Genomic DNA, 144,179 nt, shown 5'->3' with positions numbered 1-144,179 from the left:
AAATGTTAAAAATGACTAGCACTAGCTTGTGTTAGCTGCTTAGGTAAGAAGCTAATGCTAGCTTGAGCTTGAGTGACCACACTTGTTCTCTGGTGCAAACTAAACCTAACCCACTGATATTAACATTATTATACAAAACAATTTTACCATCCGTTTCTTATTTCCTCCTGTGGAAGAGGTTCAGCACAGTCTGGGTTTCTATGCAAAGCCCCTTCTAGCCTCTTTCACATTTTGTGATCTACTGTTTTATTAAAACACTCCCTATTGGGGATCAAGAAATAACTCAGCAGTTTTTACTGAGTAGGCGACTTCAACCCTCACAGAATCATGCAGCCTTCGTTTAGGAAGAGGACAGCCTGAAATAAAACAGAAGCTCTGGTTATCACAAGAAATTGCTGAGCACACAGTCATCTGTGGAGAAGTGCTTTGCACATCCTCAGATGAAGACATTTACGTCACATGTTTGCAACTGTTTCCGTAGCAGGCAAAACTTTTGGTTTCTCGTAGATATATGCAACCCTGTCAAACTCTGACCAGTAAGAAGACCAGTGACTATAGAGCTTTGGTTTAAGGAAGAAGATGGATATCATCTCTCAGATGCATGGCCTGCTGATACAGGCTGAAAAAGAAACAATCTTAGCAGATTAAGCAAAGTTGTTTAGAACACAGGGGATACCCTTAATATCCATCATATGCTGTATATAAGCACTGATGTTATCAACCGGTAATTCCTAATTGAATCTTAATATTTAATTCTCATTTTGCTGCTTTGTTAGCATTTATTACTGGAAACACAAAATAAAAAATAAAAAAAACTGGTTATATTCATGTTGCTGTTGGATTAGTTTGTCACAGCCATGTCTGCTCTCGTCTAAAAACATCGGAGATGAAAATGTGAGACCTTCATTATTCAAATGGTACGACATTCAGAGACACAGCATTAATGAGTTTATAAAAGCTTCACAGCCACTTTCATTTAAATTTTAATGCATCATATTATTAGTAAATGCTAATAGCATTAGTGAGATTTAAAGTTCAATTTGCTCCCATTTTTTTTGTCCAGACTAAATTTCTGTTTACATGGAGCTTGAATAGAGTGAAGTTTTTATGAATCACTCTGTTGAAGCAACTTGTAGCCTGCCTCTTAACAGGGCTGAATTTATTACAACACATTAAAAAACAAGATTTTTGATTAACTGAACAAATTGGCAACAAGTCTTTAATGAGTCTTTCTTTTCCTTAGCAAATCCAACTGGCTAAAAGTGACGTTTACCTAATATATTCTTCTTTTCACAGTGCTTGTGTGTAAACACCCACAAGGCTACCAGCACCCAGACAAGTCCTTGTTCCTTTGCTGATGTGCGAAAACTCGAAGCATTTCTTCTTCTTGTGTTTGTTGTATCACGCTTCTCATCGATCAGGACACAAGCTTATATTCCAACCTTCTCTTAACACGTTTTTCTTGATAGATCATCTTGTTCCAGACAGAAAAACATGCAAAAAAATCTGCAAAAAGCCTTCTCTGATCATAAAACAAACAAACAAGAAAAAAGTGGTTATGGTTTGCAGAAATTAATTTTTGCCACTGACTTACACTATGGCTTATTTTCCCACACACGCACACACACACACACACACACGCACACACACACACACACACACACACACACACATGCACACAGTCTCTTAGATGCACACAGGAAACACCTGTCCTGCGTGAGCTCAGTACCACAGAAACTGAGTGACACAGTAACATCACAGTTTCTCTGCGGAATCGGAGCACAATGTCAGTAACATTTGCCAGTATTTTGTAATGTTGCAGATTTTTCTGCTTTTATTCTTAGAAATAAACTGATTTCAGGTTAAAAAAGTGCTAAGGCTACAGTGGTAACATATTAATTATAGAGGACATGTAAAGTCAGCTCTGGGACAGTTGTGTCCTGGAGCTGGTAGAAAATGTACATATTTTCTACCACTTGTACATCAAATTGGAGAAAAACAAAACTAGAACAAATATGTTTTTAACTTTAAAATTTGAAAGAAAAAGCAACAAAAAAAAAGCAAAAAAAAAAAAAAATGACAGACTTCATATAGAAAATGTTCTTTTTACTTTAGTTTCTGAAATTTCAAACAAAAGCTTCAAGTCAACAGAATTTCATTCAGTTAAAGAAACAGTGAAACACATTAGAAGCTCAAAGTCTCCCTCAAACCACCCTCATTTTACTGTGTATTGTCTGAAAATAACATTTTAAGTTATCTAAATGTAACTTAAAACAGCAGCAGCGCATACATGTAAAATTAGCTTAAAACTAAGCTGGCAGAGCGGATTGTAGGAGGACCACTAGTTGGCCCTCCGATGTACAAAGCCTCATCCGTTTCCTCTCTTGGTTTTTATTCTTTGTTCAGTTTACATGTTTTTCTTGCTGCTCAAATTTGGTTAAATTCTAAAAGGCCACATTTAGAAATTGTAGATAATTTATACTTGAAATGAATAAAAAAAATTATCACATAGTAAAATTAATCCAGCAAATATTACTTAAACCTTTTTTATTTTATCAAAAACAAACGAATGAATAAAATCTTAATCTGAACACAAAGAATATAAACAAAAGTATTATTTTGAATGACTCTTAGATATTCTGTTTTTGCAAGATGTCTAATAGGATCAGTGAGCTTTTCCTTTTTATATAATCTACTGACAGAAGGAAATTAAAAATCTTGTAATTGCTCAACAAATTGCAAACAGTCTTATTACACTGGAACAACTGATCATCAATTGAGAAAATATCCTCAGAGACATCTGTGTGAATGCGTGTGTGCGTGTGTGTGTGTGTGTGTGTTCGTTTTGAATGACAGGACATAATGTCGCTGTGTAACGCAGTCCGGCTCTGTGTGTGTGTGTGTGTGTGTGTGTGTGTGTGTGTGTCGTACAGCTTGTGGTCATGTACACAAGTGGAAGAAGACGTCGGGCATCACATTTCACCTGGAGACATTGTGCAATGTGATATCAAAGTATGTGTGTGTGAGTGTGTGTGATGTCCCAGGTCCTGTTCCGCAGCAGCAATTACACATAGAGAGAGACAGATGCGATCTGCGACTAACAGCCAGCCAAGCATTCAGAGCCTCTGACAGGATGTCAGACTTCAGGAACGTTCTGTGGTCTCGTAGGGTTCTGTCTCACCGGTGCAGAACCGAGATCCAAACTGAGTGACGCTCTGGGTCTGGACCCGGCAGGTCTTGGTGACCGCTGTACTAAATAATTGATCACGTTGCGAGAGAGGAGCAAAAAAAAAAAAAAAAAAAAATGAGGAGGACAGCAGTGATGGTTTGGATAAGTCTTTTGGTGCAAGGTTAGTTTTGCAGAAAGGTTTGTCTTATTAACAATTGCCTTGCTTTTCCTCCTTTGTTGTTGTTCTAGATTCAGAAATGAAAAGGCCTCTCTAACATATTTTTTTCTATGTTTTACCTCTTTGTGTGTGCTCAGTGTCCCACGGTGCTCAGGGTCATTATGCCCGCAAGCTTCTGAATGACCTGATGGAGGACTATTCCAATGCTCTGAGACCTGTGGAGGACACAGACAAGGCCCTCAATGTCTCCCTTCAGATCACGCTGTCACAGATCAAAGACATGGTGAGTACAGAGAACACTCCAAAAGACGTCATCCACAAACAGAAAACCACAGCTGTGAGCCTAAAAATGTAAGAATTTGCGCTGGATTATACAGCATTTCAGGATTTTCTCCATTTTTTGAGGGAAAAGTGGCATTGCCCTGTGATATGCAATTTTCACTTTACATTATCAGAAATAGCTACATCTAATGATACAAATAATTAACCTGGGTATCATGGATCAATTCTTCCTGTAGGTTATTGTTTCAGCTGGGCAAAACATTTCATTTCTTGTGCAAGTAAACTCTGTTGATAATGTTTCACATCTGTCTTTTGTTTTACTGAGAAACATAAGAGTGTGTTTAGAAGAAAGATTTCTTTATTTTTTGTTTTTAATTTTTATTTTGGAAGATACAAGATGTACTGCTGCGAGGCACCATCGACCTTACAGGGATAAACTGGGATGGATGGATGGGTGGATGGATGGAGTCATTAAGAGTTGTCAAAATCTAATTAAATTTTTTAAATATGAAATAATAATAAAAAATACTGAACATAATGAATAAATATTAAACATTAAAGTGGCTGCTATAAAATAGCAATTAAAAATCAGACAAAATCAAAAAGGATAAAAGGTTTATGTTCTCTTCAGCACATAATTCAAACCCCCTCAAAACTTGAAAGTTGGTAACATCTCTCAAAGGAAAAGGAAATATGTTTCTTTGAAGATGTGGGTGCATCAGAAGTTTCTTCGAACATTTACTTTTTTGAATAATGCAGAGACTGGAATGTACTAAATATAAAACTCGTTGCGTCTGCAGAATAGATTATAGTAATAGATTGTCTGAGTTGCGTTGACTTTCTAGACTGAGATGTCTTAAATTGTCTGATTTTAATGAAATTGCATGTATTATAGGACGAAAGGAACCAGGTGCTCACCACCTACCTGTGGATAAGGCAGGTTTGGCACGATGCCTACCTGAAATGGGACAAAGAGGACTACGACGACTTAGAGATGATTAACATCCCCAGTGATCTGGTTTGGAAACCTGACATCGTTCTCTACAACAAGTCTGTAATCTGAAGCAAAAAAGATGAAACAGACGTTAAATAAGAAAACGTCCATAAATGTGTCTTTTATCTTCGTTCTATTACTGTAGAGCAGACGAGGAGTCCTCAGAGTCGCCCAGCACTAATGTGAAGCTTCGTTATAACGGAGAGATCGTGTGGGACTCCCCGGCCATCACGAAGAGCACATGCGTGGTGGACGTCTCCTACTTCCCCTTTGACTGGCAGTCGTGCAATCTCACCTTTGGCTCCTGGACCTACAATGGCAACCAGGTGTGTGGAAGCAGGACACTCAAAAAGGGGAGGACATTAAAACAAATAGTTCTTGTGGATCAGGCAATAGAAACATATTAAAAGGATCCCTTGTCCATTCCGGGAGCACACACTAAGAAATGAAATAATTTTCCACGCAGGTGGACATCAGTTTGGGCATGGACAGCGGCGACCTGTCCGACTTTGTGGAGAACGTGGAGTGGGAGTGTCACGGCATGCCTGCGGTCAGGAATGTCATGATGTATGGCTGCTGCTCGGACCCGTACACAGAAATCACCTACACTTTGCTCCTTAAGCGCCGCTCCTCCTTCTACATCTTCAACCTGCTCCTGCCCTGCTTCCTCATCTCGTTCCTGGCTCCGCTGGGGTTCTACTTGCCGGCCGACTCGGGAGAGAAGGTGTCCCTGGGGGTCACGGTGCTGCTGGCGCTCACCGTGTTTCAGCTGCTGGTGGCTGAGAGCATGCCTCCTGCTGAAAGCATGCCCTACATAGGTCTGAACCAGTTCTTATCCAACTTTAGGTCAACGTGCATTCATTTGGGAGTTAGCTACAAATGTAGAGCTGCCATGTGTAGTTAAATGAAAAATTTAAATTAAGTGAAAAGGTAATTAGGTGAAAAGCAAAGAAAAAAGTTTCCTAAGACTTTTTCAGTTCTTTGTGATTCATTTTTGTTGAGTGCTTCTCTTTAAAGATTCTGTGTTTTTTTCACAGGGCATTAGATTTCACGCCAGTGAAACCCAATGGTGTTGGGTTTTAGATATGGGTTATTAAATTATTTTAGCACTGCTCAAACTAAGGAAATATTTGAAAAAAGACAAATCTGACACACATGTGTTTATACATATTGTGTGAAACTTATCACAAAATGAAACGCATTAGTTACACACAAATATTTGAAAGCCTCTATTTATGTTGATTTTGATGATTTTCCACTTGCAGTTAAAGAAAACATGACATTTAAAATTAGAATATCACTTTACATCAATAAAAGCACTATATTTAAAAACACAAATGTGTTTATTATCTGCTTAAAGGTTGATATTTTCAAAGGGCAATTTCAATCTGACTAACAAGACTCAACACCGCTAATTTTTAAATATTCAAATTCTTTGAGTATGACTGTAGATATGTATATGTAAATGCTTGCACTCTGATGAGATTCCCAAGGCTTTTTAAGGAGGAACAGGAGGACAAATCCTTCGCTGTACTTAATGAACTGTTGCCAAAACCTTTTCATCATCTCACACAGTCCCAGCTGAAGTTTTTTTTTTTTTTTTTTTTACCAAACTCCACAGTGTTATGGCAGGAAATAGTTTTTCCCAGCAGGCCTCACATGCGTGGTGGACGTCTCACATAACAGAATCTATATGTTATGCAACGCATAACATATAGATTCTGTTGATTGTTATAGAGACTTTTGACCTATTTGCTGAAGTTCTCTAATGTGTACTTTGGAGCTTTCTGTTTTGTTATTCTCTCTAGTATCGACAGTAATGCCAAAATTTTGTTGAAACTGTTGAAACTAATTGTAAAATTTTTATACTAGATGGCTTAGAGAGTTTTTTTTTAATCCTCTGTTTGACAGAAATATTGATATAAATGAGATTTACAGCTTTAACTTCTGGATATGGTGGAGTATTACGCTCCCTAAATGTGTCGTTTTCTCCGTCCTGTCCTGAAGGGAAGTATTACATTGCCACCATGACTATGATCACAGCTTCCACGTCCCTCACCATCTTCATCATGAACATCCATTTCTGTGGCGCAGAAGCCAAACCGGTTCCTCAGTGGGCGAAAGTGCTAATCATCGACTACATGTCGAAAATCTTTTTCGTCTACGAAGTGGGGGAGAACTGCACGACACCGGAGAGCGAGAGGACCCCGCTGTACCCGGAGGAGCCCATGGGCGATAAGGGCTGTTACTATGACGACAGCTGCCACAACGGCCTCTACCATCACGACGGCGAGCCGTACAAGTACAGCAATGGCCATCATCACAACAAGCATTACAAAAGCCACGCGAACGGCAACGCCGACGGTAGATATCACTATTACAACAACCACAACAACCGTGCTTCCACGTTGGAGCGAGGCGAACTGAAACGAGAGCCCTCTCAACACTTCCACCACATCAGACGGGACCAACTGGACTTCCAGGCTCCTCCGCACCTGCGAAACCTTCAGCACCTGAACGGGGGGGCTAAGGAGCAAAATCTCTACTCTTCAGAGAAAATTCAGCTCCCATCCTGCCCCTGCTGCTGTCCCTGCCTCCAACATAAACAGGTGAAGATTTCTTTTTAAAGGATATCAACACTTTATTTTTTTTTTTTATTGAGGGTTTGTTTTAACTCCTCTGTGTTTTTCTTCAAGGTGGTAAAAAACATCCAGTACATTGCCAACTGCTTCCGAGAGCAGAGAGCCACCTGTGCAAAGGTAGCAGAGTGGAAGAAAGTTGCCAAGGTGATGGATAGATTTTTTATGTGGATCTTCTTCGTCATGGTGTTTCTCATGAGCATCCTCATCATTGCCAAGGCGTCCTGACAAAGTCCTCCGGCGTTACTGGGTCCTCAGTGTTACTACTTTCAGCGACATCTGCATCTTATAAAACCGTATTGTTCTCAAGAAGACAATGAGTGTGGTTGTAAAGATGAATTTTCCCCTCTCGTCACATTGCTGCACACAGATCTAACAGCTTTCTTCACCTAAAGCCTCCTCCAGCCCTCTTGGGTAGTTAAAGTCAGGTGTGCTCGCGTGTGTCCCGACGCACTGGAGCGGTAAGACAATCCAGGCTCTTCCCTCGAACATGCATGGACTCTGCATTATTGACGAGGTAACAGTCAGACATCCAGCTGTAGGCATTGTGTTTCTGACGTTAAGCAGACAGACGCTGTTTCCAACTTTGATCTGTGTGCAGTCATATCCAATAAATTAGAAGATTACTGAAAGCATTTATTTCAGTTAATTATGTTCACTTATATTGGCTAAATAAAAGATTGATATTTTTCAAGCCTTTATTTTCTGCTTACATCTAATGACAACACAACATTTAAGATTGAAATATTACATCAGACCAATAAAAACATTTTTAAAACAGAAATGTGGGCTTAATGGAAAGTATGTTTAAGGTGGATTTTTTTCAAGAGGTAAAACAAGCCCCTTCTAAATGCGTTCTAATATTTATCTTATTGAATATGACTGCACTGTCAACTCAACAAACACTGGATTAGCTGTGTGCGTGATCAATAATGGTGGTAAGGTCACTGAGGCAATTTTTTTTTGTGAATCACCGAACAAAGCAGAAGCATAGTTATTGTTTATTAATTTTAAAATTCTGTTTAGCTTTTGATATTTAAATGTGACACTCAGAAAGAAATAATAGATTTTCACTATGTTCTATCTGAGTTATTACTTTAAATTCAAATCTACCTCCCAGTGCACACACTTGTTATGTTTGGATAAACTCTTTTAAAGGGTTCAATCAAAAATAAAAGTCTGATATTGTTCCATAAAATGCTGCTTTACTGGTTGTCTTGGGATTCAAGCGCATGCACACAGGATACAAAACCACTGGTGACATTCAAACAATCCCCTCTGTCGTCATTTCCTTAAAATGTAACAACTTCCAAAACTGAGACATTCATCTGTCAAGTTTAGGGGTACGTGTAGCTGAGTACCACCTGCACAGAGATGCATGGCAATCTTGCTTTTTTCTTCTTCTTGGAAATCAAGCAGCAGATGCAAAGGTAATATCTGAGGACCAACTGCAGTGGTTTTCAAAGGTAGACATGCAATGTCCACTGCAGGGACACTGCATGACCTACAAATACAAAAGAGCTCTCACTCCAGTGTAATGCCCAAACCACCACAAGGATAAACAGGAGATCAGGGTATTATAATCCAGTTCTGGATGCAGCTGCTGAATCTAGAAGAAGTAGAATGAAATAGACTGAATCCATAGCCAGGATGTCGTCACTATGAAGAACCTAAAAACTAGGCTGAAAACCTCAAGGGCATAATTTCCATCCAAAAAGGATTTTAGCAGCGTGTAAGGAGTATTCTCTCGGAAGCCTATAAAGAGGCCTAAAATTGGGAGACAATAAAACTTTACAAACTCAATGAAATAAAAAAAAGAAGCCTGTTTGCTGTATTTTATGGAGTTGGCTTGTCTAATTCCCTCGAGAGCTTGTAAAGGGCAGGCATGCTGCAATTATAATAAAGGATTCAGTTACATTTTTACAGAATATACATGGAGGCACATTTATTTAAACATATTTATGTGAACCAAACTATATCAAAGGTCAAACAAGAATTTACCGGTCTGTTGAGGAAGGGAGACTTCTTGGACAGAAAAAAAAAATCCTGAAATGCCATCAGAATTAAAATAGTTGAATGTATATTTCATTGTCAAATAAAGGAATTAATACATTTGCAAACACTTGTTGGACTCTCCACATCCCCAGAGCCTTTAGTGGCTCTTTACCTAATTGTTTAAATTTCTGCTACAAAAATAATTATGGTTATGCCTCACAAGAAACTTGTCTGTTTTAAAATGAACTCCAACAATAAATGAGAGGAACAAAATCAGAACATAAAAACGGAGAATAATAATCCAACATCAGACAGACTCATCTTACGTAATGAAAAGCAAATTGCAGCCAGAAAGCGCAATCATCTCTAATGTCGGAGGAATACAAACTTAATATTTTAGGTCCAAGCTGGAGCTCATTATTAGGCCTATAAATAGGCGTCCTCGTTTCAGACTGAATGAACATGCATCTTCTTGCAATCTCTATTTATGTCATGTTTTAAAATATAAATTTCTCTCCTATAAGTCTGCGAATGTCTGAGAATATGAATTATTAAAAATGAAAACCACAAAATTCTCTTATCTGGTTAATAAATGAATGACTTCTTTAACAACCGCCTGTCTAACCGCCAAGCATCATAACAAAAAGCGTCAGTAATCACCATCTTAGAAACTTTGTCTCCATCTAGTGGAGACAAGTCTGACTTTGGTAGCCATGCTTTTTAAAGGTCTTATTGTCACAATGCATCTACAGACGTTAGTGAATCTTATTAACAAAGTAGCACAAAATAGTGCAGGGGAAAGAAAATTATAAACAGTATTCATTGTTACTTTACAAGTTCAAAAAGATTTAAAAATGAAGCGTTTGAGGGTATTCAGACCACTTTTACTTTGAATTGGCCAAAAATTTACTCCTGAAGTCATCTAATTGATAAGTAACACCACCTGGTTTCACTGCTTTCTTCTCTTTTACAAAACTCTCATTATGAAAACCATCTTCTTGTCATCAGTCACTACCTAATACCATGAGTTGAAAGTTATGATCCAGGACTTTAATTGCTTGAACCCCAAACCTGCACTTCCTGTTGCTGCTTTATTTCTTGTTTTTCTGCTTTCAGCCATTTTAGTAATTTCTTTTAGTCCTTTAAAACATTTTATGATTAAAAATGGCTTGTTCTTTCTTTTGTTATTACTATTTTGTGTTATAAAGTTGCATTAACATTGTTCATCTTTCTAATATATACAACAACCAGTTTAATGTATGTTCAGTCATTGCACAACAGTGGTATGTGTGCTGATTCTGGGCATCTGGTCCTCCTGTGCATTGATTTCAGTGTTTCCTTCTCAGACGACCAATCACCTTGCGTTTTTGATAAAGCAATCTATTGATCCCACCTGCTAGAATCAATAGGACTTTGTTCACACTCAGCCCAACATACAGAAAAAACAAAGCATAACCAATCCAAACCCTGTCTGTATCAACCAGACGTTTGCTGGACTGTGACCTCTTGCTGTTTTGGGAGTTCTCAGAAAGTTGCTGCGTTGGGCGTTTTGGAGACAGACTATTGAGCCACGTGTTCTCCAGATTGATTCCAAAAAACGCTGATGATGAAGACGGGCATAGTTCATACTGACTTTCACATGACATAAGGTTAAGACACACCCACAGTGCCGGGACCTAAATGGCTGCGGAGAATTTTTCTGTCCTCAGTTTGAGGATGGAAACCATCAGGAACAACATGACGTCTCTCACTAAGCAGTTTTCCATCAGCGTTCCTGGTAAGATATATTTTTATTTCTCTTTTTCTTAATGTGTTGACTCTGTTGAACTCTGTTCTGTTTGTCTCACAAGGCAAGAAGTCAACTCCTTCCTCCACAACCATCAGAATGGTTTTACTGGGGAGGACAGGAAGTGGCAAAAGCTCCACCGCTAACTCCATCGTTGGTCGGAAGGTCTTGGATTTAAAGCTCAGCAGTCCCTTGATCGGCCAGCGCTGCCACAGGGCCAATGGAGAGTTTCGCGGGCGACAGCTGCTGATTCTAGACACTCCTGGTGTGCTGGACACTCATCAGACTCAGCAGGAAGTCCAACGGGAGCTGAGGAGGAGCGTTAGCCTCCTCTTCCCCGGACCTCATGCTTTCCTGATTGTTATTCAGATCGGAAGATTCACTCAGGAGGAGAAAGAGGCAGTGCGACACATCAAGGAGGCAATGGGCTCCCACGCTTTGAGCTTCTCTGTCGTGGTTTTCACCCACGGAGACCGTCTGGAGGAGGGCATGTCGGTGAAGCATTACCTGATAGACCAGTCTAGGGACCTGGCTGAGCTGGTGGCTGCATGTGGGGGCAGGTACTGTGTCTTCAATAACCAGAACCTTAACAACAAAGAACAGGTCAGCGAGCTGATGATGTTGGTGGACAACATGATGCTGAATAACGGAGAGAGTTCCTACAACAGCAGAATGCTTCAGAAAACAGAAGAAGATCTGGCTTATCAGCTGGAAGAGGAGAGGAAGCTGCTCACTGAAAATAATGAGCTGCCAAATCAGAAGCAGGAGAACACCCTGAAGAAGTGGTACGAGAAAGAGCTGGAGATGGTTCAACAGAAAACCAAGAAGGAGCTGGAAGAGCTGAGGACAAAACTAGAGCTGGAGAAAGAGAGGGAGGAGAAGCAGGCGAAAGAACGGGAGAAGGCCCTCCGGGAGGAGATTGAGAAGAAGAAGCTGCAAGAGGTCGTAAGACTGACAGACCTGGAGAAGAAGAGGAGGGAAGATATTCAGGAGAGGCTCGATCAAGTAACCAAAATGTTGGAGGAGCAAGTTGAGAGGGAGAGGAAGATGAGACGATCCATGGAGGAGAAGATCCAGAAGGACAGAGCAGAACATGAAAGGAAAGAGAGGGAGAGAGAGCTTCAGTACATCCAGATGGAGCAGGCGCTCAGACAGCGAGAGGAGATCACGAGAGACGCCCTGGAGGGAGAGCTGGACAACCTCTGCCAGAGGCTGGAGGAGCTGACCAGGAAGGAGGAGGAGAGGAAGAGGCAGATGCAGGATCTGCTCAGACAGGAGCGGCAGGAGAGTCAGAGGGAACTGGACCTGCAGATGGAGCAGCTGAGGGTGGAGAAGCGGCGAACCGAGGCCTTCAAACGGGAGCTGAAGTTCCTGAAGATCAAGATCGAGCAGCAGAAAGAGTGCGAAGAACGCTTGAAGAAACTCCTGGATGAGAACCTGCTGAAGGAGAGGGAAAAATGCGACAAGGAAATCTCCTCGCTGAAGAGGCTGTGTGGTCAAAAGTGCAGCGAGATGCTGGAGAAGATTTCTGCAGAGAGCCCTCGCAGAGCGTCCGGTGTGGTCGGATACGTGCAGGAGATGGGACTGCTGGGTCTGAACGCAGCTCTGGAGAAGGTCGGAACTCCGTGCTGCATTCAATAACAGCTTACAAATATGTTAATGTAGCTGTTTGCTGTGATGGTAAGATGTACGGCCTGTGAAAAATCAGCTGCCAGATTTTTTGCAGATCAAGATACTAATTAAAGACAATGGCTCAAACTCAGTCAGATTGGATGGGAGGTGTCTGTGATCATCAGTCTTTGTTGCTAAATATTCTCAGATTTGGTTCTTGACTTTGACTAGGCTCTTCTAACATGCTTAGACTGTGATCTAAACCAAGCCACTGTTAACACTTAAACATGTTAAGGTTGTCCCATATTTTTCTTCGTATACACTCTGACCGGCTTCCTTGTCTCTAAAAGAGAAAAGAGTCCCCTCAGCATTATGGTTCCATCACCATGCTTCACCATAGGGACAGTGAGGCGAGTGTGATCTGCACTGTTCCGCCACTTGTAGTGAGTTTTGTTTAAGTTTAATTTTATTTTATTTTGAGGTATCAGAATAAAGGGGGAACAGTACAAATGCAGGCCCAACTTTTCTTGGTCTCCCACAAACATTTAAAGTGTAAACGAGAAAAAAGATGAAGCACAGAAAGCTTAATGAATACTTTTCAAGACTCAGCTAACTTCCTGTATTTGACAGAACCATTTCCCCCAGAGTCAGGAAGATGACTACCCACGTGAGAGTAATTTCATTCCAACAAATGGATGTGATTCCTGTGTGCGTCCTAAATCAGCAAATGCACAAACTCTCAGAAATGATGGAGATAATCTGATTATGAACTCCCCACCCTCGGCTGTGTGCTGTACTCCCTGTGTCCATCATTTAAATCTGTACTCAAACCAAACCCTGTTGCTGTTATTTAAAAAACACACATCTCTCCTGGGCTGATACTGCTTTCTTTTTCTTTTTTTTTTTTTTTTTTACACAAACTGTGTGCATTTATGCCTGTTTATTCTAGGAACAATAAAGTCAGCTTTAATCTGCACTGCATCCCCAGATATATTTTAATGTTTGAAAATGTGTTTAAGTACACTTGATTTGCTGATCCTGTGGGTACAGACTGGAAGTGTGTTACTCAGACAGTGTGTCATATTCAATAAAGTAATAAAATACGTAGAGTGTGTTTGGGTTTTTGTCTGTGCAGTGCGTCAGACAAACAAGAAAACAAAGAAAATGTGACACATTTTGATGGTTTTCCTTGCAGCAGTTGTTCCTCAAAACCTCAAATTTGAATTCTTACCTCATTTTTTAAACAATATTTTTTTCCAATTTTGTAATTTACTCCATCATTGTTTTTTTGGAGAAAAGATGAACGCACTGTCAACTCTGCCAAATTATTTATTATTTAGATTTTGTCATCTTCAATGTTTATCGCTAAAATGAACTGTTTATCAATAATTTGACATTACAACCAGATCAGGTTGTAGATATCATATTCTACAACCTGAAGCTTTTTACATGCATGATTACAGACGAATAAAACAGCAACTTTATAGAAAACATGCAGTCTTTTTCAGTAAATTAGAATATTATTGAAAAGTTCATTTATTTCAAAATCTCAGTGAAACACAGTATATAGATTAATTCACACTTAATGATGTTTTTAATAATGATGAATTTCCCTCATAGCTAATGAAAATACAACATATTAGAATATTTCATCAGACCAATAACATATTGTCTTTCATACAGGAATGTGTGCCTAAAGATGACCTGCTTAAAGATTGTTATTTATAAATAACAGTCTGTATTGCCATTTACAAACAATATCGTTTTAAGATGACACTAAATTGCTCAAACAAATGAGTTTGTCACTAATTGTTTTGTCTTGAACAATCCACTTCAGGTAAATAGCCAAATAATCCAAAACAAATGGTTGAAATCTCTAATATTTAGTTTCCTCCAAAATTCTGATTTGCAGTGTATGACAGCCTGAACTATCCGAGGAGTAAGAGTTGTGAAGTGTTTTCTATTCTTTGCCATCTTTTTTTCACAAATCAGCAGCAAAGGGAGAAGTTCTGATTTGAAAATGAGTGGGAAAATAGACACAGCAGTTTTTTTTCATTGCTAAAATAGCTCACTGACTTCCTGTCTCATGTGACCACCTTCTCAGAGCTGTTTGGGCGGTCAGCTGGTTGTGTCTGGCTGCCCCCCTGTCGATCTGCCGTGCGCTCACAGCAGCAGCAGCAGCAGCAGCAGCACAGATTAGTCTGGTCTCAGCATGCGGCGCCATTCCCACTGTAACTGCGTGCGGCTTTTAACCTATTAATAGGTCTTGCAATTTGCCATGCGGTCTTGGTTGGATCTGGACAATGAATAACACCACCGGCTTGGCGCTGGTTGGAGCGGGCAGCCGGGAAGACCCTCCGGCGCACAGAGCGCTCACTGGATGCGTCCTGGTGCTGCTCATCATTTGGACGCTTGTGGGCAACATGACCGTGTGCGCGGCCGTGTATCGCTACCGTCACCTGCGCGCCAAGGTGACCAACATCTTCATCGTGTCCCTGGCTCTGTCGGATCTCCTGGTCGCGGTGCTGGTGATGCCGTGGAAAGCCGCGGCTGAAGTGGCCGGCTTCTGGCCGTTCGGCGGCTTCTGTAAGACATGGCTGGCCTGCGACATCATGTGCTCCACCGCCTCCATCCTCAACCTGTGCGTGATCAGCGTGGACCGATACTGGGCAATCTCCAGCCCGTTTTGCTACGAGCGGAGCATGAACAAGAGGGTGGCCTTCGTGATGATCGGGGTGACGTGGACAGTGTCCGTTGTGATCTCCTTTGTTCCCGTGCAGCTGGACTGGCACCGGGCGGAAATCAGTGACCCCGGCGGGCGCGTGATCCCGCGCCTGGAGAGCACCGAGGGGAGCTGCGACTCGAGTCTGAGTCGCACTTACGCAATCTCTTCCTCCCTTATCAGCTTCTACATCCCCGTCGTGATCATGATCGTCACCTACACCCGGATCTACCGGATTGCCCAGACGCAGATCCGGGTGATATCTTCCCTGGAGCGCGCGGCGGAGCACGCCCAGAGCTGCCGGTCGCACGTGCCCGAGCTGTTCCCGCACATGTGCACAGACATCGGTGCCAGCTCCTACCAGTCCCGCATCAGCATCCACCCTGATTCCCAGTGTCCCAATCAGTCACACCGGGAGCTCAGAGTCTCCATCAGGAAAGAGACCAAAGTGCTGAAGACTCTCAGCATCATAATGGGAGTTTTCGTTTGCTGCTGGCTGCCCTTCTTCATCCTGAACTGCGCTCTGCCCTTCTGTCCCGGACCAGGGGCCCCTGGAGCCCACCGCGGCCCCTGCTGTGTCAGCGAGAAAACCTTCGATGTGTTCGTGTGGATCGGGTGGAGTAACTCCTCCCTAAACCCGGTTATTTATGCGTTCAACGCGGACTTCAGAGACGCCTTCCTTCGCCTGTTGCGCTGCCGCGGAGGAGGCTTTCTGTCGGCGGTGAGTACAGCGGTGGAGACCATGCTGGCGAACAACGAGGCCGGGCAGCAGAGGCGGGACAGCACCCTGAAGGCGAAGCTGAGTGTGTCCACGAACACGCGGGGGAGTCAGGACAGCGGAAACACCACGGTGGCCGTGTTTTATCACGGAGGGGCCACGATGGAGCAAGGGACGGACACTGAGGAAAGATATGACAAAGACCGACTGACACAGATACCCAGATAATTTTAAAATCTCCAGCCACGCTGATCTTCTTTTAGTTTGTTTTTAGTCGAAGTCATTTTGACCAAGTTCTTTAAGGAAAGGAAAATCACTTATTTTCACTTGATAGCCTAGAAGTATGGGGGACTAAAAGTGTTACAATTCCAATAGCCAAAAATAAGTAGTTGTAATTTAATGTTGTTTTTTTTAATGTTTCCCTAACTAATTAAAACGGGAAACAAACACGTGAATAACTATCCTAACACTTTTAAGCACGAGTTGTGATAGTCATGCAGAAAAAAAGATTTCAAAAAACCTTGTTTTCAATCAATTTTTGACGCTTTTAGTTTAAGAAATATGGCGGCTAAACCAGTGTGGCAACACACTTTTACATTTTCTAACATTGTTCACTTTTATGAAAAAAGAAACTAACCTTAGCCTACATGTTTCCCGTCTATCCCTCATTCAGCTCTTTGCTGATGACTCCTTCAGAAAAAAACTCTTGTGAAAATACACAGTGAAACTAAACATGGAGCAAATGAGAGCCATCTATTTATTTATTTTAGTGAAATGCAAACCCAAGCAAAAATATGTGAATGTAAAAAAGGAATACTAAAACAAAGCCCCTACATTGGTACAACTTATTTTTGAACTTTCAAGATGAAAATCATCAGCATCAGAAAATGCGTTTTTGTTTTAAAATATTATTTTTTATGATTGCTGAATTCGTTACTGGTTTGACTTTTTCCAAATAACAAAATAGCCATAGTAATTGTCAAACCTCATCTCATGCAGCTAACAGGCTGAGGATGGTACGCAACAAATTTGGTTTTATGCAAAGCAGTAAACACATTTTGACAGCATGCGTCACATTGGTAAAAACCCCGTAAAAGAAAACCTTTGCTGATTAAGACTGTTCGTCATAAGCCACCGCCTCTTGATTCCACAGTCCCAGCTGCATGACCTGAAAGCTCACATGGCCTGTGATCTGAGCGTTGTGATGTGAAAGGACGAAGTGACCTGTAGGGTGTTTGTGGCTTGTCGTTTATAATGAAACAACAATGTAAGAAGGGGCTAACATTATTTATTTTAGATTGGCTTGCTGTGCAGATTAAACCAATCAGATAGTTGGGCCGCTATGGATATTCTAATGGTTTTTCCTGAGCATTCAGACACAGTAACCATGAAGCAATTAAAGGAATAACAAATAATTGTTATTTTAATAGATAATTACTTCAGATTATGAATAATGGATTTCATATTATTTTATTAGCCATTCAATACATAATTCATTGAAGTAACTGCAAATTATTTTTTTCCCCAAATTGCATTAATTTTCATTTTTATTTACCGTATAACATAAATATTCACCTAATCAGCTAATCGTTTATTACATCGCCACACTTTTGACCATAAGTAGGCCGAGGTATTTCTGTTCTGTGATTTTCATATTTGGACTGGAGTTTTCAAAAGCATTTATTTAAGTGACATTTGGTGACCAAGCAGGACCAGATGCTCATACTGGATCATTGTCCTAAAGTTTATGTCCTTCTTGTCCCTGACTTTTTCCAGTACCACTGCTCAGAAACTGGAAATACTGGCCATTTAAATCTTTTCTTCAGCCGAGAAGCGTAATGGCATGGAAAGACAGAGATAATAAGCTTAACTCACATATAGACAGCAATTAATGACTTGTTATATTTCCACCAGTTTAATCCATCGGGTGTCACATTTATTTGATTAAATCTAAGAATAAAACCTCGAAAAAGAAAAAAACTTTAAGCTGTATATGGAGTCTTGACATTTCATATAATTTGGACTTTCATTTGTAGGTAATGTGTGTATTTTTTTTCTCCAGACATTTTATGGATGAACAGTACAATGTATGAATTAGCAGTTTTCTAAGCTACTTTAATATTTAAGTTCTTTCCCTTTAAGATGGGGGTTGGTAATTCTGGTCCTTTTGGGTCAATATCATTCATGTCTTAAGGTATTTGATTGCTCGAACACACAAATGAAAAGAGCTTTTGTCAGTTCCTGCTGTAATGCCATAGAAATACTTGAGGTGTTTGATTCAGGTGGAGCAGGGGACACGTCTAAAACACAACGAGAACTGAAATCCCCCCAGTTCTTCCAGCAGGTCCTAAAACAATCTGATAGTAGTTTGAATACTAACTTAAGGTTCCAGTTGATTTTGCCTACATCCTCTCTCATCACATTGGTGTAGGTGGATTAGTGAGTGAAGTGATTATCTGGCTGTTTGTTCCCCGTCTCTTAAAACCCCACACTGTCCCTGACACTGTTCTGTGAAAATCTATTGATGTATCTTGAACATCAAATTTGGGAGGTTAAATGTATTTTGTTGTGACTTTATGTGAACAAGACGTAGTGCTGTGTGCCAGTCTCAAGTCTTTTGCAGCCTTTAGCAGGTTTTCCTCCAGGATTGCACCAATCAGCTCTGACCACCTCCCCTGTCTCTGCTCAGAGGAATCTATTTCAATATTTGTCTGATTTGTCAAGGTCCTGTATTTTGTTTAGGCCTAGCACAGTGCACGCCACAGTGCTCAGACAGGTATTAAGATAAATATTTGAAATCTGTGTAAATATTATGGCTGCAATTAACAATTAATTAGTAATCAATAATTCTATTGATTATTCTGATTGTCAATTGATTAGTCTGATAAAAAATTATCCATTCTGCAGATTTTTCATTTAACCACTTAAGCCTTTTTATGCAATTTTAGAAATACATCAAAATGCAAATAAAAAAAACCCCCAACATAAAACAATAGTTTTTAAAAAAAACATTTCTTTAGTAAATCTGAACTGGGTGAAGCTAAAACACTTGAGGAGTTTTAGCTAAAACATATTTACAGACAAAGGTGATTTTGACTTAAATGCAAATTTATATATATATATATATATACTGTATATATATAGTACAGTTTGGCCTAATTACTGCTACAAATATCTAGTTTTATTAAAGTAAATGGTCTCTTTTGAATCTGAATACTCCACTTAACAATTACTTGATCACTAAATTAGTTAAAAATCTTTTCTGTAATCAGTTAAACAAGAATAATTGTTGAATTAATTGTTTCAGCCCTAGTAGATTTCTGTCCACTTTATGGTCCTGCATTGCTTTTTGTTGCTCTGTTGTGTAGCATTTCAATAAACTACAAATATGTTTGTTCACAAAATGCAAAAATTCTCAAGTTGTATGAACATTTTTGAATTTGCAAGGCACAATATCCAGAGAAGAATAAGTAAATTCCTGTGGAGTGTGACGTGTGTTGTAAAAGTTGCTGAATATATGATTAAATAAGTAAGAAAACATTGTAAAGTGCTTTCAAAATAAAATAAGGTTGAAAGAGAAGCGCAGACCACTCACTATTTAAACATCAAAGTGTGCAAGAATTCGGAAAGATATTGATTTAAAAATGAGTTATGTATTGCTGTTCCGAGCAAGTTCAGTTATTTGGATGTACTTGAATGTTATTGTTAATTTAAGTTTTTAACTATTTAACACGTTTATGCTCAGACCTCAGAGATGACTGTGGCTCAGTGGGTGGAATAGTTATTTTGAAATTGGACAAATGTGGGTTTGAGTCCATGCTGTTACCTGGTACCAGGGTAACTCAACCTCTACTGATCTGCATATTGGTGCATGAATGTTTGTGAGTGGGAATGACTGAATGGAGTGTCATTATAAACAGTTTTGAGTGGTCAGTGTGACCAGAAAAGCGCTAAAAAAATTCAGTCCATTTAGCTTTCCCAGCAGAAAACTGAAACCTTTTGATGCCATCTACTCACGAGCTTTTTAGTAGCTTGTGTTCACCGGTGAATTAAAGCTTACCTTTGCATTGCCGTCCCACTCCTGCAGCAGGACGCATAACAGGTCATTTCTTTTTTCTGAATCTGTAGAAATGGGATTATATAAGTGACTCACATGGGCACCCATCTGTTGAGCTGTTTTATGGTCCTGCACTGTGCACTCTGTTTACCCTCCTCCTATACCCTGAAAGAAACCGGCATGAATAATTTGTACCTTAAGGTTGTTCCTGTGGAAGCTGTCCTGACCAGCGAGAACATAGAAGCTTTTACGCTGACAACACTCAAGAACACAAGCAGTGACGCCACTGAGAGGCTTCTGCTAGAAAGTGGAGCGAAGGAGCGCAGCTCTCTCAGGCTGCACACAGATCAGCTCTCTACTAATTAGCAGAGGTTCATTTTTCCTTGTTAGACCTCTTTGTTCTGGTTAAATATGAAAGATGGTGCTATAGTTGAAATGGGACAGAAATATTAACAAAGACTTTAAAAATGAATGTTTCTTGATTTCCTGGTATTTCTTCTTATTCATTATGTTACTATGAGGACAGACAAAAAAAATCACTTTACCTTTCACTAACGCTTTTGTTTCAACTCAAAATAGACAAAAAAAATCTATTAAACTCATAAATCCACCACACAAGCTAAATAATAAAAGTTATTTTTACATAAAAACAAAATCTACTTTATCGTAGGGGGATGTTACCCAAACGAGACAAGATTTTATCTGCAAATGCAGTCAAAAAAGTGAATTTCCTGACCAAGCAAAAAGATTTGCGTCTGCTTACGCATTGAGAAAAATCAATTCCTCGGATTTTTCAGAACAAAGTTCACAGAGATTGATTTTTACAGGTTTTATTGTTAAGAGAATAGATTCTAAATTTCTCATGGACACAAATCAATGCTATGATCCTTCAAAATAAAATTTAACTATTTCATGATTGAAATCATAAAAGTTGGTTTAAAATTGCCTTTGTTGATGTATTTTGGGTCACGGTTGGGCAGGTTTTATTTTTCTGAAATGTGTTCAAGGTTTCCCCCAGAAAACTTGATAAGCTCAGTTCTCAGGTCACTAGGGCCGTCACCCATCTGCCTGCCATGTTTTTGAGGTAAAACATGTTCACAGTAGACGGAAAATTTGAAAACATCTCTTGATAGTTATGTGTTATTGGAAGACTGAAAGATTAATGCCTACACACCAACTATAAAGTCTTTAAAAAAGGCACTCATTAAAAATAAAATAAATTAACAATGCTAAGCCTGGTGGGGACACAGGTAAAGCCTGGTGGCCCGCCAGGCTTATAATACACTGAGGGAAACCCTGGTGTTAGTATTGAGAAGACAATGACTAAACAGAGCAATGGAAATGATTGTTGGCACCATGTGACAACCACCATCGCAATTTCATTAGGATTTCAGTTTAACTTTCTTCCTATTTCAACTGTTGCAGCAACAATTAGTTGGGAGATCTGAAGTCCATTTTTTTTATAAAGAGAGTTATTTCTGCCAGGCACTGGGGATTATGATTTTTTTGTTCTTTGTAATAGAGAAGTGAGAAAAAACTGTGCGCTAATGTTGAGCACATCTATTCACGTGGCTTTCACAGGGTAATGGGCCTGTAACCTACATCCTTCAGCTGCAGGCAGGCATGCATTGTGTGTAAGAATGGTCACCATACCAAAGAGGATTAGTTTTTTTTTAAAAAAGGGGTCAAATGCAATTTAAAAGTGTGCAGATGTTGCATGTAGGTTACCTAGAGGCAACATCCTTACAAAAAGGAAGCAACTACTCTCAAAATAGTAATGTGCAAATGAAAATGGAAATAATGAAGAGAAATGGCTCAAAACAAAAATATATTTTGATTGTTACAACCTAGTTAAATACAACACTTATGTCAATTCATTTCTTCATAAAGAAATCTGACTAAGACTGACTTAAGGTCTTAAAGCTCTCATGTGCACAGAGATAGGAAACGGTCAACTTATTTGTGTATTTAAGTTAATAAATATTTAGTCCATTCATTCCAACCATACAAACAAATTCAAATTGCATTACAATTTCTATTGATTGTATGACGTTGACTTTGCACCAGTCCCTCATTCTGTACATGATACAAGTAACATCATTGTGGGAGAAAACCTCTGTTAAGTTTTGTGATTCTCTAAATAAAGGATATAGTCAAAAATACTTTCATAGGATGTTTTATTCTATCTACAGAGACCTGAAAAAAATATAAAAGGATCAGGAGGAGCTTACAACACTTTATTGGTTTTAAGATTAGGGTTTGTACGTGGTTCAGCTGGGTGCCGCTGGCTGTCGGCTCTCATTTCTACTACTGCCTGAGGAAGCTGAATTATTAGTGCGAGGCATCAGAAAGCCTGCCATCCCACTCTAACAGTGTCCTTCTACCTTACTAAAAATAGCCGACACAGGAACACACTCGGAGGGAAAGAGCAGAGTTTGTGAACCATGGATAGTACATTCAAGTGGGAAGTGGCAGCGGTTGTCAGACTTTCATTCACTCAAGTTGAACAAAACAGTTCTGGCTGATAAAGAAGTACCAGAATTATGAGCAGAAACACTTCAGAAAAAGTACATGGCATAAGATTGATGAAACAATGCAGAACACACAACATGAATAAATGTGTAAACCCAAAATTTACCATCACAGTCACTGATGCTGGTGTTTAGACAATGATATTTTCTCAGTTATAGAAAACTGATTCCTGCTTCTTGATTAATGACCAATGGCAGGTCTGTCATCTGAACAGGTGGCCTAATGATTTCTACTTTTTCCACTGAGACATGTCACACCAAATATTTTGGTTCAGACTGTTTTTGATGTCAAATCAACTTGACATGGTCATAAAAGTCATTATTATTGAGCTTTTAATTAACTATTTAAAACATTTACAATTATTTATTGGTGGAATCATCATATATAACAAACTAAAACTTAATGCTAGAAGGCTTGTATGACGTATCTGAAATCACCCTGAGCTCAAACCTACCAGTAGAATAAGTGGACCGTTCCTAAAAGACAGTTTGGTACCAGAAAACCAACTAATTTAAGTGAACTCTGTAATTTCTGCTGAGTAGACTTTAGAAATATTCAGCCAGAATTACGCTGAATAAAATGATCAAGCTTTTAAGGGTCATTTAACCACATATTGTAAAGGTTGTATCTGTATGATTTTAAAAATTGGTTGCAGCTGTTATATAATCCTTCATATATAGAGGAAGGCATTATGAAAAGCTCCAAACTATTATGGCTTTCTTACAGTTTGATCATAAGAATATAATTATATTGGGTTTACATTCACTGAACAGTAAAAAACCCACAATGGACAGTGACACTGCAGGGGAAATGAATACTGATATTATTTTACTCATCACTTGAGTCAACCTGTGTATTCTCTCATCAGTAAGCTTTACTAACAGACCACAACACTTTATCTAAGATGATCAGCGATGAAGGCGCTTGGGTTCAGGTCAGCAGGGTGCCAGTACTGCTGTGCAGATGCAGTATGCATATGGCCGTCGGTCCCACAGAAACCCCTCTGGAGCAGCAGGGTGTCCTACTTCTGCTTACTTCAAAGACAAGTCACAAGAAGGCCTGGGTGGTGAGTTCCCAACTTGTACTTATTGGGGGATTATACAGAAAACTTGCAGGCAAGTGAGGACCACACCACACGTTGTAACGAGGGATTAGGGGAGCAATGCCACTGTTAGCCATTTGGATGCAAGAAACACAAGCTTATGATTATTTCATCTGACTTGAGGACAAACTGGCTTTTTCTGTTGTTTTCTTTTCTTTTTTATATTTTCTGATTTAGCAGCTGGTTTTAGTTATTTTTCATCCTTTTCCTTCTTCTTCTTTTTTTATTTTATTTTATTTTTTTTACCATGACTAAATGTTAATTTAGTCAACATTTTGATAATTCTGCATCTTTTTATAACTGTTCTGAGTGTATGTTTATGTTATGTTTGTCTTTGTCTGCCATATATTAGTTATTTATATTAAATATCCCCATATCTTCAGTGAATTCTTTTAAACTAATGACATTCTTTTGAGGCTGTTTCTGTCTCATTTTTGTCTGTTTTGTTATTTATTTAACAGCATTATTTGTCTAACTCTGATGATGTGAATTCTTGGTAATAGCTCCACTAATTAAAATAATTATCTTATGCAATACTCAGAAAGGTTTTCAAAAGATAAATACACAAAGAAAAACTTGTTTCAAATACATTTTTATAGCATTTGGGAGTTTAGTTTCTAAAATACCTTCATACAAATTTAATTTGTCTGTCTTTAGTTAAACCTCGTGGTGTTTGTTGACCTCTGCTGGTGGCTCAAAACTTCGTCTGCTCTGATGAACATTAACACAGCTTGAAAGACTTAACATTTTTAAATGCGTTGTGTTGAATTAAAACCAGGAATGGATGCCTTTGCAAAACCATCTCTGCATCCAGAACACAAGTTTATAAATGACAATTCTTGGAAAGGTGAATGTTCTAGAAACAAGGTATGATTTCGATTTTCTGGGTTTTTTTTATTGTTTCCTAAAACAATAACATTGTTATGAACACTAGAAAATTGACATGTCAGGTTTTATGAAGTGTTAAGAAAAATGCATACTTCTATTTTATAAATAAGTTTATATTCCTCCTCCCCAGGACTGTATGTTTTCAGAGTGGATATTTTGTTAAACCAACTTTTACTGAGATTACATCTGCAAGTCTTCTTTGGATTTGGCTCTACTAGTTAAGAAGCACAATTGATGCATTTTCTCCATACCTCCCCAGCTATGGAAACTTTTGATTGCTGCTCTAAGAAATGCTCTTCTTGTCCAGCCTGTGAGAAAAGCCATGTCTTGGAGTTCTTGCAGCTCTGCCATGGATTTTACTTTTATTGCATAATGGATTGAACAGCGTTTTGAGATTAGCAAAGCTTGTCATTGTCATGTTTGGGGTCAGTTTTGGACCCATTTTAAGAAACCTCTCAGAGACCAAATTAGGGTTTTGACATTTATTAAGTAAATAATGGAGGTGCAACTTGGGCAAGGTGAGTTCAACTGAGGGAAAATGGAGCTGATGTTCTGAGAATGAGTGGAGCTGGTTTACCAATTTGAGGAGAGGGGTTGGCACAGAAAGGGGGAATCCCATTGGATTGGTATTAGGTGTAATTTATGGTACCATCAAGGATCAGCACTCAGGTTTTTATGACATTGCATTGCAGATTGCTCTTGGGCGTTAGAGCAAACAGCTGCCTCAGGCACTCCCACTCACTGGAAGCAGAGGTAAGCAACGTCACACCCAGCACACAAACTTCAAACCATGAAACTAAGATTGCTTTATATGGTGAGATTATAAATTATAATTTATAATCTAATAAACTTCTCCACAACTTTATCAGTGACATATTTTTTTGTTGCTTGACCTTAATGATGGTGTTTATTAACTTGTGTTGTCTAACAGACCTCAGACGTTCATAGGACAGCTATGTCGTATTGCTTTTAAAAAGTGGGGCACTTTAAGTAGGTGAATTCTAAAGGAAGTTGGTGGCATTCAGTTTGTTTCAGGAATATCAGAGAAAAGGGGGCTAAAGATCATATTTTGATGTATTTGTTCAATTAAAATCCAATGATCATTTTCTTTCCCATTCACCTTTAGGTGCAACTTATGGTCACACTGTTGCAGCATAGCAAAAAGCTCCATTCAACCTAAATACGTATTAACATACCATACATATCACATTCTGCAGACATTATGCATGCATGAACTGGTTAACTGTAATATCGGCCATGTCCCAGAGACAATAGGGTGATGGCTTTATGTATATCTACGCATGCAACACAAGTATTGTATATGCAGCCACCACTACACAACCACGGTCCCCTGACACATGACCAATTTACACACAGAACATTTGTAATACATCCATAATCTGATAATTCTGGATTAGAAGTGCTCAGTGTCAATCTCCTGCCACAATACTTTTTAATATTTTGATATAAGCAGAGCTCCAAATTTGTTCATGTATACCAGTTGGGCCATGTATAGCTTCTTCCATACACAAGATGTCATACAATTCATATACGAATTTTTCAATTAGAAAACAATTTACAATTTTTTTTTGCAATTTAACCTTTTTAGTCCTTTTTGGTCCAATTTAGTCCATTTTGCTGCAAGAAATACAAGATTGGCTAATTTATAATCATTTTAGGTATGAAAGTCAGCAGCTCTATTGCTTAACAAACATATGGCTGGACAAACAATAAGATTTATACTAAGCATTATTGAAGCAGCTTTAACAATTTGATTCCAGAAAAGTTTCACATCTGGACAATACCACCACATATGGAGTAATGACTCCTTTTCCCCACATCCATTCCAGCAAAGCTCTGAAGACCAATTTATTTGAGTTTGGGTGGAGTTATATATGCATGGAGGATAATGTAACAGATTCAGGTATTTTTGTTATGTTTCCCCATGTTTGTTTCCAGTCTATGGGATTTTAATATACTAGGTCATGTTTCCAGTGGGATTGACGTTTACTGTTTGGGTTTTTTCCCCCTGAATTTTACGTATATTGACCTCTAACAGATCACATTTCAAGGTGGGGATACAGTTTAGCATGTTCCAACATGATAAGCCACTGGTAACACGATCATTCAGTAGTAGACAGTGATATTAATGTATGATAAGCTGTAGAAACACTGTATCTTGAAACTAGTTAGACACTGGGTCAAAGCAAGATAAGACCTCTGACAGAATTAGGACACTGTTGTCTCCAGGAAGTCAGAGGAATTAATAAGGTGACTGCCAAAAGCTCATTACTCAAAGTACAAAGATTAGCTTGCACACACACACATATATAGTCATATATGTGTGACCATTAACCAGCTATATATGGTTACCAGTATACATCTGAGAGGAATGACTGACAACAATCTGAGGAATACGTTTCAGTTGTTTTCCAGCTAAAGTGCATAAGGAAACAGGTATGACTCTTTACATTTTTTTACTCTATGTAAGCCTTGTTGTCCTCTTGGAGAAAAAGTTTTGCATTGTTTTCATTTTAATGGTTAAAATTAAATGGTGGTTGTTTCACAAACTTTAAATCATTCTATTCTGCAGACATGCTTAGCCGCGCACTCTTATTGTTGGGGATTTTTCTGATCTTGGAGCATGGATCGCCTATACATGTCTTTACACAAGAAGGTACAGTGTGCCTCATGAGAATAAACATTTGCTCAAACATTCATTTCCTTTACATCTTTTAAAATATGACTTTATTTTCAGCAACTGACCTCCCTGGAGGTATTGTGGAAGACACAGAGAACCTCACCAGGACAAACTTTGAACGGTTGAGGACATTGAGCGACAGATTCAAATACATTGCATGGAGCTGTAAAGAAATCCTGGATAATCATGGTGAACGAGAAGGTAGGAATGCTTGACCTGTTGAGGTATTTTGCCGCTCAAGCCTAAACATTTTTATTTTTACTTTATTTAAAATGTAATAACTTCCAGAGCATGTTTACAATAAACAGCCAGCAATAAGAAAATCACATTATGAGTCACTTGGTGTCATGTCTCCAGATGGGATATACTACCTGACCACAGCTAATGGGATGAAGTATCAGACTTTCTGCGACATGAACACTGCTGGAGGCGGCTGGACTCTGGTGGCCAGTGTCCATGAAAACAGCATTTATGGAAGATGCACTGTGGGGGACCGCTGGTCCAGTCAGCAGGGTAACAATCCAAATCTGCCGGATGGAGATGGAAACTGGTCCAACAGAAACACCTTCGGTTTAGTAGAGAGTGCCACATCTGATGATTACAAGGTGCGCAGGACATTCTTGAGGAAGAACAGTACTTCAGAAAGCAGACTGAATATTCTCAACATTATATTTCCCTACAGCCCTGTTGCTTGTGTAAGAATGTAGCAAAAAGTAGGACTTTTTTCCCTGCTGATATGCGACTTGGACTCCTCTGCACTGACTGGAAACTTTTAACCATTAACACTATCCAACTGGCTTTGAAAGCACTGAATGGGGTTGATTTAGTCAGAATTTATAGTGCTATGCTCTATAGTCATATTTAAATTATGGAGTTATATGTATTTTATTGGTATTTTATATGATATATAAACACAAAGCAGTTTTTATTAGTTATTAGAGTAAAGTAGGATCAACACGTCACACTTTTTAGTCTTAATTGATAAAACATAAAGTCCTTAATTGTTGCTTGACAATTATGCAGTATTTTGTGTTTGTATATCCCATAAACTCCTCCCATGCCATAATGACAGACGCAGCTTGTGTTTCCAGAATCCAGGTTACTACGACATTGCTGCTAAAGACGTGTCTGTGTGGCACGTTCCCAACAACTTCCCGATGGAGCACTGGAACCTGGCAGCTATTCTCCGCTACCACACTGAAAACAACTTCCTCCGTCTTTATGGGGGAAATCTCTTCAATCTGTTTAAGGTAAGGCACAACAGCCAAAACTGAAATTGTTTCTGATGTTCCTACTAGTCTATGTGCATTAATGACAAATTTGTTACATTTTTGCAGCAATTTCCAGTAAGGTACAACATTGGCTCGTGCTCCAACAGAGGACCAGCGATTCCCATTGTGTATGACCACGGAAACAGGGAGTCCACCAGAAATTTATATGGACCAAAGTCAAGAAGTAAATGGAATAAAAAAAAACCTTTTTGATTCCATGTAACTGAACACTTAAGCTTTACATTGTGTTATTTCTGTTCCACAAAAAAGACGAGTTTGATCCAGGCTTCATCACATTCAGAGCTATAAACAATGAGCGAGGAGCCATGGCTATCTGCTCTGGGGTCAAACCCAGAGGGTGCAACTCTGAACATGTGAGTCTCAACAGCTTTCTGTCTGAGTCTGCTGCTATTCAGATGATGCACGATGTAACAATCCTGTGTTTTTGTACGTCCAGTACTGCATAGGAGGAGGAGGATATTTCCACCCGGACCAGTGTGGAGATTTTCCATCTTTTGACTGGGACAGGCTGGGAAGAGATCAAGGCTGGAGTGCCTCCAAGGAGATGACTGAGTCTGCTGTCCTTCTGTTTTACCGCTGAGGTAAAACAGAAGATTGATTGGTGAGCTGGATTTAAACTAGATTTAAACAGCTCACCAGTAGATGGCACTACAGTACAGCGCATTTAAAAATATATAGATGAAGGTTTGGGCCGATTTAAACAGGTAGCAGTGAGAAAATTAAAGAGAAAACAACATATTGGATACCTATAGATGAAAATAAATATATAAATAAATATATAATGCTCCAAGTAAAGACTGACCCCTGAGAACTTAAATAAAGTCATAATTAAGCATATGCATAAAGCTTGTGCTGATAAGAATTAAACAGATTCATTGGAAGAGATGTAAAGTACCTTCAAACTATGTATTGTAGAAAAACTTGCTGTATTTTCAATAGAAAATGTTACTTTATGTTTTTTCAGATGTCTGAGTGTATTTAAAGAGATTTTTGATGAGCCTTGAGCAGCAAAACAAGTTCATCAGAAGTTGTTCAATTTTGTGCTACAACAAAAACAGAAACCTTTTTGGGAATAAACATGCAAATGTAAAGAAAGTCAAACAGGATTTAAAAAAACAATGGCTAGATGTTTTTTTTTTTTTTTTACAAAGCTTCTGTGCCAGATTATGCTACTGCAACAAATTTTTTTTCTTTACACATCTTTACTAGTGATGTTCTGGGTGATTGCTGCCAAGTATCTAATGATACATTACAAATAACATAACTCAAAAACTCTACCTGTGGTGAAAAACTTACTCCCCATCATCCTGAACATGCAAACTCTTGTACAAATCTTAGTGGCATTATTACGATGTGAGAGTCAAAGCATATTCAAGTAAAATGTCAAATATCTAAATTCAACTGAGGAACTTCAACAAATCCAGAAAATTGCTTTTCAGAAATACTGTGCTTCCAGTACACTGAGCTAATTTGCACAGAATAACGGACACAACTTGACAGACAAAACCAAAAAGACTTTCCAAATGATTTCCCAGCTATGCACTACTTGTGTTTATCCATCACATATAATAAAATATATTAAACGCAGTTTAATATGGTTGTGGTTGTAATTTTATAAAATGTAGAGTCAGAGGTTTTTCAATACACTTGTAAGGGATTAAGAACAGAGAAACAGGGTAAAATGTTTTAATGTTACAAAATATTTAACAGGTGATGAAAAAGAAGTACAGTGAGAATAAAACCAAACATAACAAATCCTACCATGGGTTCCAATTTGCAATAATTGTCTTCGATGAGTTGCGGGGATGATCTCTCACGCAGAGCTTGGCAACAAGAAGGGAAAAGATGAGAAGTGTGAGGTAAATATTGTGTTTAATAAACAAACATCAGTCAGGAAACTGACATTAGTCTAGGGATGAAGAGAGAGGGAGAATATAAAGCACAATGTACATGTGGAGAGGAGTTGATGGAGGAGTGAGGGGGTCATATTCATCTGTTACACAAGGCAGCCCCAAACAGGAAGGAGCAGGAAGCTCTATATAACATACAGATCAGGATCCAAGTCTACGGTACAAAAAACTTAGCAGCAACATGTTAACATCTGAGACCAAAGGGGCTAACAAAGTAGTTTCATTTAGAAAAAAGTCACAGTATGTTTTAAATTTGTTAAAAAGGTAAAAAGAGTTCTCTATGCATCCGCTAGGGTCAATGCTACTCACAAAGTCTGTGTGGAGTACATAGGTGGGGAAATCTATACATTTATACTCTAATATAAAGAACCTTCTGGTAATGGCACAGTACAAACTCTCAGGAAACGCGACAAAAATATACAATGTCTTCACGTCACATTTGCAGATTAAAATGTAACTAAGGTCTCTGGCAAGCACAAAATGTTTCAGTGATCAAAAACAAAACAAAACTTTTCTTACACCAAAAATAAAGGACACCATTTTTGTTAGTCAGCTATCTTGACAGAGTATGTCTTTTTAATACAAAAATAAGGACAAATATAAATTAATATATATTAAAAGACTCAGGCTGATACATGGGGAATCTAGTGAATAAGTACATGTATTTATGATACAATAAATACTTGTCATTCATGACTCGGGGGTGGGGGTACACAAACAGAGAGCTGTGTGGTTGACCAGTTTTTTTTTCTGCAGGTGCATGTGTGTGTCTCTGTGTGTGTGTGTGTTGTTGTTGTCGTCGTTCAGTAGCCGCAAAAAGAGCCAGGAGATTGGACGCAGCTGTGTGTACGATCATGCACACAGTCACAGAGGATTCAGCAGGTCTGCTGATGGAGCCTGTGGTGGTTTCTGAGTTGCGTTTGTGTGTATGTGGGGGGTAACCGCTGCCCACACCGTGCCATGCTTTAAGGCAGCTCCTCCTAGTGGTGAGTCTGTAGTACTACCATTTACAGTTACTCCAAAAGATGCACAACTCAGAGACGGGACGCAGGACGTCTACTGTAAAGTGATGAGCCGCCGCTTCTCCAGGGAATAAAAACATTGTGGCACCACTGGAGCTATCACGACCAACAAAAAGAAGTAGATGAAGAACAATGTTTTTCTTTTTTTGTCTTTTTCCCCACTTCATAATAAAAATAAGTCTGCTTTTGTACTTTACAATACAATTCAAAATCCCCCCAGAGGAAGCATCGGTCATCAGTCCAGCACTGACAGGAAAGGTAGCTATTTTTTTTTTATTTGTTTCTCTTGTGTTTTTCTTTTGCTTTTTTTTTTCTTTTACTTTTTTGGGGGGCTTTTAAAAAACAAAAAATCAGGGTGCTGGGGAATAATACTCCTGGGGTGTGGAGAATTTCCTCACAGGGAACACGAACAGATGAGCAATCAGGTAAGGATGGCAGGAGCTCTGTCAACAACAAAAAAAAAAGAACTTCTCTTTTGTTTTACGAAGAACACTTTGTACAGCCGCACTTGACAACCTTTTCCACTTCCTGGACAAAAGAAGACCCATCAGTGCACTGGAAGGTGTATTTCCTGCGTTTGCTACGGAGGGGGGTGCAGCAGGTGCCCTGTCCGTCTGCTCCCCCCGGGCAGCTGCCTCGACACTCTAGACGGGAGACCTTCTCCTGGGTTTGGCACGCCGCGTAGCCCTGCTGTCTCTGGTAGACATCTCTGACCCGTTCCCCTCGGCAGGCCACCTCTGCAACAAAATACGGCATTAAGTCACCCAGAGTTTTCTAAGGAAGCACACCTATCTACTGTACGCCTGCAGGAGCAGAGTTAAACCAACGCTATTCTGTATGCGACACAAAAGAAAGCTGTGAGAATTTTATATTCAGTGAATTCTAGAGAACATAGTGATAAATTGTCTATTAAATCAAATATCTTGAAACTAAGGGACTTGGCTAATTTTAAAATGCCATTAGTTATGTTTAAAGCTAGAAAGGTACTGTTGCCAATAAATTTCCAAAAGTTCTTTGTCTTAAGATGAAGTGGTACAAGTAACAAAAAGGAAGAACAATTTCAATTTCAAAAGTAAAACAGTGTGTACTACTTTAAAACAAATGTGTGTTTCAGTGCACGGAGTAAAACTAAAGAACAGTTTGGATGGGGAATTGAGAAAACGCTCTACTGTAAATAAGTTCAAAACACATTACAAGAAAACAAATCATTAAGTCTTAAAAAAACGTAAAAGACGACCATAAAGAAATGATTCCGCAACGACTGAGAAAAGGGCAGGTTGATACAAGATTTTTTCCTTCTTCCTGCTCCATTTTCACCTGTCTAGTAAGTGTAGTAAAAAACAGAATGTGTTTGTGAATTAACAATGACATTTGTTAAATGGAGTGAATGATGCAAACACTGAATGTTTGGCAGCAAGAAAATTATGCGATTTGCACGGGTGCCATCCATTCATTATGATCCTGAAATTTACAGAGCTCCATAAAGCTACCCATTCTTTCACAAATGTCATCGCAGATACTGGATTTACACAACGAGGACACTAGAACTCAAGGATTTGAAGGAGTAAGTAAATGTTTTTGGCAATATTGTGTTTGCTGTGAAAAAGGTTTGATACAAAGAACTGAAAAACTGTAACAAAAAGAAAAGAAAATTAACCCTTACGTCTGCAAAGTTTCGGGTTTATAAGCAATGCTCTGGAATCTTTATACACTATTTATAACACTGGTGAATTAAACATTTTGTATCAAGAATGTTCTTTAAACATCACATTTAATCTTTAGTTTTAGATTAAATGTCCTACTGGAACTAAATATTATATTTTATATGCTCGGCGAATCGAGAACAAACTAGTTCAAGATGACAATATGGTTACACGTCATCTCACCTGAGTAGCCCCCCGCGTGGGATTAAGAGGAAGCTCTGAAGATGCTAAGTTTAAAAAGTGGAAATGTTAGCAGAGTTAGTACAGAAGCAAGAAACAACGTTAGACACAATTTAAGACATTTGAGTAAGATTGGATTAGAAGAAGTTTAGTTAAAAGAAATGCCTTCAATAAAAAGGGGTCATTAGGGTGTTATTGGACAAACAATCTCTGGTTAGCAATCGCATGCATACTTATATGTTTTGTAATGATTATTATTACAATTTTACTGACCTCTGTCGCATGCCTCCCCTGTGTATCCGCTGTTACACTCGCAGTATGCTTTACCCAGGCCTGACACTCGACATTTGCCGTGTTTGCAGCGAGACAGGCTGCAGGGGTTAGCTGTATCCAGGTCCTGCGCATCACAGAGAACACCAGCAAAACCAGGCTGGCAGACGCAGGAGTAGGAGTAGGAGTTGATTGGAAGGCAGGTACCATGAATACACCTGTAATGATGGGAATAACATTGAGTATTAATAAGACTTTGCTAGTTTATTTTCAATATGCTGCAGAACCTTGAATCGCACTCACTTGTTTCCATCGCAGGGATTGCTAACTTGCTGGTCACACAGAGCCCCTGTCCACCCGGGATGGCAGGTACAGGTGAAACCTTGGTGACCCGTTGGGTGGCAGTCGCCTTGGACGCAGGCACCCCTCTGGCACGGCTGGCAGCCTGGTTCCACCCCGTTTCCCAGCCACTGTCTGTAGCTCCGCAAAGTCTCTGGACCTGGAGAGCTTTGGTCATGCCCGGCTCCCAAGTTCTGGAGCTTTCCGTTGATGTAGAGGTTACGGAGGCATCCGTGGAAGCTGGTGCCGTTACGGCCTCCGGAGCTGAGCTGCAGTGCAGAAAGGCCGCCAGAAGCCGATGCCTGCTCTGGCATTCCTGTACAGAGAATCGCCACAGGTGGATCTAAAATCTGACTACAATCTGCATTAAATGGAAAGCAATTTTTGCTAAATAAGAGTTAAATTAAGGGGCACTAGATACAAAAGCAATATCACACATCCAAGTATCGAGCCATGTGTGACACAATGTTATAAATATGGGACAATCCAGACCACAGAGCTGGGGATAATCTAAACATCTCCAGTGCGCCTGTAAAATAAGCAGAATACCAAAACAGTGGATGTAAATAAAATGATATGAAGTTCTTTGTTTGGGGGTTAGTCCTCTGTTTAGGAGAGCGAAGCCTCTCAGCGGCCCATTGGTAATTCAACCAAACTTTTAGTTTAGAGACATCGTTTGTTGGTTTTAATTCTAAAATCAACTGTACCTTGGTTTTGATAAACTGTCTTGTTATTACCAGCAGTTATTGTTATTTATCTTGTGATGTTATTCATGCAGTAAGTTGTTAGATCAGTGACTCTTCCTGACATTCACAGACAGACGGTGTGAGTTCCTACCTCCCAGGTAAAGTGGGGAATCTAGGTTGAGCGTGGACTGTTTGCTGATGGAGCCGATGGATTTGGGGGGTCCGCCATCAATGGACAGCGACAACGTCTGGTCAGCTGCTACTAACTCCACAGAATGGAAACTACCATCATTCACCGTCTCCACACTGAGAAGGAGAGAGAGAGAAACTGAGGCAACATCTCTCATATTACAGTCTCTGGATGTCAGACATGTTTTTGAGCAAAAACCTGTATATCGCAGAAGGCGGGTAGGACCCAGTGTCGTAGCTGACCCTGAGACGTCCCCTGTACAGCTCCATTGCGATGTGGTCATTGTCACCCTTGTACAACAAGACGCCGCTGTCCTCATCAGTAGCAATCTGTAAGCACAGGTGGACGTAGCTGTCAATGACATTTCTTGCAGCAGTAAAACATAAAGCCTGCGTTTATATTACTTTGGAAATTTCACAGTCATTATTAATTACAGCACATTGCAAAGATATTCACACTTGTTGAAGTTTTCCATTTTAAGTCATGTCACAACTACAAATTGGGTTTATTTTAATGATCGTTTCTGTGGGTCATCTTTGACCAAATTCCCAGCTGCTGCTGAAGAAAACAATCCACCTAGCATGATGCTAACACCGCCATTTCTCATTGTGTGGACTGTTTGTTCAGACTGATGTTCAATGTTAGTTTAGCATAAAGACCAAAGTGACTTGGATCTCTGCAGTTAGTATGTAATTGAAGTAAGAGGCTTGCTGGCTTTTTTTTTTACCACTCAAAAGTATTTTTTCCCAATTAAGGCTCTTGTCACCCAGTTTGCTAACCACTTTTTGGAAGGTTTGCAGCTGCGCCAAACCCTCTCCACGGGTTAAACTGTGTTCTGCTAAATGTTCAAAGCTTGGGATACTGACTCATAACATCACCCTGGTTAAAACGTGTCTATAATTTTGTCCCTACAGTAAAGACATTAGCTGCATTTCATTTATTTTTTTGTAAAATAGTAATGCTCACCACACTTTTTGCTGTCAGAAACTTAAAATCTACGTAATCTTTTTAAACTTAAAAAACACAAACTACTTTGCTTTATGAAATATTTGAAAGTTTGCAGTTGTAATGTGACAAAATCTAAACATGCTAAGGAGTATTAAGGCTGTTTAAACACAGGCAATGCTAAGAAATAGTTTTTAGGTTAAACTAATAATTTGGTTCATTTACCATTCAGTATCTTTTAATACATTTTAGATGCATCTTTCTCCCTAAGACAAAATGCCCATGGATATTTGGAGCAACAGTAAAGATATGTAAATGGAACATAAAATAGTAATAAAATGAAAAGAGCGGCGTCTACCTGTAAGCTGATGTTGGTCTGTGGTGAGAGGAGGTTGGAGGGAAGCTGCAGGTAGGACTCCCGGTTGACAAAGTTCACGCTCACGAGCGTTTCACAACGCTCGCCCTCGTATCCATGGAGACACTGGCAGCGTGGGTCCATTCCCACAACAACGCACTGAGCTCCATTTAGGCAGTCGTGGTTGTCACAGGGACTGGTTCGAGGGAGGACCATTGGGGGAGTGAACTCGCAGAACAGCCCACTGCAACATGCATGTTGACAAGTACATTACACGTAGGACCACGGCTTGAAAATGCTCTCAGTTTTTGTGTAAAAAGTAGCTTCTCTTCACAAAACACAAAAAAATGAACTTATTCTGCCTCTGTTACACTCCTGACTCACCAAGCAAGGTGATCATAGGCCTGTATCGACTCACAAGGCTAGTTAATATCGGATCCTTTATTGTTCTTATTAATTTTTAAAAAGTCTAAAAAGGGAATTGAGTGTAGGTGGGAGCAAAAGAAAGAACATGCTCAGGGTACCAATAATGCAAGAGATTTAGATTTAGCAGGTAAAAAAACAGCAAAAACAGAATCGGTAACACTGTTGGGAAAAACTTTAGAAACATCCCAGTACAGAGTTGACAAAAATTGATATGCATCATAAGCTACGTTCACACTGCAGCCTGAAGTCACCCAAACCAGATGTATCTGATCTTTTCATGACAGTCTAAACACAGATCAGATTTTTACAAATGCAACCCAGGAGACTTTGATATGCGGCTATAAATCAGAAATGCATCTGGTCTGTTCAAATGCGACCACAGAAATGTGAACAACCATGAAAAAAAAAAAAAAAAAAAATCAGATTTCACAAAAACTCAGATTTGAGCATGAAGGCTTGCAGTGTGAACTTAGCCACAGAGTATAACACGGTTAATGGCAGTGAAGATAATTTGCATTGTGGAGACGTTTTCTTTACCTGTATCCCTCTGGACAGATGCAGGTGTATCCGTTCACGGCATCAATGCAATGACCTCCATTCTGACACTTGTTCTCTTCACAGTCGTCATAGTCCAGCTCACACTGCTCACCTACATACCCGGGAGTGCACTCGCACCTAAAACGAGTGGAAAGATTTCTGTTAAACTATTTCACGGCCTATACCACAAACAATGTTCAAGCTACTTTTTAGCTTCCTGCATGAAAGCATCATTCAGTCCCTTTATGTCTGTGCATTTCCAAAGCTGCAGAACAAAACAGCAACTCTGCGCATGTGCATGAACAGCTGCACGATCCACTCACTTGTATCCCCGAGGGGTCAAAATGCACTTTGAGTCGTGCTGACACGGGTTAAGCTCTGGGGTGCAGAAGTTCAGTTTCTCCTCACACAACTCCCCTAGAAACACACACATACACAAATGACATCAACAAGCTTCATTTTCCAGGGTAAAATCAAACTATAATATGATGGACATTTTTATTCTACAAGTTGATCTACGGTGTTTATTACATTCTTTGCATCAGAATTACATACAGCAAAGCATGTCTTGTGTGTGTGTGTGTGTGTGAGTGTGTTTGTGTGTCGTATGGGTGTTCGCTTTAATAATGGATGGCTCTCTTGTGGCCAGGACCAACACAGTGGTCTGATAAATGATCTCATTGTGTAAAATGTCATATTACAGATGATATTCCAGAGTGTGTCCTGATCATTAGAAGTCAAGTGAATCCCTGATGAGGCACCGGGGAATAATCCAATACTCCTGGCAGCAGAGGGTCCAGTGAGGGAATAATTACCCAGCTCTGTGGGGAACTGTGAGAGCCTATGCATGTGTATGTGTATTTATGCTTCTCAAGTGTTCAGAAAATACTGTAGATTATTTAGAAAAAGCAATATTTGGAAAGTTAACATTATTTCTAAGTAAAAATGACCACATAACTGTGAGGTAAATACTAGGTACACTGCATGAACGCCGACTGCGTTTTTTTTTCCGTTCGAATATGCACGGCTCTTCCAGAACATGCTTTAATTTGGGAGAGGCATTGACAAGATCCCCTCGGGTCCGCTGAGACAGTACGGAAATGCGAAACGGGTCTTTTCTGAAGATGCTTGATCAGACTTTGATCTGAATGTCAGGATGTTACATCAACAACTTGGATATTTTCCTACACATCTCCGTCAGAGTAGCAGCCACTCAAGTCCCAGGACTCAATACGTGCACGGTAATAATCAGAGCTCTTCGGTTCAGTTGTCATCAGTTTGATTTGTTGTAGAAGACAATCAGAGTACAGCGTCTCCCAAAAATACCCCCAGAAGTTTTTCCACATTTTGTCATGTTACAACCACAAACTTTAATGTGTTTTATTAAGACTTTATGTGAAAGACAAACACAACTAGGCTGATAATTGCAAAGCAGAAAGAATGTCAGGACTAAAGTTTTGGAGAAGTTGTAGGGTTATAAAAACAACAGCCTAGAGTTTAATATCACTTGAGATATAATTAGTATTGTGGACCCTCGAAGAAATGTTTGTCAATCTAAGCTGACTGGTGGGTCAAGAAAAGCATTACTCTTCACATATTAACTTCGTGGGAGATGCAGAAATTAAAACTTCAGGTGGGGCATTTATTGACGGAACAAATGTTAACTGTGCACTTCACATATCTGCTGTTGATAAACTAAAAAATAGAAAAGCCGTTGCTACAAAAGGTCATGAAAAATCCAGAAAAAGCCAAGAAGGCAAGTAGGAGCCAAAGTAGACATGGGGAACAAAATTTATTTAAAGTACAAATAACACAATTTCTAGTAGAAAAGTAATACTGCAAATCACCACAAACACACATAAAATGTGGTGGCAGCATCTTACCGTAGGGATGATTTCCTACAGGTTGCAGAATCTGGAGACCGGGGTGGTCCCCACTTTTCAGATTTTTATTTAAAAATAATTGGAAAACAATGAAAATAATTCATTGTTCTCCTAATTCACAATTATGCCCTGTGGCTGTAACAGGGCAAAGTGAGGAAATAAATTTAGAAATCATTTCAGGTTTATTTCTCTTATGCATGTAAGTCTGAATAGAAAACAGAAAATTCGGAGCTTTTATGGAACTTGTCTTTCTTTCACTGCTAGATACCAAATACTTAAATAAAAAAAAAGATAAAACAAACCAAAACTAGCAACCAACCAATTGTGACACACTTCTCTACTGTTCCACCCTAAAAAAAAAAAAGATCTCAAAAGCACACAAATGCACTGCTTTACTGCTGCCAACAGGCAGCTTTGCACACATTGAGCAATCTGTTCTGCTGTGGGTGACATTTCTGTGGGTTGTGGACATAAAGCACAGGGGACGGTTGAAGTTAGGGATGGTGTCGGAGGAAGTAAAGAAGAAGAGAGGGACAAGAAGGACACAGAGAAGAACAGACTAACCTCTCTCCACCTCATTGGTAGCAGCTGCAACCACAAAGAAAGATGACAGATGAAAAAAAAAGAAAAGCAAGACAGGAGAGAGAAGACAGCAAACAAACATCCAAAGACAGAGAGAGAACAGCGCCACAAAGGTTAGCAGTCAGAGATGATCAGCACATTGCAAAAGCAGACGAACGTGTTGCGACAGACCAGAAATAAAATAAAGACAGTTACATAAGCTCTCACCAGAGGTTTTTATTGCCTCGTCATTTGTACAGGTTTCAGAATATTTGGGGACTTTTATTGATCTTTTAAAAATGTTCTTTATTGAGGTGTGGGCAGAAAATACAATTTCACAGATTTAAAAAAAAAAAAAGCAATAACTGGGCAAAGAAGTTTGGATTGTTGTAAACTTTGTCTAATGTCTTTAGATAAAACATGTAGGATAAAACCTGCACAGATTTCCTCACAGATATTTGTCTGAATGCTCCTGTGCAAAAAGCACGACCTGACCCGTCTAAAAGGATAATATGAGCTTTTCCACAAGTTTCAATCAACTAGCTGCTGTTTGGAGGTGAACATGAAGAAAGTCAGTCTAGTTCTCCCTCTTAATGATCCCATCCACTTAGTCACGCACTGGCAAAACAATACCTCAGCATAATACTACCACCACCATGCAGTGATTTTAGATGATGTTTTCACCTTGAAACAGTTTTCTTGTAGTTCAGTACATATTTTGAGTCAAAAACTATATTTTGATTCAAAACTGTACGTTTTAAAATCATTTCACTTCTGAAAATGCATCATTAAAAGCTCAGAATTATAAGATATTGATGGCTTTGTAGGAACTTCTAAATAGAAGTGTATGAATAAGGTTTGTTGGTTTTAATATTTAACTTCTATGGGTGATTTACATAAGAGGCACGTGAAATATATAATATTACCTTGAAGCAGATAATCTATTAAAAAAAACAACTAAATCTTTTATAATTTAGAAAGTAGAATCTATCAGTTTTGTGAGACTGTTGCACAGTCTGAAAATATCTCCAGTGTTTTTGTGTTTGAGATCATTTAACTAATTAAATGCAGCTAAATAAATAAATAAATAAATGGAGATCCATTAAGGGAGGAAGGTCTTTGAAAGCGACGTGTTACCTGTGTATTCTGGTGAGCACATGCAGGTGTAGTTGTTGATTCCGTCCACGCAGGTGGAGTTGTTCTCACAGTCGTTGTCCTCACAGTCGTCAATGTTGATCTCACACGTGTCGCCTTCGAAGCCCTCCGGACACACACACCTGAAGTTACACATCAAGTCGTACAATCAATCAATCATGAGTAAAAAAAAAAGGAAATTACACACACAACAACATACAGATGATAATACATTTGTGATTCATAACAGTTGAGTTATTTTCTATGAATGCCCAAAGTGACTAATGGCTGCGTACCTGTAATTTATTCATACAACTCATTTTGTCACATTATTACCATAAGACACAAAGTAGAACTTAACTATGAAATGGAAGGAAAACTTTTTCCACAAAATGAAAATGTGGCATGCATCTGTTTTCAGTCCCATCAACTCCGACCAGATTCCCTGTCAAAACTGAGGCAACACGTCCCTACAGCATGACACCACCACTACCATGTTTCTCCATTGAGATGTGTCCAACTATACAACAGGATATGTGGCCATGTCAGAGAGTTTCATTTTGGTTTCATGTGACAAGAGCACCTAGCTTACTTATATTAAAGTAAGACAGCCACCTTTACTCCAGAGATCTGTGTCACAAATGGTAATGTCTCTCCGCTAAGTAACTACGTCTCAGTTTAGGCACACACACGCACACACACGCACGCACGCACGCACGCACGCACGCACACACACACACACACACACACACACACACACACACGCAGATTGCTATATTATAGGCTTAATCAAGAGCTCTTTATGCATTACACGCTCTGCTGGATGATATCTCATTACAGCCAGCAATAGCACTTCAGAACGAATATATTCAAATTACTATTTTTAAAAAAAATCAAACAAAGACAGAAATGTTTAAGAGGAAGAGACAAAGAGGAGACAAAGAGGAGACAAGAAGAGAAGCGATTTTAAGGTTTGTCTAATTATCTAGCTTGCCTCCTGATGGCACTTTATCACTTGATAATCAGATTTCTTCATTGGGCCTTAGTGAGCTTGAATTTTAAAGGTACTAAGAAATAACAGAATGAGTTAGTAGCTCCTGTTACTAGTGGAGAGACAATGACTGAGGATTTCATTGTGTTTTATATCCAATGAATATCCACATTTGTGTTCAGACACAAAACTATTATAGCAGCTTTTGTCTGTCTGTGTTAATGTACATGCTTTGAATTGCTTGCCAGTTCTGCTGGTACACCTGGATGTCCCCACTAAGGAACAGTACAGTCTATTTCTATTTCTATTCTATTCTATTAGAAAGCATTCAAGTTTTCTTCCTATCATGGCTGAAATACTCTCCTAGACAATCCTAGACAAAAATTTGTGCTTTTAGGATTCACCTGATAAAAAAAGGGTGTCAGATTTTGATTTCCAATATTTCTACAGAGGTTTATCTCCAAGACTTATTACAGGAAAGCAATCATATGTAGCCTTTGCATTAATTTGGTGAAGGATTTACATTTTTCTTTCATTAAAAATCCATCTTGCAGTTAATATTCATATAAAGCCACCTAATGCTCTACTGCTGCAAGCACTGAATTAATGGTCTTTGGAAAATGGTGATTTCATGTTTGTTACATGAGCAGTTCCTCTGTAATCCTCCATGTTATGTCCCATCTTAATCCTTACAGGTCACTTTATGCCTGTTTCCGGCACTCGGTGGGTGAGAGACAGGTACACCTGGATCGGTCACCAGGCAATCACAGGGACGCACAACCATGCACACACACAGTCAGACCTAAGGCCAATTTAGAGAGAACAATTAAACTAACATAAATGTCTTTGGGCGGTTGGAGGGAAGAAACTGGAAGACCCATGTTAGCATGGAGAGAACATGCCAGCTATGCAGATAGGCTCCTGTCGGGATTAAAGTCCAGGGTCTTCTTGCCTCAAGGCAGCAGTGCTACCAACTCAGCTCAACTTTAAAATTAAGTAGCTCCAGCAAAAACATACTAAATGTGGAAGAAAAAAAAAAGAATTTTGAAAGTATCTCACCAAAAGTGGCTTCCATCTCCTTCCTTCAGATGGCAGGTCCCACTGTTCTGGCAGGGATTACTGATGCAGGCATGAATAGGCTCCTCACAGTTTTGTCCCTACAGACATGCACAGTGATTAAATCTGTGGCTCCAATGAACATCAGACTTTCAAGTAAACAAGTTTTGACTGCAAAGTGTTAAGAATACAATTTTGTTATCTTCTCTCTTCCAAAAACTATTTGTGCATGCATTGTTTACTTAATTAAAGACAAATGGTTCTGCTTCTGTGTAACATACATCATAACTAACAAAATGTGAGTACCTTAAATCCATAGGGGCAAGTGCAGCGGTAGTAGTGCACAGGGTCACCGGAGCAGGTGCCGTCATTTTTACAGGGGCTGGACAGACAGGGGTCGCACTTGGCCTGGATACTCAAATCCACCGGGCCTGCATGAGGCACCAACCCACAAACACAACACACACACAACAAACATTATTAACAAAAACATTTCAGTCTTAGGCATGTGGAGTAGGTGGGAATACAGAGATTTACACACACTTTCGTCGCTGGACATTTTTATGGCCTTGCACAGACAAAATGAAGGTTTGTCATTCTTCCTTCAAATTATTTTTAATGCCATTATGATTTCAGTAATAAACTTGGTGCAACAGTTGCTGCTTAAAGAATAGTTTTGCAAATAAAGCATACATTAATCAATTAAAGTGAAATGAAAAATGCCTTTAAACCCAACATTGTAAAAGAAAAAAAAAAGATTTAGCTGCTAGAAGCAGATTTCTTGATAAGATGTCAAGCTGAACTCCTACGAGCGAACCGTTCCTTCCTGGATGCTTGCTACAGCAGTCTGCATGTCTGCTTGTTGGGTTTAATGCACTTCTGAATTCAATGATTTGAAGAGGCGAGCGAATCCTTTTCGCAATGAAGAGAAAAACAAAAAAAGCTGGTATTTTCTGTGCAGGACCATTTTTGAAACAGGTGACAAGTATATCCCTAACTCTAATGACAGAATATCAACATTTAACAGCTAGAGGTCACAGTGATCGGAACAACATCAGGGGTAAGGGGGAAACAAAGTGGTTCAGTTTGGGTCGGGTAGTAAGATTGAGGAAAACGGGGCTTGGACAATCTCAAACTCAGGAACCAAGGTTTGGAGGGAAAATACTGGGGATTGGCTACTTTACCTGGCACTAGAAAACCACAAGGCCCAGGGACTTCTACAGTGCGTCAGTCAGATTAGGTCAAAAATAGGTTTCAGTTATGTGTTCAAGGTTAATGTGAAATCTTTAGGTTGAAAGGTTAAGATCAACACTCAGTAGTATCACTTTTGAGTAAAAAATAAATAAACTTAGCCAACAATCAAGCATAAACCTTATAAGCTATTTTAAGCATTCAAACTTCACACAAATGTTCTAGGACTAAAATATTTGTTAATGCAAACCTATGTGAAAAAAATAAAAATCACCTCCCAAACCTAAAAACTAATTTTTACCACTGGTGGCAGCAAATGCCAGCATTTTGTTTTTTTTTTCACCTAAACAATGATATCATCAATTAATAATTGCTCTTGGTAGTTACAGTTTTTGTTAATTTTCGGTTTCTAAAATGTGGATACTTCAGTGATTAATGCTAAATGAAACCAGAATCAAAAACAGTCTAGATATTGATTAATATTGATTGATCTGATGATAATTTGAACATAGCACATGCATAGCTTCAGTTATTTTCAGCAAATCTATGTCTCATGGAAAAACAAACATTTATTTGACTTAAATCTATACCATTAAATTGAACAAAACCTTTTATCCAGAGATACAATCAACTTCTTGCTTCTCAAATACATATATCTTGATAAGCTGTGCAAAACAAATATTAACACAGACATTTTTATGTTGTTCTCTAACGTGTTCAGTTTCAGATCTACACAGTTTTTTTTTTTTTGTTATTGAGCTTCAGCTTTTATTTGGCAGCTTGTAATTTCACAAAGCGGCTGTTTCAAGGTTAATCATGTGTTCCTGTTTGTTATTTGTTTTCTACAAGGAAAACGACAGCATGTGAAACGTGTTTCGCGGTAGGTCTGAGTTTATTCCTGCGTCATGGTGGTGAGAGGATGAGCATTTACCTGTGCAGGTGAACTTCTTAGAAGGTGTGGTGAGGAGCAGTTTGTCTGTCATGTCACCGGGCCCAGCACAGCGGGCGATGCCGGGCTCCTTGTAGCCGCTCTTGACCCAGTCGGACAGCCACTGCAAGTGGCAGTCACAGTACAAAGGGTTGGCACCCAGAGCCCTGCGGCATGAGTGCAAGCAAGATTGAGAGCAATATTCATCACATTTGATGTGTAATTAGTCAGATGGTGCACAAGAGCTGCACGCAGATCATCTCTAAAATTGTAATTTGTTTCCTTAAACAAAACTGAAAACACTACTTATTCAAGATTATTGTAATTTTGTAAACCACTATTGTAATCCTCAAAAAGAAGCCATGAAAATGGGCTGGCAGAACTGGAAAGTATTTGATGGTAATTTATCTTAGATCTAAAACTGTTAAAAAATAATAATAATAAGGGTTTGTATAACTTTACTTGAACTTTAATTTTTAATCTTCAGCAATCGAGAGCAAAATGTCAGCATCAGTTTTTTTTTCTCCCAGTCATAGAATACTGAATAAGTAATATTAATTAAATTATTGATTGGGTTTTAAAGGGTGATGTGCTGATTTGTTATTACTGGAATCAGACTTTTCTAGATTAACAAAACAGGGATAAATTAATTTGTTGCTCAGCTACTTTACATCTAAACTTGACCTCTAGGAACAGGTTGTGCATGTATGATGTGTGTGTGTGTGTGTGTGTGTGTGTGTGTGTGTGTGTGTGTGTGCGTGTGTGTGTGTGTGTGCGTGTGTGTGAGCGTGTGAGTGTGTCTATGAAACTCACAGATGAGAAAGCGAAGACAGGTCTTTAAAGGCTCCTTCCGGAATCAGCGATATGTCGTTACCATGAAGAGATCTAAGACAGCGAGTGATTTAAGTTCAGAGAGGAAAAACGTCACAAAAATGTAGACACCCAGATGCTGAAAGCCTTTAATAAATATTTACCACTCGGCTGGTTCAACAGCATGTTGCATGCGGATACTCACAGCAAACGCAGAGACTTGAGCCCATCGAACGCCCTCACTGGTATGCACCGCAGGCGGTTGTAGCTCAGGATTCTTTACACAAAAAAGTAAACAAAGAAGCTGTTCAGGATATGCTAAATTGCAGCAAGACTTGCAGTGTTTGTGCAGAAAGAGCTTGTTGGTTTCCTTTTTGGTTCTGATCCATCAACAAATTGACTCCACTAGACCACTGAAGATGTTCTGTGCTATCTGAGACCAACAACATTAACCCATTGGAACCCAGTCCAACTTTCAACTTTCTAATTGCAAAAGCAACCTAAAGAAAGAGAAAACAACTTTTACAATAAATCTTATTTTGTTGTAAATGCATTTTCAACTTCTTCAGGCAGATGTTTAATAAATAGACTTGTGTCAGTTTTATGTGAGGCTCTGATACGTAGCATCCAAGCAAAGGTTAAGAAAAAGTGCATTTTACTGCATTTCTGCTCAAAATTTCCTAAGCATTTAAGAACAACAAATACGCAACACACACACGCACGCACACGCACACACACACACACACACACACACACACACACACACACACACACACACACACACACACACACTTTCATGCTGAATCCGCACACACTTGCACTCATATCGCAAAGGGACAGATGTGAAGCCAGACTCACAGTGTAAGCAGTTCGGACATGTTACTGAGGCTGTGGTTGGACAACGTGCTGATCTGGTTGTTACTCAAATCGCTGAAAAGGAAACAACAGATGCATAAAACACACACACACACACACACACACACACACGGAGGCACGCGTGCGAAAACGAATCCACACAGCGCACAGATCGTAAACAGCAGATAATCGCTGTTTGTTTTCATTTGTTCTGACAGCTACACCCTCGTTGGGGCCAAACCCAATGAGATTCAACGCAGAAATCTCACACAGCATCAGTCTGTTAGTGTTGGTCTTTAAAAGTGCAGGAAATATCAGCCCAATCACGGCCCCCCATCTATGTTTGCGATAGATTGCTTTGTGGATTAATGACTTTCTGTTTGCCGAGTTAATGTTAGTCAAACTTACATGAGCGTTAAGTGTTTGTAATTGGAGAGCTCCACTGGAACCTGAGTGAAGTGGTTTCCGTCCAAATATCTGCGCACACAAAGAAAGGAAGAAGAAGAAGAAGAAAAAAAACACATTGAGGGGATTCCGACACGAAATTAGAGTAGATAAAGATAAATATGGAAAATTAAAAAGGAAGGTTGAAAGTGAAAAACTAAATGAGGATAAAAATACATGACAGCCACAAGGGAAATTCCTTATTTCCAACAGTGTGAACAGTCATTACAGTTACAGCCATAATAAACACCGAAATGTAATATTCCCACTGCAGCCTCACACCTTTTTTTCTATTGCAGACACATAATGAAACATAAGTGAGGTTCTATATCTGTCACTGTATGGCTACAGATCCAGCCGTAATATTAAAATATTGGTCAATATTTGGAGAGCAATGTTTCCCACAAAGGAATGTGTTAAATATTAAAAAATACCACTAACTCTTGTTCCTATTTTTTTTTCTTTTGAGCTACTACAGTCATTTCTTCTGGAGTAAAGGAGGTGGATTTACTTGAGATTCACAAATAAACTCCTCTTAAAGTCAAGGGAAGAGAGGTTTCATGGCTGTCTCCTGTATATTCCTATGCAACTTGAACAGGTTTTAAAACTCAAGTCGAGTTTATTTGTTTCAGCAACAAGGCAGTTACCATGTTGGGTCATACCATCACCAATTATGAAACAATCAATAAACATTATATTTGGTCAAATGTCGTCCTCAAAAACCTCAAGCAATGCACATCAAATATGTTGATCAATGTTCCAGCTACTGCTAGGTAAAGGAAAATGTCTTTTAAGCCTTGATTTAAAGGAACTCAGTGTTTCGGCTGTTTTGCAGTTTTCTGGAAGTTTGTTCCAGATTTGTGGTGCTTAGAAGCTGAATGCTGCTTCTCCATGTTTGGTCCTGAGAGGTGTGGAAGGTCGACACAACAACATCAACTATAGCAGCAGATCTTTATTGTATTTTGGTGGTAAGCCGTTCAGAGATTTATAAACAAGCAAAATAATTTTAGAGTCATTTTTCTGAAAGTTTCAGTCTGGTTTGTACAAATCAAGTACTTTTGATTAACTGACCATTATTAGAGTGTCCTCCTCTATTAAAGGAGGAGCTCTTGTAGTTTATTAGCATGGCACATGGAAAAGTGTATTATGTCAATAATTACTTAAAGAAATAATTGATGGTAACTATAAAGGTCATAAGTTCAATTCCAAACAATTTGACATCCATCAGTCTTCAGTGACAAATATTATTCCCAAGTGAAAAACATTTAAGGTTCATCTTCCAGTGTTTCCAAAAGCAAAAGTTCAAAGGTTGAATCGTGCATTGCTCAGAAACTTGCAAAGCGATGCCCTTCCTATAACTGAGTAAAGTAGAGACGTTTGGCGATAATGTATTACATAACAGTCCAAACACCTGGCACTACCTGTGCATGGTGGAGGAAGTGTAATGGTATGGGCCTGCTGTGCTGCTGCAGTCTCTGAGCACCTTTTAGTCGACCATGAACTTTATAAATTAAATTTCTCCGCAGTCAGAGGAGCGGGCGTCTCTCCAACAGAAAAATCTCATCCAAAACCGAGTCGTCAACATGACGATGACCTCAAACTCAGGAGCCACAGCTTTGAAACAGGGGGTAGGAAAGAATCAGGGTGATGCAATGGTTCAGTCAAAGTCTGGTTTCACTCAGGTTTCAGTCAACCTGATCAAACTGATATGAAGCAGTGATCTAAAGGAGGGAGGGCCAAATGTTCGTCACAACGAGAGACTGATATGCAGAAAACAAAAACTTCCACACAGTATTAAGTCATGATTTCCCCACGGCTACACTGGCAATCATGACTGCATGTTTGGTTGCTCCTCTACAATCCTGTGTGTTTTTGCTGTTTATTGTTTCATGTGGAGCTTCAATCAGTTGCTCCCTTGGAAGAAAACTGTGAAAACATTACTATAGGATTCAGTAAGGATCACAAAAAATTGAAAATGGGAAAAAAAAAACAACAACTAATCTTTTATCTAATATTATCAAATGAATAATGTTTGTTCGATGAATGGGTAATGCTCATTAAAATATAAAATTGGATAGGAATCAATTTATATTTTTTTCTTTTTCACTGCATTCACTTTCAGATTGACTGAATCTATTGTTATGTATTTTCTTGCACCTTGTTTTCTCTGTCTTTTCGTCTCAGTCCAAACTTTTTGGATTAATTTTAGATAAAAGTGGAAATGAGGATAGATTTTTACTAAAGGTTTCAACATTCAACATTCTCATATTTCCAGACACTTAGAGATTGACAACAGCCCTCCTGTGACCCCATGAGCGAGTTCAGACAGTCGATGGACGGACATTTTCAAACGGTTGTGCTAGTATTACTATTTTCATTGTGCAACTTTTTGTAACTCACAGTTCAGTGGTCTCTTTCGGGAGGCCTTTGGGCAGCGTGGTGAGACCTTTGTTGCTGCAGCGCACCACGGTGTCCAGACAGGAACACTCAGCCGGACACCTCAGAACGGGAGAGCAGCTGTTCTCGTTGTTTCCTGTCGTATTCAGTGAGGAACGTTACAAAAGAGATGGCAGAAAAACAGCGATGATGAAGAACAAGTCGCTCCACCTCACCATCTTCACAGGCAAAGTCCTGAACAGCCACATCCTGGATGGGAATCTCCTTCAGGAAATAAGGGTTTTGGCAGCGAGGATTCCCAGTCACGATGCGTTTCCTTCTCAGCCAATCGCCGAGCCAGGCCAGGTGGCAATTACAGTTGAAGGGATTAGCCAGAAGGTTCCTGGAAAAAAAAAAAAAAAAAGTTAGTACCGTATGAACAGATGCCACCGAGCAGAAGGCCGAGAGAGTCACGCTGCCATGTGTACCCACAGCGTGGAGAGAGAGTGCAGCGTGTCGAAGGCGCCGGGGTTCATGGAGGTGATCTGGTTGTCGTAGAGAGAAAGGAGTCTGACAGAACTCAACCCCACGAAGCTGCTGTTACTCACACAGCTGATCCTGTTGCTCCTCAGCATACTGCTCACACAAATACATTCATATCAATACATTTAGAGCAATAATAATAATAATAATAATAATAAAAACAAAAACAGACTGCACATTTGGGCAGAGAATATCAGTGTGTGGAAGCTTAGGAATATTAGTTGGACTCGACTGTGAAGGTACAAACAACCCATGAATGTTCTGATATGTTTTCTATACTGAAACAACAACAAACTTCAATGTATTTTATTTACATTTTATGTGACACATCAAGGATCTGCAGCAACAAACTCAGGTTTTCAGTTCATTATTCTTACAATATTTATGTTGAATTTTCACAAATGACACTAAAAGTGACAGTAATATGCTCAATGATAGGTATTTAATGTTAATGTTAAAAGTGACAACAAATTTCCTATCAGAAGATATTTATCTACAATTATAAGTTTTCTTTTTTTTTTTTTTTTTTTTTCAAAAAACTGTGTAACATTTGAGGCCTTATATGAGTTTTATGTGGCTGGCCTGAGAGTAAAAATGGCTCTTTAGGCTGTAAATGTTGCAGATGCTTATGATAGGCCAACACAACTTCCCCACACCATGATGCTGCCTCTGCCATGTTTTACTAAAGGGATGACTTGCTTAGGGTGGTGTGCATTACACAATTTCGTATATATATAATGTTTCACTGGTACACAAGAAAGTTTAACTTAATTAGTTGACCAGCACACTTTTTGTTTTACATTTCTGCTATGTTTTTGCTTGTTACAAACAGCAAACAATGCTTGTTATGGTCTTCTTTAAAAGTGGGTTACTTCCTGCCACTCATCCATTATGTCCAGATTGCTAAACTCTACAAGTAATAGTCCTGTTCGTCTGCTGCCTTCGCTGCAGCTACTCCAAGAGTCACAGTGGGTCTCTTGGCTGCTTCTCTGATTAATGGTCGTTTTTTGGTAGGTTTGCAGCTGTGCCATACTTTTTCCATTTCTGGATGAATGATTGCAAAGGGCTCAGTGATATAGTTTTACAAGCTAACCCTGCTTTGAGCTTCTCCCGTTCTGTCTGCTGCATCCCTTGGTTTTCATCATCACTATTGTTCACCAATAAACCATCGCAGAACAATTAGACTAATGCTGAGGTTGCATCACGCACAGCAGGATGCTATTTAATAATTAGGGAACTTTGAAATGCAATTAAAAGGGACTGGATTTTATTTTTGGGTATTTGAGTTAAGGAGGATGAATTTAAGAGCAAACCATGTATGATTTTTCTTCCACTTCAGAACTGAGCAGTATTTTGTGTTGGCCTATCACAAGAAAAATCCAATAAAACACCACATAGTTGGTTGTCGTCCTCTTAGACAATATATTTATATGTGTGTGTTTGCTCACAGTGTGCGGAGGCCACCGAGTCCCTTCAGCATGCGGTGGTGTATGTTCTCCAGTCTGTTGGAGGTCAGGATCAGCTCGTTGACCCCTACAGCTCCTTCAAAAGTCCCCTCCTCGATGTCGCTGATACGGTTATTACTCAGGTTACTGCAGGGGGCAGTAGAAATCAGAGATAAAGGCGAAGCAGCATGAACGTAGAGGGAAGAAAATACAATGTTTTTATAGTTATAGGTTTTTTTTTTCTCCCTGACTGGAACATGACTTTATGACATCAATTTCTGACTCACATCTTCCTTAGCTGAGGCAACTTCTTGAAGATCCCCGTTGCCTCGAGCACCGTGAACTCATTGTTGTTCAGACGCCTGGAAACACATGAGGTGAAAGGAGAATCCAAAATAATGAGTAAAAGGCAAGAAAGAGGGGATGGAGGCCGACATGAGGTTTCTTTTTATTAATCACACTGAAGTCGAGAAACAAAGGGTGACTCACAGCTCGGTGGTGTACTGAGGAATGTGATCGGGGACTTTGGTCAGTTTCTGGTTGGAGCAGTCGACCGTCGTGCCCTCACAGCGGCACTTCTCGGGGCAGGCCAGGTCGGCGAAGCAGTCACCTCCAAGCTTGCTGCGGTAATCCTCATTACCTGATCACAATCACAGCCAAGATGTTAAAGAACACCATTACTGTGTGGGAAAGCAAACCCTGACGTGGTTCCCCGTCAAAGAACTCTCTGCATATCCAGGGTTCAGGGTGTGGCTCGAAAGGAAGACTTTTGAACCGTTACAGAAAGAGCTGTTTTTGTTATAAACTAAATATGTCAAAAAAAAAAAGAGAGAGAAAATGTGATCACATGCAACATCTTGTATCTGTAGATGCTGAAAGTGCATGTATATCATCTAGAAGAATGGAGCCATGTTGCACAAATAAGGATACTCAGTCTATGAAAATAACCACAGAGACACACATGCACCCACAACAGAACAAAGAGTTTGGAGCTTTTCTGTTCTGTCAGGCCAAAATCCGACTATTAGGGTAAGAAACCACAGTCCAGACCAAACATCATCAAAAATGAGATCACAGAGGAAGGATGTTCATACAGAATCCAGAACGTATTTCCCCCTCTTCTCCCCAAAAAAACACCACATGCATAAACACACAGGCGGGCAGAGACAGGAGTTTGGTTTCTCTTGAGTCTCGGCCATGCTGCAGGGATTTGCAGCGCCGTTCCATGGTGCTTGACAGAACCATGTTCCCCTTTAGGAACCTGGCAGCCACATGGTTAGATCAAGCACAAAGGAACAACCTGCCGACTGACTGCTCCTCCACTGGAACACAGGGGTCAGAGGGACAGAGGCGGAGGAAGGAGCAGATTAGCGGGAAAGAGGGTCAGACGGGAAAGAAAAGGGGATTTTCTAAACAGATTCCCAAAACTTTCAAATACAGGGAGGAGGAACGGAGAAGGATGAGCCAGGATTTGAAAAAGTGGACAGTGCCTTGCAAAAGTACTAATACCTGCTGTTACACATTGTTGTGATTTTACAATAAGAAATCTAAAAAAGAATGTAACTTATATTTGCATTCACCCCCTTTTAATCTGAAATGAAATCCAATCCAACCAACAGAGGGGAAATCTGGTCTGCACTGTGTGACTTAACATTAGTTAGTGAAGCTGTTTGTTGAAGTTCTCCAAAGTTTGTTAGAGAGCAAACAGCATCATCAGCACCAAGAAACAAAGAAGACAGGTCAGGGAGAAAGCTATGAAGCTTTACATAGAATAAGGTAATAAAGAAATTTTCCAAGATTAGAGCATATCACAGAGCACTGCTGAGTCCATCACCTGAGATAGGAAAGACCGCAAATCTACCAAGACATCAACTGACAGGGCAGGAGAGAAGAGCCAAGATGGGCACACAAACTCTGGAGCAGCGCTGCAGAAATCTGGACTTTAGAGTGGCAACGAGAAAAGACTTTGTCCAAAGAATGCCACTGGAAGTCCTGCTAGCGGTTTGCATCATGTGCAAGGCAACACAAACATTGAATTGATGCAAACACATTTTTACTGTTTGGCCTGTGTGCAAAATCCAATGAGTTGGAGATGAACTGGCTTTATCGTGAGCGCTATGGTGACACATTGTGACGTCGTTATGCTCTGGGAATAGTTTTCTCAGCAAGAACAGGGACATTTTTTAGAGTTAGTAAAAATACGGATGGGGCTAAATACACAGCAATGCTGGATAAAAACACAATTGTAGGCTGCAAAAGTTTTGTGACTAGGTCAAATGTTCGCCTTATAGAAGTACTGAGGACCAGGACACTGACCCTTGAGAGTTGGAGCTTAAGTCCCTAGATTTAGTTTAATGAACAACCATGTATTAAAAAGGCTCAGTCAAAGTCCAGACCTAAATTAAAAAAAAAAAAAAAAAAAACTATCAGCAGCAAAACCTAAAAAATAATGTTTGCAGATGCTTTTCTTCTGTTTTTACTGAACTTAATCTATTTTGATGGAAAAACATGAATGAAGTTTCTTGGAGCTGTGATTGTGCAAAGTGGCTCTACAAAGTCTTGACCCCGGGGTCTGGATTCATATGCATGCTCCACTTTTCAAAGTTTCTTCTGTAAAAATAAAGCCAACAACTGCGAGCCATTGCTCTTTTTTTCTTTTACAACTTCACACTTACGGCCTTTCTCTCTCTTGGACTGTTAAATGGATTCCAATAAAGTTCATAAAAGTTTGTTTGCACAACAAACATTCATGTATTTTATTTTATAAACTACACAATGTGAGGACATTCGCTGATTATTCATGCTTTTGCAAGGCACTGTACTTGGGAGAGAAACCAGAGTAAAGGGCAGCAGAATGAGGGATAAAGTAAAGAAAATGGAAAAGGGTAAAATAAGGACAGCTACACGGGATGATAGCACAAAGGGAGGAAATAAGAAAAAACGGAAAAGGAAGCAAAGAAAGACAGAACAGTAGAAGTCTTAATAATGAAATACACTAGAAAGGGAAAAAAATAACGGGAGAAAAATTAAGTTAATGTATTATTGTTTTGTAGCAGAAAATTTCAAATGAAAAATTAAAACAGAGGAAGAGAGATTATTAAAAACACAGGAAAGTGATCTCAAAAGAAAAGCAGAGAGGGTGTTAGAATAAAACATCTACAGGCGTCTACATTTCAAGAATAATAGGACAAGGAACAAAGCAGCTATTGAAGAGTGGGAGGAGAGTTACAGCAGCAGTACAAGAGAACCCTGACTTCTGGGTACAACACACACTCACCGACACCGTCTCACAAAAACAGACACAAGAAAAATACATGAATGTGTCAACATGTAGACATGGGAATATAATCTCATTTTATTATCCCTGGTAATCAGACAGGAGGAGTCACAGAAAGGTCAAAGGTTGCAGGTTAGCTCTGGGAGAAGAGGTGAGGGATTTGGAGAGCCGTGTGTAATTTTTGTGTGTGTTTCTTACTTACAGCTGACATGGTGTACTCCTGAGTGTGTTAGAAAGGCAGTAGGAAAAAGAAGAAGGGATTTGACTCATTTTTTTATATCGGAGGAGTAAGAGAAGTGATGGAAAACGGTGTAGAGGAAGAAGAAGAAAAAAAAACATCTGGGTTTTGTGCTGGTTCTGTCTCTCAGGCAGAGTAACTCATTCAAAGCAATGAGTTGTGAGTGGTGACAGTCATGCAGGCTGCACACATCTCTCCTGATTTTCTCGAAGCCAAACAGGTTTAAGCCCCTTCCTGTGAGAAAGTGACATTGAAAGTGCACATAACCTCAAGAAGGAGCCAACTGTGCGAACATTAAACTTCCACCACTCTGAGTGCAGAGCACCTGTAAGTCGTGAACATATTGCAAATTAAACTCGGCGATATTAGATGCATTGATCTGAGCTGCGATATCAAGGTTACGCCAGAGAACAGAGCATGTTTATGCAACTTTACACTCTCACATGTTGTTAAATTATTCAGTGTTGCCCCCTATGTGGTATCTGGGCTTTGAAACTTCTGTCCTCCTGGTGAGCTTTGGCGTTAATGACTGCAGTAAAAACATGCACGCGCACACACACACATACACACAGACACACACACAAACACACACGCAGGCTGTCTTACGCCACACACACCCCTGATGCTTTAGTGTGCGGCTGTGGTAATGACCGCCTTTAGCCCTGCTACTGATCTCATATGCAAGTCAAATTTGCATATTTCCCAACACCCCTCTGAGCATGGTGACTGCGTGACCTTTTGATGTTCTGCAGTGAGAGAAACATGTACACATGCTCACAGACACACTCAAACACATCGGCTGTCGTTAGACTGGCAAAAACCAAAAACAGAAGAGAGAAAGTTTACAGCGCTTTTTAAAAGCATTGATCACTCCGTTAGCTTTATTTAAAAAAAAAACAAAAAAAACGTTTTGTCATGTTACAAACACAACCCTCAAAGTATTTTATCAGGACTTTCTACGACAGAGAAACATAAAATAACATGTAACTGAAAAGCGGAAAGAAAATATAATCTTTCACACATGAGACCCTGAAAAGTGTGGTGTGTTTTTGTCTTCAGATAAAAACACACATGCATGCAGTTAAAGTCCTTTGGTGTAAATCTCTACCAGTTTTGCACATCTAGAGATCTTTATTATTATTGTTTTTCTTTGTTTTGTTTTTTTTGCAAGACACTTCAAGTTCAGTTAGACTGGATGAAGAGAATCTGTGAGCAGCAGTTTTTATACTGAGCCAGGAATTCCTTGGAATGAGTTTTGTACTTTGACTAGGTCATTACTTTGACTATATCCAGCATTGCCCATCTTGTGTTTTGTTTCGCCAAACATTTAATTTTGGGCTCTAGGGACCAGAGTAGCTTCTTCCACATGTTTGCTGTTCCCCTAAATGGTTCATGACAAACTGTAAACAGGACTTCTGATGCTCTCCAGAACAAAGCACAGTTGTTTTAATTGCTGTGCACACAGGGACTAACTGTACTTACTAATTAGAGGGGGGTCTGAAGGTAGTTGGATGGACTGGACTTTATTTAGGGGTGTCGTATTACAAAATGACTGAAAACGCATGCCGCCCTTTTCATGCACTTTACATTTCACAAGATTGTGTTTGTAATATGACAAGAAATGAAAAAGTTTAGGGGTGAAAATATGTTTGCCAAGAACTGTATATGCTCAGAGTACAAAGAAACCTCAGAATGTAAACTTTAACAGGCCATCAGACAGTTAAATAATCGCCCCTTTGTCAAGGTTATGGTGACAAACATAAAGCCGGTGCAAGTATCAGAGTGCGACTATCCTGTGTGTGGTTAGACACGGTGCTTTATAGGTAAACCTCATAACGAAAAGTCGAAAAGAGGATCTGGCTTCTAACGGTGTCAGCCAAGGCAAACTGCACTGGGTGAGCGTGTCACGAAAAAAGTGCAACCCCCCCCACGCACACATGCTCGACGTACAATACCTGGGATGAAATACTGCTCTCTGGCTAATGGAGAGACAGAGAGCGGGGAGATGAAAATCAGCAAGAGTGAAAAGTCAGAGTAGAATAGAAAGCTCATGGTGTACAGTCGTCTCTTTGTGAATGTAGAAGTACTGAGAAGAGCCCAGAAAATGCTCAGGTCAGGGAATTTCTGGTTAGTAGAGAGAGGCTGAGGGAAAAACCCAGCAGGAATACACAGAATGAAAACTGAGGGGAGGACTGCTGGTTTTTTTTCCTTTTTTTTATGTGTGGATGTCTTGGCGCCCATCTCTGGTTTGTCAGAAAGAAATAGCCTCAGGGCACACGTCAGTGTGCACATTGCTTTTTATGAGCATTAGCCTTGTGCTGTGCCAGTGATTTGTACCTGAGCAGCGGAACTTCTTGCTCTTGATTTGGCCGATCCGCTTGTTGGCGAGCCGCCGAGGGCTGGTGCAGCGGGCGCCGCTCGTCTCAATGGGATTGTCCTGCAGGTAGTCAGCCAGCCACTTCAGATGGCAGTCACAGATAAATGGGTTTTGAGCTAAATGACTGATTCGCCACACGGACAGACATGGAAACACAAAACATACAGAAATAAGATGTTGAAGCAATGCACAAACATATATATGCATGCAGTCCACATTTTTCTTTAATGATTCACTGAGCGAAGAGCAACAAGCACAAAAGGAAGTTAAAGTAAGGCTTCTGGTGCTTTCAGGTGGGGGTGGCGTGAAGTGGCTACAACTAATTATTGTACAACTAACTGCAAAAGACAGGAGCGAGTGTTACTGAGAGGACGAGACATTCAGAAATAACATGAATCTTAAGCTTTTGACGTATCCAGACTCAACCTTTGAGTCTTTCACAGCCTTTTAAAGCATAAAATACAAACAGTCACTATGAATTCATTGCAGATATGTGAACAGTGGGCTGGAAGGTAGGACATGAAGAGGGAATGCAAGTAGAAAACAACAAAAAGAAGGAGGGAAGCAAGAGAAAAATGGACACAATGAAGGAATTGAATCAGGATACAAAGAAGGAAGAAGGGACTGGTTGAAAAATGGCAGAACAGAAGGAATGAAAGAAGGAAGAATGCAAGATCTAAAGAGTGACAAGTGATGTGAGCGCCATATGACCCCAACTCAGTCAAAATATATTCTCATCTTTCATTTTGATTTTGTAATACAAAATGGTAAAATCAGCTTAAACTTTATTTTTTTTAATGTAAATTTCTGTTTAGTGTTATCCTAGAAAAGGGATTTAAAAGTTTTTATCCCAACAACATGCAGTTTGCGGTTATATTTCAAACTTTTACAATAAAACTGAGCATGTGTAGCTTACATAGATACGTAAAGGACACGGGGCAAAGTGATAGATACAAGAGAGTGACAAAAACTACAACCATAAACCGTCTGCTACTTCAGCACCATGGACAGTGAATCTGTCAAAGATGAGTTTGGATAGCTTTGTTTACCGTTCCTCATTTAGGAAACTACACAATAAATTAACTCAGGTTTTTCTTCTTTGACATAAAAGAAAATATGATCTGGAGCCTTTATGCGTCACAAAATTAGCAACAAAGGAATCTTTATGGGGACAAATATGCTTCCATAACACAGGAGCATGTGCTTTGGATACATACAGTGTTTGTATTGCTCTTAGTGAGGAGAACGTCCCCTTTGCAATGGTCTGCAGCTTGTTGTCATACAGAGAGAGCAGATTGAGGTTGTGAAGGTCCTGAAATGCGTCAACCCGCAGACATGCTATCTTGTTAGCATTTAGCAACCTGAAACAAAGAAGGGACAAAATGATGGAGAAAAAAAAAGGAAAGTAGAAAAGAATCTCGTTATCGTTACAGCACAAATCTTTCAGATCCTGCGGGTCACTAATGATGGCTTTTAGTCAAGATGTCTCCTCTCAGGTGGCAATGCTTGAGGTAAGCACTTTTTAGCTGAATATCAATGAGATGCAGATGTGACCATAAAGATCAACCAAACAGTGCGTGGGTGTGTGTGCGCGTTTGTGGCGAGTACTCACAATAGCTGCAGCGAGAACAGTCCTTCGAAGAGTCCCTTGGAAATCTCAGTGATTTTGTTCCCATAGAGGACCCTGCAGAAAACAAACACACCGTTTACATTAGATTATAAAATCCTTCACGTCAATACTTATGAGCAAATGCTAGAGAAATCTATCTATCTATATATCTATCTTGAATTAATACTTTTTACATAAAGATTTCAATCTATAAAAAACCCGCAAACAGTTTTGCAGTTTAAACAAAACCCTGAAGTTTTAACAGCAACAAATTAGTAAAATAAATAAAGCAGTGTGAGAAAACACTGAACCTCTGCCTGGTTTTGACCCAACACTTTCGACTCAAGTGAATCACATGTTGTCGTGTTGTCATCTCGCTTCCTGTGTATGACTGTGTGAATAATCATAACTTCCAGTTTGGCTTCAGGTGCAGTGAAAGGTATTAAACCAGAACAGCTTAAAACCACGACAGTGGAAACTGCAACAGGTCAGGGCTGCAGCCGCCACAGCTTCCCCCCACCCCCAACTACAACCCATAAGCTACCAGTCATCTGTAGGTAGGCGGTGTTTGTTGGCGGTCTGAACACACGTGCTACAGGTGAGCCATGTTTCACTGAGCTAAGTGGATTTTCCTGAGAGGCCTGATACATTAGTGTGTACTTTCTGTTCACACACACACACACACACACACACACACACACACACACAATTTATGAATCACTCGCATCCTCTCCACCCTCCTACTAATACACAACAAATGTTCAGAGCTTTAATACGTATTATGTCAGTATTAATAGGTGTGTCCCAGTCTGTCTCTGGTGAATGTGTGATGAGTCGGTAGGAGCTTTAATTCAGGTGTTAAGCACTTATAAATTATTGACTTTGGCCAGTTTTCACTTTAATGTGACTCTATAGTGAAATATAACTCAACAACTCTCATAAGACCGTCTTTAGCTCCTTTTAAAACATCTTGGAAAAGGCAGTGAGTGCAATTAGAGACTCACATCACAGAAAGATTAAACAACAATATAACAGCGATTATCAAAGAATGTGCAACACATATGCATATTGAAGCTCGGATTCTTCCTTACACCAACAATATAATACTGAAAAACAAAACAAAACTGAAAAACTAGAACAACCATTAAAGGTAATTTATGTAACCGAGACTCTTTAAACACCCTGATTTTATCTATTTTATGAAAATAACTCAGAAATAAGAGAATATATTCTTTTGGATTTCATATATTTGTTATCTTTTTTGTTCAAATGCAATTTTTCTTCCTTATTTTATGGTGACCAATGTCATGCCAACATGTCTGTGAGACTTATTTATACAGTTATTTACTCGTAGTTTTGGAGTACTTACAAAGAGTTCAGGGATCGCAGACCCTGGAAGGCGTCTGAAGCTAATTCTGAGATCTGGTTGTTGCTTAAATCTCTGCAAAAAAAAATAAAAAATAAAGACGAATAAATAAAAACATGAACAAGAAAATTAAAATCATAATCAGTAGAATGAGAAAAGATCAAAGATGTGGCAGCGACATAAAGTTTTTTTGGTTTGTGCTGGACGGGCTGCAGCATAAGCGGCTCTTTTGATCTACTCACATTCTGCGTAGCTTCTTATAAGGAGAAAAGGCCCCAGCTGGGATCACCTTGATGGCGTTCTGCTCCAGTCGTCTGGAACCAAACACACACAGACCATTGAGAGGAGACTTTAACATTCCCCCTATCACGCACTTATCTATGCCGTACTGCAGGCCGCCGCTCACTCCCGGGGGCTCTGCTTGAGGGGGAACTTTTCCAGATAAGGCGCTTTGATGACTGCAGAGTCGCGGTCTGTCACATGCCTCTGATCTTTTGCCCTCTTCAACGCGTTCGCAGAGAGACGGGCATCCAAGCACACAAGCGGACGCACACGTTCGACTATCTGGTTTGTGTTTTATCAAGTGCCAGTCGGACTGTCCATCAGTCGGCTCTAAACGAGCCAAAGTGTGAACGAAACAGAATGAAACTAAAAAATGAAAAAACAAAAACAGAGGGCATTTGACTGTGACTCTCTCCTCTGAACATAGGTTTCTGTGGAGGATAATTACTTAATATCAGTTAAACTTTCTTTCTCTGCATTTGCTGATCTTAATGATTTTGTCCACAACTACAGCTTTAAAAGTCTGATTTCACTCTGTGACAGATCACATCACTTTTAGAACTACTTTAATTACTTCCGCCTACCCAGACAATTACAAGAGTGAACTTTAAAACAAAACTTCTTTTTCCTACTTAGTTAAGATGGTCACCCTCTCTTATTCTAAGACAAGGTAGTAATATAGCTCGTCCTGGAGCTCAGATTAATCTTTTTCCTGCTTCTTTCTTCCCTCTTGCTGTTTCCTTAAGCAGGAATGCGCTGCATGACCAGGCTTTCTCATTTCACAGATGTGTGCTTTTATTCCCCCCACAAAGACAAACAGCGGCAGTGAAACAAAAAGGTGGTGGAACACAAAGAAGGGATATTGAGGGATGCACAATGAAAGAGCAGGAGAAACATCACTGCACCTAGTGTGTCTGAATGAGCACAGTGTGTGTGTGTGTGTGTGTGTGTGTGTGTGTGTGTGTGTGTGTGTGTGTGTGTGTGTGTGTGTGTGTGTGTGTGTGGAGTGCAGCAGATGTGTGTGCACTTTTATCTGCATGTCTTACATCTCAGTAATGGTTTCAGGCAGGTTGGTGGGTATTTCTGTCAGACCCTTTCCTCTGCAGTCCACAATGTTGTTACTGCAGGTGCAGGACTCTGGGCACTGTAACACACTGCAGGAGGAAGATGATGACGACTGATGACCTACACAGAGACAAGGAGGCACCATTATCCGTGGATAGAAGGTTATTATGTTTCATGCAAGTCCCAAAAGGGGAAAAAGATGCAGACGAATAAGGAGTACAGGGAGGAAAAACTGCCGCAAGTCCCAAAAAGTAAACGAAACGAAATATGACCTTGTCTTTCTGTGGTGTCACTTTTAATCACAGCGTTTAAGCAAAGCCATGCAAAGCAGGAGGAAGACTTACCTTCTTCTGCATCTTGACAAGCATGAGCAAAAAAAAAAAAGAAAAAAAAAAGAGAAAAACGAAGCAAACAAGAAGAGGCAAAAGGTTTTCCGGTGTAAAAGAGGAAGAAGTCAAAGAGGCGGTAAAACGGTAAGGTCAACCTACCTGTGCACACAAACTCCTTCTTCTGCACCTCAGCCACGTTGTGCCCCCGCAAGTGAGGAGGGGCCATGCACTGTGTGTACAAGCCCAGGCGGGGGCGCTGTCGTAGCCACTCCGACAACCAGGCCACATGACAGTCGCAGTGCAAGTTGTTGGAGTGAAGGCGGCTGGGAAGAGGCGAGGAAGAGAGGAGAGCAGCGAAGAGACGGGGAGGGGAAAGGTGATCACAGGATGGAGAGAGGAGAAATAAAAGGTGTGACGGGGTACAAAAAAATATATAAATGTGCGCAGATGAGAGGAATCTCTCCCTTCAAATCGCAAGCTGGGTACTTACAAAGTCCTGAGCTTCGGCATGTGGTTGAAACTGGCCACAGACAGCCGGCTGATGTTGTTGTTGTTCAGCGTGCTAAAGAGACAAGAGGAGAAAACACAACATTACTCATGGACAATCTAGAACGCAGTGACATGGCAAAATCCTCACAGCAAAACAAATGTTCATGCCCGTTGTTTAGGAGGCAGTTCAGGAACTCTCCAGACCCTATATCACCATCACCTCTGCAAAACAATAACTTTATAGACTTAATTAACAAAAATTTAGTAATAAGGTCAAGCATAGGTAAGTGGACACTATGTATTAACTCAGGTCTTATTTCTTCATGTACTGCTTTCAAACAACTGGAATTTAATGCAGTCATTCAAAATGGTCCTGACCCCACAGGCTTTCTGCATGTCTGCCAAAGTTTAAACGACGACTGCTTTTTCACTCCGTTTCACCCTCTGCGTCACAGATAATAAGACTCCAGAAGTGGACAATTAAGAGTTAGAGGGAAAAATAGCAGACAGTCGTTATCTTGTAATTATTATGACAGAAGAAATGGAAAATATTTGACAAACCAAATCTGGTTCTTCTAAATATTGCAATCTTTGCCTTGACATTCACAAGAAAAGGCTAACTTCTTTAAATGTGGCGGCGCATTAATGCCACAGCTGAAACAATAGGACATTGTTTCTGTCTAGGGGCTGCAGAGGCTCTGCAGTGTTCAAAAGGTCAACGAGACCATTAGTTGCTCCGTATCTCTGTGTCTTTGCTGCTTATTCATCAAAAAACCTCTGCTGTTTTCTACAAGGAATAAATAGAAATTGAAACAAATAGTAAAAAAAAAAAAGTAAGCTGACTCAACAAGCAGGTACTCACAGCACTTCCAGGTCACGTAACGCTCTGAAAGCTCCATCTTCAATGCAGCTAATGTGGTTGTAGTCCAACTGTCTGCAAATACACAGAGAGAGAGATAAGACAAAAAGTCCAGAAAAGAGCTGAACAGGTAGAGACGTCTTAGCAACTGTGATGTCTACAAGTATAAACAAAAACAGACTTTTTCTCTCGTCTTCTTCTTTCTGAGCTCTCGCTGGTTCTAGTGTCACTGTCTTTGCCCCCATTCATGTTTCCTGCTCTTTTTAATATGACATTTAGTTTGTAGGCAGCCGACTTTCTGCCTCTCTCTCTCTCTGCTCACAAAAGCTTTGCTGAAACAATTTAATTAAGACACAGGGACTGTAAATCATGTGCTGTCACCGGTATTCTGACGCACATACATAATTCCCTGTCCTTTTACAATAATTGCACGGCATTTAAAAAAAAAAAATCTGATCGGGTGATTAAAAAAACCAAGGAAGTAGTGAATTGGTGGATGAATCAATATTTATAGAAGTACCGCTGTGCAATGAGTGAAAAAAAAAATTATGACTATGAATGAATGCAAAACAAAGACGGAAAACAGCAAAATGCCAGCGAGGCAACACACACGCACACACACGCACACGCACGCACACACACACACACACACACACACACACCCAGACTCAGCTGCTGACACGCAGCAGGTGCCAGTCAATACGGCAAGCAGGAGGCACATGACATTTAACACAATGAAATATTGATGCACGGCCGAGCGAGCGCTGTGCACATTAGCAGACGTGGTGAGGAGGAAGGTGCAGATGTGCACAGATGCATATACAGGGAGCATGATGTTGGTGGAGTCACACTTACAGGTTCTTGATCTCCACGGCTCCTCTGAATGCTTTTCTTGGAATTCCCTGGATCTGGTTTTCACTCAGGTCACTGGACAAAGACAAAGAGAGGAGAGGAAAAGGGTTAGTGGGGGGGGGGAGGGTTTCGGTGAAATGATTTGGCAGGGAGCTAAGTCAAGCTGTCACAGAGCCACTTGCTTTGAAGCACAAGCACTTGATGTAATCACCAAAATGCAGCAGGGGAACTTCAGAGCCAGACAGATCATTGGCAAAATTGAGGTCGTTCCGCAGAGACCCCTCACTCCACAAACTACAGTCATCTGTCTCTGTTTATCTCACAGTGTCCATGTCTCTACAGCCAGCTGCTACTCAACTGTGCACTTTTAGCAATGAGAGGCAGGTAGAGGAGGCTTTAAATCCAGCCTGTAGGGGGCACTGCTGCCCTCCGCATCCCTCACAGGCTCCTGCTTCTTCTCTGATCACTAATCTTCGCCGCTGTTTCCCCTCCCCTGCTTTTAAGGAGGAAGTGATGAATGTGAGCGTGTGTGACCAGGAGCGTTAGGGTTTACACAGATTTAATTTTCAGCCACTTTAACTAAGTTGCAGCCTGCATGACTCAGAACATGCATTTACACTCAGAAACAGGTGTCTTTAAAAACAACCGCACTGCAATCAGTGGCCTGGATTGTTTTAGAAATGTGCTCTAATTCTTATATACAAAACAGCTCAGTATCAGTTTGATTGAATCCAGTAAGTGTTTCAAAACCACATTTTAAGAGCTGCTACAAATTCCCATTTGGACTGAGGTCTGGACTTTGACTGAGCCATTGTAACAGCTTATGTTCGGGGTTGCTCTCCAGCTGGACGATCTACCTTGGACTCGTTCTTGAGTCTTTTTCAGCCCCCAACAGGTTTCCTTTCAGAAAATGTGCAGCCTCATCCATTTTCCCATAAACACTCTCTAGCATCGTTGCTCCTTTTGGGGATAAACGTAGCATGATATTGCCAGAACCGTGTTCAAGCAGCCACACTAGAGATGTTATTTAATGCTGAGGGAAAACAGGGCTACGGGGCTGAGATCCAGAGAAACAGCAATGTATTACAGAACGTCACTTCAAAGCACAAAAACAAATCAAGTCCTGCTAAGATTACATTTAAACATGTCGAAGGAGAGATCTTGATTGTGTGTCTCTGATATTATTCAGTCATCTCCTGACAGACCACCTGACCTTTCACCGTTGACCTTCCGGCTCTTGACCTCGTCTGTGACCTCCAACAATGGTAATCGGCTACCAGCTAATGCCCGTTCACATTCCTCAGATTCCAAACTTTGCGGTCAGTTAATCAGCACTGCAGGTATCGTCCCCCTGCCTCCTCCGCTCTCCACCTGCTGCTGCAAACTTTATTTGAAGTGGCGATTTTGTGTGAAGAATAAAGACAAGAAAATATTGGAAAAAAAAAAAAATTCTCTCTGCTTCAACCTTTTAGAGAAAACTGAATACTTTCATAGGCTCTAAGACTGCAGAAGGTTTGACTTAAAGTGGAGACATCTGGAAGAAAAAAATGAAATGTAAAAAAAATAAAATAAAAAATCTCAGAAAACTTTTGAGGCAGTCTTACAGCAACTGAGAAGGACTAAAAGGAAGTGAACTCAGTGAAAGTTAAAATATGAATGCTTCACCTGAATACTGAGCCATATGCATTAAAGATGTTCAAATCTGTGCATTTCAGTGCAGCATTTTCTGTTTCTCTCCTTTCAGTCATTGTAAACTGGAACTCTCAAGTCTATTCCATGGGTTAGAAAAACATGTACTGAAACCCCTGATAAATGTTGTGGAGCAGAGATTAAAGCAATCATAACAAGTTTAACGTTCAGACTGACATTAACGCAGAGGCGCTTTCAAAGAGTTTTGTAAAAACGGAGTAGATCAGCACAGCACAGTTTAACCTCTGGTTAAACTTACAGAATCTCATGAGTTTTATTTTGCTACATTAATGTTTAAGCCATTTTAAAAATATTTATATTGGTATCTCATATTTTACAAGCTAAAGTATTTTCCCCCCTGACTTTTTGTCCCCCTTTTTGTCATTCCTAAATGTTATAAATCATCAAACAAATTTCCTTATCAGACAAATGTAAGTTAAGGAAATTAAAAAACAGTTTTCAAGCATGTGTTTTTTTTTATCAAGGTGACAAAAAAAAATCTTTCCAAATGAATCTGGCCTTTAGTAAAAATGTAATTAGCTCCCTAATAATAACTGATGGTGCCATCAAGCATTTGCATTAACTGGTAATGAGTCATGATTTATTATTTTTTTTTTTAGCCCTTTCCTGTTTGAATAATTGTCTTAATTCAGCCACATTGGAGGATTTTTGACCATTAAGGTAATGGCACATCATCTTTATTGAAGTCCAGGCTTTGACTAGTTCTGCTCCACAACGTTAATTTCTTTTTAATAAATGCCACAGTTCACTCAACACAGTCCATTCCACTCTTAGATCCATGAATGAAAAACAGTCATACTCCCTTTACAACCATCAACCCAAAACTAAACAAACACAAACCACAAGCTCACCGCACATGACACTACATGTACACAACTCGTCCATTCAGCTTCCTCTCTGATACATTAGCAAAAACAGGTTTCAGTCTCTAACAGGAGTTATGGTTGCATGGAAGTCTTGCCATACGGGGCCACAGGAACTTTGTTTACGAGCACACTTCTCTTTAAAATACACAGTTCACTGCTGTTGAGTGTTGCAATGTAGGAATGATAAATACAATTAACCTCTGACAGGCTGAATCACAATGTTGGCGTTCCTAAATGAAAGGTCTGAGCAGTAATTCAAGCCACTCTCCTGCTGTTTAAGATGTGAATATATAATTTACTACAGACTTGGAATCATTTCAGGCCATTTTTAACCGGTTCAAATCTTTTGTTAAATAATCAAAAAGAGTAGAGAGACTGCTATGTTTTTTTTTTTTTTTAATCTCTGTATTTTCCAAGTATATATAAATATATCTGAATATATTTGTATTTACTGACACTGTCAACATGTGATGCAATAAATGACAAGTGTGTCCATGCAGAAGATGTCCCTCAGGCCTTACGGACTTGATTTGTCTCCCTCCTCTTAATGGCAAATCATAAACCAGAAGACAATGTTCTCTGGTCACAAACAGATTTCTGTTGTCCCTGTGATGTCTGAAATCAGAGAAGCAGCACATCCACATGCCAACACACAGGTTCTCATGCACAAAGCCAATCTTCAGAGTGGCAGTGTATTCACTTCCCGAGGAGCTGCAGAAGGCCACACTAAGCCCCTTTCATCACCGAGACCACCACAGTTGGAGAGCGAATACCAGGTTTCACCCCAACTAGGAAATTGACTTCTCATGGACTTAAGGGAGGATTTTCTACCTCCAAGACACCTGATTCTGTTTTATCTTGTTAAATGTCCAACCCACTGCTGTCTTCCTCTTTTCTTCTTCAGCTTCCTCTCCTTTAACCTCTTCCTTTTCATCAGCACCCCTCTTCTTTTCTCCCAAACCAGGTTTGTTTTTGGACTTCCCCAAGATTTAACCCCTCACCTCTGCTTCTGTGCCTTCGCTGGGCGGCTGGCTTTATTAAAAGAGGCTCCAGCTGAGCCCCAGAATGCATGAGTGTGTGTTTGAGAGGGGGCAAAAGTATTGAGGCCACACAGGAACTACATCAGCCTACTAAGTTAAAAACTCTCTCAAGGCGGAGATGCGCGCACGTCCTTGTTCGGAAACAACGTTAAATTGAACCCAGTGGCAGCAGACAACCTATGCTCACCATGGGAGGGGAGGAAACATTTTTATAGATGCAGACTGCTTAGCCGCACTATGATTATGCACAACATTCAATGTCTATCCAGTTTTGGACAAATCCTTTGTCTCAACTTACACCCTTAGCAAGGGATTCAAATGCGCTCCAGAAGGTCCTAAAAACCAGATTCTTTCCTTTCCCGTTTACGACTATGAACTACCCTGTGACATATATGAATTTAATAGTGCTTTCTACACGTATTCATATAGATATGAGCTTATAAATACATTTATGTTTACAAGTTGGAAGACTGTGAATACTTTTGCAATCCCTTCCACAAGAGTAAGAATCACTTTGGGTTAAAGTGACCTGATCCAGTATAACAGCAGTTTTCACTTTCTCTTGCCTGACACAAAGCATCACTGAAAGCCAGAGTTTACTCGGCAGAGGTGAAAAGAGGAACAGTCGATCAAAGGAAAACTCAGGCGGAGGTTAAAGCGATTACACACACTCTTCGTGTCCACTCTGACCAGGTGTTGCTGCGCCGCTAAGTGGAGTTGGCTTTTCAGGGATTTTCAGGAAGAAATGTGTCTTTAAAATAGTCAACAAAAAAAGCTATTTTGGGATTTTAAACTTGTGTGGTTAAGTTTTCCGTGCCCTCCCCTCCCTCCTCTCTCTCTGTGTTTTTCTCACCTCTGGTGGCCAAAGATGTGAGTGTGTGTGTGTGTGTGTGTGTGTGTGTGTTTGTGCGCCTGATAGAGTCAGGTCTCCAGTGTTAAGAGCTTAGTGCTGATTTTCTAAAGAGTCCTTTTTAGAGTGAGAGGGGCTTTTGACACCCTTCGTGTCTAAGAAGACCTGGCCATGAAAGAGCTGCACTCAATTCTCACACATGGACCCCTCGTCCCTCCACCCTGTTCTTTCACTCTCACCCTGGACACACACACGCAAACTCAGACACACACACTGTTGCTCACTGTTGTACAGTTTCTGAATCTCTTTTGTATGGGAATTACTGCCACGAGATTCTTCCCAGGTCAGCCAAACTGCGGGCTCCCGTGGAAGTGGAAGTGCATGTGTGGCAGGGTACGGAGCTGGCAAAGCAGTAAATTAATCATCCTGTTTAAATCCCTTTCGGAGAACTTAATCCTATTAAGTATACAAATGTGTGAATGGGCGAAGATAAAGCTGGAAGAAGCGGAAAGGGAAAATGGGGGAAAAGGCACGGAGAGTGAGGAACAGGTGGTCAGAGTGAGGGAAAAATGAAGGTACGAGATGAGGCGGATGCTGAAGTGAGCAGTGAGAGCGACAGGACGAGGAGCAGGATGATAGCGCGGCAGTGAGCTTGTTTGTGTGTGAATCCTGCAGCTAATTCAGGCTGCAGTGCCATTAGTGGACCCCCAAAGATCACACTTCTGTGAGCAATTAGAAGCAGAAAGACTCCCAAAGAAAGAGGAGAGCGGAAAAGCGGCTTCCTGAAGACAATGCAGAGAGCTAAACGCGCAGGGCTGGGACCGGCACCTGGGAACGTCAGGGAATACACTGGCTGTGTAGTTGTGTGACGGCGAAGCACGACTTCTGCGGATTAAACCATAAGTGCACTCGGGTCCTGGGAGGTTACAGCCTGCAGGATTCACCATCGTGATGAAAAACACAACTCGACTGCTTTTTTTTTTTTTTTTTTTTGTATTTTTGTTATCCTGACGTTGCTCCCTCAGGGCTCCTCTGCTCAAGCGTTTACTTCGGACCGCTCTCCTCTAAACTAATATTGACTTTGCTTGTGAATGACAGATCTGCAGCCTCCCTCTGCCTCTCGCCCCCATCTCATTGTCTGTTTCCCGCATTCAACATCACGCCTCACACACATACTTTAAATGCCAGGTAACGTGGTTGCTATGGCAACCTGACCGGGGTGGACACCTAGGGGACATTTTGACTTGACAGAGTGGATGTCCCCCGAGCGTTTGAGCGTCTGGTGGCCAAAGGCAACATGAAAGATAAGTGAGAGAGAGAGAGAGAGAGAGAGAGAGAGAGAGAGAGAGAGAGAGGAGGATTTGTCTTTTTGAGTTTCACATTATGAAGTTCAGCGATTTTCTGTGAAGAGTTTGCATTTTGAGGAAATATTTTTACTTATTTATCTATGATTAAAAAGATGAGAGTAAATTTAAATTGCGTTCTGCAGCATGAATGTGACTTTTCACAAGGCTCAGCTTAGAAAAGAGAAACAGACTTTGCCATTATTTGAGAACATTTAAATAACATGTAATAATGGGCAGGTTTCCATGGTTATGAACACTTTCAGCCGAAGTTGGTGCTGTAATATGTGGAGTCTGACTAGCTGTTACTCTTCCATTATCTGAGGCTTTAATCGCTTTTCCACAACCTCACAGCGACATGACATCTGTCACCTGCATTTAAAATGATTACTACTGATAAAACACAAGTCACCGCAGAGCAGCACCATGAGTTGGCTGGAATAATTTATAAACAATAGTGGCTTTTATTCAGTTGTCTTTGTGACTTTGAGTGATAACATGGCAGCTGTTTGCTAAAAGTCAAAAGCAGCACACCGGATCTTGTGAGAGTCTAGACTTTAGCATTTCATAACATCACATCGCTCCTTTGTGTGACTGATGTCTTGAGAGAATTGTGATGTAAGGCAAGTATCGCTTTCAAATTCATACCTGCGCTTGAGGTGCACAACAATCGCTGCAGTTACCCGTTTAATCTGCACATGGTAGCAGAAGAAGAATCTACAAAAGCGGAGCATTAAGACGACTTTACCTCTACAGTTGGGCCTATAAAGGTTGATTTTTGTAAATATTCTCTTTCTTAATTTAAATCATGTTTGTAGACATGAACCAGCTTTAGATTATGCTGTGATTCCTCCTGTGTGGTACGGACCAGTCATGCCTGGTGAGTAAAAGTAGAAAAACAGAGATGTGCCTCAAACGTCCTCCTAACCGACTGTGTGCCAGCGTTTCTGTAAGGAGACACCGTTCCTGACTACAGTTGGAATAAACTAAGTTTGATAATTTCTCCATTTTTCTGCAAACTCGCAGGAACAAGTTATTTTTCTACAAGAAAATAACCATTATAGACATGTTTAGAAAAATCCATCATTTACCAGAAACAGAAAATAAACATAAATGTTGACTTGCTCTTGCTTATACAGTATAAATGCTAGCATTATGCAGCACAGCTAGTTGCTGTAAGACGTTAGAAAAGCAGCAGGTTAAAACTTGAAAACCTGTAAGATTGTTTACAATTTTATTATTTATTTATATATATATATATATATATATTTTTTTTTTTTTTTTTTTTTTTTTTGGCAAAAGACAGGTAGCAGTGAATGTCTTGAGTAGAGAAGAGTCCAAAATTTAAATTTTGAGACTTTAACCTGAAGAATGTAAACATAAAAAACATTTGGTTGGAGAAATACTCATCGGAAATATTTAATTTTAGTTAGTTTGTGCCAATTGTAACTTTACTAAATGTGATAAGTGATATAAGCACTCTTTTACTCCCCTACCTTGCCTGCTATTTTCTGTGTTTTTTGTGGCAGAACTGGTCTTTTCTGTACAAGTAAGAGAAAACATTGTTGCCTTCAAGCAGTCAGCTAACTGGCAGTCCACAGCCACATGTGCACCGAGTTGTTCTGTGCTCCAAAAAGCCAAAGAAAACCTTAGTCACCCCAGGAACTTGTATGGCATTTTAAAATCAAGCTGTTTGAAAGAAAAATGTTGTGGTTTTAAAGCTGTAATTATTAAAACCTTGATAACGTTAACCGGCCCGTGCCTCCCTGGTAACATAACACAGTTGAAATGAAACAGATTTGACACTTTTTCTCTCTCTCTCTCTGTGTGTGTGTGTGTGTGTGTGTGTGTGCATGTGCAAAAGCCAGGCTGGCTGCACGGCTCTCCAGCCCAGGAACAGATTAGTCAGTGACCTGAGGCTATGACATCATCTGAAATGTTTACACACATAATTATATATAAGTGAGAAATACATGTGCTGTAAAAAGCCACATACACATAGGCATAGACACCACACAGAGGGAAAACTGACAGGGGTTTTCAGTAATACAGTAATTGCATATGAGGACATTTAAGCAGCACTTGGTAATTGGGACCATCTGATGATGGTCCTTAAATTTAACGCTGCCTCAACAGAAAATTCAGCTAAACTGTGCACCTGTGATGTTTAGTAACGCCATTATAATGATTATTTATCTAAACACGAAAACATGGTTGTTCTTTTTTTAAAACAAATAGCAAACCACATACCAAATTGCATGTAACCAGACAAAACTGACATACCGGCTTTTTAAAATGAATAAATACAATTTAAGGGTAAGGATAAAACAGTGTGCTGGTCTGCACAGGTTTGGTACATGCATGTTATGTCTGTGTCACACTGGAAAAAGGTAAAAGATAAAGGGTAATTTTATTTGTATAGCACATTTTCAGCAACAAAGCAATACAAAGTGCTTGCTATCTAATCTGGTTTAAGTAATGGAAACATCACAGTTGTTTTAAAGCAACAAAGACACACAAATATCTGTCAAGTTATTGTGCCTTTTCAGGATTCATTCAGCTGACTGAGCAAACTCATCAAGAGCTAAACTAGGGCTGGACAATAAATCAATATCAATATATATTGCGATAAACATGTAATCAGTATCAGTTGATAATAAATCTGATTGAATATTCAATATTCAGTATATCAAACATTCACTGAACTCTGACCCAGAACCGCACAGCATTCTGGGGGATGTAGGCAGAGGATTGGCTTTAGCCACTCAACCTCTCACAGCCAGCTGAGCAAGTTAAATCACTTGTTGTTTACCCAGTAACAACTTGTTGAGTAACTTGCACAGTAGCAGTTTAAAATTTCGCCACTGCGCTTCATAACTGCTTAAAACAACAAAAACAAAAACAAAAAAAAAAACAGCATGGAGTGAAAGTTAAAAGATGAAAGGTCATGTTGGTGTTTGGTATCGTTTAAAACAAACAAAAAAAAACAACAAACAAATCAATAATTATCGTTAGACTGATATGCTTATATCGTGATCGTCCAGCCCTGAGGTAAACAGTAACATGTCCTGCAGAGTCTTACATGAAGTCATATCTGTGTGTCGCCTAGAAATAGCATTTACACCGTTGACAGCAGGCTCCCAAATAATGTTCATGGAGATTTGACCATTTTTGGAGCAATGGGTGGACCTCAGTTTGTCAGATTCCTTGCAGATTCCCTGTGGCGCTAAGGCAGAATTTGTTTTGCAGCACAAAGCAAATGAATGGAAGAATTTAATCTCAGATTACCTCTTACCCACCACTGACTCTTCTCAAGAACATTTAACCTCTTTCCTGCTTTCCCTCAGAGCTCTTCTTGTCTTACCTATTTTTGTTCCCTCTCTTCTATATCCTCTCCTCCCTCTGCCGCCCTCTTTTTGCCCTGCTCCCTGGGTAATGAGTCTAATCCATCAGCCAGACAGTATTAATCGTATTCCGATAGCCGTGTGTTCACTTGCGGCTCTCTGCTGTCTCCGTCTCTACGAGTCAATAACCCCCGCTCTAACACCTACACACTGACTATGACATTTAGGTTGTGTGTTTCCGTGCGCAGATGTCTGTGTGCAAATTTTTAAACCAGCTCAGCACTACAACTAAATTTATTGCAGTCTTTGTCTAGAAGAACGTCCAAAACACACACAAAATGTAGACACACACACCGCAGCTAAAATGACCACCGCTGGACATGGTGCCAGACCGCTCCATCACCACAAACTCGCGGAGGCTGACATCATATCCTTTTCCTGTTTGCGTCTCATGTTGCAGTGTAATAATAAATAGAAAAGATTAATAGAAAATGACAGGGCTTAAACGTGTGACTGGGGCAATTTGTGTGGATTAATGTATTTGTGTGTGTTTGAGCGTGTCAGCCTGGATACTTTTCGCCAAAAGAGTTTTTTTTTTTTTTTTTTTTAGCCACATCTTTGACCTGATCTACCACAAACCCTGTGACCCAATAGTCTGAAATGAAAAGCAGTCTCCTCCCTTCTTCTCCATCTCAATCCCATTTTAGGCCCCAAAAACATCTAAAATAAATAATATAAAAACATCAAACGTCAATCTGGCATCTAACTGTCCTTTGTGATTTCCAACCGTAGCCTCCCCTCATCTTTTTCTCATATAATTTGCTCCCTCCATCAGCTGCTCCACTGTTCTGCAAATCGCTCAATCACAGCCTCACTTTTCTGAACGCATCAATCATTTCTTGCCGTCCGTCTTCCTGCACTGCTGTCTGGTTGGACGACCTCAAGCGCGTAAATTTAAAGAGACAAACACGCAAGAAATGTACATGCGAATCCCCATTCCTTCCACAGACTGCACGAGTTTAATAACATGCTGTTAAAACTATTTTCTTAATGCATATTTATCATGTGATTGAGAGCTGAGGTGATGGTCTGTGGTCAGGGGAGAAATCAGCACCGAGGAGCAAAGTAAGCCCATTTGAGACGTGCACTGCAAGCCGTTAATTCAACAGCTGTTGAAAGCCTATGAATGAGAGTTTCTCTGTAAAAGTTCTCAACAGCATTGTTCCTCAATTGTACTGATGACATCTCTGCATCACTTTAAACAAGTCTGAGCTGCTTGCAGTCACATTAACAGCTGGCAGGCGCAGCAGCAACAAGTCTTGAAGTGACAGTAAATGGCAGCACTTTCCAAAACGCTGAGCAGTTCGGAGCTAAAGGAACGAGCAAAAGCAAAGCTTTGTGTCATTGTTTGGGACGGACTTGAAATTTGTCAGTTTTCTGATTGTGTTTTATTGTGATGTCAAAAAATCGCAACAATGCTAAATTATTTCAAACTTTCCCACCTTAAATGTGACATGCATCCTGTACAATTCCAATGAAAAATAAAAGTCTGTTAGATGGGAGGAGTAAACTGGCGCAACACCTGGATGGACGACTGTGAAAGAAGAAAATCATCATAAATAACAGAAGGGACTGAAAACATGTGTGTAATGAATCTACATGTTTTTCTTTATGAATGGAGTTACTGAAAAAAGGAGACTAAATGCTACAGCGTGGTTATAACACTGACCCACAGTTAAAATTACTTAATTTCATGCTGTGCACTGCAGATCTAATGTTTGCAGCAGTTAAAAATTCACTTTTGATGTACCAAAAGTGGTTGGTTTTCTTAGTCATTCCAATAAATGACTCAATTCTGACATTTTTAATGCACTTAATGTCTCCATTTAGACTCATTTAAAATGTATATTAAATATGCCAACATGCATGACACAATAATAAACATTGTGACTTATTTCCACAGTATGTTCTAAGCAATGGCACATTTAAAGTGCTAGATGTAATAGTTACTGCAATATAAAATATGCATTTCAGTCTGCGAAGACTTTGGTGTTAAATCTCACCACGTATAGACTGATTGAAATGCCTGCAGCAGTGAGGAATAGATAAATGACCAAATGCCAGTTTGATGAAACTGTTAATGTCACATATTTCATCTAAAAGGAGCTGTGGTTTATCTGGCATTAAACATTTCGTTTTTTGCGTGTGCTGGAGTGTGAAAAAGAGCAGAGAAAAGATGAGGGCGATGTGTTACTCACTCTGGTTTCACGATTCACAGTTTACAAACCAGAACAGAGAGGCCATCTCTCACACACACACACACACACACACACACACACACACACACACCTAATTCAGCACTTTGTGCGGTTTAGTCTTTCCTGTCTCTTGTTTACACAGCAACATATTCTACCATTCCTTTGAGCCCTCCTATGGGTGCAAGTGCAGACATGTATAATGATATTTCACGACATTCTACATGTTCAACCATATTATTAATCCGCATTTTAACATCTACATAGGTTTATGTCAAAGATTACATTCAGCACACTGGGTTCTATACTTTGATTAATATTTTCCAGCTTTGCCACAAATACTCTGGGCTTTTTGTCCAGGTGTGGACTTTGACTAGACCATTCTAACACATGCTTCAGTCTAAAATAGATTAACTGTAGCTCTGGCTGTATGCTTAGAGTTATTGTCCTGGTGAAAGGTTAATCTCCATCACAGTCCCATGCCTTTGGAGGCTATATCAGATTTTCTGTATCAGCGGGAATCCCAGAAGTCCATAAAATCTGTCCACCCCTGATTCATGAACCTAAACGTTACAGTAGATGCCTCTAGCAGCCAACAGCAGTCAGGGATGCTGCTTTTTTAATAGAAGCCAAGCATGTGTCTCTACGTCAGAGCACAGCGTGAATTCCTCACTTTGGACATATATAAGTGGAAACATCAGCAGGGCTGAAGTCAGCTACACAAAGCTGGACAGCTTACTAAGAATGCAGCTACAGAAAAAGGGTCTGATGTCCCTGTCCGTTTCCTTCAGCTGCACACTGTGATGGGAAGCAACAAGTAGCAGCTTTGACCCTCAAAGGAAACATCATCTGCTGCTTGTTGGCCACAATTTGGAGCCTGAACCAAGAGAAATTAAAACCCAATCAAAGAAGCGTGAATCATGTTTAGTCTTAGTAACCATGAGGAAGATGAAGGGAAAGTTTAAGGAAAAACAAAGCCTTCAAAATGATGGGTTAAAAATGTTAGCATTGCTTTTCAGCTGCTCTGAAATTTCCAGCATCACCAGTAAAGTAGTCCTTGAAATCAAACAAGTCACTGGTCCTTCCGGCAAGAAACCTGGAATTTTATCCTGAGACTACTCAGAAAGTGGAACCGACAACGCAACAAGTTTGACCCGAGGTAAGTGTTCAACCGGTGATGGTGACCCAACAGGATCCTTTTCTTTCAGCTTCTGGTTAGATTTGTACAACAATGGCATGAAAAGTAACTTGTCACTCAGTGTTGTCAAACATAAAATGACAAACCTTATCTGTCAAACGTATTTATGAATAACTTAGCAGGTCCTTTGTGTAGCAAACACAAACTGATGGATTCTGTACTAAGTGACCACGGCAGGCAGGTGGTTCATGTTATTTAGTGGCATCAGTCAGACTAGAGGGGGATAAAAGCAAATACACTTTACAAGTTTTAGATTTTCACTAGGAAAACAAATGGAAAAGCGTCCCGTCCTTCCACGTCACAATTACGCACTACTTGTGTTGGTTTGTCACACACAACCTCAGCAGAGCTGCAGCTCCTACGGGCAACATCCAAACCACTCATATTTCTGCTTTACGTCTCCTTTTTTATGATGTTTCAGTCCTTCAGAGTTACAGTCAGTTTTCCAATAAAACCTCTGCTGTGTAATTTTCCTCATCCGACACATTTCTCTTGATTTGATTGAGGAAAATAACTTGAACCTCACCAGTAGATTTTGTTCCCCAAAACTATTGAAAGGAGCATTTGGTCACTACAGTTTTAGATTGTACAAGCACAAGAAATAAGCATGCGGCTCTACAGTGGAGCCGGAGCCGAGGTAGATCCTGTTTCTCCCTTCAGGCGCTATCACCATGTGTGTCACTATCTTTGTGCACTGTGTGTACGTTAGAAACGGAAAGTGTTTCCTCCCCCGAGGCCTCTCGCTGTGTGAAAATGAACCTCTCGTCAATCGTCTACTCTAGGCTGTTTAGGGAAATGAGGGATTCATCCGTCAGCCTCTCGGATGTATGGGGGCGACAAGCCTGCTGCCGTTTGCAGCGTCTGACCCAACACCTGCACAACGCTTTTAGACCAGAAGGGGAGGATGCCAGAGAGCGAGGACAAAAAAGGTGCAAGGACAACATTTGTGGCAATCAGAAAGAAAATCCGAGGGCTTTTTCAAATTTTAAAAAAAGAACAAGCTGGCAGAACGACATAGTTCTTTTCTTTTATCAGAACTCCACCTCCTCCTTTTCTGCTTAGATCCAAATCTATTCAAGATGCCTCCAGAAACCCTCCCATCTCCCCACTTCATTTCCCCCCAAACTTCCTATTTGCCAGCTCCTGGCAATTGCTGGCTCGCTGAGATATTCTTCTTCAAATAGTTTCTCTCCGTCAATGTTGTCTTTCTTTCTTTCACCACGGCTGAGGCTTGGGTCACACACACTTGTCACTCTGGACCAGCTGTCATGCACCATCTGTCCACTGTCCGCTCAGCACACACCCCCCATTTACGCACATATACGCACACACCCTGTTGCTAAAATGTGGCGGTTACTGGCAAAGATCCTGCAGCCAAAAACAATTTATGCTTATCGTCTTTGTCAAAAATAAATACCGTCTCTGGGATTAACAAAAAGATGCAGAGAGAAATGGATAACAATCAAGAGAAGAAAGGATAAAGAAGAATAAGAATAAGAAGAAAAAAAATACAGGATATAGAGCTTTTTAAATGTTTGAGAATGATTTCAACCTAAACAGTGCATGCGTTGGAGCAGGCAACGCTGCGGTGTGCGTGTGTACTGCATTCCTTTGAGCAGTGGGATGGAAAGACTGGCCATGAAAGCAAACAGTGTTGGCAATTAAGTCGCCTGGACAGCAGCCAGGCAACACACATGCATGCACATATAAAAATACGAACGCTTCCACAAAGAAATGTCACAAACGATCAGAATAATTCAGCGCACGGACCGCTTTAGGAAGAGATTCTGAACCCGTTTGTTGGAAAAACACTGACTAGTTACATGACATTAAAAAGCTTTTTGTTTTTCAAAGTTTGACACGGTGGATTTAACACACCAGTCAGTTATGATTATGCTCCACTTGTCTGCCAGGAACCTACTGGTTCTGTTAAAGAAAAAAAAAAAACTTTGTCTACATGTAAACACAGAAAGATAAATGTGATGGTATAATCTGTGGTGCTCACTGTAAGTAGTCTCATTTAAATTGGGTGATTAGGAACAATTTAGAATGACTTTGCTTCTGCACTTCCAATTTCTATCACATTATAGGCATAATATCTTGTCTGTTTGGCAGTTTCTGATAGTTTTCAAATGAAAAAAGATTATTTTACTATTCATAAGTTGTATACTTTAGTTTGATGATTTAATAATTTAATAAACTTTTTTTTGCTTAGTTCTTTTGGTTCAGTCCTTTATTTGTGCTATTCTGTTAAATCAAAATTAGAAGACAAAAAAATGTTCTTAACCTGAGCTTACTCATGAAGTTGGTCTTGACTGGATACATGTAACACATTTAGCATTTCACCAAGAATATTGTTTTTGATGACTCTGGAATAATAAGAGAATGGGGCATCTCAAGAGAAACTGCTCAAAAAAAAAAGAAAAAAAATGGCTGCCATCGATACAAAATAAACTTATATCATTTTCTGCCTCCCTCGTCATCATTATTGTACTTGTTTGCCCTTTTGGCTACTTTTCCAGCCTTATGTTGGTTTAGACTTTAATTATTGCTCTCATTGAAGACATAAACAGGTCGCAGTAAGGAGCTAATTTCTTCTTGCCACTTGTGGAGCTCAACAGACATCTGTCTTGAATTTGATGCTCACTTGTCTTTCCCAATTCAGAGTGGTTTTGAAGAGAAACGTGCATCTGTGTCATGTCATGTTTGTTTGTAGCAGTGTAGCATTGGATAAACAATTAAAAACTTTTAAACACTAATCAAATTTGAAAGTACTGTAGAAGTGAAGAAAACAATTTAGTCACTTGGATTTTCTTGTACTAAACAAATATGCTCACTGATCATTTTACTAGGATTAGGCAGATGCAAAAAAGCCCTCAAAAAACAATGTGTGGTATTGCTTTGGTAAAAACACAGTAAGGACGTGGTTTACAAAGGTTAATGTCAAAAATGAACGATTCCGACATGTTTGATTAAATCAATATTACGCTTTCAATTAGACCAGAATGACTTATTTCTCTTACTTCACAGGCAGTTATTTTAAATTTCTCCTCATCTTCAAAAAGTGCTTCCTAAAAAAGAAAAAGTGTTTCTGAGCTCATAGCTATAGGGACACTTGGCCCTCATGGAGATTCTGATCAGGCACATTTGGGCCAGCTGGGGCTAGTTTGGATCTGCACATCAAATTTCCACAGAACAAGTTTAGACAGTTCAGTTCGCAGGCTGCGGCTGGAGTCAGACCTGACTGATGCCACTGTTCCACTTACTGACCACAGCACAACATGAGCAGTTTGGTTTGAAATACGACCCGCCGCGCTACAACAGCCAGGATGAGGGTTCGGTCCCGCATATAGAGGACACATGTTAGTGAGGGCTTGATGAAAACAGAGCGAGCGTGGCTCTGTGCTGCATACGAAACAACTGGACACATCGGTACACCTTTTGAAAGCTACCGCTGTTAACTAAATTAGATTCCCAGGCTCTCTCTGAGTGCGTGTGCATGTGTGTGTTTGTGTGAGTGTTGGTGTTTGTGGGTGCAGCAGGAGTGTTATATTAGTTGGTGATGCATTGAACAGCTGTGACACACATCCACCCACACATCCCCACAAACACACACAAGTATGTGCATATATATATATATATATATATATATATATATATATATATATATACACACACACACACCAATCCACTTGCATACACATAAACTGATTAACATTTCGGAGCACTAAACTCTGGCCCTGACCTCTTGGAGACCAACTGACACGACGACTGTTTTTAAATGCCCAAGTATGTGTGTGTGCATTCACTAGTGAGTGAGAATACAAGTGTGCAGCAGCAGCAACCGCATTCAGCTTGTGTGTTTGTAATGGAAGAAGTAGACTGATGTAATGAGGCTGTTATAAGGGCGAAGCTTAATCCTGCTGAAGACAGACATAGACCTCTCACCCCTGCCTGTGTGTATATGAACACATACACACAGTTTAGACTTTTATTTTTTCCTCATAAATCTCTCTTCTCTCCCCTTTCCTTCCTATTGTTTTTTTGGATCAAGAATTGTCTGTTCTTTCCTTGCACCCCCTCCAATTGTATTCCTGTCTGCCTCTCCTTTCTAGTCTTCCTTTGTTCACTCCATCCACTTCCTATAATCATCTGAACACAATTTTCTGATCATATTCCCTTATTTGCTCTTTTGCCATATGTCTTCCCACCTTTCTGCACATATTTTCTTTTTCTCCGTCTTCACTTGAAACTTATACTCAACTCTTTTTTTTTCTCTGCTTCCTGCCTTCTTTCATCCCGTTTCCCCCCCACTTACATTTCCTTTTTCTATATTTTTTTCCTTATAGGCCCTCATACGTGTTGCTGTTCTTTCAGCTTTGCTTTCCCTTTATTTCTTTGCAGAGATTGTTTAATTGTCACATGGCATCAGATGAACTCATGAGAAAGAAAAAAATACTGTTTTTCAAAAGGGCTAAAATATAAAATTAAGTTTAATGTATATGGAAATTAAATCTGCAATACTTTCTTTCCAAAAATGGAAAATAACGTTATGACTTGCAGATTGACAACATTTGTAGTTGCACTTTAAAGCTACATAACAAGCCAACATGCAAGAATACAACACATTTCGATGTGTATTTTTAAGTCTGTTTTTTGCTTGCTTAAGTTTGTTTGGGCCTTCTTTGTAAAAATAAGCGCGCGTTCCCTCTCTATGCCTCTGTGACTCCTGCATGTGGTCACACCGAATACCAAAAAGAGCATGCATGCGATTTTTAAGTCCACCACATTAGCAGCAGCAGTGAAATAGCACAAAAGGTACACACACAAACATGATCTGGCTTAAAAGAACAACTGTGGTCTCTGCTAAGCTGCCTTTTTTTATAAGCTGGATTTATATTTCCTGCCACAATTTACTGTATTGAGGCTGCCAAAACAGTATCTGGAACAAAATTTTATATATGTAAGTATGAGCAAAACTAAACTAAATCGTAGTTGTTTGAGTAGTAAATGCTATTTGGTCACTGTTGAATGTGGCATTTGCCATGTTTGGATTTGCAGGATGCATAGGACTTGATGATAGTTATACTCTAACTTTGCTAACATAAAATTGGTTTGCAAAATACAGAAAAAGAGAAAAAGTGTATTAAATTAATTATTTATCTTGAAGAGTCATAATAAAATATGCCCCTCCAAAACCATAAAAGTGTAAAAAAAAAAAAAAAAAGTAATATTACGGTTATAGTTGCCAGTTTTCTTATAGAAAAAGGTCTAGCTCACAAATTCAGATGCCTCTCTTGCTCCAGTTTAATACATTTATTTTTCTCTGGGTGTGCTACATTACGGACCCGGTTTAGATTCTTAATGGAGACAAAAATAATCTCCAATGATCTATGGAGGGTTGTGGAAGGCTTTCTGAAAGGAAGCAGTACAGCCAAATACTGACGAGTGGCTTGCCAAGCTTACCGTGTTTCAACAAGTGGTGCGCTTGGAAACAGGCGTCTTTTAGATGAGCATTGCTTAGTTGTGACCAGCAGGAAACAACATCAGTGCTTTTTCCTACAAATGTTTGTCCAACACATAACAGGAGTTCTTATTCATATCTGCATACACAACTATGTAAGGGGCTGCTGGTTGCTGATTGTCTCAACAGCAGAGTCCCTAAATCTGGTCGGACATACTTTTAGCAACATTAGTTAATATCCCACTGCCCATATTGCAAACTGATGCGTCTGCGGTGAAATTTACATTCAGATTCAGTGGTAAATCCCTAATGGTGCTTTCATGAGTTTACATTCTGGTCTGGTTTACATTCAAAGTCTATATGGAGATGCGTTGAGGACGCGTCTGATGTGTCAGACATGTCAAAATCGCTCTAGTTTTCCGTTACCAGCCTATTTGTTGGCCAGGTTGGATGGATCAGACTCATCGGATGTGTTTGACGTACAACGCCTAAAATGCTCCAAATCACGCTGGGCTAGACGCTCGAAATGCAAAGTGACAGGAACCTTGACGTGCCTCCACATGGACTTTGAATGTAAAGGCTGGAGGAAGATATTTGTCAATATTCTCAACAAAAGATTTAGTTCTTAATGTATATTTATCATGATCACCTTTATTAAAGACACAAACAGGTCACACGCACGCACACACGCACACAAATACATATAATTCAAATAAAAGAAAGTCATATACAAACTAGAAATAACAACTATAAATCACAATTTAACAAAAATGATAAAACGCCAATGGTTCCATATTCTGGACCCACTTTATGCCGTATCCATTAGCAACAGGAGGATGTTATTTGTAGAATCAAATAATCTCCACATAAATGTATAAATCCAGTTTCTTACTGCAGCATAAAAAGTGGAGACATTGTCAATATAAATTAAATTAAAAAGTAGAATAAATTACATGTTAGGCTACTGGAAAATAACATCGACAGTTTAACTTCAGTAAAGTTTGGTTTAGACCAGTGGTGTCCAAATTCAGTCCTCAAAGACCGACATCGTCCGTACTTTAGTTTAGATACAGCTGGTTCAACACACCTGAATCAAATGATGATGAAGATGAAGCTGAACCATTTGAATCAACTATGTTGGAGCAGAGACGTATTTAAACTGACAGGACATCGGCCCTTGAGGGCTGACTTTGGACCAAACAATGCAAATAATTCATGGACACTACTTCAGTGTTTGATTGGCAGGTAGTCTACAGGAAGTGCAGAACAGTGCCTTTAAAAAAAGTACCTAATGACCACTTGTGCAAAGATTTACCAGAATTACATGCTTCCATCCAGCATTGAGGACTTTCAAGGAAAATGCTGCAACTCTAACCACACCGGTTTTACTCATTTTTCCAGTCACAGTTATCCTGGGAGTAGAGGACTGGAGATGTTGGTGTTGGGAAATCCTTTTATTTTATTATTTTTTTTTAACCACAGGGATCTAAGGAGGCCCTGGTGAGGCCATACAGAAGGCGCTAGAGCAGGCTGCCTGAGTAGAAAGAGAGCACTCTAAACACTGACAGGCAGCACTTGAGACAGGCTGGGGATTGAAGGAGTCCTGCTGAGCCATTGTTACCAGGTATGCAGGTTAACAAGACACAGCATCAGTCTTTAACTTCTATCTTTTACTTTGCCCTCTGTGTTCAGACTCGCTCACACACACAATCCTTCCACAAAATCTTTTATTAACATACTTTAGTGTTTCTGTTTATTCCCAGCCTTCTCCCTTCAAAGATCTTGTATAGCGAAACATTAAATAAGAAAATGACAATAATTCACATTGAAGGAAGATGATAATTACTCGTCTCCAATAATGACTTTTCAGTCCGTTTCTGAATCTTTTAGCTCTTCTTTCTGCTTTGCACATCTCTTTTTGTCTTTTTATTTTCCTCTTGTCTCTGCTGTATACAAACGTTTACAACTTTAGGTTATATCTTACATTTTGTGCCCTCAGACATGACAGCTTGTATAGTCAGTAAACAAAATCCTAAACACATGGAACCTGAATTATATGTCTCAGGCATAAATATTATTGTGCCAGAAAGTCTGACATACTATCTATTTTTTGCTTCAATACAGCAAAATTACGCAAGAAAAAAAAAACAAAACAAAAACAAACAAAAAAACATTAACCCCTGTATTATGCATAATTTGGTGACCACATAGATCATGCAGCCATGTGGACTTTAATGTGCTGGAAAACATGAGCGCCAAATATTTGCTCTGAATAAACTACATGGATGCCAACGGAAACTACAACTCAAATACGACAACACTGGACAACTGATATCATTGCTTAATCTTACACTATGCTATGCTTTCATCCCTAATGAAGATTATTAAATCTTAACAGCATGAGCTGCTTTCTGATTGAGATTTATAATTGCCCGAGCGATAAGGAGCATTCAAGTTTTATTTTCAGATTATCTTCTTAAAAACAAGCTACACCTCATCTCCTCCAGCCACCTTTCCAAGTCAATGTCAAGGGAAAAGTGACGAAGCTTTATCATGAGGTTACGAATTCTACAGCCTTGATCCCAATAAACATCCACTATTCAGAACAATGATGCATCAGTGACTCACATGTTTCATAGATGAGACAGAACTTTGTTTTGTACAAAATCACATTATTTTCTGTTATAGATCTGCGTTACACGTTTTTCAGAATATTATATTTGATCAGGAAACAGTTTAACAACAGTTTTATCCGTAAAGAATATCTATTAAGGGCATAACATAGACAAAGTAACTGGAAACACCAATTCTTAAACAAACACAAAGTACATCCTAGTTTCGATTACTATTCAGTTGTTAGTGATCGGTGCTGATAATTCTGTTAGCGTCGCTAAAGTTAATCTCTGTTGTTGGGTGAGACAAGGAGCATCTGCAGCAGCAGGAAAGCTTAATTTACTATAAAGTTGCATCATTTACCTCTTTTGAGTATTCAGTCATGGTCTGTCATAGATTATACGCGATGATTTTTACATTTTGGGAACTTTATAGTTAATAAGCATTTAATGCAAAAAGACTTTTTTAATTACACTGTTACTGAAAGATTTGGTTGCTGGGTGCAGCAAATTTTTAAACCATTTCACTTTTTTTTTTTTCAACCCAAAAATGTCTTGGATTTGACAGCAGCAGCTTTTGTTAGACTTCTTTTTACTCACTGTGTCTAAGCCCTTTGTACATCTCTCACGTCTTTCCCTCCGTCTCTGGTGTATACAAACATTTATATCTTTAGGCTATAATTTCAGCAGGCTTTTACTTCGAGCCCTTAGAGGAGACAGCGTAAAGAAATGTACCCTAAGGCAAGTTTGCAGTCACAAAACACCAATGGACACATAAAGCCCAAAGCCTTAACCTACAAGCCCAAATGCAAGCTTGACACAAATATTATTGCGAGGTTTTCTTTTTCAACATTTTTAAAGTTAATTTGGAGATACTAGTGGTGTCTTTCAGACACTAGTAATTACACATAAACATACAGCAATGAAGGAGGGAAATCCCTAATTATTGAGTTTGCTACCCAGTGTTGACTCCTTAGAAATGAAAGAGTATTTTCTTCCTTATAACATTTTTTTTAAAAATCCGTCTGCAGTCTCTTTCTCTCGTCTTCCCTTCACTTCATTTTCTTGCCTGTCTGTCTGTCAGTCATGCCTGGATACCATTCTGTCATCAGTGTCTTTTGCCGTGTCTCTCTAAAAGCTCTCAGCTTCCCTCAGGGCTCAACTTATGATGACATTACAGTACACCTTAAATGTCTCTCGCTCTGCCTTTTTATCTCGTCACACACACAACACACACACACACACACGCACACACACACACACACACACACACACACACACACACACACACACACACGCAGACACGCTAATGGATAGTGGCATACAATATGTGCGCTAAGTGAACACAGAGCCTCTGGAAACGGAGCAACGGAGCATTTGGAAAAGCCTTGGAGATGTTTGTCACACAAACAGATGCATCAGATCGGGATCTTTAAAAACTCATAATGCCTTGGAATAGTATTTATAAAATTTTAACTTATTCACTTTTTGTTATTCAAGAACCAAAAACATGATAGTATTTTAGTGGGGCTGCTTTTAGTAGACCAACGTAAAGTCGTGCCTGGTTATTCATCGGAAGGAAATACAGCGAAGGAATTTAACACAAAACTCTGAAAATGTGAAGCAGTTTTTATTCTTTACCGATATCAAATTATAGATTCCAGTCCAACTATATAGATCTAGCAAAATTTAACTTAACACCATGAAAACATATTTGAGGTTGACTACATTTTAAAAGGTTCAAGAATTTGTTTTGTGAGTTTCTGTACGTGCTCATAGTTGAGTAGAATCTATAGTCACAAGATATTTTCTGATGTAAGTTTGATGTCTCAGTGATATTGTGTTCATTGTTGTTTTTAGGTTATCACATGGAAAGTAAAAAAAAAAAAACAACATGTGGTGATTTATCATCTTTTAAAATAATCGTTTAAATCCAAGGTCATGAGAAATAAAACAAAAATAAACACCCATTTAAAGTTTAAATACAATTAATCTGGAATTCATTATAAAGATTTATTTGCTGGAAATACCAAATGCGAGATTGGGTTTGGATGAACATTTACTCGATCTTTGGCAAGGCTGTTTTTCTTATTGTAAATGTGATGCAGAGATGGTTATCGTCTGTCTGTCCCTCATAGTCACAATTGAGCAGTGTGCAGTCATGTGAATCAAACAAAGCCAAGACTCAAAGATGTTTCTCAAAAGATAAACGTATGAAATATGACACTGGTATTTGCTTTAAATTCGATTCCATATCACTTTAAAAAAATGTCATCAGATTGTTCTGTCAGTGTATTTTTCACACGGTTGAAAACAGATACTTTCCCTACACAATTAAAAGTCACTTTTTACTGTTTAACATTAAATTAGACAAAACCTTTCCTGTTTCAAGACAACACTCATCATTAAATTAATTTATGTTTGCTAAACATCAGAATAATAGGCAATAAAATTTCTTGGGTAATATATGTATCAACTTTAATCAAATTCAGAAGTTCATATGTGGCAGAGTTTCCTTAAAACTCTGTGGCATGCGTCAAATTTGGATTTCCTTTCACAAGCTTCTCACAACACTTTGTTGAAATTTTGTCACATTTCTTCAGGTAGAACCTTTGTAACCGAGTCAGGTTTGTGGGTCGCCTTGTTCAAAGCAGCTTTTCAGCTCTGACCACAAATTGTCTATGGGATTTCCCAGGACTTTGTGATGGCCTATCCAAAACATCTTTTTGTCCTTAAGCCACTTTGTGGCTAATGTGGTGATTTATGCTGAGGGTCATCGTCTTTTGAAAGAACCGTTTGCATCCAAGGTCAAGCTTCCTCACTGAAGCCTTGAAGTGTTGCTTAAATATTTAACCATAATGTTCTTTCACTTGATACTGTGGTGCACTAGTCTCTTCTGCATTAAAACATAAACACAGCATCTTGCTGCCACCCCCCCCATACCATATTCTCAAGCCTAACCTGTTTTTCTCCAAAAGGCCTTTTGGCACAGAAGTGACACAGAAGCTATCTCCCTCCTGGAAAGTATAATTATTGGTCCCAGACTTTTTAGCCTTTCAAATAACTCAGATTTTATTGAAGGATAAAAATAGACTTGGGGCAGTAAATAATCCGCTTCCTCATATTTTGTTAATTTCCTTAGATTTTTCTTAGAACGTCACACCAGTTTGTTTGAAGGGTTTTAAAAACAGAATCACAGGTGTTCCTCTGTTTACTTAATTGTTGTTAATTAACCGTCACAAAGCCATGACATCATTATGCAAACTCTACCAAATGTTTTTGGCATTTCTGAAATAAGAAATAATCTTTGTAACCGTAACTGACCTAAAATAATCAAAGTTGTGACAAAGTTAGATTGTATCTTTTTATGCATTGTATTTAAATATCTGGTTTCAAGTCTATTAATAGATATCAGATAGGGTGGAGACAGTGCATTTAAGAAAACCAAAGGTTTCTCACATTTCATACGAGTCACCCAAACTGGCTGCAAAAAAAAAAAAAAAAAAGCATAAAAGTACACACATTTTAATTTTAACAAATTAAGCAAAACAAACAAGAAACCTGCTGTGTGTAACCCACACTGAGCTTCTGTGTGTGGAAAAGTGCGTCAGAAATGCATAATCGTCAACTGTATCACACCTTAACCACGGGGAAACTCCCACAGCACTTTTCAATTACTTATGCACGAGTGTGTGTTTGTACGCGTCGGTGTTTGCGCCTGTGTACATCCATGCATAAGCGTGGCGGGGCGTTAGGAACTGCTCTATTGACGAGAGAATAAAGTCATTTTTCAATGCGGGGTTAAGCGCTCCATTATTGCCGCCTCATTTGGCTCCTGTGGGCCACCATAGCCCTCCTGTCTGGTTTCCATGGCACAGAGCGAGGACAGAGAGGGGAATGTCCCTGCTTACCAGACTGCAAGTTCATCCATCAGCTCACACACACACACAACACACACACTTTAACACACACATGCACACGCGCTCTCAGGAGCAGGCAATAAGGGTTTATCCCACTCACAGTCAACTTTCCCACAAAGTTGCAACGAATCAAGAGCTAAGTCTCATAAAGCCAGGCAGTATCACATTATATGCCATTTTCTTTTTGGGGATAAAAAGCTGCTCATAGTGGTTTTCTGCTGTAGGATTAATTCCACAAATCTAAAATTACTGGTATGGCCTCACAGTAGCCTAGTTATAAAACAAGGAAATCTAAAAGAGGCCATAATGCCACTGAAAGGAAATTACCTTATTTCTCTTCAGTCTATGTTTACTCCAGTTTCACGCCTTCCCTGTATGCGTGTGTGTGTGTGTGCGTGCAGAGTGAATAGACTGAGCTTTTCTCTGTATTGGGCAACATTGGCGTGGTGTAATTCACAGACATTGTAGGAACTGTTTGCAGTAATGGGATGGGACGAGCCGGCTTAATGTGCCCATACATCTGGATGTGTGTGTGTGTGTGTGGGTGTGCGTGTGTGTGTGTGTGTGTGTGCTTGGGGGTGGGTTCATGTTGGCTGTTTGAACAAGCAGCAAACGTGAGCCAACCATGTCGGTTCACATGACGATCCCTCCGCTGATATCACACAGTGCAGACAGAGAGCAGCGTCTCTCTAAAGACAGTGAGATGGATGAACTGTCCTTTTTCATTTTTTTTTTTTTCTAAACTCTGCCAGTTTTATTCCGGCAGAAACATCCTATTGGCTGGCTCCGTCTTTCTTTTCCCTTCTTTCTTCTGATACTGTTGAGGTCAGATTTCTTTCTTCCTCTCCTGGTTTTACTGTAAACATCTCCATGTATCACTGTCATATCAGCGCATTCATCTTCCTTAGATGGGCCGGCATTCCTGCAGAGCCCTATTCAGCCCCATTCACACGCTCATGCTGAGCAGAGTGTGCACGGCCGCTGCATACACAACCACACATGGCAACAAGCGCTACGAAAAGCATAGAAAACTGTTGTGCCCAACGCTGTGTGACATTTTTACTTTCTTAACCCCATTTATCATGTAGAGACAAAATAATTTATTGCCATAATTAAAATTCAGCTGTATGTAGGTACAGTTAAGCCCAAGATTATTAATATATAGCAGCTTTGTTTTCTGCTTCAATTTGAGACGGGCATCTCTCAAAAGATTGTAAAAAGAGAATGACTGCTAAAATTTGACACCACGTCATATTTGTTTACATTTCATAAAACAGGAAGGCGCACCAGTGTCTTCTTCATAGATTTTTGTGTCATTTCCCTCAGCTGCTCTCGATGCAGCGCCATCACAGGCGAGCAGGCGAACAGGTTTTCAAAGGGTTTGATTTGCTTGACGCAGTGCAGTGTGAAAGCGAACCGCATCAGCTGAAAATTAAACAAATGTTGCAATTTTAGTCTTCAGTCAAACTCAATTTATCAGTTTGGCTGATAAATTCAGTTTGTGGTTTAAAGGTGGTTGAGGTTGACCAGGTTTCAACGCTTCTTTTAGATCAGATGTTGACAGGACCAAAAACCTAAATATTTTTTTATCTATTTCAAATAAAGACAAATACAAGCCAAACTTAAATAGTCACAATACTTTCCATGTCCATTATTTAAATGTCCACTGTCTGAAAATTGACTACTTCTCCGTGTTATGAAAAAAGACAGTATTTGTGACCTTCACATTTAGCAGCTCTTCATTCTTTCGTTCTCTTCATTCTCAGATTCTTGAGGCTTTTGTTTTTCTCATTGATAGTAGGACTTGCTTTTATATGTACAAACAGTTATAAACTATTATTGCTGCACTTTGAGATTGTTTTGCAATCTTTTTTTTCCACAAATAAAATGCATTTAAACAGAATATTCAAGGTGTTTAGGGCACAATATATCAATCTTTTCCATTTGTGTTTTTAAATAAGTGAACTAATGAATAAGAATTCACTTTGGTCATCCTCATGTCTTAACCTCAATTCAAAAGCGCCTATAAATCACATGCTATGCAGACCCTAACACAGTGGTAAAGGGGGCCCAGAGGAACAGAGATGATCCATTTGGACCCCTCTCCCCTTCCCCGGCCTCTAAAAAAAGCCCGGTGTCACATAGTGAGATCTCCTGCCTGCTTTTCCCAGACTTTCTGACGAGGTGTCAAATCTTCCTGGCTTCACCTGACACAGAAACCGCATGCCAAACATCTTCATTCCAGTTTGCATGTATTTGTAGGAGCCTGTGTTACCTCTGTTAACACCTTCCTGTTTGCAGTTTCTCTATTTCTCCTTCGTGCAAAGACCGGGCAGACAAAATAAATCAAGACACAGCCTCGGAGCGGAGGGGGAATCGTTCCCCGTTTGCTGTGGCCTTTCCCGATCACACCGAGAGGCATTTGGTTCAAGCCCATTGCCCCGACAAATCAAAATGCCTCCTGTAATGCCAACATCACACATCTCTGGCAGCTGTATCGCATTCAGTCAAAGGACACATAAGTTTATTAACTCGCACACAGCATGAGATGCCTCTAACAGCAACAGGCTGTGCAGGCGTCCTGCTGCTGTGATAACATAACTTTAGTAATCAGTGTGTTGACACAGTCTTACCCAGCCGTCTTGTGAGCTAAACAAGTTCATTAAGTTATTCGTGGCTGGCCTTCGCATAAACAAAAGTTTATTATAAGCAGCTCTGCACAACATGAACACAGCAGTTCACTTCCTCTCAGTTGCCAGGGGAAAAAAAAAGGCAAAAGACGAGATGGAGACAAACAAGAAACACGAGCAGAAGATGAAGGTAAGACTTGTTTTTATGTAATCTATGCTTCATTTTGAAAACATTCCGTAAACGAAACGAAGCCAAGGTTTGTTTGTTTTCAGCAGTTGAATTTGATCATACTCCATTTATTTAAAGCTCAGATCAGACATTTGGCTTTTGCAGCTACGCTGAGGTTGAGAAAATATCCAGAATTGACAAAAAGAAACAAGAAGGCGCACGATAAAAAAAGAACACAACTTTATCTAAGAAACTATCAAAGCATTTCAATAATCATTTGCGGGCAAAATTTCTGAATTCTTGTACTTCTGGTTTGAGTTGCATTTTTTTCTGCTGAGTTTAATATTTTCTTTTTCTTGTCAGGGAAAAAGAGAATAAAGGAAAGCCTCTTCCAAATATGTGTCCTGTTTGCAGTTTTCTACAAGCCGTGAAATTAACACTACACAGATGAGTGAGATGAGACCGAGACTGAACTTTTTGGGCCTACATGTGGGCGCCATGTTGTGTAAAAACAGAAATTACACATTCCTCATGATGAAATATAGTTCTGGCAATATCAGGCTTTGGGGAAGCTTTAGTTCAGCAGGGATAAAGACACTTGTCAGAGCTGGTGGGAAAATGTATGGAGCTACATTGTGAGTAAAACCAGGATGAAAAAAAAAAATCTAGAGGATGCAAAAGATTTTAAAGTAGGACAGGGATTTATCTTCCAGCAGGACAGCAACCCTAAACATGCAGCCAGAGTTATATACACAACTAAACACAAAATAATGTTCAAGGGGTTTGAATAATTATAAAATTAAATTATTATTACTTTTGAATAGCTAATAGATCAACTGTTTTCCATACGCCTCTGGATTTTGTTTTCCCCACCACTGGAAACAAACACAAATCTAATTTCTCAGCTCAATATCGTGACATTTAATAAATACTTTCCTCCAGAACACATTCATTATTTATTGAGAGATTCGATTTCTCTCAACACAGCATCCACATCCCGACCCTCTCGCCACCAGAAGCGGTTCTGCCGTTTTCCTTGCATTCCTCGTAGCGCCCTCACCGAACAAACAAGAGATGGGTAGCTATGTCTCACTCAGGAAACACAGCATCAGCCTTTCTGAGACGTCTTACAGCAAATAAACTGATACCACAGGACTTTTCCTCCTAATTTCTCTCCAGGGATTTCAGAGTAAGTGATGTTACTAATTGACCAATCAGATTGCACTAACACGCTGTCAAAGTGAGTTAGGATCTGCTGCCAATCACGGCCGGCTGAGTCGTCTCCCGGGGCAACAGTTAGCCAATGACCTACAAGGATCTGATTTGGAGCGGTTGCAGTTTCCCACCAGAAGCAAATGCACAAAAATGCAACCTTTTTCACACAAACATACACGCGCGCACGCACGCACGCACGCACGCACACCAGAAGAGAAGCTGGAAAAATCTGCAGTGTCCAGCCATTCAGACAGGACATCATTCACAGATGATGAACAACATGCATGTTTTCCTCAGACTGTGCACCATGACAAGAAAACCATGTTACACAGGAATAAAGACTTTTGCTGTCCATTAGTGGCCAGAAGCTTGAGGGTAAACAGACACACACACAGAAACACACACAGATTATGTCTTTCTATCTTCACAAGGACTTTGCACTGACTTCAATTAATCTTTCATTCATTTCCTTTTCCTAACTCTGACCCTCACATTATATCTAATCACTGCCAGGTCATGTCTGACTCTAAACTTCAGCTAAAATCAGTTCACATCTTAGTCCTAAACCCTAACAAAAGCACTTCTTATATTATGGAGCCTGAGCTTTGGGCCCCTTGAGGAACAGTAGGTCCTCACAATGCAGTATTTGTTAGCAAAATGGGATCTTACAATGTAAAAAAATAAATAAATAAAACACACACACACACACACACACACACACACATGCAAGCACACACAGTCAAAGCTTTGCTCATTTCAGTGTCTTTTAAGACCATTTTTAATGTGAGGATATAAACGTCACAGGAGCCTTTTTATGCTGCCAGAGCGATGTGCTACGGTTTCCTCATTTTTTCATTCCTGTCTCTCTCATCCATCTCCATCACTGTGCAGGCATTAAAACGCCTTTTTCTTATTTTCATTTGTCAACCTCTTTGACTCCAGCTTTTATTTTCTTGCTTCTTTTTTGAGCAAGCCAGCGCATGTTATATTAATTTAAACTGATATTATTTTCCTCATTTGAATCCTCAATGAATCATGATGACAAAAAGGAATTTAAACAAACACATTGTTGGAATCTTGCCGATAGGTGGCAAAAAAAAATAAAAAAAATGCTGAGAAGAAGGAGGACATTTGCAAAATGATTGTTTAACTTTTTGTCTTGGACACGTGGCCAAAGATTAATTGCAACAAGATCTGGAAAAGATTTTAGTCAGGACAAAATACAAAGCTTTCGTTTTTGTACGTTCCAGCACACAGAGCAACAGCAGATGTGCAAAAGCAGGAAAATACAATAAAATCTGTGATAGCACGTACTCTAAAAAGTGCTAAATTTAAAACAACCCAAAGTAAAATAAGGACTTGTTGTGGTAAAGCAATCCAGGTCATGTGGACCAGGTTAGGTCATGGGTTGGGGTATGAAACAAAAAACCAGGTTGGAGAGACTAAAGAATAATGTTAAGGTTATTAAGGTGGGGATTAAAAATAATAACAGATTAGTAGAAAACTAAGAAAACATTAATATTTGGGTTATAACATGTTTATATCCATCCATTTATTTTCAATGCTCGCTTTACACTTGCAGGGGTGGCTGGTGCCGGTCTACTAAAGGGAGATGTGGTGTGCCCTAAAGTGCCTGCAGATAACAAATGTATTTACAGAGGCACCATGACAACACAGTAAGACTCTGTAAGATTCAAACCCTGTATGTTTCTGTTGTAATCTAATAGTGATGACAACTGCACTATAAACTACCCTGAATGGTTTTTGCTGCTATTTTTTTATTTTATTTTTTTTGCATAAAATGACTTACAATGACAAACAAACCAATTTAGATAACAATATGCATATTTAATATAAAACACAGTATAAAATATTCCCTGTCTGCATTGATTTGATCAAGAAAGCTAAATAATTCTGTTTAGTGTTACAAGCTTGCAAGGAAAAGGCGAATTTTATCTTTAAGTCAAGTCACGTTTATTTGTATGGCACATTTCAGCAACGAGGCAGTTAAAAGTGTTTCAGATCATAAAAACATCATCAATTATGAAACAAGAAATAAACATTATAGTTAGTCAAATATCATCAGTTATTATTGATCAAAAGCAACTTTAACCAGATGGTTTTAGCCTTGATTTATAGGAACTGTGTGTTTCAACTGGCCTGCAGCTTTCTGGAAGTTTAATCCAGATTTGTGGTGCATAGAAGCTGAATGCTGCTTCTCCATGTTTGGTTCTGCTTCCGGGGATGCAGAGCAGAACCAGAACCAGAAGACTTCAGTTTTCTGGAAGGTCGATTCAACAACAGTAGATCTTTAAAAGATTTTGACACCAAGTCATTCAGTGATTTATAAACTAACACAATTTCATAGTCTGTCCTCTGATCTTCATGGAGCTGGTGTAAGGACTTTAAAAATGGGGTGATGTGCTCTATTTAATCCTGGAGATGCTCTTCAGGCGATAGAAGGCCGACTTTGCAACTGTCTTTATGTGACTCTGATGGCATCAATACTCCCAGATTCGTTTGGTGAATAAAGTCATCCTTTTATGTGGAGTAAAATAATAAACACAAACCACTGACATTACCAATTTCATAGAGCACCAGTTTAACATTTTACAGATCCATGTTTCTGTAAGGATCAGTGAAATTTTATCGTGTTCCTGCAACAATTAAAATGGCTACTTTTTGTCTTCCTAATCCATCAAATTGGGTCTTGATTTTAGCCCAATGTTTGTTTAAAGCTCCCCAACCTCTGTCACAGCAGCATAAACTCATCATTTTGGTTAAAGACGTCATCCAGCAGCTTTTTTATTTTAGTCTGAGCCTTTGTTCTGTCTTCAATCAAACTAAACATAACTGGAACATTTCTTCTTCTTCTCTTCATGTTTTTAAATTATGACTCCACTAAAATCTTCCCTTTGGTCCCTGGCATTTTTCTCCAGACGCACTGATAAAGATGCCACTGTATTTTCTGTGACAGCAGATTTCTTCTTAAAACCTAATGCCCAAACACACACACACATACACACACACACGCACACACGCACACATACACACATACACATTCACACACAAAGGAACACGCACACAGTGTGACCACAGTGGTAATCAGGAATTGACACACTCACACACATATGCACAGCCAGCTTGTTAGTATGTTAATTTTCACTATGCATATAAATGATCATTTGAGCGCAAACAAACACACACAGCGGCCATCTGCTCCATCCTGATGTGTGTGTTTGGACCGATTTCTCCATTATTGCTCTTCTAGTGGAGCCAGAGGAGAGAATATACATTATTTTCACTGCATGAAAGTATTTGTACACAAACACAGTTAATAAACACAAACTGAGACTCATAAGCAGGATCTGTCACTTCACTGACCTCTGTTAATTTGGAGAATATTAACCCCAATCTTTATGAAAATGATTCCATGCTACAACCTGAACTTCCTTTTACCCTTCATAGTCAAATCTGATTATGCATTTTCTTTTCATTTTTCTTTTTTTTTTTTTCCTTTGGTGGGGATTTGCTTTTTGAGCCTACAAGACGTTTAATAGAAGCTTGCAGAGGCTCACACAGTCATACCAGCCGAAGAAAAACCAGAGCCCTGGGATCAGCGGAAAAAAACTCTGAGCATGACGATAGCTGACATTCCTGGGAATGCTGCAATACCTCATAGGGCAACACACACATACGCACACACACATACGCGCACACACACGGCAAGAAAAGATGCTTGTGTCATGAAGACAGAGAGAAGAGTAATCCCATTTTAATTTTTTCCAGTGGAGAAGTGGATTACGGAAGGATTAGGACAGTATCATGACAAGATTATAACACACATGAAGCTCCGCTGCTCTAAGTCCATTACTCTGTTCTCCGTCTTGTGTGTGAGCGTGTGTGCGACTGAACAAATGAGCTCCACAGGATGAAAACGTGTAGAGCTTTGTCCCTCAGTTGGAAAATATGGGTTTGTGTGTGTGTGTGTTGGAGGGGGGTGGGTTCTTTTTAGGGGTTCAGATGCATGTCTGATACTACATATGGGTCACTGCCGTTGTCCCCCTGGGGTGTAAAGGCAGGGTTAGGAATTAGCGTATTTGTGTGGGGGAAGATAGCCAGCATAGGGAGCCTTGCATCAATATTTTGAACAAGGTTCACCGGACTTTTCATGAACGAGGCATTCGCTTGCAGGAGCAAAGCTCTGGAAGAGCCGAGTTCACTCTCTTGTGAGTTTCTGGTGGTTATGATGGGCAAACGATGGAGGTAGAAGACTCTTGCCGAACACTCCCAACCTGGTTTCCGCTATGAAATTGTGTTACTGTATCAGGCCCAACGGAGAGCTGTGAAGTTTATGGGCAATGTGAGAAAGCAGCAACGAGAGGTCAGACAACGTGTTGTTATTTTTGGTCCGGGGTTCTTCGGTAACTGGATGCAGCCAGACAGAGGGTCAGGTTGTCAGACACGGTGGTCTCCTAAGATATAGGACGAGGAGAGGTTTTAATTACAACCTACCAACACTTTACTGTACAACACAGAACTCCATGGATCCACTAATAATGGATCCATTATTTTTCAGCTCGTCATTTTTTTATTTTTATTTAAATGTATACTAAATCTATAGTTATACAAAAATGATTCTAGGACTGCTACATACAACCACCTGTTCATTTTTTTAAAATATTTGATGACAGACCTCAAATTAAAGTGTCGTCTTCGTCTTGAACATTTTCAAGCGAGGCAGGGGGAATAAGAAAACGCTGCTGTAGTTGTTAGTGAAGTCTAAAATTAATTCTGAAAAGTAAAAAGACTCTAGTAATATTTTTTTAAATAGCTCCACAAACTAAAATACTTGGAATAAGCATTCCAACTACTTCTACTTCTTGTGAAGAAATAGTGGTTGTACTAACTTTTGAAACATATAAAGAAGTTAGAAGTTAAAAACACGTATTCATGGATTTCATTTAGGCACATAAATTGTAAACTACTGGAATCCAGCCAAGCAAACTGATGTTTCTGCACCTCCATTTTTATGCATTACAGGCACATGGGGCTTTGGGTTGACTCTACCTTTGGCAGGAAAAGGGGTAAGTTTGTTCCAGTTTTTTCCCCAACTTTGGTAAAAGAACAAAGTATTCTGTTCTTGCAGATTAAAAAAAAAATAAATTAAATGAGCACCACACTTTAAACTAGGCAGAGTTGCCAAATATTAAACAAAAGCTAATCCTGGATCTTGCTCATGACGGCAGAACGTGTGCATTTCTGCACAACTTGTTAATGGACTCAATCGTTGAACCTTGCAAATGAGAAACCATTAACTAAATAAATAAATAAAAGAAAAGAATACCTAAAAAAAAAACTATTCTAAGAAATTAAGGCAGTTTTCTCACACATGAAGTATAGAGATCTGACCAGGACGATCTAAGTATAAAAACAAAAGTAGTTTTTTTGGGAGGTTTTCTTGCACACCAAAAAAAAAAATTGAAAGAAAGCAGAAATGATTGTGTTATTCTAACGTCTTCTGTAATTTACAACAGTTGTAAGAGGTGTGTTACAAAAGAAAAAGGAAAGAATGCGTCAGTTTACAGAGACAATAAAAAGAGCATTGTGCCAGAGATGAAGAATGGTGTTGGCACTAAGAGAACAGGGCATGTTATGACATCAGACATCATTAACCAATTAGCCTGGGTGTTGGAGCTGAATGTTTCCAGCAGTCACTAAAAGCCTCACCATCACTGACCTCAGGAAGACGGAATTTAATAATGATCTCCTCCTTCAACCCCCTCATCTTTTTTTTTTTTTTTTTGCAAACAGCCACTCCGGTAACAAATATCTTGTCCTCTGTGAACTGCCAGACCCCAGTTAGTGTCAAGATGAGCAACTCTGCCCATCTGGAGCACTCGGCTAGAAACCTGACACCCCGGCTACTTAAACTTTATCAAGACTCCTCATTACGCACTGATTGCTCCAAAACAGATTAGCTGTTAGCTTTTATTAGTTTCACATCAACATGAAGAGGAAAAATGATGTTATTCTGATTTGATTTCAAGAAATGAGAAGTTATTATGAGCTACCTGCCTACAATAGATCACTTCCCTGTTTACATAGCATGAATAAAAACAGCCACTTAGAAGTGTTTGCTTTTCTTTTTATTTCAACGCTGAAATAAAAAGCTTCTTATATGAAGCTATACTGGACATCTCATCCAGAAGCTTTTCAGTATTCCTGTAAACACAGTCAGTGAAGCTTCCACATAGAAGGTGTGTGTGTGTGTGTGTGTGTGTGCGTGTGTGTGCGTGTGTGTGTGGTGAAATAAACTTGCCACCTGCTATTGATAGCTCACACACACATATCTTTCTCTCACATCTGCCACTGCAGTCCCTTGTGTTTTGCCTGCACCGGAAACTTTCTGAATAATAGTTGCAGCCTGCAGGCAGGGCTGCGTACAATTTCCAAGCTTTTAATGGCCATTCGCCTCACATCATTAATGCATATCAATCACCATAAACACACACCCACACACATTTAGATTGCTTGTACTGCAACATTTGTCTTGGTGAGCTGTGAATAAGAGACTTGAAAGCTTTGGCAATAGGCATTCAGGTGGCAAAAGTTTAGTAAGGAAAGTGATCGAGAAGAGGAGTCGCATCGCGGAAAGAGGCGATTAAAAATCCAACAAGCACAAAATCAGGGAAACGTAAGTAAATACGCATTTTTAAATAGCAAATTGGAGCTCTACTGGGATGTAAATACGTATGCTGTCATCAGTATATATACGTCTATTATACACAAATACATCAGCAAATATACCATCCACCCATCCGGTAAGATAAAGTTGGATTCCCATCCAGCCTTAATTCTCATTTCTGAAGTTGTTTCAAACTGCTCGCTTATTGTCTGACTGCAGTTGTTGGTAAATTTAATTTAATAACACTTTAAGTCATTTTCTGACTTATAAAAATCAACAGAAATCTGTCTTCCTTGAAAGGGATGTCCTCTCGTTTTGAACAGTGGCTAAGAGAAAGGAGCCTCATTTGTGTCAGCAGAACTTTAACAGTAATGCATATATTAAAAAAAAAAGGCTTCAGTTATATTGTATATTATGTAAAACTTAATTTAATAGTTAACAGTTTAGACATTTAAATTATAATTATAAAGAAAAAGTGGTGGAGTAATTAATTTAGTCCATTTTTATGTTGGTGTCTGGAGCCGAAGATTATTATAGTTAACTATTGGTGTAATTCAATAACTACATGCACTAAAACGCAGAATTGTGTATGATATCTTGGCAGGAGTTCTGCATAAAACACATGGACAGAAAATCATGAGTGGCTGTGGAAAACAAACAGCGATAAAAATGCCCAATCCTCTCTTCCCGTGCTCTCTTTTATCTTTACATGCTATTTAACCTTGACCTGGAACCTCCCATAACATAATTACTACTGTGGAAATGACTACCATATGCAGAAGTGTTACACACACACACACACACACGCACATGCACGCACACGCGCACGCACACACACACACACACACACCCACACACCTACACTGTTCAATTAGGACCATCCATTCTGCTTCACCAGCAACACTCATCACCTTCAGGCATCAGCTGTCTCTGTCTGTTTCTGCCCCATCAACTCCAAAAGAGTTTGAAAAAAAAAGTAAAAAAAAAAAAAAAAAAGAAAATCAAAGGATAGATAAGAAATAAGTGGAAAGTGAAAATTCAGAAGAAAAAATAATGAAAGACGCTTCACTTAAGCTGCTGTCGAGCTGTTTCCTATTTCGATGTTGGCGTATTAAAGTGAGTGTCTGGAAGCGACTCTGTGGGAAATCATGTCGTCTCATATCTTTGAAGTATGTATTTTGATTTTGATGCATTCTTATTCTGAACTGTCCAGGTGCTTCACCTGGACCAATCACAGCATTCAACAGTGTCAGAATATTGTAAATTATTGTTACAGATACATAATTTGACATATTTAAGGATCATCTGGCCATCTACTCAATATTCTGACTGTATAAGCAAAATTATTCACTTTTACTTATATTTTTTACTATATGAAATTAGTACTATTGTTATGATTGTTATTATATTTAGCATAATCATAATTATAAGTATAATTTAAAATGTCCCAATGATGAATACATCTTCACCGGTGCAGACAGAGCTCTGGCAAAATGTATCATGAGAGTAAATTATGCAATTTTTTTATTCATTTCTGAGATATTTGAGTAGAAGTTGTATAAATGTTTTACCAGTGAAGCATGTCTGTGGCATACAAGCCATGAGATGTCAATGCTGTACAATTTGTCAATGCATATAGTAGGTGACACAATGGTGTGGGCTTTCAAAGGTGATCTGAAGAATGTTTTTCCTAAGATAATATATATTCCTACAACACTAAAACTCAAGACAGATCCACATTAGTGTGACGGGTTGTAATGTAAAACAATTTCATGAATATGTCTGGAGGCAAAATCTTCATTTCATTCTCAAGTTTCAGTTATGCTACTTAAAATTTCATTTGCTTTTATGTGCCGTGATTGTAGCAGACATAATGTGTAGGATCCATAATCTCTAGGAGTTATTTTCTGTAGGATTTGAAAAGTTTACATCCACCGTAAGAAGTCTTTCACAAGTAAAAAAAAAAGAGGAAAAAAAGAGTTTGAAGGTAAAAGGAGTCACTGTAGTTCAGTAAAAACTCCATAAAAGCCAGCCAAGCCAGCCCAATGGTTTTTATCACCGGAGAGAGCTGATTAAATGAAATGAACCAAGAGATGGGAGCGGTGCCATCATTTAAAAAAAAAAAAGCAGATTCACAGTATTCTTCTCTTTGTCTCCTACCAGTTGGAGGATGACACACCTGGTGAGTAACATATACACATATGAGCATGGAAATTCAGCTCAAATGAGGCGTGCCGAGCTTAAAACACTGAACTTACAAACCCTCAGCAAACCTGCATGGGACTAGCATGCAGAACACACACACACACACACACACACACACACACACACACACACCTACACGCACACACACGCACACACACACACACACACACACACACACACACACACAGATATAGAGTGTCGGTATCATCACTCTGAGGTTTTGTCAGAACATGCAGGTTGCCAGGTTGTGATTTGTTGTGGGTAATAACCCTTCCCTTTCCCATCCTCATTTCCTTACCTTCCATCTCATCACCTTACTTTTTTTGTTGTTTTTTTCCTCCATTTTCCATTTTCCAGGTGCTGAATGATAGCTGCTGCTGCTGCTGCTCATATACTGGTCTCAAGTAATCTGCAATGATCCTCTAATTTGATGCCAAATCTAAGGAACTCCACTGTGCTGATTGAATCTTATATTTAATCTAGATGTCTTGAGTTTTACATAAGTCTTCGTGATGTTTTATGTCTAACCCATTTATGCTTGAGTCAAAAAATAAAGTTGAAAGAAATGAAGGGTTTTCACAGGAGAACGTGATGGATCTTCTATGTTATAGAAAGTCCATGCGTCATCTATATAATTAAATATAACTGAATTGAAAAGATTAATAATATTCTTCTTCATTAAATGGCTTTTTTAGTTTCTGCAGACTTTTCAGCTTTAATCCTACAGTCAGTTTTAAAAAAGGGGTAAAAGAATGTGTTTAGGTTCAATTGATCACCCAACTGAGTCCCACATTTTACATTTTTATGTACATGTCATTTGTTTAACTTCTTTTTGGTTCAGAAAATTAAAACTTTTTCATTATTTAGCCTCAGTTTTAATAAAAAACAAAATAGGCTGATTTAAAACATTACTTCCAGTTTGTAAAATGAAAAGGGCTTAGAAGGAACATTGATTAACGCGATGCTGTTTGCTCAGTAATTTATGAGTATAGATGAATATGAATTGTGTTCTAAACAACTTTAAGCAAACCTTTGGAAAATTAAACATCACAAATTATCAGTATTTTCCTAAGTTGTTTCCAAAAAGCTGGCTGGCTTAATGAAAAGGTAGATTTAATGCCTGTTTATAGGTTACTTTCAAAAGATGTTTAATCTGAAAAATGAGCTTGATCAGAACACAATCACAATCAATATTCTAATTGATTGACTGCATTCCAATGAATAAACTAAGAAGAGGAGCGTAACTCTGTGTTTAATTATTGTGGAGTGGGAAAAGTGACAAATAATACATGACCGTTTTAAATGGTGGCGGCTAAATATTTATTGGACATTTGTCATTAAGTATGGATTCCTGTGTCAGACAGAGGAGTGTTTTAATTCATCGTAAACACCATAACGAACAAATTGCAGTATTTTATCTTTGTTTGAAGTTTTACTTTTCTCTCTTTCCAACAGAGAGTATACCTGGTTGAACTATTCTGTTTTCAGTTGCGTCTTTTCCCTTGACGTGCTGGGGCCATTACATATTTTCATTGTGTGTCCTCTCTGTTTTTCTCATCCATAGAAAGTACTCCTGATCCAGTACTTCGAGGTTTTTATGTCTCTTTCCTGGATGTGGCCCCTGAAGGAGCCAATAACTCTGTGCGCTCTGTGCAAAGTCTATAAGTCGATGCAGTCGGCTGGGCTCTGTTAGATTAACATTTTACCATTTGGTCTTATGATCAACCTTATCTAGTTACAGTTTTGGATTGAACTGGACTGTATGTATTTGGTTGATCTGCGATTAAATGGATTTGATTTAAATTTGGACCAAACTATGTTCTATTAACTGCCTATAAAACGGACCTGCTGACTCATGAAGTGCCTTGGGGTTACATTTGTTTGGTAAATGGTATTATTTAAGTAAACCTAACTACAAAGAAACACTAATCTCTCATAGTACAACTCAGAAAGGACAGACAGTGCAGTCAGCTGATGAGACGTCTAGGAAAACACCAATTACCTTGCAGGACCTTCAGGCATCATCTCTGGCAGAAAGTCTTGTGTGCACTAAACACACCTATGCTAACAGCATCCCACCTCCCCAGAGTCTTGTTTGTAATTATGGCAGCTGTAAAACGGGCTGACATCATAACATCAGGCCCTTGTGGCCTCTCTGTATTACTTTACTCATGTGTTTCTTTGCAGCTGTTCTCCGTTTGTAGCGACAGATTACAGGAGGTGCCTCCCAAAATGATAAACAAATTTACGTCTTCTCAAAACCGAGCAGAAAAATATCCCACTGTGCAGAAATTAGCAAAAAAAAAAACCCCAAAAAACTAAACAGTGAACTCATCTGGCTGCTTCTGCTGGAGTGAGCAAGACGATAAAAGTGAAACACAGGATGAAGAAAATTTCACGACGTTCTCAAAATTTAATGTTATCAGTTTCTCAGCTGCTTTACTGGCCAGAAATCTGGAGATAATGAGGAAGAATATCAAATGATGTAACAGGAAAAATGCACCGACACGAAAGTTACTCTCAAAGCGTTTCGGAGGATTGAATTTCACTGTTCCAGAAAGACTCTGTGCCCAGCTGAAAGAAGAGCTTGAATCTTCCCCAATACGGCTTTTAAATCTTCCTCCTTGAATTAAAACTTCTCTTCCAATCAGCATTCATAATTCAGGTCACTCTGATGTCTAACGATGAACGTCTGATGCAAGAAAATGGGAGGGGAAACCTGCCAGCACACAGTCACTCTCTTGTTCCACCCTAATAATCTCCTTCAAGTCCCCCCACCCCTTGTGTTTAAAACTGTGCCAATAGTCAATAATTGAATTTCCCCAAACGATAAGAATCTGTCTTTGTCTTGGCATCAAATTTAACCCCATAGAGTTTTGCAATCTATGTGCTCGCTTATACAAACAAGGAGGAGACAGGGTGGGAAGCCCGCTAACCATGTGAAATATTTAGGAGGGCCAGGAGGGGAAATCCACTGTGTTTTGTTTTCATGAAAATGTGAAGAGACAGAAGAGAAAAGAGCTTCAAGAAGAACCACAGACCGCAAAAGCCCTGCTTTGACTTGGCCCATTAAAGCCCATTTAGACGCATCACAATCACATGGCAAGAAAAAGATTGACAGCAAAACTAGAGGAACTGATGAAGAAAAGAGAGAAAGTGCTAAGAGGAATATGTAATATTAAGTCCAAACTTGTCTTTGCATCGTTTATCTGATCACTCCTTCAGATAGTATCTGTTTTATCCTGGATTACCCAACTTTCCCGGCATCCTGTGCGCGTGCGTGTGTGTGTGTGTGTGTGTGTGTGTGTGTGTGCGCTTCCCTTTGCCTGACACTTGCTGAGAGGTCAGGGCTCTCTTGAGCAGCCGTCCAATTACGGGGAGCACGGTGTTGCCGTAGAGATGAGAGAAAACTGTAATTGGATAATGACACATCGAGGTTGGAACCTGTCATTAGACACACACACACACACACACACACCCACACACACACACACACACACACACACACACACACACACACAGACCAGCAAGATCACGCAGGGACACACACAGGTCGGGTAACAACCTGTGATTACAAACCTGCTGATCCATCACCAGCCCTGAGCTATACACAGCCACAGCGCTGAACTTTCACTTATCCTTTCTGTCTGATTCGCACATAATTGTTGATTCATTTACTGGCCCTTGGAAAAGAGTCTCCACCACCTCAGCGTGTTCACATTAAGTTCAAACTTTAAAGTATTTTAAAGTGCGATAGATCAATCTAGAAGGTAGTTTATGATTGTGGAAGAAGAAATACCTCAGAGATTTGTTAAAAAGGATTAATGAACAAACAGTAAGTCAGTTTTACTTATCGTCCATGTCTTCCAATCGCAGATTAATGATCTACTGTGGAAAATATGGGAAACTACAGTGTAAGCAAGATAAAAAAGATTCATAGTGATATAATGAGAAATGACAATAATCAAACTAGAGATGTTCCAACATTAGCTGCGAGGGCCGCTTGAGGCTCCGCAGAGCTTTAATTTTTGTTGTTTTTTTAAGAGTAACCCCTTGTACAATGAAAAACCAGCCAACTCTCAACCTGAGATGGAAGGACGATATGCAGCGGTATGTTTGACAAATAAAAGAACATTAAAATCATTATTATTTTTTTTCTTTTGCTGGATTTAGTGAGAGAATGATAAAGATCAAGAAACACAAGTTTGTGAAGAAGTTTAGACCAGAATTATGTTCAAGAATAACACCCCAGCTAATGAAAATAGTAGCGATCTCGCCCGAAGTTTGCTGTGAGCCACACTGGGGACGCCGCTCAAATCATAGACGTTAAAACTGTAACTTTTTAGAAAACATCTAAACATTTTTTTAAGGATGAAAGCTGCTAAAGCACATTCATCCTGGAAGCTACGTTGTGACACAAGGTTGTGGCATCATCAGGCGTTGGGGATGATTTTCTTCAGGAGGGACATGGAAAATGAACACAGTTGGTGGGAAGGTGTAAGTACAAACCTACTTTGTAACTGCAGTCAAACATGGTTTTACAAAGTATCGTCTCAAGTGGTTGAATAAATTACACAACCACATTATATGAAAAAACGCAGTATCATTGTTATTTGTTTTTACACTACTTTGAGCTGGACTATCACATAAAGTCCCAATAATTTACATTGTAATTTGTGGTTGCAACATGACAAAATGTGAACGAGGTTGATGGGTATGAACCCTCTTGCATGTATTGCACCTCAAAGCAAAAGATGTATTGAACAATTCTCTTCACTTTAAAAAAAAAAATAATTATATGTTTTTAACTATTTCAAAGGGACTGGCTTTGTTGTGGGTTTGTTTCTGGCCCCAGTCCTCACATTCTGCAAACATAGTGCGTTTTAATGAGCCTGGGTCGCCGTGGTCACTTCAAACACACTCGGCTTTTAGCGAAATAATGCGAGAGGCTCTAAACTTGTGAGCAACATCTCTGGGAGCAATCACTGGTCAGCTCCCAGTTTCCTCTTCTGGTTTCTTCTGCTTCATTACTATGGATGAGGGCCTTGCATAAGCCTCTCCAAACCAATGTGTGGGGCTTTGAGGACAGAGAGCCAGGGAGGGGGCTGAAGAGGGAGAGTAGGCAACGAAAAAGAATTAGGAGAAGGTACTGTAAAGAGAACAGGAAGATAATAGCAGGAGGGCGAGACACGTACAAGCAGAGGAAGAAAATGGTGGTTGTGGGGGGTGCACAAAAAAAGACCAAGTGAGCATGAGAGGCGATGGAGGGAGGGCAGTGAGCTCTTCTTTTGTGGTTGTTGCAGAGTGACAGGGGTGCCAATGGAGTGGCCAGCGATGACGGTCCCACTGGAGAATGCAGACTATGCCAGCAGAGTGGCACTAATGGAGCCAGAGAGGGGATGCAGTTGCCTGCCTCAGAGAGAGGTTATTGTGCAACTGGACAAGGCAGCTTGACACCGAGCCAAGATGGAGCACTGGGGCTGGGGGTGGAGGGTTAGAAGGGAGGTTCCTGAGGCAAAGAAAGGCGGCCATGTTAGGTCTGCTGAGTGATTGACATAAACTGAACTTGTCCTCTCTTATTTGACTTGTGAAGATCAGTGAATTATATCTAAAGACTTGGTTTTACTTGTGATTTTTTTTATTGTTCCTGTCTCATTACCTCTGTGGACAGGTGAATTCGGTCATATAACAATGATTTTATAAATGCGATGCTACATTCCTTTGCTTATTAAAGGTACAGTTCAGGATTTTTAAAACAAATGCAAACGATGACTCTGTCAGTGTCCTCAATTTCAATTAAATGGTATAATTTCATCAACGTCGCAGCTATTTATGCAACACCCGTTGGACTGTTAGTAAAGTCAATGAATATTTATGCAGGAAAAAGAGATAGGAGGTGCAACACCAATTACATTTCCGTGGAAACATATTCTAATTACAAATATTAAGTGTTCTCTGTGTCACTTGATAAACAAATAAAGTGAAGTAAAAAATTCTGTAAAATGTTGGCTTTTCATCAGATATTTCTTCCTATCACAGTTACTCAAGCAGTGTAAGTATATTTAGGAAACTTCATAACTTTGCTGTCTTTCTAACCAAAGGCCCTAGTTCAATAGTTTTTTTTATGAATAAGGAGAGGAAACGTCATTACCAGGTTGTGTTCAACGATATTTATTTACTTTCCTATCTCTTAAGGCAGAGCTATAGTTTTGCTTTTAGCAGTTTACATTGACCACTTGATGTGTATGTTGGTGCAGTATTCTCCAAAAATGAGCCATCATAGAGGAATCATATACATGGCAGTACAGGTGAACCTGCTCTGCAAGAGCACCTTCCAAATCGCCCATTTTTGCTCAAAGATGGTGTGTGATCTGCACAAAGTTATAAAATTTCACAGGTGAACAACCAGGCGCTGCAACAATAGCGAGAACAACTCAGTTACTAGAAAACATGAACTTACAAACTCATCTTCTTACATCTAGACCAGACTTCTGATATTTCATAACAGGTGGATCACCTCTGGATTGGTAACGGCCCCCCATCGGGTCAAATCTTACAAAACATTCTAGGAGTACGCCTGCCTCTCAGACCAGTTATTAGATTCCTCCCCAGTGCAAACTAATATGGATTTATCCTAAATAAGAGGACATGAGAGGATTTAGCATCTGCAGGTAAGATATTAAACGTTTATTATGTCTTACTGGAACTTAAATTGCCATTCCTTTAAGTCTCACAATAAGTTAAGATAAGTTACTGACTCATCAAGTCATGACTGCCCACAGCAAATATGGGTCAATACTGCTGAGTAGCTGCTTGTTTGATTGGGGTGAGAAGAGAAGCGTCGCATGATGAATCGTCCTGATTGCTCTGTAATCCATCCCATAATTCATCGACCAGGCGAGCTCATCTATCAATACACGACCTGCAAAGTCCCTGAAGATTTTTGCTTTTAGGAAGGAAGGTTCCACCGTCTTGTGTCTTCTCAGCGGTGCAAAGCCAGAGTTCACTTCGGGCCAAGTCACTTATACAAAACAGAAAAATGTTAGCGGAAGCAAAGTCAGGAGACCCGAGATGAAGAGGGGGAAAGTTGGGTGGTTTTACCACACACGGTGACCCCTAATCACACATAAGGTTAAGATATACTTTGACGATCAAGAAGACCTCACAGACACACAGATTCTCACAGACACGTATTTCGCACTGTAACTACCTGCTTCCAGGTAAGCTCTTCCTGGCTTTGGATTGGTATGCAACCCTCTGCCAGTAATCCAGACTCAAGTTACTCACACTCACACACATAAAACACCTGGGCACTTCTCTAACAGACTCGCAGGCTCCATGCTTTAGGCTACCTGCCATAGACATTAAGGACTGACATACCTTTCTCCTATCATTTCCATGTCTCTCTGCCTCGTTCCCCCTCCTTTCTTTACTTTGCTTGTCCATCAATCTCCCTCTAGACTGTGCACTTTTTCACACACATCTATCTCACAATGGCCAAGACGCCTCTTTCTTCGTCTCTGTAAATTCCTCGCAGCACTTTTTTTCCACACCATTTAAGAGAGCAAATATGTCTCTAATCTTTCCTTTAAATTCCCTTCATTCATTCTGTCTGTATACACCCCTCCTCCTTCGCTGTAAGTTATTCCAGGCGCAGCTTTCACTCCCGGTGTGACACGACGGGCAAAGTAGCAGCATCACTGCTGGCAGCTCCATTATCCTGGATATCTCATCGGTTGACACCGACGCTCTCTGACCCTTTGCCCCACTGCTCTGAACTCTGACACTCGTACAGCCCGGGTGACAGGTGATTAATGAAGCCGCATGCGTCCAGCCAAACTTTAGATAGACAGCTTCATGTTTAAACATCGTCTGCAGAGTTACATATTACATTAAAATAAAGTTTTGCTTCGCAAAACAAACTGAACATCAAATTTAGCTCTTTTCTTCACCTCTGCTTCCTGTATAAAATTTGCTCAATTAGCTGGCAACACAATCATGATTGGTCATTTGCAAACTCAAAACTCTTGGGCTCGAAACAACAATCTTCTTGTGGACGTTGTCACTGAGGAAGGAAGACTTGGCTGCATTTTATCATTTTGATCTTCCAACCCCGCTCTAAAGTCTGCAGGCTGTGAAGTTCACTCTGTCTACTGGGAGTTACTCACCAATTTGTATTCCCATTTCTTAACACTGTTTTTCTTCCTACTGTTTCTTCCATTTCATGCCCTATTTAAGTAAAACCCAGCGTAGGAGTTTTGTTTTCATTTGAGGGGTAACATTTTTATTAAATACAGAGATAAATTAAATATCCACACATATCCTCAAATCTGAAGTATATTTTAATTGTATGTATAAGGAAATTTTATATCATAATACTGTAAGTTCACATTTGCTCTGCAACTGTTTTTCATTTTGGTCAATAGTATTTGATAAAATAAGAGATCAAGCTCATTTATAAAGCCAAAATACCTCTAAGTGACCTTTTTCAGGTGAATATTGTTTTATATATAAATGAACCAAGTTTCTTTACAGCATCTTTTGATTCTTGAGTTGACAAATGACATTCCAACAGGGGCTCAACTACATCTTTTCTGCTGTAAATGCACATTAGACAGTTTACACATCATAGGCATTCTCATATATCACGTTTCTATTCAGCAGTACATCAAATTCTAGCTTTTACATTTAATGCTACATTCAATCTTAACAAAACTCTCCATTATTCTAATAAAGTTACCTTAGTGCCATGCTCTCATGGTAAACTGAGTTAAATTTAGCAAGCCAAAGTTATTAAATCCAGCAGAGTTCAGGCCAGAACTCACGTCATGTTTTATGGCGCACAGTTAAAGCTGAGGATGTAATGCAGCTTAGCAAAAAAACGAAAGAAAAAAAAACTGCACACAGCAGTAAAGACCGCAAAAAGCACACAAAAAAGAGCTGTGCACACATCCTTTACATTGTTGCTGTGTAAAATAATTTGTTGTTCTGTTGCCCCCTAAACAACATCAGCGGAGCTGGAAAACTCTTACTAAAATAACTCGAGAGTGAATCAGGCATTGTGTTCGGACGAGAATGACCAAATCACTTCTTAGGAATGAGTCGCCTTGAGCGTTTCAGATAGGCGGTCATGTGATTCATATGATGGTGAGTCACCAACACCTCGAAACTGTTGTAACTATTAGCTCACCCTCAAGGTAATTCATAATCTGTGCAAGCATGACATGGAAGCATTTGAAGACCAAGACGTTAAACAGCAAGGAAAGAAACATACAATTACCTTTCCCACTGTTTTGACTAAATACAATGTGTCTGATCCAAGAGTGCTAATGAAAACATTTCTTGAACTAGAAAAAAACCTGTGTGTGTGTGTGTGTGTGTGTGTGTGTTAAAGAGCCGTTCTCTAATTAGAGTGCATGTTTGTGAGTTTTTATATCTGCTAGAAACAGCAACCAGGGGGTGCAGAAAACATTGCTGAATCGTAACGCAATGCGCCTGCAGCTATACTCGTTTCTTCAACGAAGAAAGAAAAAATATCTGAAGTGAAGCAAAAAATAAAGAGACAGGGTGGAAATGTATGACATTTTATGGCTATTGGTTGTGAGCTATCCCAAACTGTATCTTAAAGCTTTGAGCTAATAAATTCCATCACTAAACTTTAATTAAATTAAAGAAAGTTTGTGAGCTTGTTAGTATTTTTTTATTTGTCATTAAGGTTTATTTTATTTTTTATTGTTATTCAGATTGTGCTTCTTTGTATAATCCTCTTCAACTTTCTTTGTGAGAATAAGCAAATGGGAAGTGTGAATAAATTTTATTACAAATGGAACAAACCTAAGAATCAAGGCTAAGCATAGGAAGTAAAGAAGTACCTTAAACGTTTAAGGTTTTTAAACTATATGAACAACAAGTCTTGCAATTATTGGAAATATGTTTGCTCATACATTACTCACTAGGTGCTCAATAAGCTCTTTTAATTACGTCACAGATTTTATTTTACAATATAATTGACTTCTTTGCTGTTAATCTTTGTCAAAGTTTTATTACTGAAAACTGCATTAAAATGTATTGATGATCTCACTGATAAAAACTGCAAGTCATAACATTTTGCATGGACAAAATTCATCCAAACATACTTTAAATTTTTTCTTACCAAAGGTTTAATTTTTCACAAGTTTTTGTTGGTAAGAGGGAGGCGACCGCCCAGTTCTTTGCTTGTATAAATCACCTCCTACTTAGATCTCACGTCTGGAACATTCTTCACCTTTGACCGCTCTCAAACCCAGAGGTCATCGTCACTGTGGCAACAAAAACGCTTGGAGCACCTCTATCTTAATTAAAAAACATTATTTACTCAGAGAAAATTTCATCCTCTCTACCTTTGACCTCTCTCTTCCTGTCTCCCCCCTCCTCTCTCTATGGAACCAACAAACTATTGACACCATAGAAAGGCCCACATCCTCTGAAGTTTTCCTGCACTTTCGTGTCACACCAGTGCCCAGGCTGTAGTACTTGGCAGAGTCTGCATGTGAGTGTTTCTGTGAGAAAGTGTGTGTGTGTGCATGTGTGTGTGTGTGTGGAGTGGGGTTAACCTTTCACAGAAGACAAAGCTACAACGTTAAGACTCAGTGCTTTGTGGCAAAGCGTCATCAGGAAAGCGTTTAGTAGAGGATTAGAGCGTACTATATACACATCAACAAACACACATTAAAAATGCACTTTAACTCATTCAAACTCTTATTTAATGCTGATGTAATGTGTGTCAATTAACTTTTTAAATGTTTACGTTTCATAAGTAAAAGTGGTAGGATACTTTCTTAAGCTCACGCATCAAATACCATAAACGACTTTTCGGTAACACTCTATTTGAAGGGGGGTGAATAAGACTGACATGACCCTGTCATAAACATGACATAACACCTGTCATGAACATGAATAAGCCTTCATGAATATTTATGACTGTTGTCATAAAGCGTCATTCGGTAAATTATGACACTTTTAATACAAAGTTGACATTATTCAAAATGTCTTTGTTATGACAACTTGACATTAACCAAGAAATCATTACTGATATAAATTTGTTATAAAAGTATTACTGATTTCACTTTAAAATTTAGGTAATTTTATGTTATTAAAGGCAAAGTTTAAACAGTAATGATTTCTTGGTCAAGTTGTCATAACAAAGACATTTTGAATAATGTCAACTTTGTATTAAAAGTGTCATAATTTACCAAATGACACTTTATGAAACAGTCATAAATATTCATGAAGGCTTATTCATGTTCATGACAGGTGTTATGTCATGTTTATGACTGTGTCATGACAGTCTTATTCACCCCCCTTCAAATAAAGTGTTACCGACTTTTCTTTGCAATTTCTTCCAACATCTCTTCTTTAAAAATGAAACAAAACTCAAAACAGGATAAGATAGTATTTGTCCAGATGAAATGACAATAAAATTGGACATAATTAAAAACTGGAAAGCAGAAATTAAGTAAATGAAAGCTGTTTTTTTTTTTCAATTTTAAATAGTTTTGTAACTAAATGAAATGCTGATAAAGATAACGCTAACAAAACAGTAAATGAAAAGTTCAGATATGCATGAAGCATCTTTTCTGCTTTGTTGCAGATTGTCTATCAGAACAGCAAAAATATAAAATAATGTTCTTTTTTTGCAACATATTGAAATGAACAAAAGAATAAAATGCAAACATGTATCTAAAATTCTGATGAGCTGAACGAGGTTAGAAATTTACTTCTTGTCCTCTTCTGCATTCCTCAGCTGAGTTCTCACAACTGGCGCACATTGAAAGTAGCATATTGTTGCAAAGCCATGAAGCAGACTGCTGAATCTTCTGCAAGCACAAGGTTAGACACTGAGAGCTTTAAAAAAAAGTGTTTTATGAGCTTCTATCAAAACAGTGATTTGGTGGTCTTAATGTTTTATCGCCCGAAAGGAAGGATGTTAGCTACCGGCAGCATATAGTTCACTCTTGGTAAACTAGGTGTATACTTGCTGCTGTTAACGACCCCTCTAGACAATTTAAGTTCACTTCTCAACAAACTGGTGTGCTAATTGTTCAGTAAGTTTCGAAATCATACTCCACAAAATACTCAACGTATTGTGCAAAGTGGTGGGATCCTTGCTTCAAACAAAACAATAAAACTCAGCAGTTATACAGCAAAGATTGAGGAGCATATTAAAACTGTGTTTGAGTTCAGACATAATCCTGAGATGACAAGGAAATAGTTAATGTGATATCATGGTTATGTGGACTGGAGACGGATGAACAACGTTTCCATCATGATACTTCAGATGCCATAAAAATGTCCCAGTCAGCCACAACATTAAAAATACAAAAGGTTATATGACTGACTATTGGGTTACAGTGATTAATGTAATGGTATCAGGTGTTTGTGATGGATTAGTGAAGCCAATAAACTATAAATTCCAGAAATGAACACTCTTAAAAACAAAGCAAAACAAAAAAAAATTCTGGTTATAAGACCCAAATGGCCTTTAAACATTAAACACACATGTAGACGCAGATGAAAGCGTGTTGATGTATGCCACCAAACCACTACAGCACAAACAATGGAAAAGTTTAATTATGCATGTAAATGTGTTCTGTGCACTGTGGGAAAGATGATGGAGGGAGCGTTGCGTACTGGGAAATGTTCTGCTGAGTAACTTTAGGTGCTGTGGTTCATTTGGATGTTACACTGAAACGCATTAGAGTTGACGCCTCTCTCTCCTTCACTCATTTCCACTCGTAATTGGTTTCTTTTGGTCAGAAACTTGTAAAGAAACTTCTCAATTCTGAAGTATTCTTCAAAGTTTTGTTTTTCTCTAAGTGACTGCTTCAAATTAGAGCTTTGTAACACCTCAAATATCTTTGATGGTAACACATCTACTTAAAATAGTCCTTTTAACACATTTTTATTTTCCAAAAGTTTGCCTTTCTTTCCTTCTCGAAGGAAATTCTCACATAAAATACCAAGAACAAAATCTACTTAACCAATTTATGCTTCATGTTGTTTCAGACTCTTAAATTAGCACAGCAAAGGCAGAATAAACAAAAATGTAATTAATCCGGACCTAATTAGCAATTGCAACGGTATGGTAACCAAAAGTGACCACAATCTCCCACCGCACACACAAATATAACCCATATATGAACACACGCAACATTTCTGAATTCATAATCATTCATATCCATACATTACAATGTAAAAGCTGAGACGATGTTTCCTCTTACCAATCATTCCCTTCATTTAAGCTGGGCAGACAAATATTAAAAATCTATCAAACTCAACAGGTCATCTTTTATTAATCAAAGTGTCAGGGTTTATTTTTCCAGCTTATTTTTCAGCTGTGTTGTGAGCCATGATTTAACTGGATACAATCTCTCCCTTAGAACAAAAAAACTCATTACAGATGTTATTGGAAAATGACAGAAAATATCATTTCCAATAATGTTACATTTTCTACTTCAGGGAATTTGCTAATAACAGCTATTCACCAATGATGTCTATTATTCTATTACTAACCCCATTAAAATATTGGAGGGAGATGTGCTAATTAAGCTAAAGTAATAATTCTGCGTCTGAATCAAAAATAATTTACACCTGATGACCAACATTGGGTCATGAGGTCAGCTTGAGGTTGAACTTTCCTTGCTCTGCTGCACTTGCCTGGTCAGGATCATCAACCAAAGATCACAAAACAGCTCAAACAACAACATGAATTCTTGTATGAGAACCATTTCCAACAAACTGACTTGGTTACTCTGCAACAAATATTAACTGAAAGTCACCATTAACATATTTAAATCAGAAAAGTAACAGGAAATCAGTGTTTTCAAGAATTAGTTTTCTAATTTTTGTCTTTTCATTTTATGGACATACACTGCATGGTTAGACAAAAAAATAATAACAATAATAAAACAATTTTAAGAAAATAAGAAAAAAATATTTCACAGCATATAATAAGCATTGTATTTTTAAAAACATAAAATTAACTAATCCTCTCATAATGTAAAATGGATAAGTTAGCGACAATGATTCATTAAATAATTGATTTTCTTTGTATTTATTTCCTTTGGGTTTTTCGCAAAACGTAGAAGTGTATTGTACTCATGTTTTTATCTACCTGGTTTAATTTCTATGTAACCACAGATTTTTCTGTAAATCTGTGGTTACATAGTTTTATGCATTTAGTTTTATGCCTCCCTAATCTTACGGAACATGGAGAACCAACATCTGCTTTTATCAGAACCTGGATCCAGAGAAAGCCCTACTAGTTTATAAATTATGGATTACTTATTCTTATTAAACATAGAGGACCAATAAGTAGTTTTATACTTTTACCTTTCTCTCTTTTGTTTGGTTTTCTTGCTCTGCTTGCAAAGCATTTTAAACTGCCTTGTCCTGAATATGTGCTACATAAATAAAATTGCCTTCTCTTACCCTAAATAGAGTTTGTATTGTCTGATCTTAAACCTAATACGAAGGGTTTCTTGAGCTAGCACAATTCTTGGTTAAAGTCCAGAGCTTGAAGTTATTGCCGGTCCATCTTACTTTACAGAGTCCCTCTAATGAACTGGCACAGTTTGATCTCCCACTAAAAGTGTCTCATTGCTCTCTTCTTTTCCCCTCAGAGCAAACAGTCCCAGCTGTGGTCCTCAGCACTGCTGCTGCGTGACTCTCGTTGGAGTAGGGAGCAGGAGAGCCATCTCTGTGTCACATTCAGACAGAAACACAGAGGACATTTCGGTACTTCCAGAACAATATGTCTCCAGGTGAGTCTTTGTAACGGAGTCAGGGACCTGGAGCGCCGCGAACGACGATGTGAGCATCTAACGACGGCGGTAGACGGCACGGCCTGGACACAGGTGTTTGAAATGGGGTATGATGAAGAGGATTCAGATCTCATTCTACATGCTCTTTCTTCTGTTGCAGGAATTTGCAACAATACCATCAGCAAGGACATGTTTTAAATATTTTAATTTCAGATCATGTTTGTTCATCTTCATTTCATTTACTTTAAAAAGCCATCAAGCCAAACAACTTCAAAGGGACTGCCAATATTAAGTGAAGAAAGGTTTTGTAGATACTTCGCAGTATCCCTTGTGACATACTAATATTGATGTTTTTATTTCATCCATCGACCCTTGGACATGTAACCCACTGACTTTGACTATCTGTGGAACCTGAAGATATAGGTTAAACACCTAATAAATAATTTTAGTACAAGGCTATAGAAACCACTTTCTGACTCTGGTACATTTATTAATTTATGTTTATTTGTCAATAATTTATATGTATTTGGATGTGAAGTTAGCAATGTTTAAGTGCAAGTAAATTCACCAGTGGTCTACATTAGTAATGCTAACGGCATTTGACTCACCAACAAATACTGTTCAGGTCACTGCTGACTGTTTTTTCCTACCAGCAACAGATCATTTGTCCTAATTAAAGTTTCTGTCTGACAGTTGTCTCAATATTCTGGTCCAACATGATATTAAAAAGTTAAGAAAGCTAGTATGACATTATGTTGGTGCGTCAAATAAAACATCCATAGTTTTATTACGTTTTTCTGACATCAAGACATCAGCTGTCAAGGAAACCCAGATTTGTTAGATTAACAAAAACAAAGTACTTCAGTTTAAACCTTTTTAAATGTGTTGCTCAGGACTGAAATATGGACAAATATATCATTGTATTCTCTCATTTTCAGTTTTTTTAATTATATATAGTACAATGATATGTCAAGGTAAGCTAAATATATTCTTAAATGATTTTAAGAATACATTTTTTAGTTAGAATTTAATCACTTTAATTCAAAAGGTAGCACCAGTGGGAGTTCACTTACAGGAGCAACACAATTTCAATAAATAATTCAATATACGTTCAGATTGTGATGTTTTGGAAAACTAATCCATCACCTTCAGTCTTATAATGTGAAAAAAGTTTTATTCAGTTTAGTTGACACCAAAATCTCATACCTTCACAACTGCACGTATTCAGGCACGAATCAATCTCAGTCATGTGTTTGTCTAAGCAAACAAATGTACAGAAATCACACCTGACCTCATTCGTACTACAACTCAGCTCTCAGAAGGCTAAACCACAGAGCTGTGCAAAGGTTAAACTCATACAGTATGTACTCACAAACACACACATGTTAAAGCCACAAAAAATGAAAACATTTTCATAATAGCAGGTTCAGCAAGTGTTCATTTATAGCTGCACTGTTGCAAAACTGAAAGCCAGTCAAGCTAGCACATACCTTAAGCCCTCAATATGAAACCCAACAAGATTGTATTTCAGAGGTTCTCAGGGACTTCTTTTGTTTTCTAAAAGTGAAAAGACTATAAAATCTAAACAACAGCAGAAAATAAGTTTTTCATTAAACAATAAAAATGTGTTTCAGCTTTCACCGAATGGTGTGCAAATGTCATTTCTCAGCAGTTTGATTAGTCCTTAAATTTATTTTGCTGCTTTCATTTTTTGTGTCTGTGAATCTTAGCTGAAATTAAATATTTTTACATCATCGATGCTGAGACAGCTAACATAAAAACGCTTGTAAGTGACATGTTGAGTAGCGCAATTTATCTGCGTTGTATTTTTACCTCAGCCCACACGCTGAGCAAAGTGCCAGCTCTTGGCCTTGAGAGCACACACACTTGCAGAATCACAGACGCGCATGCAGACACACACCCTTATACACAGCGGGTCAAGCCCAGCCGACCACGGCAGCAGCCGCAGAACATAAACAACTTTCACACACTGTGTGAATCAGCTCAGCATTTCAGCATAGCTTTAGATAAATATATTCAGCCGCACATATAAATATATGCAACCATAATTACTCCCCGGGACCCGCAAATGACCGTGACGGGAAGTCGGTTCCCACAGTTTCAGCAGCGTTGCAGGCCCAGCCCAGCAGTACTGGGAATCCAAAACTCGGTTCACAGAGAACACTGGGACAGACTGGAGAAGGTGCTCAGCGAAAACAAACAGCGGTTTGCCAGGTTGAATGCAAACCAGAGCAATTTATGTGTGCAACTGAAACTATGTTGTGGCGAAAAGGTAACCCAAAGGAAAAACCAGTTCTGAAATATCTAATTAGACCTTCTTCTGTCAGCCATTCTCACTTTCTCCGCTCACAGACTAAAACACACACCTCTCTCCCAGCGGGCAGCAGCTGTTGGGGTGATAATCTCCATTAGCTACTGAACTGGCTGCTACGGACAGTGCCATGCAAGTTCAGTTTCTCACCCTCCTAACACCTTCATCCAACCGAGAACCCCAGCACAATGTCACAAAGAAAACCTTTTTCTTTGGCATTTTACAAAGAATTGTTGGAACATCAAACCCACTGGACTTGGATTTGTTGATGTTAGAAATACACAAACTCATTTAAAGCATTAGCAATCTTTTGAGCTTCGTCACAAGTAAAAAGGTTTCTTGCGCTACAGGCGTTCAGTAGAAATCAAATGAGCGACAGACATAAGAAAAAGAAAAAAAAAAAAAACAGCAGCATGACTTACAGTCTGTGAAGTTTTGTCGTTCCCAGGAAAAGCAGCTCAGGAAACACGGCCAGATTATTCCGATTCAGGCGGCTGTAAAAACACAAAACAAGATTAGATACAAGAGTGGGCTTAAAATATAGATGTGGATAACTGCTATTTTTAAAAAATATATATTTTGGTTTGTCTTTATGCTAATAATAATGGCAATATTTTAGCATTTCATATATATATATATATATATATATATATATATATATATAAAACATTAAGAGCCCACTGCACCGAACCCCATTGAAAAACTCCTGGTTATTCCACCAAATATTCATTTCTGAACTCTTCCTGAGTTAAAACATTAGCGTTGTTTCTAAATGAATATGAACTTGTTCTCTTTGCATTATTGAGGTCTGAAAGCGCTGCATCCTTTCCGCTGTTTTGACCATTTCTCATTTTCTGAAAATAAATTAACCCAGCAGTCTTGTTTTTTGACAATGGAAGAATCCAGAAAAACTGTCAAGAACATGCGAAACGTCTTGCAGAAAAAAAACAGACAGGGAATCGAACCTCTTTTTGCTACAAGGCAACAACTGTGTCACCGTGGATCCTCTGAAGAAATGCATTGTTATAATTGAAAAGATCACTTCCAACCTAAGTCTGATGGAGGTATGAATAATTCTGGGATTACCTGTACATTTATGCAGTTTCCCAAGCTGAGAAATAACAAAATCACGGCTGTCGCAATGATTGAACAGTTTCCTTAAAACAATTTCAACTGGTTGGGTTTTTGCAAAAAATAAATACAAAACTAATGGATACTATTTCATAAATGCATGTGTTCATGGAGGTGTACATCTGAAAAAAAGAAAAAAAAAAAAGTTATCCATGATTTAATGGGTTGAGCATAGCCGACAAACAAACACTAAACCTGCGAAAGATGAAGGGAGGAGATGGGGGGGGAAACGCGAAGGGAAGGGGTTCAGCTGAAGGGGGCGATGGGGAACGTTATTTCCACAAAGACGAGGGAGAGGAGACGATGTGGGAAAAACAAACAGGCAGTCTGGCCGGGCTACCGAATGTGTGAAAAAGACCCCACTGAGTAAACAAGGCCCTCAGAGGGGAAGAACCCACAACAACTCATCATCACATACACACACACACACACACACACACGCACACATACACACGCGCACACACACAGAGAGAAGAGTTGAGAGAACTCGGGCGAGTTTAATAATCTGGGTGCGATCATTTAACCCCGGTTGAGAGGAGTGAAGAGGTTTGTGTGCCAGTTCATGTTGGTATGTGTGGCCGAGTCTTAAAGTGAGTCAGAGCAGAGTAAGGCAACAGAGTGACACATTGAGAGACGGCCTGCTGAAACAGTTTAACCCTGACACACACACACACACTTGCACGCAAACACGTGACAGGGCCAGCAACGGATGCTCTCTGGACTGCTACTGGACACAAATGAAGTGAGGAGAGTAAATACGAGAAAAACAAGAATGAGTTAAAGTTGAAAGAAAACCTGTTAGAGGCTGAAAACAACAACGTCGCCCAACAGCAAGAGCTACGCTGGCATTATTTAGACCAAAGCATGCATATTCATGAGTCAAAACGGCCTAATCAAAGTGCAGCTCATATTTAAATTATATTTAAAGTTGGTAGAGACATACCATAGAAGACTGCAGCTGTAACTACAAATTAATTCTGGGGTGGGGGGTACAAATGCATGCCACACTTTTCAGATTTATAAGCATCAGAAACATACAAACAAGTTCAAATACTTGTGTAAGTCACTGTATTTATATTAAAAAAAACTCTCCAAGTTGATACAACAAAACACCGACTCCATTCAAGAATTTGAAGATCTGTCATTTCTCCTCTCATCAACTTTTTCCTCTTCCAACCTCTGCGTTTCACCTCTTTTTACTTCCAAATATGCCGAGCTGGACTCTCCTTAAATAACATCACCCTCTCTGCATCCGTCTTCCACCCCAGAGCGCACAGACGTGCAAAAGACGCTCGCGCACACGCACCGACATTCATGTTCCACAGTTACATCAGAGGCTGCTTAAATATTTAACGGCCAGCAGAAATGATGTTTCTAAATTATTCACCAATCTTCCGTTAAGGCTCGCTCTCGCAGCTAAGAGCTCCACATGGTCCCAGAGAGAGAGAGGCCCACTCCCCTCTGCAGCTCCTGCTCGGCCATCAGAACCCGTTAGTGGGCTAGACATCCCCCTGGGAGGGTGTGTGCTGGAGTGGCGATGCCAGAAAGGTGGTATGAGCTCATCCTCTTAAAATAGTCTCACAGTGCTGTCAGACTTGGAGAACCAGATAATGAAGTAAAAACACAGAAATCAAATCTTGTCTTATTTGCTGAATCTCGGGGGAGGGGGGCTCGATGAGTTTATTGATCTGATGAAGTATCGATCTGTTATTTTTGCAGTATATAGTAAAAAAAAATATATATTAGATTAACCAAACTTTACAAATTTGCTTTCTCCTCCTCTGAAAAACTTCCCTGAGGTCATGAATTCTTAAATTTAATTATTGATAGTTTCCTCTTTAGTAAGCTGCCTTTTATCTGAATGAGTATTCAATAATGCAAAGTACCAAAAATCTCACAATGCAGAATGGAACAGGAATGAAATGATACATTTACATCAAGTAACTCCACCAAAGGTTTTTTAGTGCGGACTTTTTTTTTTTTTTTTGCATTTATTAATTATTGCAGTTTATGTCAATTCTTTTGTTATTTCTATGTAATGTGTTGTAATACATTTTTCGACCCCTAAATACAAATAATTTCCTTTCACAGTTTATCTCTCACACTCTCCCTTGTGGGAACGCATTCAATCCGTTTTCAGTAAAATGAAGCACAATTTTAATTACCTCTAAGGGTAGCGACAACCGATGTATTTCTAGAACTTGCTTAGAAAGCTAATAAAAGTTTTTGTCACAAAGATAGAAGTGAGCAACTAGTTTGCCAGCAGCTGGAGAGCAGAAATCATGTTGCATTTCCTCCTTCACATATTGGATTTATAAAGCCTGGAATGTACCTTCAGACCATTGCTTTACTTTCTGATAATTTTGTTATAAGCGTGTTTATATAACCAATGATAAACAGATGTTGTATTAAGTGAAGCATTTGTTTGTGCATGGATGAGACCATTCAGTGTTTTTGCATAATCTGGATCCACTCGTATCATAGGTTTCCTCTATCCTGACCTAAAACCACAATACTAGGCACTAAAAATACGACATCAAATATGAGATGTATTTTTAACATTTCTGAATTTCAGAATTAAAGTTCATTCAAACAAACCTCTGTCTAAGCTCTTCCAAACAGTCATGAGTGGAAATGGGAATCTGTTGCCTTTCAATGCAACCATCCGTAAAACCCCTCACAATGCTAAGGTGTAAATGCGATGACGCGCGCAAAACTGTGAATTTAACAAAAAATTCTTTATCTCTAAAAAATTGCAAATACAAAAATGATGATATAAAAATCAACTATACATTTCCTTTTGCTTTCGCTCCAAAAAATGCACGTCATACTCGGTCAAAAACTGTATTGCTCCGTGTATATGCAATCCTTCTCCCGTCAGTGTTTTGTTCTAATATAATATAAAGCTCAACAGGAAGTAAGCTTTTCGAAATAAAATTTCACAATAAAACTGGCGTGAACAAATATTAACCTCCTTTAATAACTATGACAAAATTAAAAAACAAAGCATTGTACAAATAATTTAAATATTTCTCATCTATGGCTCTTAAAGGTCCGGTTCACATAACTGGGATTATCTCTGTCATGTAACATTTTGATATACGCATTTTTAGAATTTTCTTTAATCAAAAACAGATCAATAAAGAAGAACTACTTTATATTAGAAGCATGAATCTAGCTAGGAATGTGAGCTATTAATCCTGTAGGCTGAACTTTAACAAGTCTTTTTAACAGTGAACTTCCACAAAATTATCTGTAAAATTATTTTTCTATAACAATTAACGTGTCCACAAATAATGTTGGCACTTAAATTTCACTCGTATTTCAACATATTTTTTGGGAAAGATGTTGCGCAACAGATGACATGTAACAACTATTTGCTCAGATGAATCACTTCCTTTTCCTTGTTCACAGCTAAGTAGATGCATTCATTTAAGAAATGCTTTCGGTTTTAGTCACTTAATGTTTATTTGAACGTACAAAGCTCAGCCAACACCGGATACCTCCGGGATTTTCATTCCGCGTTGTTTTGCGCTGCCCGCGCCGAGCTGAGCCTCTTTGTTTCTCAACCTGAAAGAATGCATCTTTGTCTTCTCTGGGCGTGTGCATGCAGATGCAGTAAACAGCCACTTCCATGCTCATTTGTCACTTGTCAAAGTCTGGCTGAAAGTGAATGAAGACGGAGTGGCCAGTGAGTCTGAGGTGTGAGAGTGACTCCAATGAGTTAATGTCACACTGCAGCGTGGCGATAATCCTCAGAGTCATAAACAGATGCTGGGAGGCCAGTAACCGCACAGTAAACACACTCATTCTCTCTCAGGCATATACAGGGCGCCACAACGGTGTGCCGAAGCATGGAGATGCAAATGAAGTCGTAAATACGCAGACACATGAAAGTTGAGCAGCTCAGCAGCACAACTCAAGATTCTGGGTGGGGAGAAAAAAAAAAAAAAAAAAAAACAACCTCAACCATCATGTATGACCCTGAAAGTGCTGCTGAAGCTTTAAAGCTCGTAAAGAATATTTAACGCACACAGACGCGTGCAAACTTTTGCGGATAGTTCAGTGACTTCACCCAGAACCACTTTAACCTAACTGTCTGATCTGGTTTTACATCTGTTCCAGGAGTGTTTACTGTTGGTTCACATCTGTAACTTCTAAAATGAACAAAGATCCATTATCTGACAAACACTTACTCCATCCTATCTCACAATCTCCTAATTTAAAGTTCAGGTGAGATAAAATATTTGCCTGAAAACACAGATATGCTGAAACCTCATCTTATCACCTGACTGGCAAATTCCTTTGCTATCAGCCAAAAAATCCAACATCACTGTAGGGCTCTTCCTGTAATTGGTGTGTGTGTACAGCTACATGGGCAAAATGTGCAAAAAAAAGTAAGCACATATTATCTACTTTAAGAAGTTATCCACACAACACTACTGTAATTTCAGAAAAGAGAACGCTGTGTGTTATTTCTGACACCTGAATGGTGTTGTGCAGCAATAGGTGGGGAAGGGGCATTACAGTGTACGCTCTAGACTCCATTAAGCCTAAGAAATTCTGGCCTCTCCAACAGTTTTTATGGGTTCTCATTAGAAGCTCTTTAAAGAATAAAAATGGTGTAAAGGAAATTTTAACATTAAACTATGTCTGTGTAACCTGAGTGTGCCTTTTGGACCTAATGGTTCTTATTGTGTGGGAGATTTCAAGGTTCCCTGCTCATTAAAAGCAGACATAGTGAAAAGGATGTAATTATTCAAACAACTTTACAGCTAATCATTTAGCAGTAATCCAGGCCCTTTCTCTGAAATCCACCATCTAGTTGCAATTCTGTTTTTTTCAGGCTTGTATAAAACAAGCACAAAGTTTGACCACTGTCTAATTCCTGCTCCCAAATTTCCTCTTATTTTTTAACCTGAATATTTGCTGGCATTTACTCTAAAACATTTCTTTAATAACATTTGTCAATTACAAGTTACTTTAAAAAGGTTTTTTCTCAGCTGCCATCCTCATCGTCTCACTACCTTTAATTGCCGTTCTCTTTTCAGAGCACTCGGACTCTTAACATCTTTAGTCTCTCCAAATTCAAACAGAGGTGATGCTTTAATCCTTTTAACATGCAAATGAAAGATGTCAGGATCAGGAGCTCCTGATCTTTCCCATTTTATAACCTCGGGGGTTTGAGATAGGAATTTGTGACATTCCTACATAAACAGAACAATAGAAGGAGAAACCCAGATGGTTGACAACGGTGCAAAAACATGAGGAGAGGTTAAAGAATGAATGACAGGCGAGCGGAAGCGTTAGAGGGTTTTTGGGGCCCCCCAAAAACCAAGATAAAACCAGTACTGACAGAGCAGCCTTGCGTAAGCGAGTGCCTCTCTGTGAGTGTATGCATACGCACATGGATGTGTTTATATGTGTGCATGAGTGTGTTGTGACATGTCTGCCTCTCTTCCCCCCACCCCAGTCTAACCCTCGCCCCCGAGACAACAGGCCCACACCTGACCCAGCCCTGCACTGCCTGGCCCTCCAGAGCCAGTTGCAGAAAAGGATGAGAATGGGAACTGTTTTCCACCCCTGTGGGGGGCAGTCAGTGTGGATCCATCAGCCCAGCTTAGGGTCTTCTACTCTGGGTAGCGGTGCCCAGCAGGTTCCCTCTCACCCCCTCCGGCCCCCGAGACGACAGAGGCCTTTGAATTGACCCCCGGACTCCAGACTCCAGAGACGTGCCTTTGTCTGGCATCTGTGGGGGGGTATTGATGACTGACTCCATCTTTGTGTTTGTGAACATGCCAATCTACAAGCACTGCATTACAGCACTATGACAGGACAGCCATGTTGTATGACAACATGTCACTGGGAAGATGTAGCATTGCTGTTTAAATGAACATGTGCGTTGAGCTTCTATAGCATATGGATGCATGAGAGAAGACATTTATCGGCTCGTACCGTCGCCTTATATCATGGATTTTCAGTCAGATTTCTCTGTTGAATGCAGGCCATACGCAGTTAAAATGTTTCCTTCTTGTCCGCTACTCTGTGCAGAAATTCCTAGAACTGCTTTGCCAGGCAGTGCTGTGCAATGCCTGCAAGTGAAAAACTAGCACATTCCCTCTAATGGTCCATAAAGCTCCCCATTCTTTCGACAAAGAGCATCAGCAGTGCAGAGAAAAGAAAGGCATGAGACAAAATGAGTCAAGGAATCATAACAGACAATTCGCTTCATCCCCACAACTTTAACCAAAACAGCAATCAGAACGATAAAATGCTTTCTTTTGATTAGTACTTGGTGCACAGAGGAATGCAGGTATGTTTTTTTTTTTTTATAAAAAGTTTAGATTGGAGACTCAAGAGAACAGTTAGACTTAATAAAGTAAGTATTAAAACTCAACACATTTTGCTGAGTTAAGCTTCTCACTACATCTGTAATTAATAAGTACAAGGACATTAAAAATTGAGAAAAACAAAAAAAGAAAAAATAAAGTGTTTCATTGCAGTTAAGTATGTGAATGACGTTACATAAGGGTGGCTCTGATCCCAGACATGGGCTCAGGGTGCGAATTATTGATATCAAAATCTGTGAGAAAGTAGTTGTGGGTCCACCGTTAGTAACTTTTTCAGCTGCAACCCGTGTAAGCTCTTTTTTTATTTATTGTTACACAGTTTCATTTTTCTTTTCACTGTCCAGACATTGTAAAATGTAACTTTTTGTGGGTTCACACAGCAAATCGGCAGCTATTAACCTTTCACTCCTTAGTATGTCTCCATGTCCATGACTTGCAAAACTGTATAATGGAAAATCAACGTTGTTTTCTCAACAATCTAAGGATTGATGGCAGCAGCACCTTGTCTGGCTGTATCGCAAAACCTTCCCATAATGCTTTGCTCAGATCTTGAGAATCAGAGTAACAGAGAGCAGCTGAAATACTGGTCAGTAAGGGTTATGATGCTCAAATCAAGGCACTGATTTTGTAAAGCAGGTAAACAACCTTTTCCTTTTAGATTTTTCTGCACAATTTGTAGCAGTGATCTAAATGGGCCAAACTATTAATGAGTGGAATCAAAGCACAGAGTGAAAATATTAATGTTAGGCTGATGTGTGAAAAACATAGGATTGCAGCTCAAATGCTTTGACAAAATTATGAGAGTAAAATCAAATTTTTTAGCCGTTTTATCACCGTGTTTAAGCAGCGCACTGCAGCTGACATACAGAAGCTTATTTTTGTATGTGCATCCACTTCGAGGGCAACGTTTGTAAAGAAAATGACCCAGAAATATTCGGTAACATGACAAACCAGTGAGGTCAAAGTAGACAACAGCTTCACTCACAGTCTCTCCAGCTCCTTCAGGTCCTGGAACGCTCCTCTCTCAATTGTGGTGATTTTGTTCTCCATTAACTGCCTGTGAAAGAAACATCAAGAGGGGGTGTGAGACTGTGAGGACTGGATATTAAAAAAAGGGAAGAGATGGGTTGATAAAGAGACACACAGGGTGTCAGAGCTGATGGATGCATGAGAGACCAAACAGAAGGAGAGGCATGGCGATATTGACCTGGAGTTAAGAGAGAGAGAGAGGGAAAAAAAAGGGCAGAGCAGAAACTGACAAAAAGATGGAAGGAGATTGACAATAGAGAAGAGAGGGAATGGAAGAAGAGAAAGAAATGATCGGTTGCATTTGGTGCGAAAAAAAAGAGACGGCAGCGTGGAGGGGATGGAAAGTCGGAGAATGTCGAAGCAGCAAAAGGGAGGGAGAAAAGACAATCAGCGACAGGTCGATAAGCCCTCAGAATCGACTTTAAAAGTAACCCATCAGTTAGACAGAAACTCATCCATCATCCAATTTGCTTGCTGTCCAACCACATCGCTGTGACCACTCATTCCCTAACACCAGCAAAACTCCAGCAGGATTGTGCCGCTGACCAAGACCAACAACAAGACACAAACGTTTAATGTGCTGTAAGCGTAAGATGATTAAGGAACGGGGCGATAAACGTGACCCATATCAGAGGATTTTACACCGAGAGATTCAAAACAACCACTAATTATGCTAATGCAATTTGTGGTCATGTGTGGCTCTCGGATCGTAAAGATCTGCACAATTTTTACATCACTCTGTGGTTATTTTGCATCTATTTATTACAATTTTCCAGTCATAACTTCACTTTTCATATCATTTTACAAATCTTTGTGGTTGTTTTCACTCCAGCTCAGATTTACTTTTGTCTGGAATCTGGCTTTGAGTTTCTGTGGTTTTATCACACAAGTTTATGACTGTTTGGTTGGTGACTCACATTGCCAGTCAAATCTATTTAAAACTTTGTAAGCAACTTGTCATTCTTAAGAGTGATTTGTAGGTTAGTTTGAATCAAAATTCTGGTTGTTTCCATTTCATCTCATCCAACCACCCATTATCTGTCTATGCAGAGTAGGGGTTGGGGTTTCGGGAATGACTGTCCATCTCGAGCTGTAACGGGGCCGGGAATGCCCTATGCAGGTCACCTCCGTCTGGAGAGAACCCACGTAAGCACAGGCTGGGATTCAAACCCAGAAACTCTGCTTTAGTAGAGACATGTCAAAAACAACAGGACCACTGAGGACTAAAGTTGGACACCTCCAGTCTAGTCAATTATCTTCTCTTCTGAAACGGAGAAGCTTTGGTAATACTTGAAAACGGATATTCACAGACATTCCCCCATTCATTCTGCCTGACCTCGAATTATTCTGGAATGAAGAATACACAAAAAAATTCAGGTTGTAGATTTGCAAATCTGGTAGAGGAATACCCCCAAAATACTCACTGCTGCAACTGCATCAAAAGATGCTTCAATGGGGGTGAAAAAAAAATAATTGCGACACACTTTTCATACATTTTATTTCTGAAAAACTGTGAAACCATGTACTTTATGGTTTTACAGTTTATGGTTTCCTTTTGTGAGTGTAAAGGAAAAGTGTGAAAGAATTCAGCTGTTGATTGTTTATCCATTTGTAAAATCTTGGACATGATGGTTATTTAAAAAGGCGCATAATCAATAATTATAAGAATATTGCACATAAGGCGAACACAGATGAAATGTTGGTAATTAAGGTTATAATCCCAATGGAATTCCAGCAATGTGCTTTAAAACCATTCACGTTGCCGCTCAGCGGCGATCAGACTTTCCCAGCAGCAAATCAGAGCTGGGGAACTCTGAACCCAGTCTGATCTTAGGTTTGGAAACTTGTTCTTACTTGACTCTCTCTTTCCCTTTTCCTTCCCCTCCAGCCTTCCCTTCCAGCAGCTGCATTCCTCTCTCCGCGGTTACACCTAATGACCGCTATCTCTTTCCATTCTTGCCCTCCATCATTTCCTCACCAGTGTGTTAATCACTCCAGCACATGGACCCCGGGTCCCAGTGGTTAAAATAAACCCCGCCTGACACTTCCAACTGGCAGATTAACACGACGGCATTAACAGGTGCCAGAGAGCTGCTCTTTGTTGGTCGCGTAGTCTGTGTGCTCAGCGGAACGACCGCCACAACTAGATGCAGTGCTGCATGCGGCAGGGCTTCAAAATGCAGGACGGGATAGGAAACTGTTTAATCTGCCTTGTAATGGACTGTTTGGAGCAAAAGAGAGCACATCAGAGCTGTGAGTGTGAATATCATTTACTTCTGTCTTTGCAACCACCTCCTCACTTTAACTTCAACCTCAACCTCCACTTTTGTACGCATTTACAAAAAATACAAGCAAATAAAGACCTGCTCACACACGCACGCACGCACACACACACACACCCACACACACACACACTCACAGCGTATATTGATGCAGTGACATCTACACAATGCCATCCAAACATAAACAAAAAAAAACATGTAGCAGCTGAAAAATTCATAATTACAACTGAAACTTTTACGGCTGTGAAAGAAAAGCCACGTAGGGACGAAAACAAGAGCTGAACGTGTCAAAGAAAATATATTTCTATTGGAGCTGCAGATATGAAATTCCCACCATGTCTCAGAACCCAAGAGACCCACACTGATATTTTATCGGTTTACAACTGATAAAATATTGACCAAATCAAAGCAAATTGGTCAATATTTGATCAGTATGTATGTGGAATAAGTACTAAACTCACAGAGAAAATGAGGTGCAAAAATACAGAAAACCAATAAAATGGATGAAATAAATGAAATCTGAGTATTTTGTGAACAATCCTGCCCCCTGTCAGTGCAAAGCAATATCAGCAGGCTAAGTCTTAACTCATGATTCATTCAAAGGTATTTTTTTTTATTAGTAAAGTGTCATAAAAGAAGCATCTCCTGTTACATAACAGCAAACTCTTCCAAGATATCCATAAACTTCGCACTGGTTTTGGCCTATTTCTAAAGGCTCTCATGGTCACCATCGAAGCTAAATTTCGAAAGAGCCTGGCGCTCTTCAAAATATTTTCCACAGAGGAGTCAAAAACATAATCAGTGCTGTTTTGTAAGAGCCAAGTACCACAGAGGGATTAAAAAAGGCTTAAAGAAGACAATAAGTTAGTCACTAAATCTTAGCATACTCTACAGCCTCATTTCCACTGAGCGGTGAGGCACGAGCCGATGCAGTTTGGCATGATATTTTATAGTTTGTGTTCCGGCTTGTTCACGAGAGCATTTCCATCGCCAATTGGACTCTCACTGGGCGGGCAGGATTAAAACAAAATGCCTTGCTTTGCATCATACTACAGCGACAACAAACGTGATCCACAAGTATGCCTCGCAACATTTTTCTGTCCCCCGATCAATGGACTGTGTTGGGTGACGCCAGTAGCTCCACCCTAAACACACCGCTGTTCTTTGGACCTTCATCTGAAGGGGGCCCCAGGAATGGTGCGGTACGGGTCGGGTCTTTGAGCAACTTTTACAATGGAAACAGACAAAATAGCGTACCGAACCACAGCGACCCGTGCCGCACCGCTCGATGGAAACAAGGCATATGTACACACATTGCACAAGACTCCACACATCCACTCATTTAAAGTTTACTGCAGAACATTTGGACAAGCTAGCGAAGCCGCAAATTGTGTTTGGCAAAGTAGTGGCACAGCACAGCATCCCAAAAACACCACACAAATGTTAAAGTTTTCAGATATCAGTCTCATGATGTGGGGCTGCTTCTCTGTGTTTGGTGCTGGGTGATTTCACATCATTGAAGGAAGGCAGAATAAAGAAATTTACAGAGACACTCGATAAAAAGCTAAAGATGAAACAAAGGAGCATTTTTCTCCAAGATGGTCTCAAGCACAGATTTTGTTCAGACAAAAAAAATGTGAAACTGCTGGAGTGAAGGTCAGAGTGCATAGAAGAGTCACTTCAGTTCCTTTAATATTTATGTGAAAGAATGGGTCAAACTTGAATGTAACTAATTATAGTTACAGAAGACTTCTTGTTTTCAACATACATAGTAAAAAAGATTTAAAAAAATACTTTTTTACTATGTATTAAATTTCAGTAAGCATTCACTTCATGTTTCATTATTATCCAGAACATGTTTCATGCCACTTATTACCCAGAACACAATTCATGGACTATTTTGTGTTGATTTTCTTTTGTGTGGATTACTTGGGTTGTTACTTACATCTGGTACGAATTTCTATGTCAAGTGGTTCATTACAAGTTTCTTTCTCTTCCCCCCTTTCTTTTTATTTCTTCATCGTTGTTGTGACTATATTGTTCTTTCCCCAGTTTCCCCATCTTTTTCTCTCTTTCTCTAGATTTTTAGGTCTTTCCACTTTGTTGACTGGAACAGATTCAGTTTAAATTTGTCTTTACAAAATGGGGAACATCACATTATCTCCTTTTATCCAGCACTTCTGACATAAGACTGTAGGGCAACCAGACCCACTATAGCCTTTGCCTAAGCAATCATTACAGAACACGTAAAAGAAACATGTAATTTACCTATTCACATTTGTGCAGAGAAGAATAAACATTAACACTTAAACAAAATCAACTTACAGGACTCTCAGATGCCTCAGTCCTGCAAAATCCCCTTTGGTGATTTTAGTGAGGTTGTTTGCATTCAGATCCCTAGATTAAAAAAAAAAGAGAAAAGCAGTTATAACAGATTACATAAAAACATAAATATATAAATACATTTTCTGTTGCAAACCTATGATCTTAATTGGGATGTGAGTCTCGGAGAGAACTGCCCCCTCCCCCCTCCCCTCCCTCCTCTCCCCAGAAATATTGTGCCGCTGCACTGAAACTGTTCAAACAAGTTTCATCAAGGGACTCCGCCTGGTAAAACGAGGCCCGTTTAAGTCAAAGCCCACTTGTCCAAATCCGTTTTTGATTAACTCGCTGGTCTCCACACAAACCGACGTGGTCGACGGAGGCTCTGGTAGTGCAACAGTGCGAAACCACCAGCAAGACCACAGCGACAGCCCCTCCACCCCCAACTTCAGATCCGCGATCTGACTTACCCTGACATTCAACACATGTAGCAATAAATCTGACTGTTTTTAGAGAAAAAAAAAAGTATGTTTATCAGCCGCCACATCTTGTGATCTTAAGTGTACTTTGACTCGACAGTTGAAATATTTAAAGCCCTGCGGTTTTCAGATGTGGTCCTTCATGCTTAGCGCGCTGAGTAGTTTTGGTAATGTTTTGGGATCATTTGCGTAATTATCCATCCTTTTCTTAATGAAATCATTATATTAGCATTGTTAGAACAAAACCCAAATCTGTGAGGATGATAATCACGTTACATTATTGCTACTTAAGTTAATTAATAATAATAATTAAAAAAAATCATAATGCTTTAAAAAAAAAAAAGTAAATTACTCAGGGACCAGTGTTCCTTAAACTTACAGTCTTTCCGTGTTTCGGGGTATATTCCTGGGCACGCTGCGCAGACCTTGGCCGTGACAGTCCACCGTGGTCCCGGTGCAGGAACACTGAGGCGGGCACGGCTGACTGTCTGCTCTGCTTATCAGGACCAGGACGAGGACGGTCCCCAGGAGCAGAAGCCTCGGCGCAGTCTCCAAGGAGCGGCCAAGGCCAACGGAGCGCACAGCTCCCACCATGACTGCGGCAGAAGTGGGTGGCCGATACGAGACCCGCAGAATACGGAGAAAAGCCTCGGAATTTCCGAAGGAGCTCACCAAACTCCGCAGGCAACGCACTCTTGTTTCTTTTATGTTTGCTCTGCTCCTTCCTTTCCAAGTTTGGGTTTTCTAAAAGAAAAACGATGTTATTCTTTTTACATTTGGGTCCTCTGAGTGCGTAAAGCGTGTGAAGTAGGAGTTTGATCCCACTGAGTTATAGAGATGGACCGGGTCTGTGACTGCGCTACAGCGGCGCAAACTTCCACATGTCCGCGGCATGCGGTGGCCAGAATCCTCCGGCGGCGAGATCTGTGTTAAGTGTCTCCTAACAAGGAAAATGTCTTGATCCTTAATGTGATCCAGGTGCTTTCGAGCAATTACACTTTGCCCGTTAACGCACAGTCCAGGTGAGGATGTCTTTGGTTATTAATTCACAGCACGCGTCCGGCGCTAGAGCAGCGGTTGCGCCAAGTTCGTCCTCAAAACTCTGCAGTGGTGGAGATATTCTGATTCCGATGGGATGTCAATTGGAAGTAAAATGAGTGCCAGAAACCCGGCGAGAGACCAGCGCGCAATACTATAATCCAACTATGCGTGGTGCGTCAAAGCGCTGCTCTCTGTAGTGTGTGAGAAGGAGAAAGGCAGGCAGACGGGAGCGGGCACGTCTGCTACTGCGTCTGTTTAGGCATCTCTCTCTCTCTCTCTCTCTCTCCGTCTCTCTCTCTCTCACATACACACACGCGCCCGCGCACTCACTGCGTATTCCCTCAAGGTAGCAGGAGGTTTCAAACAGGCTGTTGGTCAAACAGCAACAGTTTGACCTCGGAAGGAGACTAATTCCCTCTGCAGTGTCCTGATCACCTGACACCATTTAGTTGGTTACAAAAAAGCTTGTTGCTGAAATTTAACTTGGAGTAAACAACACAACACCTCCGGAACCGTCAATGTCCACGATTCATTGATTTAGACTACATACGTTTCAGTCTACTGTGATTGTTAACCATCGAAACATTATTAAATAAGAAGTTATTAATTTAATTTAAGCTTAACGTGTGCATGACTCAAAAGGGGTTGTAGATATGCAACTTGTAACAAAAAATGTAAATTATCACTGATAACCAACTTGGTAGTCCATTGTCAAAGGCTACTGACATGGTGTTGGGTTGGTTTGTCACAGCATATGAAGCTGCCTGTTAAGTGGTGCTGGATTAATTATCACAATTTATGACATTAGGATGTATGACTGGTTGCTACACAAAATGGGGCTGGTTGTCACAGGGTGTGGGGTGGGTTGTGGTAGAACAGGTGTGTCAAATAGTGTCCAGCAACTTCATTTCGTTGGTTGGTTGTCAGGGTCGGATGGTGGTGGCCAAGGTGTCCTGCAGGTTGCCTTGTTCCAACATAGGTGATGTGAAACCTTCTCAACATGTTCTCAAGTCCTTTAGAGGCCTGGAAATGAACTATTTATTCCAACTGAATCAGGCCGACACCAAACATGTAAGAGACTGGTCTTTGTAGTCCATCTTTGGACACTTTCATAGAGTAATGTTGGTTGTTACAGTGTATTAGGCTGACCGTAACAGGGTGACTCATGGTCATAATGCAGTTGGATGTCACAGGGTAGTTTAGTTATTTCAGATAAAAGAATTAGTCTCTCCTATGTAAACAAAACAAAAAAAAGATTTACGAAATGTTCTATTTTGAACCATCCTTTGTATGCGCAGCAAAATTAGGTGAACTTGAAAAAATTATAGCTTTAAAAAATAGACTTTATTAAATCTAAGCAAAGATAGAACAGATTCTACAGTTCAAGACTGTTATTAAAACTCTCAAAGGGAAAGCAAAAGCAACAGATGTCCTAAGAACTGATGTTAAAAGAGCAACTACATACAGATTCTATCAATTATAATGTTATTGAAAAGGTGATTTATTACATTTACTCTGTTCACTTAGAGACTGGTGTTTTGAAGCTGTTATTTATGTTCATTGTGAATATTTTCTGCTTACAGCTAATAAAAACATGCCATTTAAGATTAGAATATTATATTATACTAAGAAAACAAATGCAGAAATGTTGGAAAACTGAAAAGTAGATTTAATACATGCGAGCTAAATGTTCATAAAACATTATTCGCACAAATTCCTATTCTTATGATTGATAGTGTAATTCTGTTAAAAGGGTGGAAGTTAGCTTCACTGATTAACTGAGGGCTTCAGCCTTGACCAACTAGAGTCAAGACCAAAATTCTTCAGATTTTCCATTTTCTTAAAACTATCTTTAAGGAGATGTCTAATTTTTTATTTTTAAAAACAGTGGTAGCGCAAGCTCCCCTATCTGAATTTAGTTACTTAATTCAGTTATTGATTTTATTATAATTAAGGAGATAAACCAGCATACGAGAACAAAGATAATCACTGGTCACTACTAACTAGTGACCAGTGACTTAGCACTTATGCTAAATTGTCAGTTAAAAAAGTAAAGTAAATATCCAGAACCAGTACTCAGTCCAAGAAAGACTCCTTATTTATTTTGGGCAAGATTACTCTGTGCAAGTTGGTTTCAGTGTTTTAGCTCCAAGTCATCAGCAGCCAAAGATAAATTACCAACATCCTGGATTCAGTGTTTCTTTATAGAGATGGAGGAACATTGCAGAACTACCAAAGTCAGCACAGCACTCTATCAATCAGAATTTCATGCCGTACTGGCCAGACAAAGGCTGTTGCTAAGTAAAGTCTAAAAGTCATTCATGTTACCTTTGAAGTTCCCCAAATGGTACCTGACTTTTAGAGTATGAAAAGTTAAATTCACTGAACTATTTACAATGCCCTTAAAGTATTTCTTCCCCTTGAACTTTTTCCTAGTTTTTTCCCTTCCAACGATTTTAACTTTAAAGAATTTCACTGGTACTTTGTGAAACTGACCAACACAAAGCAGTGCATATTAAGAAAGAGGAAATCGTTTTCTAAATGTTAGACAAATAAAATCTGAAAAGTGTGGTGCACAATCATATTCAGACCCCATATTTACGATCCACTTAAATAAAATCTAAGAGGGTGTGTCATTTAATCTCATTATAAATGCAGCTGCCCCGTGCGGGTTTCACATGAGACCAAACAGCATCACGAAGACCAAAGATTACAACAGACTGATCAGGAGGAAAGTTGTGGAAAGAATGATTTATGAAACCAGCAAGAAAACAGGGTGTAAAATACTTGAGAGTCAGAGGTTCACTTTTTAGCAGGGAAATGGCACAATAATTCATGATAGAATGGGTCGATCAAAATCCATAACTGAATCCAATTATACATCTGTGGCAAAACTTAAAAACTGATGCCTACCATTGCATCCAGCCTAACAGAACCAGCGCTATTTTCCAAAACATAATCAACAAAACCTTCTGTCCATTGATAAAAAGGCTGACGGACAATCATCCTTCAGAGGTGCAGCTGCACAAAACGCTGGTTTTTGCAAAGTTTTAACTTAAGCATACTGAATAAAAATGCATCTTTCAGATTTTTTTGGCAAAGCAATCTAAAATCTAACATCAAGAGTGCATCCAAAGTGATTGTAGCCATTTCTCCATCAATGGCTCAACTGATTTGTGAAAATTCTCCCAACCTGGGTTGTCCTTGTGCAATGGATTTCCTGTGCTGAACAGAAGTAAACCCATCTACAAAAAAGGGGCTGAGATTTTAACAAGAAACAAACTTAAAGCATATGACAGGATGACAAAACCGCTCACGAGAACTGTGACCCGGCTCAAGTCTGTACCTTACCGATCACTGCTTGAGAAAACCTGAGAACGTACTGACATTGATTCTCTTGATCCAAGTTGGCTGAGCTTAAAGGTCTCTGCCAAGAGAACTGGGAAAAACATCCAGAGGGCAGGGGTGCCAAATCTGAAAACTTTCCACTGGCACAGCAGCAAACAGCCCACGAGCTGTTAGGTCTGTAAAGTTGTCGACTGTTTGCTCCCAGTGGTGAAAAGTTGACCTCCTGGTTATCAGGATGTCCTTATCATTTAGATTACTACTGTATTCATAAGTTGTTTTTAAAGTTATTTTTTCCATCAGTTTTTAAAAAAAAATATTGCATATCACAGTTAAATTGCATTAACTTGATGAGAAATAACTGCTTGTTAGTCCAATCTCCTGAAGCCTTCCCCTCTGCTCCCGCTGCTATGCATCTGAAATAGAAAAGATTGAGAAGGTCATTGATGATGGTGTGTCACAGCTGAAGGAAGAGAGAGGATCACAGAGGAGTCAAAGTATGACCTTTATCTCCCACAAAACAACCAGGCTTCAGGGCACAAGATGTGTTAGGACATGGCCTAATCTGACCTGCCTACTCCCTACCCGCCCACCGACACACACACACACACACACACACACACACACACACACACACACACACCCCCACACACACACACACACACATATCGTGATGTTTCCATATCCTCAAGGGATGCAACATCAATCACTGAGCTCCTGTAGTGTTAGCTGCAGCCTAATCCCATAACTCTGAACCACATTTTAACACAAATTATTTATTTTTCTTTTTTATATACATTTTGAACTCAGTATTTACTTTAAATTCAACATTCAAGACAAACTTTAAAATGCCAACATCATTCCGTGGAGATGATTGTCTTCAGCAACACAGCCATTGATGTTTGCAGATGTGGGCCCTGTGACAAAATGTGACTTATAATTTCAGTTTGAATACTTTTGCAAAGGGACTGTAACATATTGTGTATGGTTGCCATTTCTGTCCTCAGGAGTGACGTTTCCTGACAGAGGCACACGACTTTCTGTAGGGAGTGTATTCTGGCATTTCCACTCAGCTCATTGTGATTTTTGAAACAGCCCATCATCAAACAGGAAAAGTAGCAAGGTGGTTTGAAGCAGCTTTGTTGTTACATCATTGCGCTTATGATGGCAAACGTTATAGTATTGTATTAGGAACACACTTTCTCTATAGGTTCTTCCTATTCAACCAAATGTTAAATACAGGCAAGTTTTAATCTGCAGAGACGTCCGCTGTTCAAAATAAAAACTGCAGTAAATGCCATGTGCCTCCAGAGAAGGCATGAAATTGACATCTAAAAATGCTGAGATGTCTGGGGAGTAAAAGTATATTCACAGGTTAAGAGTGCAATAACAACAAAGTGACTCTGGCAGCAGGAGTCTTATATGAATGAAAGTCATTTTTTTGGTCATATTAAGGCTAAATTAATCGCTTTGCTTTTGAAAGTCAATATGTAGAGAAATTTTGAATGAATTGGTCTAAGAGCTTGAACTCATACGGTTCATCTGAGTGGCTTTGGTGAACTTGTTTTTCAAGGTTTTTACGTTACAACAATGTAATACGTTACATTTGTGGGAAAAATACATTATTTTAGAAGGTTTGTATTTTGCAAGAGGGAATAAGGCCGGTCCAGCTTTTCCAACTGGACTGCTGAAAGCTCACTCCGAATCATTTAATAGAAAATAGTTGATGTCTAATTATACAGTGAGGTGGAGGAATTCTAAATGTTTGCAAGATATTTTTTTTTTCACCTGCTGCTTTGTTGTTGCTTGTGTGAGGATATTAAAATGTCATGAACCCTGGAAGAACAAAGATGTGTTATTCCCTGAAGTGAGACAGTTGAACAATGCTAGCATTCTCAATGAAGACAGGTGCAACTTGACAAACTTGATTTTCATTTCTGAGACGTGGAGAGATCTTCAACCACACTGCTCCATTTTTAGCGCGCCGCACAAAGACGACGCAATGTTTTGAAATATGAAGAAAGTAAATTAATTAATTAGAGGACTCCTTTGAAGGAAACCTGAAAAACTTTAAACTCCCAGTAACTTCATTGGTTAGATTCTGTCACAACCTTCTGCTAATGCGTCATCTGAAAACAAATGAACCAGAAACAGTGTGATCAAAAAGTCTAATCCTGAAGCTGGTTTCATATCATCTCCTATCTTGCCATATATCCTCATCGGCCATTATATTAGGGATACCTTTTTTGTACCAAGTTGGACTTGTTGTACTATCAGGAGTGGCATCCAGTGTAGTCTTATGCTGCTGTGGCCCATCCGATCCAAAGTTCAACATGTTGTGCATTCAGATGTGCTATCGGTTTCAGGAAAGGTTCTTTCTCCTCTGATCTTTGACATAAACAAGGTATTTCTGTATTCACAGCTGCCACTCACTGGGGATTTTCTCCTTTTTTGAACCAGTCTCTATAAACCCAAGAGATTGTTGTGCATCAAGAGCCCCATGGATCAGATAGTTTCTGAAATGCTATGACCAGTCTGTTTGGTACCAGCATCTTTGCTAAAGTCACTTAAATTTCCTTTTTTCCACATTCTGCTGCGTAGTTTGAACCTCAGCAAATCACCTTCCTAAAGTCTAGATGGTAAAATGCGTTGAGCTGCTAACACGTCACTGGCTCGTTTGACGTTTGCGTCAACAATGCCATGTTAATGACATGTCTAATTAATTAGAGGATGAGTGTATCTTTGCAAAAAGAAAAAATAGTCTTCTATGTTTTTGTGTTGTCTAAGTGACAGCGTCTGTTACTCTCATTTAGAGGATTGAAAACAGTTCATTTCTCTGTGTGGAGTTTCTTAGTTCTTGATCAGTTGATCATTTTGTGTTCTCGTTTGGCTCCCTCTGGATTAATTTAGCCTTCATTGGTCACACGTGGTTCCAATAACACTCATCGACTCTCCCGGCAGTCAAAAGCCTGTCCGTTCCCTAACCCCTTCACAAATTTCTGCTGTTGGCTTCACTGTGCTGAAGTTGCTTTGTTTGGTGTCAGTTTGACCTCTTCATTGGTGTTAACACTGCATTTGCATGGTGTTGCTTGTGATCAAGCGTTATTGCTGTGATACTTGAATCGCACTTGTGTAAACGATATTGCACTGGTGCACATACCTGGCGTACAATGAGACTTTGGATGTTACAGAATGTTTCTAAATATTTTTATAAAAATGTGTTTAAGTCTGGCTTATTGGGAGATCAAATTATGCATGGCACAATGTTAACAGCATAGCAAGTTTAACCCACAGTGTTTATAAGCACAGAAATCTGTTAATCTGAAGGGAATCTATCAGTCGACTGTGATTCTGGCTCTGCTAATTACAGCCTGTTGATTTAGGAGCAGTTTGTGTTATCTTTGGTTTATGGCTGGGCAGTCAACCTGAAGGTGTGGGGGAAGTGTGCCTGTGTGAGCAAAGAGGTCATTTCAACCACCTGGACTGGTGGACAGCTGCTGCTGAAGCACGTCCTGCTCAGACTGGGTTTTATTGTGGACAGACAAAGATCTGAGCACAACTTTGGTCATTTTCATTCGTGCATAGCCACAAGTTTACACAGCAACGCAGGATGAAATTCAAACAGCATGTCACTCCCATGTGTTAATGATAGCAGTTTCACATCAAAGCTTTTGAGGATTTGTGTTGCGTATGTGTGTTTTGCTTTGTAATTACATCCTTAAAAACGCAAATGTGCTTTGCTTAGTAGGTGGCTGCACAGCTGCAATGAGGCATGCACGCTCTCAGACGCTGAAACACACACACTGCGCCACGCCAACACATACAAAACAGCATTAACAAAACAAAAGCATTTCCTCCGAGTTCCCGGTTTCATCTTGACGAGATCTTTCCATATGTGTACCGAAAGTTAGGCTCTCAGGTGTGGATGTGCGCAGTTACCTTTGTTGCGATGGGACTGGCAGGCTGTTGTGTCTATACACACCCCACCGCCGAGGCCTCACAGAGATGCTGAGGAGATGAATAGGATCTCAGGAATGACTGGCGTGTTGGAAACTCTCTATTCTCCTGCACATGGAGAAAGGCGTGTCGAGTTTCACGTATCAAGTGAATGTGTCTGTATTAGCCATTGGGTTTTTATGGGTGGAAATAATTATTCATTGCATTTCAATTGGAAAACAAATAGAGAACAGGAAGGGAAAGAGTGCTCAATGTCTCTGGTATGGTGTAATGTTGATTAAAGTTTTTTATGCTGAGGCATAAAAGTCAAACTGGGTCCCAGGGCAAAACACACACGGGGAACCTTCACTTCACTTCTTTGTCCATCTTCATCCATCAGCCTTTTAACTTGCTATTGTTTGTTTCCTCACGTATGTATGATTTTTTTTTTTTTTTAGGTGATAGGTAATTACAAACTTCTCACATACTCTGGTTGAATTGAATTGAATTGTATGAAAACTGATTAAATTGAAGATTACTTTTGAACTGTTTCACATCCTTCAGCTTGTTCATACCTCTCAAACTGTCCAGTGTTTTGATGTTACCAACATAAACCATAAAATGTATTTTATAGGGATCTCACATGACACACCAGCACACACTCTTATACTGTATAATTGGGAAGTGGAAGGAAAATGATACCGTTTTTTATATATATTTTTAACAAATAAAATTGGAAAAGGTGTGATATGTATTTGTATTCTGCCCACCTTGATATACCTCTACCGGCTTTAAACATACTAAGACAGACATCTTTTTTTTTTCTTTTTTTCTTTGCAAAACAACACAGAGACTGGATGAAGAGCATCTGTGAACCACACCTATCAAATGTATTGAGGCTTCGACTTTGGGCCACTTTAACACATGGATATGTCAATTCTGTCTTTTTACAAATTAGGCAACTTCTGACAACAATGACTTACACTAAATTTTATTTAAATGTGAATAACTGACGTGGAATGCAAATAAGGAAATACTTTTTCCTTTTTTTATTGTACTTATAAAACATTTTAAAAATATGAATGAATGAACTTTGTGACAATTGTGGTAATAAAGTGGTAAGAAAAGGTTGAAGAGTATGAATTACGTTGTATACTTGCATATACATATTTTTGATCAGATCTAGCTTTTTCCTTGGAATCAGGCAAGAGAAATGTGATGCCAGCAGTTTATTAGACATGGTTCAGGGATGTTTCGTAACCTCCTGGATGCGTTGCTGATGCATCCTTGCAGTAAGTTTGGTAGTTTATTACTGGTTCACATTTTCTTGTGACATTTGTAACAGTGTCCAGACTGATAAAAGACAATAACTTTGTTTTTGTTTCTTATCTGTCTTTGAATTCCAATAAATTCAAAGGATTTCTTGAAATTACTCATCAGGTATTAACTTTCCAAAAAAAAATGTGATGAATCTCAGAGAGGTTACAACTCAACAAGGGAGACAATTACCTTTTCACAGCTGTCCCCCCTGATAAATTAAATCATATTTTGAAATTGGATTTTGTGCTTGCTCTGGTTATTTTCTTCTGATACAATTTAGTTTTTAGGCTCTGAACCAAAATTAAAGAAATTTGTAAAGAGGAAAATATTTTTGAGCACCATTTGTGCAGCAAAGATGGCATTTTGTAGCTTTGTGCAAATGTCAAGATGCAAACATTTGCGATTCATAAAATGTTAACACATTAAAGTTTTACATTTAGAAGTGCCACAGATTGGTATAACTGGACAACACTCTAAAACTGAAATTGAGCAATTTCAGTTTGGGTCCAGGCTTCAAATCTTAGGGAAATTTAAACTCTTGCAATGCGATAGTTAATATATGTGGGCATAACCAGACGGAAATAACACTTAAGTTATTAACACGAAATTACCTGATCATTCTTTGCTTTCCTATGCAACTCAACTCGATTCTCATCTCCCTTCAGTCCCCGACTGGGATTTCTTCCACTGAGCTGAATTTTTCTACTTGAACGTCACCTGAGCCTGTCAGCGAAGAGAAGGAGACGTTATGAATGATGGCGTCAGTTTTCTGCGCTGCTTTAGAATTGTAGTCTGCAAATGGTTGTAGTTTGGCAATGGGGGCGAAGGAAGTGAAAGAAGCCATTCAGTACATTTTGGCCACACTTCTAGATATTGAGCTACTGAAATTGGAGTAGGAGGAATGTTTAAGACATCTTGCAGGCTGAAGATGAATAACTTAAAAATATAATGCTTTTTCAAGGTAATCTTGAATTTTGGTGACATTTCATAGGTCTTTTCCGCCTTGTTCACTTATCTTAAAAGATTCTTGCTGCCTTTTCATAAGTTACTGCACTAAATTTAAATAATGTGCCGCATTGAAGTTACAGACTGTGTCAGTAACTGATGACAAAGGTCATCTGTGAGTGTGTGTGTGTGTGTGTGTGTGTGTCAAAGCCACCAGGGATCATTACAGAGCTGCTGTGATGCCTTGAGAATAAGAATGAGTTGTTTAATGTCACTCTTAGTCATTACCAGGTTACTGATCTCAGCTGGACATTGTTGCAGACATCAGCGTTGTCAAATGAAGCTTGTCTTGATAATAACTTGGAGATGTTAAGGCTGCAAAAAAATGGGTAAAATAGCTTCTGTTACAATGTCTGGCTACACCGACTTTCATGGTGACTAGCTGCCTGTTTGTATTTTTAGACAAATCTCCACAGAGAATCACCTTTGGATATGACAAAGGATTGTTTCCAAGCAACATGTTTTTACTTAACAGCAGCACGTCTTTTATCAGTGGGATTAGGATAAACAATCTGAAACCATTCTTTGTTTATTTTGCATCACTTTCAAAGAAGTTGTTCAAGGCTTATTACATACTGTTTTATATCATTACAATCCTGTTGCTTAATTAATTAACTAATTCATTAAAGTAATGCTATCCAACATCTTTGTTTAAAAGCTGTTTTATATAGTTTTATGCTATTTTTTTCCACATTTGTTTTTCTCGGAATAAATTAAATGCATTTATTGTCTGATCAAAAATTCAAACAGATTTTATTGTGATCAACAGATGCTTTCCAAACATTGTACTTTTACAAAACCTACACCGATTTATGTTTTCGCATCCACCTGAATAATGTGTAGTTGCGCCACTGGGTCCATGTGAAGTGTTTCAGTTTGGTTTTGGAGAGGATGAAGGATACGTGATTATCTGAACAATATGACATCATAGCTTCTCGTCTGACCTACCCACAGTAAATCAGGTGCAACAACAACAACACCTAAGCCCATTTTTTAAGGTGGATTTTAGTGATTGTATGGTATTGACAAAAACAGGCGTGTGATAGTAACAAAAGCATTTGATTAAGTTTGATCTTTTTTTCTTTTTTTTTTGCATTTATGAAGCCAT

The 144,179-nt window shown here is 39.4% G+C and overlaps 5 protein-coding genes across 7 annotated transcripts; 4 read left to right on the top strand and 1 right to left on the bottom strand.

The window, feature by feature from the left end:
• Nucleotides 1-3,444: 3,444 nt before the first annotated feature.
• On the top strand, nt 3,445-8,460 carry chrna9a (cholinergic receptor, nicotinic, alpha 9a; the record flags this gene model as incomplete). The annotated part of the gene is made up of 6 exons (XM_014980855.2): nt 3,445-3,630; nt 4,525-4,679; nt 4,769-4,949; nt 5,090-5,441; nt 6,631-7,232; nt 7,320-8,460. Coding segments are annotated over 6 exons (1,647 nt in total), but the record flags the coding sequence as incomplete, so codon positions are not given.
• Nucleotides 8,461-10,937: 2,477 nt separating this feature from the next.
• Nucleotides 10,938-12,684, top strand: LOC148161097 (uncharacterized). The gene is made up of 2 exons (XM_088007394.1): nt 10,938-11,034; nt 11,108-12,684. The coding sequence occupies exons 1-2, from the start codon at nt 10,938-10,940 to the stop codon at nt 12,682-12,684; spliced, it is 1,674 nt and encodes a 557-aa protein (XP_087863520.1).
• A 2,273-nt stretch (nt 12,685-14,957) lies between these two features.
• On the top strand, nt 14,958-16,329 carry LOC106914215 (D(1) dopamine receptor-like). Its single transcript, XM_014980852.2, has one exon. The coding sequence runs from the start codon at nt 14,958-14,960 to the stop codon at nt 16,320-16,322; it is 1,365 nt and encodes a 454-aa protein (XP_014836338.2). The 3' UTR covers nt 16,323-16,329.
• Nucleotides 16,330-27,268: 10,939 nt separating this feature from the next.
• Nucleotides 27,269-29,246, top strand: LOC106914212 (intelectin-like). Of its 2 annotated transcripts, none has more exons than XM_088004517.1 (7): nt 27,269-27,350; nt 27,432-27,575; nt 27,732-27,979; nt 28,466-28,624; nt 28,712-28,829; nt 28,916-29,019; nt 29,103-29,246. In XM_088004517.1, the coding sequence occupies exons 1-7, from the start codon at nt 27,269-27,271 to the stop codon at nt 29,244-29,246; spliced, it is 999 nt and encodes a 332-aa protein (XP_087860643.1). The 2 variants fall into 2 exon arrangements, with proteins under 2 accessions (XP_087860643.1, XP_014836328.2); XM_014980842.2 differs by having other exon boundaries at nt 27,269-27,359.
• A 1,090-nt stretch (nt 29,247-30,336) lies between these two features.
• On the bottom strand, nt 30,337-133,711 carry slit2 (slit homolog 2 (Drosophila)). Of its 2 annotated transcripts, XM_088004502.1 has the most exons (36): nt 132,804-133,711; nt 131,949-132,020; nt 127,298-127,369; nt 119,254-119,325; nt 64,193-64,264; nt 63,341-63,412; nt 62,480-62,551; nt 62,149-62,312; nt 61,642-61,780; nt 60,556-60,627; nt 60,317-60,388; nt 58,951-59,022; nt 58,556-58,699; nt 57,299-57,462; nt 51,936-52,086; nt 51,734-51,808; nt 51,450-51,593; nt 49,951-50,094; nt 49,695-49,861; nt 49,483-49,615; nt 47,047-47,115; nt 46,642-46,713; nt 45,989-46,060; nt 45,787-45,858; nt 44,977-45,140; nt 43,161-43,285; nt 42,858-42,955; nt 40,811-40,950; nt 37,553-37,646; nt 37,230-37,367; nt 36,270-36,510; nt 35,165-35,295; nt 34,928-35,082; nt 34,055-34,406; nt 33,755-33,969; nt 30,337-32,335 (listed from the first exon to the last, which is right to left on the bottom strand). In XM_088004502.1, exons 1-36 carry the CDS (start codon nt 133,016-133,018, stop codon nt 32,079-32,081), a joined length of 4,683 nt encoding a protein of 1,560 aa, XP_087860628.1. In that variant the 5' UTR covers nt 133,019-133,711; the 3' UTR covers nt 30,337-32,078. The 2 variants fall into 2 exon arrangements, with proteins under 2 accessions (XP_087860628.1, XP_087860632.1); XM_088004506.1 differs by lacking the exon at nt 46,642-46,713.
• Between the last annotated feature and the right edge of the window lie 10,468 nt (nt 133,712-144,179).

The sequence above is a fragment of the Poecilia mexicana genome, unplaced genomic scaffold, assembly GCF_051168715.1.
Source record: "Poecilia mexicana isolate PSO_F unplaced genomic scaffold, ASM5116871v1 scaffold_1, whole genome shotgun sequence".
Taxonomy (NCBI): domain Eukaryota; kingdom Metazoa; phylum Chordata; class Actinopteri; order Cyprinodontiformes; family Poeciliidae; genus Poecilia; species Poecilia mexicana.
Note: the sequence above shows the minus strand (reverse complement) of the source record. Positions and strands in the feature narration are given on the sequence as shown.

What these genes read in the sequence shown, in the direction of transcription:
- LOC106914212 (XM_014980842.2), top strand. Translation starts at nt 27,269, where the DNA reads ATGCTTAGCCGCGCACTCTTATTGTTGGGGATTTTTCTGATCTTGGAG. An exon ending in ATCTCTTCAATCTGTTTAAG is followed by an intron (nt 28,625 to 28,711) that starts GTAAGGCACAAC and finishes ACATTTTTGCAG; the next exon opens with CAATTTCCAGTAAGGTACAA. An exon ending in GAGGGTGCAACTCTGAACAT is followed by an intron (nt 29,020 to 29,102) that starts GTGAGTCTCAAC and finishes TTGTACGTCCAG; the next exon opens with TACTGCATAGGAGGAGGAGG.
- LOC106914215 (XM_014980852.2), top strand. Translation starts at nt 14,958, where the DNA reads ATGAATAACACCACCGGCTTGGCGCTGGTTGGAGCGGGCAGCCGGGAA.
- LOC148161097 (XM_088007394.1), top strand. Translation starts at nt 10,938, where the DNA reads ATGGCTGCGGAGAATTTTTCTGTCCTCAGTTTGAGGATGGAAACCATC. An exon ending in GTTTTCCATCAGCGTTCCTG is followed by an intron (nt 11,035 to 11,107) that starts GTAAGATATATT and finishes TTGTCTCACAAG; the next exon opens with GCAAGAAGTCAACTCCTTCC.
- slit2 (XM_088004502.1), bottom strand. Translation starts at nt 133,018, where the DNA reads ATGGTGGGAGCTGTGCGCTCCGTTGGCCTTGGCCGCTCCTTGGAGACT. An exon ending in ATCTGTCCAGAGGGATACAG is followed by an intron (nt 36,511 to 37,229) that starts GTAAAGAAAACG and finishes TGCATGTTGCAG; the next exon opens with TGGGCTGTTCTGCGAGTTCA. An exon ending in AATCCCTGCGATGGAAACAA is followed by an intron (nt 33,970 to 34,054) that starts GTGAGTGCGATT and finishes CCATCATTACAG; the next exon opens with GTGTATTCATGGTACCTGCC.